The 144,179-nt window shown below is 26.7% G+C and overlaps 5 protein-coding genes, 1 long non-coding RNA gene and 7 other non-coding genes across 28 annotated transcripts; 3 read left to right on the top strand and 10 right to left on the bottom strand.

Annotated features, from left to right (window-relative positions):
• Positions 1-47,575: 47,575 nt before the first annotated feature.
• LOC126549306 (hrp65 protein-like) lies at positions 47,576-75,977 on the bottom strand. 13 transcript variants are annotated; one of them, XM_050198063.1, is made up of 13 exons: positions 75,511-75,977; positions 68,816-69,004; positions 68,523-68,738; positions 67,219-67,389; positions 67,015-67,145; positions 64,740-65,035; positions 64,485-64,675; positions 62,866-62,953; positions 61,126-61,139; positions 60,849-60,875; positions 54,462-58,092; positions 48,148-54,170; positions 47,576-47,738 (listed from the first exon to the last, which is right to left on the bottom strand). In XM_050198063.1, exons 1-11 carry the CDS (start codon positions 75,703-75,705, stop codon positions 57,946-57,948), a joined length of 1,665 nt encoding a protein of 554 aa, XP_050054020.1. In that variant the 5' UTR covers positions 75,706-75,977; the 3' UTR covers positions 47,576-47,738; positions 48,148-54,170; positions 54,462-57,945. The 13 variants fall into 13 exon arrangements, with proteins under 13 accessions (XP_050054020.1, XP_050054021.1, XP_050054018.1 ...); XM_050198064.1 differs by having other exon boundaries at positions 48,148-48,345; positions 57,764-58,092; XM_050198061.1 differs by having other exon boundaries at positions 48,148-58,092.
• On the bottom strand, positions 65,452-65,539 carry LOC126549508 (small nucleolar RNA snR60/Z15/Z230/Z193/J17). The gene has a single exon (XR_007603623.1). It is a non-coding gene; the product is annotated as a small nucleolar RNA snR60/Z15/Z230/Z193/J17 (small nucleolar RNA).
• LOC126549510 (small nucleolar RNA snR60/Z15/Z230/Z193/J17) lies at positions 66,396-66,483 on the bottom strand. Its single transcript, XR_007603625.1, has one exon. It is a non-coding gene; the product is annotated as a small nucleolar RNA snR60/Z15/Z230/Z193/J17 (small nucleolar RNA).
• On the bottom strand, positions 70,761-75,504 carry LOC126549307 (uncharacterized). The gene is made up of 2 exons (XR_007603451.1): positions 71,681-75,504; positions 70,761-70,958 (listed from the first exon to the last, which is right to left on the bottom strand). It is a non-coding gene; the product is annotated as an uncharacterized LOC126549307 (long non-coding RNA).
• LOC126549507 (small nucleolar RNA snR60/Z15/Z230/Z193/J17) lies at positions 70,763-70,850 on the bottom strand. Its single transcript, XR_007603622.1, has one exon. It is a non-coding gene; the product is annotated as a small nucleolar RNA snR60/Z15/Z230/Z193/J17 (small nucleolar RNA).
• On the bottom strand, positions 71,480-71,569 carry LOC126549509 (small nucleolar RNA snR60/Z15/Z230/Z193/J17). Its single transcript, XR_007603624.1, has one exon. It is a non-coding gene; the product is annotated as a small nucleolar RNA snR60/Z15/Z230/Z193/J17 (small nucleolar RNA).
• On the bottom strand, positions 71,988-72,078 carry LOC126549504 (small nucleolar RNA snR60/Z15/Z230/Z193/J17). Its single transcript, XR_007603618.1, has one exon. It is a non-coding gene; the product is annotated as a small nucleolar RNA snR60/Z15/Z230/Z193/J17 (small nucleolar RNA).
• Positions 72,634-72,721, bottom strand: LOC126549506 (small nucleolar RNA snR60/Z15/Z230/Z193/J17). Its single transcript, XR_007603621.1, has one exon. It is a non-coding gene; the product is annotated as a small nucleolar RNA snR60/Z15/Z230/Z193/J17 (small nucleolar RNA).
• On the bottom strand, positions 73,354-73,441 carry LOC126549505 (small nucleolar RNA snR60/Z15/Z230/Z193/J17). The gene has a single exon (XR_007603619.1). It is a non-coding gene; the product is annotated as a small nucleolar RNA snR60/Z15/Z230/Z193/J17 (small nucleolar RNA).
• Positions 75,978-81,527: 5,550 nt separating the features above from the next.
• Positions 81,528-86,761, top strand: LOC114125042 (activator of 90 kDa heat shock protein ATPase homolog 1). The gene is made up of 9 exons (XM_050210890.1): positions 81,528-81,761; positions 81,901-81,980; positions 83,457-83,733; positions 83,808-83,928; positions 85,947-86,047; positions 86,113-86,223; positions 86,288-86,389; positions 86,449-86,585; positions 86,646-86,761. The coding sequence occupies exons 2-9, from the start codon at positions 81,901-81,903 to the stop codon at positions 86,728-86,730; spliced, it is 1,014 nt and encodes a 337-aa protein (XP_050066847.1). The 5' UTR covers positions 81,528-81,761; the 3' UTR covers positions 86,731-86,761.
• Positions 86,762-86,953: 192 nt separating this feature from the next.
• Positions 86,954-90,608, bottom strand: LOC114125044 (general odorant-binding protein 67). 2 transcript variants are annotated; one of them, XM_027988518.2, is made up of 8 exons: positions 90,440-90,608; positions 90,224-90,313; positions 88,851-88,986; positions 88,382-88,428; positions 88,184-88,301; positions 88,034-88,119; positions 87,241-87,268; positions 86,954-87,174 (listed from the first exon to the last, which is right to left on the bottom strand). In XM_027988518.2, the coding sequence occupies exons 1-8, from the start codon at positions 90,491-90,493 to the stop codon at positions 87,086-87,088; spliced, it is 648 nt and encodes a 215-aa protein (XP_027844319.2). In that variant the 5' UTR covers positions 90,494-90,608; the 3' UTR covers positions 86,954-87,085. The 2 variants fall into 2 exon arrangements, with proteins under 2 accessions (XP_027844319.2, XP_050066848.1); XM_050210891.1 differs by having other exon boundaries at positions 88,034-88,120; positions 88,188-88,301.
• Positions 90,609-91,729: 1,121 nt separating this feature from the next.
• Positions 91,730-109,383, top strand: LOC114125046 (intermembrane lipid transfer protein VPS13A-like). 2 transcript variants are annotated; one of them, XM_027988521.2, is made up of 56 exons: positions 91,730-91,984; positions 92,052-92,159; positions 92,231-92,357; positions 92,477-92,648; positions 92,735-92,934; positions 93,016-93,190; positions 93,667-93,789; positions 93,877-94,021; positions 94,075-94,297; positions 94,362-94,577; positions 94,633-94,745; positions 94,811-95,019; positions 95,091-95,257; positions 96,015-96,301; positions 96,434-96,573; positions 97,279-97,414; positions 97,471-97,710; positions 97,782-97,924; positions 97,998-98,181; positions 98,250-98,363; positions 98,424-98,600; positions 98,683-99,021; positions 99,099-99,437; positions 99,520-99,686; positions 99,787-100,109; positions 100,190-100,401; positions 100,486-100,617; positions 100,706-101,048; positions 101,123-101,208; positions 101,276-101,426; positions 101,532-101,631; positions 101,695-101,801; positions 101,868-102,106; positions 102,609-102,673; positions 102,866-102,993; positions 103,056-103,207; positions 103,268-103,479; positions 103,574-103,694; positions 103,769-104,200; positions 104,269-104,619; positions 104,683-104,808; positions 104,888-105,034; positions 105,106-105,387; positions 105,465-105,647; positions 105,712-105,891; positions 105,960-106,094; positions 106,256-106,392; positions 106,466-106,628; positions 107,228-107,418; positions 107,477-107,657; positions 107,723-107,897; positions 107,964-108,084; positions 108,142-108,205; positions 108,263-108,402; positions 108,456-108,582; positions 108,671-109,383. In XM_027988521.2, exons 1-56 carry the CDS (start codon positions 91,844-91,846, stop codon positions 108,809-108,811), a joined length of 10,032 nt encoding a protein of 3,343 aa, XP_027844322.2. In that variant the 5' UTR covers positions 91,730-91,843; the 3' UTR covers positions 108,812-109,383. The 2 variants fall into 2 exon arrangements, with proteins under 2 accessions (XP_027844322.2, XP_050060092.1); XM_050204135.1 differs by having other exon boundaries at positions 97,471-97,719.
• Positions 109,384-110,555: 1,172 nt separating this feature from the next.
• On the top strand, positions 110,556-143,425 carry LOC114125047 (muscarinic acetylcholine receptor DM1). Of its 2 annotated transcripts, none has more exons than XM_027988522.2 (6): positions 110,556-110,773; positions 128,860-129,700; positions 134,590-134,851; positions 134,940-135,063; positions 136,594-136,860; positions 138,559-143,425. In XM_027988522.2, exons 2-6 carry the CDS (start codon positions 129,139-129,141, stop codon positions 139,126-139,128), a joined length of 1,785 nt encoding a protein of 594 aa, XP_027844323.2. In that variant the 5' UTR covers positions 110,556-110,773; positions 128,860-129,138; the 3' UTR covers positions 139,129-143,425. The 2 variants fall into 2 exon arrangements, with proteins under 2 accessions (XP_027844323.2, XP_050058842.1); XM_050202885.1 differs by lacking the exon at positions 110,556-110,773 and adding an exon at positions 120,051-120,399.
• The last annotated feature ends 754 nt before the right edge of the window (positions 143,426-144,179 follow it).

Genomic DNA, 144,179 nt, shown 5'->3' with positions numbered 1-144,179 from the left:
GGCGATGTAATAATATCGTTAAAATGCAATTTGCCGGGAACAACGAACGGCGCGCGCCGTTTATCTGCACAGATAAGTCGATATTAATATATTGCAGCACTGGTCCGATTGCCGATAGGGGGATCTCCAAGATAACATATGTGATATTCTACTTAATATATCATTTTCTAACTTATTATAGTTTGTACGTATATCCATCCCGTGGAGAAATAATCTCGAATGCCACGTTCGAATCGCTAATGTCACGTTCGTTATAACCTATTTATAGGTATATGATAAAATATGTGTTAATTGAACAACATGTCTTTAGTTCGATTTTCGAAAAAAAAATAATTAAAAATTAATTAAAATATGTATATCGATTGTACCTTATGCAGCCATGATAGTCACCAGACGGATTTTTCAACGTGAAAAACTAATAATTTCTAAACTATCAACGACTTGGAAGTATATCTGTTGATAGATTTTATATATAAATAAAAAAAAAATGTTAATTAACGGATAGGTAGGTATGAATTATTAAACGAATAACCGGATAGATCAGAGCACTCTGTGACATTTTCCTACTAATTTTTTGTTATTAAAATTTAAAACAAATTAATCTGTACAACAAGTACCTAAGTACCTATAATGATTTTATATTATAATAATACTATCAAGAAACAAGAATGACGTGAAGAGAGGAAGTTACCCGTTTGTTGTAATACCTCATTTAATTACTTATTTATTAGGTAATTTAATATCGCTAATCCTGAAATTGCATTTTGTCGGGGATAGAAACTAGAATGAGATGACATTTCTTTTTATAAAAGGTTAGTTTAAGAGATTAATAGGTAAAGGGAAATGCACTGAAGATTTGCTTGTTCATCCGTGTATTTGTACTACTTAGACGTCTTTTCGGTGCTGTGTTAGCGAATGAAACGAAAACACTCCTGGGAAATAATTTAGCGTGGGCGTGGCGTTTATTTTTAGTTATCTCCTAAACGAAACGAGATGAAAGCTGTCATAAGCCGTCTAATATCGTTATTTATTAACGAATATACGTTTCAAAATTTACGTGGATAAATGTTATTTATCGCCGCTATCGGTATTGTAATGATGATGATAGGTACGCTATAATAATAATAATAATGCGTTTATCATTTGTTTTTTTACATGTGAAACGTTGTTATGCTCGTCTTTATCTATTTATCATGGCAGACTATTTAGACTTGACCTATACCTTAATCATTCGTAAATTGTTTACGTTTAAGTATTAATACGTTGTGTAATAATTGGACGCAATCAAAAAAACACAACTGCTGTTTAACGATGTGTTATGAAAAAAACGAAATTCAACATTAGAAACAGACTTGACTACTGCACATATGGCCAAACGAGTGCATTGTATAAAATTCACAATCAACAACACATAAAATGTTAATATTCATACAGAGACTATTTTTTCAGAGAATTTGATATGCACCTACTTGGAATATATAATTATTTATTTCTATTTACTGCGCATTTGCATTTTCAAAGTATAGCACACAAAAACACAGCTAAAATGGGGGTGATGTGCCAGCTGACGACTGCAACAACGCTGCCTGCTGTCGTATAGCACATTATAATATTATATACGCATCAGATATAGAACAAAGTTAATCAAAAACATTTCATTAAAAGATGGAATAATGTCTCCTCTCGTTAATAAATCAAAAACTCAAAAAATAATTCGTTAAAAGCACTTTTTAGTTTTCGTCAATAATAATAATTTTTAGTTTCGAATAAAAATCGTATTTTTTTTTTTTAAATTCATTGTGCATAATATTATAATTTTAGTTACAAAATAAAATAATTTGTAGTACTTTTTCTTTTGTTTTATGATCGACAAAATTACAATTACATTTAATTTCATTTCCTTAGACTTTTGTGCGCATTAACAATTGTTACATTCAACTTTCTTGCTTTTTATTTAAATTGTTACTTCATAAAACGAACTATTGACGTATGTCAAGTTATTAGCGACCCAGTAAAAAGCATCGATTCTTATGAGCATCATAAATATTTTGCAATATATTAATACGAGTCTATTATTTGCTAATCAACCCTTAGCTATATATACCAAACCTATATTTAAGCATTGTGATAAAACTATTAAATAGGAACCAAAATATATATACGAATACACTATTACGTGAATACGAAACACTAATGTATACGCAACGTGCCAGAATCATAATATTGGAAGATAAAGGGATCTACAAAGTATCTATAATTAATATAAAACGACCAACGTGGAATTTTAAACCAAACTAAAATAAAATTTACTGGATCAATTGGTATACTCGAGGTCTCGATTAGTTGTGTATTTGATCAATGGACCTTTTTATGAATTTTCATTTTTCGATGAACTATTAAGTTACAATATATATATATATCAATATGTGTTAAACACAAAATACTACGCCTTAAAGGTACATTGGTATAAGACAAATGACAATAATATCATATAAAGACGACGACGATGACGGAAACGGTTTATTATTCCTTCTCTTTCTTATGTCTCGTTTGACATATTATTATTATTATAACTACCTACCAACCCTTGTCGCCTAACCAAGACGGGTATTGTATTTACCGTATATATGTATAGATATATAGTTTAACCATGCTACGCGTAAATGGCGATAACAATAATTTGCAGACTCGATTAATTTGCACGTTTAACTTGTCGTTTCTCGTAGTCGTATTCGAAACACAATATTATGATATATTAATTTTCATGGTTGACTGTATAGATGAGGTAAGAAAAACGCCTATTTTCTTTAGGCAACCACGCGATGGTGGTGTGCATTTCATCTAACAACTCTAACAACTAAGTATTATAATTGCGAATTCTCACCACGATAAATATTTTACACATAGGTAAATCATAAGTATATAATACTAAATATTTATACAATTTTAATACTATGATAAGTTTATTGATATTATAACGTTAATTTGTGTTCAAAGACGACTAATATCATCACACTATAAATTGTAATATAATATAATATAGTTTCTTTACAAGCAATCTGTTTTATAGTTATTTTATAAGTACAAACTACCATTTATTATACTAATATAATGTATCGTGATAATTCAGAGTACCAGTATTTTTATTAGCATAAAAAAGGTTTGAAACTTGTACGTTGTAACACTAAAAGAAGATTGAAATATACACTTAAATATGACCCTAAAAATATAGGTAACTTTATTCACGTTTAATAATATGTGTACACTTTTTTTTTAAATACTACATTTTTAAGCGTTGCATAAGAATAACAAATAAAAAAATATATCATAGTTAGGTAATAATGTATAGCCTATTAAAGTCAAAAAGTATGATTATTTAGGTATAAATTAAAAGAAAAGATTTTATTATTCTATGAATTTGAAAGTGATCGCATAGTGCTCTAGACAAATTCTTAATATAATCAATTTAAAGAGCTTGAAAAAAAGTCATTTTTTTATATTATTTAATTATCATTTTATGTTCAAGGTTTAAAAGAACTATCTAATTGGTTTAATTAATCAATTGAAATTTAAATTATTTAACTTTGAATATGTATTTATTATACAGAGGACATGAAAAAAGCATAGTACAATATAACAAAATCCAAAAGTAAAATAAATCCATAAAAATATGGAAAATAATTAAAACTTCATAACTGATGTCTCTGTACCTTAAAACAAATTCATTTATAAATAATCTATTATGTTATACCATATTCATTACAAATTACAGATGAACAATAGCATTAAGTTTAGTGCCTTGGTTATTAGTTATATTTATTTTATGATACACATACGAATTAACTGGATCGTTTTAGAATATAAAAATGACAGTTTACAATTTAGTGTAAACTAATTACTGAATAAATAGTAGGTATCTACATTTCATTAGTCTACGGACTGCAATATGTGAGAAATATGATAAGTTTATGACAAATGCTACCCAAATTTTGGTAGGTATTAGGTATATAACCTTAATATGACAATGATTTTTGATAAAATCAATTTTCAAGTCTTATAAAATAAAAGATTATAATTTATTTTATTTAAAAAGGCATCACAGCTGCACGTATATTGTTTCCGTTTTACTATCAGAAAACAGCTAAATTTCGTTCAACAGTCCTAATTCTGTGTTTTAAATTTTAATATTAAAGTGAATTGGACTTGTATAAAAATGAATAGTAAGTATAATATTACTTCTATTATATAGATAGTTCTTTGTTACTAAGCAAGTTTTGAGAATTTTTAAATTTTAATATTTTACATTATGATAAATCGCTTAAAATTTAAAAATGGTAAACAAAAAAACAAAATAACACAATATTGCTTTTAACTTTAAATTTGATAATAATTAAATTCACTCTATTATATTATAATCTAACAACACAAATTCGCTATATTGTATGTTTGTAAGACGGGTACTACACGCGTGTGTGTGGCGTTCTTTTAATTAAATTATTTACGTAAGTTATAGCAATCGGTTTAATTATAAATCAAATAATGTTACTTAAAAAGTACATGGAGTTTTTATTTTAACTACGTATAACTATTAAGTTAAAGTTTTAGTTTTGAATTTATAGCAATATGCATTTTAAAACGATTACAAGTTTTTGGCAGTATAATTTAAATATTAGAAAATAAATTATCTAATTTGAAGAGGCTTTATGCAATTTGTAAAATATTAACTCTATTCGTTTTTAAAGGGGAAATTTAGGATTTTAGTTATTTCTGCACTAACAAAATTACTTGATTAATCGTATTATTATATTATACTTTTACCATTATTTCAATATTATTGTTAGATTTTTTCGTAACAAGTAAATTTAGAGTGGGCATTCGGCCAAAGTCACGGGAATGGTAAACAACGGTTAATTTTATATTTGATATTTTATAAATATTAATAGATAGGTACCTACTTAAAAATATGTCGTTGATTTTTTTTTTTATTAAACCAAATTAGAATAGGTGTGTGTTTTAATTGATTGACAGTAGACACATTTTATAAATACTATTTACTTGAACAATGTTGCATACACATTAAACATAATCATGCTGTAGTAAAAATAGTAGGTAGTTAATTTAAAAGGTGTGTGGTCCAATTAACTACTCATATAATAATATAATTTTTTTTTTAATTACAATTTTAATTAGATACTTAGGTATTTATTGTTATTTAAAAAGTTATGTACTCAATGAGCGAATTCCTTAAAACAAGTGTGTTAAAAACAATCTAGGTACTAGTAAATCGTAATTTTATTATTAATGACATTTGGCATTAATTGGGTCTTTTTAAGTGCGAACGTGATTTAGACGGATTTCCTTGAAAAATATAAAAATAACAACAATGTATGCTTTATGTAAAGAGCTTGCTGAATCTGTAGAATTTACAGGAAATTAAAAAATATACAAGTATTTCAAGGACGTTAGTTCCTAAGATCAAAATTATTTATAATTAATGACTTAAGTTTGAGTTTGAGTAACATGATATAAAATATTAAAATAATTTTTAAATTAAAAAAAAATAATATTAGAATACTTTTAGCTTATAAAATAAATGTGTGTACAAAACAATTTGACACTTTATACAACGGAACATCATAATGTTATATTTTTATGTTTACATTTTTTCATATTTTTTAACCTTTTATTTTACTTATTTTTACTTTAGGTGAATTAGTTGATAATTACGTATTTATTTTTTTAATCTTTTTTGTAAAGTAAAACTAAAAAATTATAAATATGCAGACATGCAGTATATTTTAAACGATGAAAACAAATAAATAACGAATTCAACATTATTTTTATGAAAAATCTCAATAATTTGTTTACTGTAGCAATATATAGGTAGGCATGTTAATAAATAAGTCATTTTTGCTTGTCATCTGTCAATTTTTGTTAAAATATTATAGGCGTTTTGAGAGAGAAATCTTTTTGTCGTGAAATATATTTTGAATATATTGCCTAATGTTCTTCTGTAACGTCATGTCAGACTATATACACTTATAATTAAACAGGATACGAAACAAGCCATTTATTTGTCGAAACCAATATATTAGTTTAGTATTATGCGAAAACGAGCAAATGACATATTCAATATATTAATACTCCTGTTCCATAAATCAGTTTTTTTTTTTTTGTAGATCTATCTGTATGTGCGTTTAATTTAATTCAATTTACATATTGGTATATTATTATTATTATAGTGAAATCGATGTACTTATAATATAATAAACAATAACAATAATACGTTTACGTATACCTATTATACCTGAAGGTATATTTATAACTAGATTTTGTAGAGGGCACACGTCTGTAAGTAAAATTATTCCGTCCGGTAGGAAATAGGTATTTGATTTTGTTTCCAAAACACGTAAGAGTTCAATCATTAAATTAAAAAAAAAAAACAATGCACATTGAAATCATTATTTTTAGATGACGAAAAACGTTTTTATTTATATAATAATAATAGCCATCTTATATATTACATATATATACAGGGCGTTTTCGGCGTTTCCGTTCTAATTTAGACAACCGTCTTGTGTTAGCGATGAGTGGAATCGTAAACCAATTTTTTCTACGTAGGTAGGTATACGAGATTTTTAAAAGTTCTTGAATTATAGTTTTAATAAAATTTATTAGTTTATTGTTAATAATGTTCTAATGAAACAAATTTTCTCACCAGGTTTTTGTCAAACACAAAAATTACTCGTTCAAATCTTTATTTCAATACATCGATATTTTCAAAAAAAAATGTATCCACTAAATAACTCACAGTAAAAATGGGGGAGGTTGTTATTTGAATAGCCGAAATTTGAATTTCCACAGGACACTCCCTAAGTAGTGCAAAATATCTCAAAATTTTGATAGTACGGTCTTCAATTAATATATCTATAATTTAAATAATCCGAAAATCAGATTTTGAATATAGCTGCATTATTGATGAAGAAAAAATGTAGTGCTTGGTGAACCGCTCTGTATATTCACGTATTATAGCTGTATAATTGTAATATCCTACCTACTAAAGCCTGTATACAGTAGCGACTGATGACGAAACGTTTATTGTATTCTGTCGTCTAATCTTGAGGTTGGGCCGACCTTGAATAATTACCGTCTAACGATGACTAACCGTGTGGTGGTTAAAAAAATAAAAAGTCAACAAATGAAATAATATAATGTGTAACGATGTATAATATATAAAATGAGATGACACACAATCGTGGAAGCGTGAAGTCGTAGTTCTCATCGCGGGGGGATGTGCGTATTATAACGAATCATTTCCTGTAGGAATATAATAGTAATGTGTGTCCCCCACGTACGTATATTTATAATGTATACGATATACCACGGCGAAGTTGTACGATTTTTTTTCTTCGCCGTTTCCCGTCGCCATAAAGAATGCGATTACATTACATATACGCACACACATACCTACACGTGTATCATGCACGTTTTCATCTTATCAGCTTTGTGTCTGTGTGTGGGTGCAAGTCTCAGCTCTCAAGGGTTTATTACGCTCGACGTCTTACACAGCCAGGGCTCTATATATATATATATATATATATATATATATATAATGGGTATATATATAATAAATACACGACGGAAATACGGACCCGAGTGTGTATGTAGGTCGATCATACGTATAGGCATTATAAATATATAGGTTCATTCCGAGCGTGTGTGCGTGTGGATGTGTGTAAGATGTATATAACACATTTTATTACGTGCGCCTATAAAAAAAACGGGGCGAGTCATCGGGGCAAAGTCGTATAACACACACACGACGAGGTAAAAATAACAAAAACTTACGTGTATTACGCGTATATAATACCAGCTATATAAATGTATATGTATATATATATATTATATATGTATAATATTATATTCAGTATAGTCTGATTATTGTTCGGGCAGATTGTGTGTGCACAAACGACGACGGGGTAACAATATATGTATATGATAATATGTACCTAGCTATAGCGTATAGTCATCGTTGTGCGCTTGTTGGGTTGACGGCGAGAATGGACGAGGATCGAGGGAAAGGTCGTTCTAGCAAAACCTTATGGCTTATGATATCACATGATAATATATATAAAGTCTTGTGGTGTTTACTGTGTATTCACACAGTGATGGTCTCCTCTTCGGTGGTATATTATAGATTTATCCACGGTGTTTTTTTTTTTTTTGGCAACTATATATATATGATATTAATATTATACGTGCAAAAGCCAAATTTTTTTATCATTACACAAACATTTTTTCGAATAATTTATGCTTTTGAAAATGTTTTCTTAAACGATTTAAAATCATTATAAGACGACGTTTTTTAAGAAAAATTATATTTAAGTAACACTGTTTTCGAATGTTGTTATTTCTTTCAAGTTTTAAAAACTTTTAAATTCATACATAAATTATAAATATATAAATATTCCCCAAAGAAAAATTTAGATCTGACTAAGTACTTAGTTGATTTTTTATAAGTATTTAAATTTTAAATGAACAGAGAGTCTATTAAAACTAACATTTGCAAGGTAGTAGCACTAATGTTATAAATTTGTAAATAGTTCAATATATGAATACGATTGATATACAATGACACTATCAACAAAATATTTTACTTTGGAATATGAAATAAAAAGTATATATATTGTCATGAACAAAAATAAAACTGTCAACAACGTTATTAATTTTTAAAAATTTATTCTTAAGGAATTTACATAAAATATCTTAAAAATAACTTTATATTCAATATTTTACGCTGTATGGTTTGAAAAACAATATTTTTTTTTAATAAAGAGTAAAATTGATAACCAAAAATTCTAAATATTGTATTTAAATAAGCAAATAAATACAGAGTTGTTTTTTTTTTAATATTATAATTTTTTTATCATCACTTAAATCCTGCTTTACTTTTATAAAACAGTTGAAAAAAATGCATTCATCGTTTCGCTCAGAATCTAAAGTATAAGAGGATAAATATTATTTTCTTCTACTTATACTTCATAAGAAAATAATTAAAAGCTATTCTATACATACATATTTATAATATATATATATATTATTTTTCTATATATTTATAGCTAATGAATCATATAATTGGTTCTGTGTGTTATAAATAAATTTATAATATTGTTTGATAAAATAAATTTTAATATTTAACGTTAAATGAAGAATATTAATAAAAAGGGATGAGCATAATAGTTATTTTAAGCTCCTTGAATTCATGAACTACAACACAATACATATTGTATAATTTAGAAAAAGTTTTAATGGTGATTAATGATTAAAATAAGTTCAAGTTTCCTTGGTTACATTTTTTTTAAATATGTGTTTAAAGTTTTTTATTTAAAAAATATTAATCCATTGTTAATGATGGTTTTCATTCCTACTTAACAAAAACAATAAAGTTATAAAGAAAACCTATGTAATATTTGTATCTTTAAATTAAAATTCAAAGTTTCCACAATAATGCATTTTAACTAAATTTTAGCCAATGACGCGACATTTTTTTATAATATTCAATATCTGTTTTAATGTTTAATACTTAATTATGTTCATTTAATTATATCCCTGGGCCATACAAAGAATAATATAAGAATAAAGAAAGTTAAATACTAAAATAATACTATATTTATTATCTGTAATAAATAATAATGATTTTTATATTACTAAAATATAGTGTCCTATCTCATATATATTAAAGATGTAGTGTAAACATAATAAATATATATATATAATTTTCAAAAGAGAATATGATTAAAAATATATAATGTTTTACGGTTAATAACTAACATAGAATATAGATATTATATTATCTTGGTTTTAAAAACTGGAAAAATATAAATGTAAAGTTGTAACTTGTAAGTCTGAAGTTACATTTTATGATTACTATCTGGTACCTACAAATTTAAATTGTTATCGATTTGATAATTATCATATAAAATAAACAAATTAAAAAATATTTTCATTTCTTACGCTGAGATAAAATGAATAACGTCTAACAATAGTTTATTTTAATATTTTGATACCAAATAGCGTATAGATAATTTATAGATTAAATGCATGGCAAATTAATATTTATTTATCATATATAGAAGGCACTGATACATAATTTATTATATCGTAAATAATTTATGACTTAATAAGGATGTTATTATGGGGGTTGTAAATTCATATTATACGTCATACTCATATTGTACAGTATTAGTTTACTGAGCTTTTACTACTTTTAGAAAATAATGATGGTTAGATTAATCATTATTAATGATCATAGTAATGATGATCAAATTATTTAGATAATAATGTTATAATATAGTACAAAAAGGGTATTTTAAACAAAATCATACTATTATATAATACTTATAAGTGTATATTTTCTACTTTTAGTACTTTAATACTCAAATAATGTCTAAAACATATTTAATAAATTATACCTATTTATTGTGCCGTTAGTAAAAACGTTTTTAGTAAATTGCTTAAAAATAATAAAAATATTTTTTCCTAAAAACATTGTTTTTAATTACCAATCAAAATTATTTTTCAAATAGAAATATTTATTATTATAATATATACTATACTTTTATACATAATATTATTATTTATATACATTATGTCTTAGTTGTATAGGTATTATCCAGGAACAGAAATTGGTAGAGACTTGTGAGTTTCACTTAAAAAAAAAATGTTAAAGAGTGAATACAAAAAATCATTCTCGGTATTATTAATAATGAATATTTATCTTTCTTAAAAAATATTACAGAAATGTAGTAAACATTTTGTTAATAAAATACGGACTAAATTTTTATTACCTAGTTAAATTTTCTTATGCAACTTTTCTTAATAGTCTATTAATTAATTATAAAAAATATGCAAAATAAAATTTTGTATTCTCTGCAGCAGCGCGACTGTTAGATTTATTTTCTAAGAATTATAATATAGTATGTATAAAAATAGTAAATAGTAATAATATATTATATAATAATGTTATTTGAAATGGAAAACTATACAGTTATTCGTGGCTATTTTAAAATATTCAAAAATAATATACAATCAGAATATTGTTCAGAATATTGTTGATATATTAAGATATTGTATAATTACTTTACCCTGGAGTACTGAATATACCTATGTGTTAGTATAGGTATGTCCCTTATAATAAGTTGTGATTGATGATGTTGACTGGTGTTTAGAATGTAAATTTGTAACATACATTACTAACCGCTTTTAAATAATAATAAATTAAAAATAATACTTTTAATTTTAAATTTATCCTATGTTTTACCAATGTATCATCATTAAAAGAATGTTTCAATCACTCATCTTATACAAACGTAGGTATAACATCATAACATGGAAATTTTAGTTTCGTTAGTTTAAATATTAGAGTTACTTGACTATTACCTAATTAAAGGTAAATCCACGTTCTCTGTTTTTTCTAAGAATTTTTAATACTGTGTATTTCTTGAATTATTTTTAAGGAGTTGTATGCCCTTAGGTTTGATTAAAAGTTAAAATTTATTAGCTTTTAACTCTAAAACCATCCACCATTGGTTGTGTGTCACTGATTCTTTGTAGATACATATATTAAAATATAATCTTATTTTCTACAGACACTTCTATTCTACCATGTTCAACTTTACATCTGATACATACCTATATACAATTGCTATAAATCCCAAATGAATAAAACCCTGGTTATATGTTTTCTGAGAATATATTGCTTATAAAAAATGTATTAACCTACTGACCTAATAGGTAATTAATAAACCTACCTTTGTTACAATTTCAAATTAGTTTAGGCACTTATAGGATTATCCAATGACCTAGAGGATATATGAATATTTCATATGTATACGAACACGGTAGATTTTTAGTGATATTAATAATATTTTTCGTGAATCGTATTAAGAACGTATTAATTTTTTAGTTTATTCGGTATCTACGTCTTCCTATGATACGGATTTATTTATTTGTACTTAAAGAAAAAACTAAAGAAAATTTAGGTGATTTTTAGAGTTTAGACTGCAATAGAGTATTGATTATTGTTTTATACAGGTGGTAATTTTGTTCGATCTCGTAATTTTGTACTTATATTAATAAATTATATTTAGTAGCGATTCGGTATATTATTTTGTAAGACGTATACATTTATTATTCTCAAAAATGTACAAAGTCAAGTTAAATATTTGAATAACATAATAAATTGAGATCTCAAATGTTATATAATGATATATAATTCAACGACAGTATATTGTATTATTACTTGAGCTTTATAATATATACGTGGACCCATCACTATATACATAAAAGTTTACTGAAAACATTTTACATGTATATTTCATTTGAACCGTACGTGCATTGTTCAGTAAATTACCGCGTGTGGCCTGACCTAGATTTAATTTTTTTTTTAAGTTATTAAAGCAGAATAAGACTTATTGAAATTTAGTTAGACCAAAAATATTTCGTTTCATAGTTCATACCATCAAATACTCTTTGAAAGTTTAAAGAAGTATGTACCCATATATTATTTTGAATGTATCGACGATTCCTTATCATGACTTTCTTTTATCCCCATTAGTTATTCCGAATCCACCTTTGATTTCATTGGTAAACCAAGATTGATAGCGAATGGAAACCATCGCGTACTGCGGTAAAATGCGCACTGCAATATTATAAAAATTGTATATTATTATGTTTAAAAATGGTATTATATTAGAGCGTGACATTTTATTAAATCCATTATTAAGTTCGCTCATAAACAATATATGGTGCGCATACGCGTTTATATAAGCAAGTTCCCGTTTAAGATGGATCGGAAGTACGATAAGACACAATTCGTGTGTATATATGGTTTCCATTACACCGAAATGTGCGTAAATTTTGTGTTGACACAAATGTTATTGTTTCGGTTTTTTCTTTTGTTTTCGCTGAATACATACTAATATAATGCAATGACCGTGGTTAAAACAGACTATTTTATTCCTCCTATCCAAACGGACAATATACAATATTATATTATAGTTTATACATTTTATTTTTTCAGTGGCGACTATACAAACCAAATGCAGTTGTCATATCCGGCTAAAATATATAATGTAGGTATCTAATAAGAAATGTTATCTGCGTTATAGTTTTATTATACATAAATTTGAAAACAAAGTTTGTCTTAAGCTAGATTACATAAAGCGTTATCATCAAGTTGAATTTAAATTATATTCAAATATTAAATATAGCAGCTATAGGAATATTCGAATTTCCTATGCAAATGTAATAATCATTTTAGCCAGAAAATGACATTTCAATTTTCATAAAAAAAAAATAAGCAAATAATATATTATTTGACTAGGTACGTGTACTTTCATATTTTACTTAGCAGTCTGTTTTATATGATATCCTTAATAAATTTTATTGATTAAAAATTATGACACAAAATTACAGTAACATTTTCTACTGTAATTTATTAAATTAATTTAGAGACTTATTTATTATATGAAGTATGACGTGTATTGTTTCATTTCCGTTAACAGTTCAAAAGCGACATGTGTGTATGTGTATGTGTATGTGTGTGTGTGTGTGTGTGTGTGTGTGTGTGTGTGTGTGTGTGTGTGTGTGTGTGTGTGTGTGTGTGTGTGTGTGTGTGTGTGTGTGTGTGTGTGTGTGTGTGTTTGTATGTCGATATATTGCCCCGATTGATTCAATTTGCTCCATGTTTCCTGTATTTTGAAAAACAACCTTGAACAACGTTACGTTTTTAGTTTTTACACTAAATCATATACAAACCACGTATGTATTCGATGTATGGTGCACCAATATTTTATGATTTTTATGGTAGGTATTTCATTTAATCATAAACACCTATTAGAGATGAAAAACTTATAAATAAACTGGAGACGTCGATTCGTTATCTATATTATGCTTTTCTTCATTATTATTTCATAATAATTTGAAAAATGCACAATAAGTTTTCTATTGTTAAAGTTGATCAATTTATATTTATGATAAACTTGTTATTTATATTACGATTTTTCAATTTATATGGGTATTTTAAATGTCCTATTTAAATGCAAACGACGTATACAAATATATATCATATTTTATGATTATAATTTATATCCATGTACTGAATATGAATGGCCAATGTAGTAGGTCTTTTAGTTCAGCTGAAAAAGCAACAAATAAAAAATCAAATTTCCGTTTTATATTGATATTATGTATTTATTATTTCCGTTTAAAAATATTAACAATATGAAATATAAAATCGTTGACCCATTTTTTAAAATGTATTTTTAGTTTATAGGAAACCGATATGGTGCGATGTTACATTTTTTTAAATACATTTTATAGTCACAAAAAGTTAAACGGCTATAGTGTTCATATTATATAGTTGATTCATATAGACAGTAAATATTTAATCCATCAATCTCACCATAAACTACATTATTTAATATCACTAATCCTTCTTCATCAATTTCTTACACGTTTTAATAGATTGATTTTCACTAATACGGGACCATTATAGGTATATATATATATAACAGAGTACCTACCTAATAATAATGAAAGTTCAAAACTTTAAAACACATAGTTTATTACTAAATAAATTATATGGGATGAATATTCCTTAAATTTATAATGAATTGCGTTTAAAGTTTAATAAAATCGATATTTATTAATATTTTACTTTAAAAAATTGAATACGTTATTCTCTTAATTTAAGTGTAACTAAGTTCGCATATTTTTTCCGAGGTAAACGATTACTAACGCAGATGTTTTCATAATTTAAAAATTAATAATGTACACTTCTCATATCATGTTGGCTATACCTACTTAAAAACTATTAATTTATAAAATATGAACTAATTAAATTAATTATATTATACTTCTTTATAAAATATTATAAAATAGACATATTTTTCTAAATTTTAAGATTATCAAGCATACCTACTCTTAAATAATAATGTAGAAGTTTTGGGATTAAATTAACCAAGTTAGCCTATAGCTATGTGCTTATATAGTACCTATGTTAAATTAACAATTCCGGACATTCAATTTATCAACTATTATAATTAAAAACCAAAAATTTTCATTTTCATTATGATAACAACTTAAATATTTGAATATATTTAGATAATACAGTGGGAGGAGATCGTTCGTCGTTAACATAAGTCAATAAAATTAGGTTTGAAAGTGAAAGCGGACCTTTGATTGTATACCTTTGTTATTGCGAATAAATTGCCATGCCCACAATCACATAACATTATTATGCATGCGTTTTAATTTATATGATAACGATGATAATAATGAATAATAACAATAAAAAAATAATAATTTGCCGAGGTACTGTACATTTTTATAGCTTCAACCACAACAATGCATGACGTGGCGTAATTCTATTCATCCCTGAATGTTTATTATACATTCTCTATCATTTTGTTTTTCATCACGAAGAAAACATATTTATTTATGATTTTATGAGGACACTGATCCAAATAAAACATAAAATATACGACCAAAACTAATTCTGATTCCCCAATTCGAATTCAGTGCTAATTCTACACCCAAATATATGTGTCCACTTTCGTATGATATGTATACAAATTTTGTTTTACTAAAATATTTAAACAAGTCTAAAATATGAAAACAACCAATACTGCTTTTACGATTTTGTAGTTTATATCAATATACAAATACAAATGTTTTTGAGGTGAACATTTTATTTTTTTATTTTTTTAAGTATAAAAAGTAAATCACATGTGAATATTTTATTTGTTCAATAACAAAACAATTTAATACATCGAGAATTAAAGAAATAATAAGAAATTGTAAATGTATAATAATAAAAATTTTGTATCACTATAAAATTGTTTAATATATTTATTATTTTCAGTATCATACCTACAGTTTTTGTTATCACATCGTTTTCATCAATTCAACTGCTACATAAATAAATCTATATATGTTCTTCAAACTGCTATTCATTATTTTACACTGATGTAATGAAATAGATAACTTAAAATATCGTAAACCTGACCGATATCATTTAAAAATTAAATTACAGATAGACTATTATTATAGAAATTCTTTAGTAAAGTAAAATCTAGTAAAAAGTGAAATCAAAAAAGGTATTGGGAACATTTTGTTATACTACGCATGCTATATATATATATATATATTTCTTTTAGTACAGTGTTGTATACGAAAATATATAAATATGGTAAATATAACATTTACTATTTTTTTTTTTTTTTTGGTGACCCTAGGTGTACAAATATACAATAGACATGGTGGTGAATAGTGGTGTATTTTAGTGAATGGACGAGTGATGGATCTACCCTCCTCTCTTTACCTTAGAGTGGAATCTATCTATTTTCAAAGTATTTTTAAGTATAACTATGTTTATTTTTAATTTCTATGTTGCTATAGCTTTAGTGTACAAAATATATAAAATATGCATAACAAAAAAAAAAAAAAAGAATACCTATTACCACTCAAACCTTTCATCAATCGAACCATCTATATTTTAAAGTACATAGCGATAATTTAGTATTTAGTCAGTTTTTACAAAATATTATATAATATAAACCTTAAAAATATGAATAGAATAAATTAGTTTTTCATGTTCAAAGGTATATTGTATATGTTCTAACAAAAATATAAAATGTTTGCCATTGTTTTTTAAAACCAATAAACTACGTTTTACTGGCATATAAAACTAGATTTTTTTTAATATTTATAGCGTCTTTTTGAATTTTAGTTTGATGATAGTTTTACAGTTATGTTTTTTTATTACAACCCCTAAATGTTCTAGCATCTCATTGCTATTTATTATGATCACAAATTTTAGTCTATCTATACAAGTTAAAACACTACGTATTATGCATAATGCAGTGACGTAATTCGCATAGTTATGAATACAAATGTAAAATATGCAATACGTTTAAAATGTTAGTTTGTATTATTGTAAATTATACCACTGGATATATAGTTTGTTGAAAATAAGGCAGTTAATTAATTTTATTGTATTCAGTGTACATCCTCATTATATCGTACGCATCATACTCGTCTGGCAATTTTAAGTTAAAATGTAATAATTATTAAATTGCTTTTAAGTTGATAGAGTACATTAAAATGTACATACAGTATGCATTATACAATATACACTATATACATATATAACATAATAATACATAATAATATCATATTATGGATAATACAAAGTAATATAGGTAAATTGGATTAACTTAAAAGATTGAAACAAATACTTATGTTTAAGTGTTAATTAGGTATATAATGTCCAATTAAATTAGTTGTTAGTTTAAAATGTTAGATTCTTATCTAAAAATTAAAATGCTTATTATATTTAAACTACAAAACTCACTGAATTTACCTATATGTATATATATTTATGTATACACTATACATGGTTGTAAAAAACGTGCAAAATTATATTTATAAATAGTTTGAATATTTTAGATTCTGAGCGAAGTCATAAATCTTTATAATAATGTGTGTTTTTATTTATATGCGTACATACATTTTATAGTAGAAAAAATGCTTTGACCTTTAACTCTAAAGGTGCTTTCGAATAGAAAATTGGATATAACTTATATTTTTAAAAGATCAAAATTTAAAATTCCCAGTAATTCTTAAAATAATCGGAAAACCCAATAAATGAAGAAAAAACAGGAATATTTAGCCAAGATCAATTTTTTGTATTTTTTCTTTATTAGCATTTCATTTAAAAGAATTTAATTTGACGAAATATGATTAGTATTCAAGCGTAAAATAATAATTTCTCAATAATCAATTTTCTTATTTTATTCTATAATTAATCTTTTCATCGAATGTTTTAATTATGTTTTAATTATCATCGTATAAAACACAATGAGTATTTATAGATAATTTTACTAACTTCTTTACTATAATTATGACTAACTCATGTATACACTAATAATAAACTAAAATATTATGTTTAATATTTGTTTTGTATGATTTTATCGTTTTTTACAAATTCAATTTATGTATATAAAATGAGTATAATCATTGTTATATTATTTAACTGTTCAGTTATCATAGTTCTACTAAAATATAAATTTAAAACAAAGAATAAATTTGAAAAATAATTTAATAAATAGGAACTTCTCTATACTGTACAACTTTTAAAAGTAGGAAATACAGATTTGAACTTGATGTTTCAAATCCAACGACTAACGATAAATTATTATACTTATCATATAAAATAAAAATACATTCAAGTAAATTGATTTTTTCGATTAATATTATTTATCAAAAGTAACAATATGTAAAAAGTTATGGCTATCAAAAATGACATTTTTCAGGAAATGCCAACTGAAATACCATCGAATAAACATAAAAAAAAAGTATATAAAATGCTAGTATAATAAATAATAACACACAGATACACACGATACGCAATACTCATACACAAAGTCGATATATTTTATACACACGTGCTCACTGACTCACACACATTTATGTATTATAATAAATATGCTATGTTATTTTCAGAGTTTGAAATGGTATATATCGCAAATTGCTCACAGTGAACAGTAAAAGTAAAATACAAGAAACGTTTCCAATAAACTTTTGATATTTCGTGAACTGAACTAACGCGCTGTAGCTTGTTAGTACTGGCTATATATTTATGTATATAATACAATGTAAGGTATGTGTGTATTTGTTAAATAACGACTGTTGTATTTTGAGTTATATACAAAAATCGTTTGTCAGAACGTAATCATATTTCGTACTTATATTCATATAATATTTAAGTAAATTTTAGTAGTTGTCATATTTATATTGAACTCCCCCAATTAAAATATTATGCCACTTAAAAATATGATCATGAATAAATAAAAAATACGGACTTATTCAATGAACTGATTCTATACCTATATTTCGACGCGAGTACCAATTGAAAAGTAAAAAGTCGATTATTGTATTGAACTCATATACACATTGTAAGTATATTATTTTACATTATTCCGATGTACAATAATTATTTATACTCGAAACGTGGATGGTTTTCGAATAAGATTTTAAAGTTTAATATACAATACGGTTTACTATATCTAAAATTAGCCAGGTTCGATGATAAATATCTCATAATAATGATTTAATTTAATTTTTATAAATAAAGGTTAATAAATAGATAATATTTAAGCTAAATGTCATTTATTTAACTATCATTTTTTCAAATAAAAATTATTATGTCAATATTTTTAATGTTTTTATTAACAACATTACATGAATAGTAGTGAGAATTCAACAGAAATCATTAATAACAACACAATATTATTTTAAATATCAATTTTCTGCAAAATATTATTCTAAAATATTTCATTAGATTCAACGAATATTGCCAGTCTGCACGACTCGTGACGGCGACGTAGGCGATGGTAAAAATAATAAGACATACTGAATTGTTTAAAATATGTCTCGAGCAAAGTTGGAATTTTCATTCCTCAGAAAATAATAAAATTATTATAATATGGCTACGGGCATTCCTACAGTAACAATTTGTAACACGAGTTTGCACTATGCGTATTCATAATATTTATAACAATTTTACAACGGCTGGATTTTAATTGTCTAATTAAAACGTATGAACGTAATCTGCAATACGCAATTAATTTTATATCACGACATTATTATATAATTATAACAGCGTAAATTCTTTTTACTTTAGCATAAGTTTATACCTATACACGTTTGTTTTTATTTATTTTAACGACACCTTCGGAAAAGGTTAAATCAATATGCGGAATTACTAAAATGTAGTATGTATTTTATAAAAAGCAAAAAAAAAAAAAAATACAAACTACAAAGTATGACTAAAACTTCAATGTTTATTGTAAAATATATATTCGTGCAAAAAAAATTAGAATTAGATACTCCATAAATCGTTATGTGTCATTAAAATTCGATTAATACCACTGCGTTTTAATGAGATTCGTAACAAATGTAAAATATAGAAACAAGAAACATGGAAAACTATTTTATCGACCAGCAATTTTGGAATATTACCACGGTAGGTCGTCAGAGACAGTTTTCGGGTTAGATTTAATGAGTAGTAATAGTTGTTCGTACAAAACGAATACCTACCCTTAAACTAGAATAACTGGCGCACTATTATTATAATATTCCGAGAAATAATAAAATAACGAGTAATATTAAGTGTGGAGTACAAGCGATTTTCGAAAAAAAAAAAAAACAATAAAATATTATTAAAACGTATATTTCAAAAGGTAAACTACAACACACAGACAGTGTTGATAAATTAGTTCGTTTTATATTGTTGTATATACGAGTTTCATAGTAATTGTGTAGGCGATTGCTTTTCAAACGAATGACACCAATCATTGCGGTTGTGTCTAAATTTACAATGATGATATATATCTTGTTTGAGGGTGAACTCAAACTTTTGCACTGTTTCGTTTTATAGATATGTATACATTAAGCATTCAATCGGCACACTGCTGTAGGTATATATATTCTAATAAAAATGTATCTTACTCGTTCTTCGTATAATAATAATTGTCATTCGTCATTCATTCGATATAAATAACAATACCAATAATAATAATAATAATAATAGGTAGATGCCATTAGGCTGGTACATCGGCGTAGGAGTGTAATACTCATTTCGATTTTCATATTAGGATATTCTTTTTGTCGTTCGTGTACAACAGCAAAACGCAATATATCATGAATTCAAATACATTATTTATAGAAATATATTCATAAGCATAAAACGTCAAATTGTACCAGTTGACAATTACAATATTATATTTAACATTTTTTTTTCCAATATCTATAAAAAAAACCTGTCTTCCTTTAAAATGCGTTATTTATCGTAAAAAAAAAAATAATAATAATATTCGTATTATAGTATGAAACATTACTATTAGGTATATTATACAAATATTATATAATACGGCATGTTCGTGCTTAGAACTACTAACGGGAGATTAATCTTAAATTGATGTTTAAAGAAAGCGTTTATTTTAAGTGTAGATAGGTATATACATAAATACACACACACACACATATAAATATAATAGATAATATTATACTGCGTATACATTAAAAATGCAAACACGCTAGTTGATCGAGTAAATTACATAATATAGGCAGCACTGACGTGGTGACGTGCGAGTCATGAGTCGTGACACTATGCGTTGTTTTGAATTTTTATGTTTTGTCTAAAGTTTACAATCCAATGACTTTATAATATTTTACATTTCAGTTATTGTATCGTCGACACACCTTTTACTCAATTTAAACATAGTAGAGATTTGCGAATTTATCGTGATGTTGTACCTACGTAATTATCGAAATTGGGATATTTCATTCAAACTGTTGTCAACCTAACATGAAATAGAAGCATAAAGTTATATATTAATGTGTCTTATAGTTTACCAAGAATGAATAGAATATGACTATTTTACTGTTTTTTTTTTTTTTTAATTGTATTAAGCTTACTTTAATAATAAATGATTATACTCAAAAGTGTATGCATACGACCGCAGAGTGCGGCTTAATGACACTGCAGTTAATCGATTGCAGAAACTAGAAAATACTGTGTCAAATAATATTTTATAATTAATAATATCGTTAACATTTCGAAAATGATTTTAATATAATGTGTTTCATTTATATAAAAAAGCAGTATATTTTTCACCGGAGTTATTTATATCGTTTTATATCATATAACTTCGAGTAAATGATTCTTTTTTTCATAAATATTTCATGAAAACGATTTTTCTTTCACATTGTATAGAATCTGTTTTTTCATATGAATGTTAAACGTACCTATAGACTTTATATAGATGAATAAATATTTAAAGTGAATTTTTTTCTCGAAAGCGCACAAAAGAGATTTTCGTTAAGCATAAATTATACAAAGGTTTCACTGTTTGTGCAATTTGTTATAGTTTATTCATCATAAATAATATTATATATATATATGTCATAAATTATTATTTCGTTAAATTTTCATTTTAGTCGTTACTCGTTAGCACAAATAATACGTGCCATATATAAATATATATTTATAATATTATTTATATAAATCAAAGCCAACAAAATACTCTTGTGCATATTTTTGATTCACTTTCTGCAGTTGAAACATAATATTAAGTATCTTTGATGTACTATTGTATCATATAAAGGTATTTTAAGAAGATTTGTTAATTGAAAATTCATTGTTGTATTGAAATCCGGAATTATTTAATTTAAATTAGTAAATCTTTGTAAAAGACACTTCTGTGTACATTTTAGTGTTATTAATTATTTTGTTATTTATGAATTTACACGTATGTAATGTTTATGCTCTGTATAATACCTACCTATAGTATAATATAATCATAATATCTATAACTTTTATCACTCCTCTGAGTGCAGTAGGTATTACTTTTTATTATGAATATAATATAATAGAATTATTGTCTTATAGTGTGTATTTTATTTGAATTGTTATGCTCATTGAATTTGTATTCAAAGAATGTCTTGTCAACATTTACTATAATTGAAGTACTATTTTTTTTTTATTATTTTACATTTAAATAAATTCATTCTTATTTTCGTGAACAAAAACAATGAATCAGAAAATAATTAAATAATTAATATATTAAGTTAAATTTATTTAGCTGTATGATATAGAACAGATATCATACTATATAATAAAATATTTTTACGCTTCTTCTATAAGCCATCCTATATCTGAGAATTATTAAAAGCTGGCACGTGATTATCCACAACGAGTTCAATACTTCATTGTAAACATTTTATATATTATGTATATATTATACTACAATTATATAATTATATATATTATATAATAAATTTTAAACCTAAACCTAACAATTTATTGTACATGGTTTTTCTTAGTAATTATGTGTTGTATATTTTATAACATATTGTGAATTTAAAACTCAACTCCGATTAATTTAATTATTTAATCATAAAAAAATATCGAATATGTGCAATTATCTGTATATACGTATAAATACGTATAATAATTCACTAGTAAACGAAATATGTATATGTGTGAACAAATATAGCTCACTCGTCATTCTATTCCAAAACTATGGTACTTCGGAATTATGGTTCTATAATTTTACATATTTTATGAATGCTATATTTATAAGGGCTAAAAAATAAATTGAAAAATTAAATATCTTTTTTTATTGTATCCTATACCTCTTTATAACCTCTCTGCATGCTATAACTGTATGCATCACATCATACTTTTTAGATTTTTTGTTATCTTTTCATATTTGTTTGTGTATGATATGTTAGTATAAATAATATGTTATAAACTTACAAATTGCATATAAATATATAATGTATACAAATGTGTGTATCTTTATACTTTGAGAATGTCTCTTAACGTACACAATTGTTAGATACATCTCTATTATTATTAATATTTTTGTAACACCCTGGGCATATACTTGTTATTTAAAAAATACACTCTTTTGAAAGCATGCACAATGGTGTAACTAAATCTTTCAAAACGAGGAGCCATGGGATTTGGGGTCAAAGAACTGAAATAGGTACATTTTAAACATGAATATGATAGTTCAAAGGAAAAAGTAACATAGGTCTTACCTAAAAAAAAATATTTCAAATTAAATTTTACTGTATACCACGATATTATAAGTAACGCCACTACAGTGTAACTGTCACAGAAAATGTATATAGTATGTATTTAATATGAATATAAATCTCTCAGATACTTTTACCTAGTAGAAATATATTTTTAAATAATTTATTTGAGTGCATAAAGTTTTGTTAAAATATAATGTTTAAAAATAAATTGAATTTCAAAAACTATGAAACTATTAAAATATTTATGAGGATAATTTCTTATTTTCTAATTTTATGATAATGCATATAATATATGTTTGTGTATTATATAATTTAATAGGTGCATTTTTTTAAACATTATTAAGCTATCTGTTACAGAAATTTAAAAACAACCTTGATAGGTAAAATAAATAACATGAAAATAAGAGTGAATAGGGCTCCCAAAGAAGGTACTTTGTCATGAAAAAGTAGTTCTATGTTATAATAATCTACATTTTTTTTTAGATATGCAGATCACGACATCAAAGTCTTTTTAGCTTTTATGTACATTTTTATTTATACATTTTTTTTGTACTAGTCAGGTACCTACATTATTTTAAATTTATTTAGAAAATTGAATTGAATTGAAAACAATTCAATTTTATAATCAGAAAAATGATTGATTGGTACAATATAGGAAAAATACTTACAAAATTTTATCAAAATAATTATTGAAAGATGATTAATGGTATCTTCATACATGACAATATGACATAGCTAGTTTTGTTTATATTATTGTAAATAAAATAAAATAACCAACAATTTTGTAAAGAAGATAATTTTAATTTTATACAAAACCAATTTATTATAATTCATAAATATAACGTTAAAAATAATATTAATGATAATAATAATAATAATAATAATAATAATAATAATATATTATTATAATATTATTATTTGTTTTATATTATAATAATATTCACGTCTATGAAGAGATATTGTAGTATTATCATACATCAACATATAATTGTAGTTCTAAACTATAATTATATTATAATAATAATATAATATAATATGATATATAATAATATATTATTATAATTATTATTTATATGTAAATCAAAAAAATTGATCTTTAAGTTTTGTTATTGAATTGTTCGAAATAATAAAGAAAATTCAATTAATATTTTGTTGACATTAAAAAAAAATTTGTTTACAAAACAACTCCATTTTAAAACCAATATATTGAAATATATATATTTATTGCTCCGCTCTGAATCTAATATCGTTGCATTTCATTCTTTGATATTATATTGTTTTTTCACATAGGTTAGGTTAAGTTTTTTAACATTCCATAGTAACGCAACAATCAAATTAATGTTCGTAGATCAAAATACCATTATTTAATAATATGACAACTTTTATGGAAATATTGTAAACACAGGCCAATCACCAGAATGTTGAAACCTTTATTTTTGAAAAAAAAATTTTCCGTAACCTAAATTTAGAATATTAATTCGGAGGAATGTGGTTCACGATTTGTGAAAAGAGAAAAAAAAATGAAGTCAACAATAATTATTATCTGGGAATAATCTAAGACCGTATTCAGGAGACTGGAAGGATTCATATGATTATAAATTAAGCTTTGCCTTGTCGACCATGAAGGTCTACCACGCCTTTAGATGTAATTAAATTAAAGGAAAACAATAATCCACACGGCATACTTATAATGTTAAATAGCAATAGTGTGGGTAAGCGAAAAACACACAACTGTTAGAACACATACATACATCGAGTCGTATATATATATACGGGGTGTGTGTCGTGTGTGTGTGTGAGGAGGGAGGCGTATAAATGACTAATAATACAATGAATCAATATAATAGGTTAAGTATATGTAGGTATATTGTATTATATACGTTGGAATATATTTCATTTAATTCAATTAGTATATCTATTCGTGTTGATATAGATTGTCATCGGCACAAAGGACGAACGCTTGCGGCGTGCAGAGCAGGCAGCGGTATAGCATTTGGACGAGTTCAAACAAATAATTATTATACAAAACCATTTAAATCGTTTCCGCGATCGTTTGTATATTTAGTAAAGTGTTCCAATAATAATATTATAATAATACATTGTAGACAAACAGAGTTCACGTTGTGTGTTGTCAAATTTTCACAACGGAATAAACCCAACTCACTGTAAACCTTATAGCAAACACGCGCAAATACACATACAGGAACGAGAATAACGTGAACAGTGTATATATTATATGATGCAAAATCCGTAACAGCATTGGCCCACGCAATTCAATGACTATTCCGTTCAAAACGTTTCGCAATAATAATAATAATAATAATAATAATTACCATTACCTACTATTGTAAAATTATTACAACAATAATAATATAGTATTTATGGTTTGACGTATAGTCGCTATTGTATACGTCATAATAATACAAATTATGTGTGTGTACATCCGTGACGTAGATTATTATTATTATTATTATATATAGATTAGCTGATATTATTTAGGAGGTATGTCTGGATACGATGGAAGGCGTTTCGGATAGGCAAATCTAGTACACCAGCGCATATATTTCTTCCACCCTTCGTCACCGCTAACCACCTCACGATGGCGTTTGTCGGGGGTGGGGGGGAGCAATAAAACATTTTATTATCCCTATCGTCCCGGGGACCGTTTCTGCCCCCCCCCCACGCCCCCATACGCAGAACACTATATAAAACGTCGTCGGGTGGTACGCGCAGCTCGTCCGATCGGTCCCGGCAGAAAACTTCCCCCTTACCCCCTACACGCTACCCCCCTAAATTCCGGGCCACTTCGTCCGGTCCCACCACACCACTCGGTCTTATCCGCACACACACACACACACAAAACGTACGTTCGTACCGCCCTCGGGCCACAGACGACGACCGAGGCTAATCGTCGTAGTGTATAAATATATATTATTATTATTATTGTACAAACACGACATTATCGTTATTGTCGTTATTACCGTTACCGCAGCTATTATTTATATTAGTCGTTATTGTTTTAATCATTATTATTATAATAATAGTAATAATATTCGCTAAACAGCTGGATTTGCATATTAACCCCGCCGCGCGTACACGTCGTAATGACGACGATAATATCGTACGAGGAAAAACGCAATAAATTTCGGGGCGAGCGCACCGCCGCCGCCGCCGCCGCCTCATCCCTACCGCGGTAACCCGCCCGGTCGCGCGAAGACGACCCGGAACGGAACGCGCGCGCCACCGCCGACTATACCTCCTACCACGGTATACGACTGCTGTACGAATTTTAATTCACTGCCCGGGGCTGGCCGCCGTCGTCGGGGTTTTCCCCGGGGGTCGAGAGCGACTACTCTTGCACGTCGTATAATACGGCGCGCTTACGTGTGTGTGTGTGAGTGTCGGCGGCGGCGGCGGCGAACGCGAAAAAATCGATAGCGCCGCTCCGGCGGCGTCGCGCTCTGCCGGCCGGTCCGCGCGTCCGTACGGGTCACGCGACAGCCCGCCGTTGGCCCGTGCGCGTCGAATATTCGCGTTTAACGGCGCGCGAGTTTCGCAAAAGCGCCGTCGCGTAGGGATTTCCGCGGCGATGTGTGCCCTCCGACATCGATTAACCCCCCTAACGCTTTGCTGCTGTGTGTGTGGCTACGAACACTCCCCAAAATTTCGACGTCGCCGAGCGTCGTGTCGCTCTCTCCTCCGCCGCCGCCGCTAGCGCCACCCCTCCGCTCGTCTTCTGCGCGCCGCAAATTCCCCATCTGGCCACCGCCGCCACCACGTGTGTACACGGGTTTCGCGCAAGTAACGCGAGACCGTTTTTTTACGAAAGTTCACAACCCTCCCCCCCACCGGTCACGATCGGTGGGGGGGGGGGGTCGCTCAGAAGTGGACAAACGAGAGAGGGATGTTGTGGTAGTAGTATATATCGATCCCCCCCCCGTGACCTTTTAGTCGAGTGATTAATAATTTTAAACACTTCATCAGATAAATTCCCAACGATAATCTCGTAACGCGATATTTAACATATTGCGATTTCAATCGTATAAGTAATTGATGGTATAACGCCGTAATTGGCGTTCCGCGGCGGCGTTTCCACGATTATCGTAGACAATATATGTTTAGATACGAACGCTGCAACAACTGCTAGTTAGTACAATTATACAGTACTCTCCGTTTACGTTTTGATTAACGATTTTCAATAACCGTGTTAAGTTTGAAATAATTTGGTGTTTTTTTTTCGTTAGAAAACACAAATAACAACTATTAAGTATTGATTGGAAATGTTTTAATGAATTATTTAGTGTAGTTACCAGTACTATAGTTGTGTAGTAGAGTACTGTACTTCGCAATATTATGCCTAAAATATCTCGCAATAGCTATAACAGTTGTGTAACTTTACAGTTGGTAAGTTTAATGATTTTCAGACAAATATGTCATGTATTGAGAATGAGAAAATTCCACATCCATTCCTTAATGATAAAATCGTTTGACCGCCACTAGGGGCGCTATGCCTACCATATGATAATATGTGTATAATCCTGGTTACCCGCTCCACACGGGTCGACTCAGAGCGGGTGCAGTGATGTATATGTATAATATCATGGGCTCAATGAAGTTCTAAGGGTGCTTACCGCCTTGAATATTTGAAAACCCTAAAAACTTGAACTACAGTCATGGATCCGAGAACGACTGTACACTGTTTATTGTAATATTGTTTCGAATAATTCATTTTGATATACTTATTTTCAGTTTACGACAGTATTTTTTTTTTTTTTTTTTTTTTAATAATTAATATATAATATATGAGCGCAAGACATAAGGCCATGCAAAGTTAAAAAGCATTCCGTGTAATATTTTTTCAGACGAACAAATTCGCCCAACTTCTTCTACCTCGTAGCTTTGCTTACTTTTTTGGCTTTTGAAGTTTGAAACATTTAACAACCAAAATATCTTGGGGCAATGTAAAAAAAAAAAATAAAATAAACCATGATATTAAGCCATTTCAACGTAAGATACTTTCAAAGTTACATCTTTGTTACTAAATAACTCACTCACTAGTCACTTGTCATTAAATTTATAAGGTACTTTTCGTTTAGGTAACAATGTGATACTTGGTATAAATAGATTGGTCACATTCATATAGTTGTAAATAAAAACAAAAATCTGAAAATTACAATTTTCTTAGTGTTGTTTTAGGGAGAAGAGTTCTATAAATGCATTAAATAATAATAATTTACTATAGTAAACAAAAAATAAACAATTAATAAGACTTGTAAGAAAATGAGAGGAGATTTCATCGTCACCTAAGATACTTGTATTCAATATTAGCTGTATTACCCAACTCCATTCGAGTTCAAATAAATCTAACTTCAAACTTTTTATCGTTTTCCACTTTATTTCGGTCAAAATATTTAATATAAACCCTTAGGAATGATCATTTTTATGATTTACCACTTCTTAATGTTGAATATATTTTTTATGTAAACACAAAAAGCTGCAGATCAATTCAACAAATATTCAAAAGTCGACGTAAATCCATTGTCGATCAGATTGGTAGTAGTGTATGTGTTTACATAAAAAATATGCCTAGAATTAAGATGTTGTAAATCATAAAAGTAATCATTTTAATATTGTGTCCATAGGTATTTAAGTTTAATATTTGATATTGTTTTCAGCTAAGCTGGACGTAATTCTTTCAGTGCTTCGTAAAAAATAAATACAACGCCCATGATGCTGAACTCAACGTAATGTAATGATATCTCCGTCAAAAACCTAACCATTAAAAAAGACCAAGTTAAAGACCACTTAGAAAATAAGCCAGCGAATCAAAATAGTGGTACAATGTAGCCAAGTCTACGTTTTCTATAGTACCTATATAGCTTGATTTCACTCCAATACTTTCATGGACAACAATGTTTTTTTTTTATTTTAAAACTTGGCCAACTTCTGAATTGACCTCTTGTGCGTTGTCTACACCTGGCACAGATATTCCAAGTGTACTATATTTTATTTTTCTGAGTCAAAATACTTTTTATAAACTATAAAAAAGACTTGGCTACAATTGAAATATCCTTTCTTTCATAGGCCAACTTTTTGGGAGGTAGTCTTGAATCTTTTTCTTTTCTTTGGAGTTAAATCGTTTTCATAAACCACTTGGTAATGGTAGTAGGTTGCTAGTAAACTATTTAAGAATTTAGCAATGAAAATATAAAAGAGAATTTTCGCTTATGAAAGTAGAAGTGAAATAAGGTTATGGACTAAAATATAAAGATTAGATTTGGCCACAATATAGATATCATCAGGCTGACTTTTTTCATTAAACAGTCTTTAATTCAGATTTTTTTAACGATTAAATTTTGGTAGGGATACCTATACATAAACTACGTGAGCCAAAATAATAGTAATAATAACACTGAAAAAATACCGGTATACTTTTCCCATAAATGTTGAAACAGTTTAAATTAAACTTACACGCATTATTATTATGGAATTTCATATCTTCTTTAATCCTTACAGGTCATAATACCTATCAATCATCTATCGATTCTCGATTAATTAATTAATGTATATATTTTTTTTCAATTTCACACTCCGAAGCAAGATTTTTTTTTTTTTTTAAGCATTAATGCCTACAAAGAATGACGTATAGTATTAACTTATAATAGTTTTTAACAATGACTGTAGACGTCGGACCTGCTGCAGTCAGCGATCTGAAAATTTCGATCGGCACTCAAACTACCCCCTTAATATTTATAGACGATCTGCGCCCTGCGGCGTGCTCGGGTACACGATATTTTTAACGTATGACATCGCGCCGCATTGTCATTATATTATTATTCCTGTGACCGGAATTCTATGATCATATAATATAGCTCGCGCATTAACCGCCGCCGTATCTATCCGCCGTTGACAGCGAAGAGGAGGCGGCGGTGGAACATTACACCGAGATAATAAATCACTATTGCACAATATAATAGCGTGTACACATATTACGTATTATGCTATTATGTATACTCGGCACGTCGTTTGCTTATATTATAAATCCTCCTCGTCCGTGCGACCTACGCGTCAGTTTATATATATGTATAGAACACGCGCGAAACGCCTCGGTCGGCGCAATAACCGATTTTACACCCTCCGTCCCGGCTATTAAGTTTATTAAGGAAAAACCAAAAAAAAAAAACCACCGACGTTAGCTATTATATTATCTATTCTCGTTATTATATATTATATATATATATGTATTAAATAATAACGACCTCGGGAAGAGATTATAACGCCACCGCCCCTAAACCGTCGGTTAAGCACTTAAACGTCCGTATTATTACTGTTACGTTACGTATTTATTATATATAGCGGTTTAAACTATATAATATAAAGTTATAAAATTATTTTTATAGCCGTATGCGGAAATCGGGTGAAATTATTGGCTTGATGGCGTGGTGTTGGTCGGGAGGTTAACATTTTTAAATAACTTAATCCAATAAAAATATTAATGTTCCGTTTAGTTGAAAAAAAAAATTATAATAATAATAATAAATAAACAAAAACATTGTTACAGTTTCACTGTACAAATAGAATATTAGAAAAAATAATACTTTTATATTTTTTTTGGCTTAACCGGTGCTGTACCCCGCAGGATGCGAGTATACGTATAATATTTGCAGTATATCAATATTTGCGCGTATTGTGTAATCCTACGTCGCGATGATGGACAGTGCAGGTTTTTATCATACGTATTTTTAAAATATATAATAGCGGGTGGTTGCCATTCACACAGCGATTCGTAGAAAACGAGGAATTTTTTTATTTTCGTACAAAACAACAACGACGATATTATAATATGTTTTATATCGTTATTATTATATGTACAAAACACGGTTGTATTCGTGATGTACTATTATTATACAGTTCGATATGTATTTAACTGCACCGGGCACTGTGCTGTATATAATTTACGTAGTATTTATGTGTAGATAGACCTATCGCATACGAGGCCCCGACGTCATAACGCGTATAATATTATTATGGTTATGTACAATACACGCGGGTGCCACACAAAACACATATCGAATATCTATATTCACGTATTATGCGATTTCGCGTGTGACGTGATAGTATACAACAATAACAATGTGTAGGTAATAATATTATACATATACATTGTAATCCTTTGGCGGCTCGCGATTACCTATACAACACACACACACACACTTTAGATTTAGATGCATTCTACATACCTACGTGGAGGTATTAGCACGTATCGATAATATCATAACTTATGCGCGTTCGGATCGTCGCCACGTGTTTATATTGCAGTCCGATCATAGAATTATAATAATATATTACCATATATACAATATACGTATATGATGATGATGATGATGCATCACGTCCCGATAATAATAATATTATTATCACATGCGGTATAGTATACACGTGAAAAGCGATAACACACGAAGAGTACGTATATTCCGAGGAGTTTTACCTATACTGCCCGAACACACTGAAAAGTTTGCTTTATGAAATTTATTTTTTGATTATAAAACTCATCTCTTTCCCTCAATATTATCTCAGATATTTTCTTAGTGTGGAAAAATATTTTTTTTTTCAAATGGTCTACTATATGGTCGCGATAAGCTTAGCCAAGTACCATAAAGACAGTACCTAATCGTAATTCGTATTAATTCTATTTGATAGAGATTAATCGATCGTCAAAATACCAAAGACTGTAATAAACTCGCATAATTATTACTTATTAAGTACTAGGTCGAGTTTCTAAATCACACAAATTTCAAACATTCAGTACAGTAACTAAATCGTTGTATATAAGGAAAATTATATATATTTTTGTAAGGTGCCCGCATATTCATAGAATCGACTGTCCTTTTGATTTTTCCTACTACCCAATTTGGATTCTACATTCCCATCAGAATAAGGCCTGCTTACACGGGCAACTTATACCGCCGTTACTTATTCGTGTGCTCGTATTAGATCCAACGCGCATATTTATATTTTTTTGTATTTTTTTAGTATTTAATATAATATACGACCATTGATTATAACCAACATATAGGTACTTTGTACTCGAGTGTTTCGAGGTATGTACCTATATTATGTTCATAATATACGCGTGTGTTTTACGCGTTATACATATTTATATAATAATATATCGTAACACACATACTCTATATACGTGCTGTGTTTACAATAATAATATATAAGTAGATATTATTATAACCGCGGCTGACGTGAGAGATCGCTCTTACTCTAACTCAATTATCCGTATTAAATATACACATTATATGTACATTGCACACACACACACGTCGTAGTAATACACACAAAACCGTACTTATGTACGGTGGTGATAATATTACATTATGTGTATATAGTTTCAATATAATATTGCGATTGAAAAAGGTAATATAATAATAACGCGAGTTTTCGAGAGCGCACTCGAAAAACGTAGTTCGTTTCATTCTTATATTATATTTTGTTGTTTTTCTTGGGTTTTCCGTCGTCTTTCTCTTTGAATCGTACACGCACTCAATTTTATACCTACCACACGTATACCACACATATACCACACATACCTGTATAATACTATAATAGAATACCGACACACACACGATAAACACGAGTGGTCACCTCGCCGCCCAGCTGTGTAATAATAATATTAATATGACGAACAGAAATTCAATTCTAAGCGCGAAATATAATATACTCTTGTACGCGGCGGAGGCGGCGGCGGCGACGGCGTCGTCGTTTCCGCGAGTATCGATTACGGCGACGGTGTCGGCGGTGGCCGCCGCGCGTATAGATCGAGCGGGGTGGCGTGCAGCGGCAAGCTTGTCAAAACGGACACCGCCGCCGCCGGATAAAAATATTGTTTTCGACTTTGGGGAAATCGCCTGTGCATTATACTCTCGAGTGTGCCGAAACAGTCGAAATCGACTCGGTAACGGGCGCCCTTTCGTTCAAAAATATATAATATAATAACGGCTGTTTTATCGTAACAATAATAATACGATATGCACAAACCGCAACAAATGTTTTAATAATTTTAACTCGTTAGCATAAAACATAATATACCAAATATTTTACCGAGAAATACAAAACTAATTTAATTTTGAAAACGCTTATAACTAATAATAGATATTATAATATTGTATAATTGCAATACTAAATGACATTATTATGACGTAATATTGTTTCGTACGATAAAAGTTGCATACAAAGGTCAGAGAGTATAATATTATATGAAATAAAATAATCACGTTTAAATCTACAGATCAACAAAACAGCACTTTAAATAGAGAAGTCGTAACAGTTTAATTACGCATTTAGTTCTGTGTAAATAAGCATGAATTTGTACGTTAATTATTACAAAAAATTCTATACAAGTGGCTGGAAACTAGGGTCTAGTAAGTTCTAGCTGATAGTTGATAAATGATAGGTAACTATTATTATAATTATTTATAATCATCAAATACATGGTTATTGTTTTATTAGCTTGCGATTAAATTGTTTACATTCGATTATTTTAAATATTTCATTTTTTTTATTATCGGGACAATAGTTATTAGTTTATGGCATGAAGAATTTCTATTTGGCCCTAGTACTATATTGCAATACACTTACGCATCCAATATTTTTTTTTATCTATATTGTAACAGGTATCAAAATTAATAACTGTATGTGCATTGTGATAATTATAATTACAAATAATTAACTAATTGCCAAAGTGCCTTCACTGAAAGGTTTCTTTATTCTGTCATTCTCGGCATAACAATCTTATATCACTTACACTTATTATTTGGAACGTGACACATTGTGGAAATAGATATTTAAAGTTAATACATATATATATATATACTGTAGCAAGTATGACATGTATATTATAAAGAAGACGAGACTACTAATTAAGGAGTATTTTCTCCATATACATTTTAAATTATTTTAGAAAATAATTTTTTTTATGTTTCTGTTATTACATCTAATTAAAAGTGTAAATACCTATGTAGTTTATCAGCTATTAAAATGATTATATTAAGGACAAAATTCCTTAAAAATTATTTTACAAAAATCTAAAATATATTTAAGATTTAATCTAGTGTTTAATAATATACCTTGGACCATTTGTAAAACTATACATTTTGGTAGATTAATATGAGTCCACACTAAGTAGTACAAAATAAAATCATGAATTTAAAAAAATGGTCTTAAAGTATATTTAAAAATTCCAAAGATCAAAGTTTGAATTACTCAAATATTAAAGAAAAAGAGGGATCGATATGATTGGTGAATCGCTATAGTTTATTTTATAGATTATATGTTCTACTCGTTACTTGTTAAAGTATAGTTTATATTATAGATTATAGGTTCTACTCGTTACTTGTTAGACTATAGTTTATATTATAGATTATAGTTTCTACTTGTTACATGTTACTATAGAGTTTACAGTTTCTTTTACTAAGATTTTCGTACGATTGTACGAACGTATACGATTACCATTTATAAGTCACCAAAATGATTAATTCTATTTCCACTATAAACTACAATTAAAATCTAAAACAATCTAATCCACAATTACGACTTATAGTAATGAGATAAGGTACATTATTCGAGATAGATTTTTTTACTTCGTTGTATATTTATATAAAAAATAAAAACCAATCAGCTAAACAGTAGAAAAAAATGTAATTCTTTAAGTGCTTTTGATTAACTTTTAAATTCTTTAGCAAAGCTATACTTGTTTTAAAAGCTTTTCTTTCGTATACCTAAAAAAAAAATTTTTATAAAGATAAGTTACATATAAATACTATATACTATATAGTATATACACTGTATAAAGATTTGAAATTTATGCTATCATAATATTCTTAAGTCTAAAAAGTTTATTTTATTAAAAAGAAACTTAATGAAAATCTGAAATAATATTTACTTTATTATTAATTTTTTTTTTATTAAACCACACAAGCTTAAAACTACAGTCATGTATTGAAGAATGGTAATCCAAAAACTACAACTATATCATCCATTGTTATTCGTCAATTAAAGGATCCACATGAACATTATTTATCATATCTCAATTTTGCGTAAAAATCATGAATAATTTCATTTTTATATCATCATACTTGGTAAAATATAATTAATATTGTTAACACTTAACACACCCATGTATATTTCCATAAACAGACTTACTCCCGCTGTTTAATTATCGCTCAAAAATGGTTACCTAAATTATTTTAAGCTTCAATCGTTTTCATATGAGCATATGGTTTATAAAAGCTGTTAATTTTTATAACTATTGGTTTGGAATTAAGTAAAAAGATTGATGATATCTGATAATGTTTCATTATTATAGCGTATTAAAATACCTAGAAAAAATAATACAACTTCTAGTCATAAAAATAATTTTAAAAATAAACTGAAGACTATACAATTTCTAAAATAAACCATAGGTAGGTAATTATTTTATGACCAAGAACACTAAAGACGTATGTACCAAATAATGAGTGTTCATATTACAAGTTCTTGAGAAATGTTTGTATCTACATAGTTGTCATTGACACATTTATTTAGGTAGAGCTCGCGGTATAGAGCCGTTATCTAGCCTCTTAATACGTCTGACGTCTCTATGACGTGAAGTCCCACTTGAAAGGATTGAGCCAAATATATTTATTTATCAACCACCGACCTGCCTAAGCTGCATTCAATTTTACCTTTAAAATCCTATTTTTTTTCTACTACATTATACAAAAAGAAAAAATAATAACAACACTGCATTGACTATCAATAAGTAACCTATTGATTAGTTATTATCATTTAATGCTTTATCAATATTATCTAGACTACCTAATTCTAGAGTGAATTATTAATATTATATTGGCCAGTGTCCAATGCGATCACAATTACAATGGGCTCACGAAACTAAGTCTCTTCTTCTCGCAAACATTTTTATACTGTATAGTAGATATTTCCAATAATATTATATTATACATTTTCAATTTAGTACACACCGTGTACTGCGTGTTATAGCCGTGTATTAATGATATAATATTTTCTTTTGCATTTACGTTTAGCCGTCTGGTAATATAAATTACGTTCATTTTAAACCGTTTTTTGTTTTTTTTTTTTTTGTTTCGTGTTTCGTTTAAATTGTATGCAGTTTTTGAATTACACGCGGTTTCATTAACAAACCAATTAAGTCGAGACAATCGAGTAGGAAAATTGTCGCTATTTGGCATCGAACAATAATATATTGACGGGAACAAGTGGTCCGAAACAATACAAAAGTACTGTATATATTATACTATCGTCAACGGCGCAGGTGGCGGTCTGCAGCAATAATGATAATAATAATAATAATAATGCTCATAAATAATGTTTTGACACACAACCCGTGTGTATCGTGCTCGGTATACTGTATACCATATTATACGACGACGGCAGCAGCCACAGTGGCAGCGGAATTCAACGTTCAATTTTTCATTTATTTAACAATTTTATATTTGTTAAAATACACTTTCATTAAACCGTGTAATATATATATATATCATATATTATATGATATATCGTATACAAAACACACTGCGATAACATTATTATTACACACAGACGTACACGAAAACAACAACAAATTAAATACTGTTTTCTAAACAGATTTATTATTATAACGATTGACAACCGATACTTACCGATTTCGTATCACACACCATCTTTGCTGAACTAATAGTAAACAACTACTGCTGGGCCAATTGATTTCGGTCTAGCATATTTCAATTATAACACAATAACGGATTGCATGTCACTACAAAGTGGACAAAAGGTCTGGCACACTATAGCTCACGAATAGTTACAGAATAAATATTACTATCATGTTCCAATATTTTTTTGATATTTTTTTATTTTTATTTAAGGTACCATAATTATTATTACTGTTAACTTACCGGAACGTTACAAATGTTTATAGGTGTAAAAAAATATTTCATCATACACATACTATTATAACAGTATTTAAAATGTTGATATAAGTACTCGTACTATACTTATAATTTAAATGTAATTATTTCAATTATTAAATTACCAAAATCGTTAATAAATATTAAATACTATGCTAGTTATTTTTATTACTTTTTTTTCTAATTGAAAAATGAGGATAAACATAAAATTTAATGAAATTTCAACGATTAATATATTATTACAATTTACAAAGTACCTACCTAATTATATGTAATTGTAAACCATATGTTTTAAAATATATTACAATCCCTTTCATAAAAAATAAATATCATAGTTTATTTTTCAAATTTTTTAGAAAAATTATAAAAAGTAAATTATCAGTTTTTTTTATGGAATTCGTCAGATAATATATCGTTAAACTTATAATATTATATTCATATTACTGATACTGATGTACGAATGTGAAAAATAATTATAAAATAATTATTACATTTTTGTTATTTTTGTGATTTCGACAAAACTTTAGTGCAACATGTTTAATGCTTTAATGTGTATGATTTTATTATATATAAATTATGAAAAATATACTTATTAGCTATATAGACTTTCAATGTACATAAAACTTTATAACTTAAATATTATGCATTTCATTTATATTAGATTATGATAATATACGCAGACTGTAGAAACACATTTAATAAGCTAATTACGATTTCAGAAAAAAAAGTATCAATTTAAAAAGGTTTTGTCTCAGATATGTATTACATGCATAGTTTATTATATTACACAGAGAAATGGACGCATGATAAAAATAAGTACCTAATTGATTGAAAAATTTAGCGCTTTCAATCAACATATTTAATGCATCAATTATTAATGAAGACAAAATTTAAATACTAACTCATAATAGTGTTTAATGAAAACGATTTTACACTTGTGATCGATTCAGATGTTAAAATGAAATATTATATATTATTATTTTCAAAAATGCAATTAGCAAATGTACTTAAGAAGAATTTGAAATTAAATCTGTTAAAATATTGTATATACCTACTTGTTATGCAAAATGAAATACGAATAAAAAAATTGTATACTCTTCTTTGTCAATTGTTTTTTTAATTCTTATTATTTACACTAAATATAAGAACATAGTTTTGATGTGAATATAATATTAGTTTTCATTTTTAGTATTTAATTAAATTAGTATTAGTTATAATAACACAAGCTGTGATCATGTACATTTCGAATAATGTGTAAATGTGAAATTTAGTTTTGGCACAAGCACTAATAAAGCGCATAATATAAGAAGTATCAAAAGCCAACACATGTTGTAAACATATTTGCATTAAATAAGTTTCCATGATATTTACTTGGTTTTTCTTAAGAATTACGATAGCCATTTTAGGAACAGTAGAAAACGGAGTACTTTTAATTAATATAAGCTAGTTTTATGTACATTTGTTAACTTTTATTAGTTATTACTATACATAGCATTATATTTGTCGTACATGGTACATTCATGTTGTTGTAAATTTCGTAAATAAACACTACAATATTTTACAGTTGTATTTAACATATTTTATAAATTATAATAATTAACTGGACATTTTCAGACGTCAAATATTTCAGGATAGCTAATCGCAATACAACACCGAGTAATTAATTAAGCACAACAATGTATTTATTACAACAGTATTAAGTAATAGCGATTACGGTGAAGAAATTATAGAGCTCAGATATCTATTCTTAAAAGCATTATGATATTATATTATTTATATTGTATTGTATATATTATATACAATACATGGATTAAAATGAAATTCGTATTATTAGTAGTGTTAGAAATATAATAATTTGTGATTCGAGTAAATTGTGTTGAAAATTTCATACAACATTGCTCCAAGTATTTTACTTATAAGTAGTCACTTTTTCGTAGAATATCGCTTCCGTTGACTTGATAAAAAAAATCGGTGTAATTTTTTTTCGTTTTTATCGATATATTTAGATACTCGTATATTATCGTAAATCCGTATACCGTGCATTATGAACTTATTTTAAATGTATACTAAAACTGGAGTCAATTAATTTTCAACACATCTATCATATTATTATAATATATACATACGTAGTTTAACTTCTCTGTGTTATTGGATTTGTTTATAATTAGTTTAGTTTCTAAAGAAAATATTCACTACCTAGTGAAGTAATTAATAGAACCATTAATTTTTATTTATTATATGTATAAGTATGCATTTTATAAGTAGCGTTATAAAGTAAGTTATAAAACTTATATTATTCTTATATTATATTCTTATACGAAAACAAAAATGAATTTCTCAAGTTATAAACGCAATTGATTCACATTTCACGTAATTATTGCGTTTTGGTCGGTGTCATTAAAACATCTTGACACTCGCACTGATTTAATAATTTACGATTTAAATGAACGCTTATTGTGGAGTATAGAAGTATAATAGTTTAACATCGGGTTTACAGTGAAGTTGTTTATATGATTTATTGCAAAACATAAATTGTAATATACTGTTTTAGCCCTCCTAACTATCCAGAGAAAATGAAAAAAAAAAATAATAAACAATGTGACAACATATTTTTGTGTACATAAACCATAGTACAAACATATATTGGCATAAAAATATAGTAAGAAAAAAATTGAAAACATCTAATAATAAAATAAGGTTACAAATTTAACAAAAATATGTATCTATATTGACCAACCATTTGTTTAAAATAATTTGTGTTAAATAACATAAGACGTATTAGAAATTTAGAAATACATTTGTCATTTATCATTAATAAAGTATTATTGTTGCAATAGTTATCTAGTTGTGTAGTTTCAAAACAATAATTAAACATACATTTGTACATCCTGAAGTTCAAGCTGTCGTAGACTATACTATTTCTGCATTGGTATATATTATACAATAATTATTACACAATTATCGCGTAATTCGAACCTTGAGCTAAGGCTCGGGCCACACTGTGGTAAAAATGAGGTATGCGCACCCACATAAATGCTATCGGTGGCGGAGTATGAAGGCTATAGACTCAACACCAAATAACATATCGTTTTAACGATAATCTTTTATTTATATTTCGGATATATTTTTATTTGGAATTAAATGTTTAAAAAACGCCAGTCAATTTCATATCGTGCAAAACATACAGAAAAAACAATGATTACTATACATTGATCACTACAGTGTATATAATACGTGATGGATATGACCTCCATATTTCAGAATAAATTATAAAAAAACCTAAAAAACGTGTGTTTTTAACTTTTTAAATTACAAATTGAAAATTAATATCTGATGTGTGTATATTCTTATGCCTGATAATATAATTATTATAGTCCTAAAAATCTACAATAGGTATCAAATTATTATCGTTTAACAATTGTAACTATACTATTAAGATCTGTATATCTGTATGTGTAAACCTATAAACTGTTTAATTTTGGTATACTATTATTGTAATCATCAGATCTTTCAAAGCACAAATCATATATCTAGCATTCTAGCACAGTTAAAATTTGTTATGTGGTTTTTTTATTAATATCAAACAAAACTTCCAACTCGTACACGCTAGAAAAGAGTATTAGATATCTAAATTCAAATAAAACATGTAATATTAATATTATATTTGTTTGAGAATGTATTGAATTATATTAATTAGACTACCTACTATAAAATTTGAAGAGTACAAAAATGTAAATAAATGATATATATTCGCTTATACCAATCTAAATTATAATATATATACTCATCTGCTATCATCTACGACGCTCTGTCTGAACTCCGAAGCTTATATTGCTGCACAATTTGAATACTTAATTAAAATGAATAATTTAACGTTTAAAATATTTACATGACATATAAAGTAACTTAAATATCCTAGATTTCTAAGAAATTTCTTTATTATAAGTTTATTTAACAAAAATAGCCATATACATAAATTAATATGATTTAAGCTCTTTAAATTCTTATAACATATACCTATAGCTACCATATTTCAAAAATATTAATAAGGAAAAAGGTATTAATGATATGCTCGAAATATGTAAATATAATATAATCGATGACAATGAAAGAGAATGTTCAATGTTCATAATACATTATATTATATTATATTTAAATAAAACCCTATCGAAATGTGCGACTTATAAAAAATAAATAATAATAGACTAATTGAAGTTTTTCTTGATTGTCCAAATAATCACAAGTTATGGCGCATATTCGCCGTTCATAAAATGGTATATTAGTGCAATTGGACAAAAATTAATATAATTAAATATATATAATTATTGACTAAATATTATTTTGTTGAGATAGGTAATATTCTACTTATTTTTAAGCTGATGCATAAAATAAAAATAAAATGCAGCATTACTATTAGCACATTTATTATTGTGTAGATATATATTACATAATAAACTAATAATAATATTCAAAATGTAACGCTTTATCACCGTTCGGCGATATTTTAAGAAAGGAGATCCACAAAAGTTTAGGATTAATAAATAATGAAAAAAAATATACAATATATGATATTCAACTTTTGAGCTCATGACCGTTCTATGATTCAAAATGACTCACTGTGTTTCATCATGAAACTTTCACGGATAAAATACTTAATAATATTATGGTGTTGAATCTAATAAAAAAGTTACATTTACTATCAATTTTTTTAAATCTTATATAGTTCCTACTCATTTATAAATAAGACATCTGACATTTCTAGTGATAAAAGGTATACTATGTCTTACAACAGTAGTGCAGTATGTATATAATATGTATACTTATTATTACAATATACATAATAATAAATATTTACAACATGCCGAATCATATGATATTATCATATTATCGGATGATAATTTCACGTACTTAATCGATACAGTTCTGAAAGTAAAACAATGTCATAAATAAGTCCATCTCTCAGTATTTCATTAAAATGTACGATTTATTTTATATACCTATTTTATAACAATCAATTTAGAAGTTATGTTCACACGGCGTCCTGAATAGGCTATTTAGCTACACGGCTGTAGTGAGTATATTGTACCCATAATTCATTACATTATATTATATTTTGACGCGTTTCTATAATAAAAAGAAAGTCGAAACCTAACCTAGAAGTCGTAGATAGGTTATTTAATGGCTAGTGATATGACTAGACCCGTGTCTAAAGTAATGGTGACCTAAATATAATAGATAATTATATTTAAATCGTAGTATAAAACAAATAATGGATCATCGGTTAGCAAAAGTTCATATTATGTTAAGTATATAATACAGTGACATAATCGCTATAGACTTAACATTTCACCCAAATATATACTAATACCGGTTTAGTGGACGACCATTGCAGCAAACCAGACTAGATATCCTTAATAAATAATATTTTGAAAGAACATACAAATGCATTCAACAATTAATTTTTAACAATAATTGTATGAATTAAACAATCACGCTTACATACATAAAATATAAATAGTGAATTTAATTAATTTTAATCTAAATGTAAATTTCATTTATTTTATATACTATAAATTATTTCTTTGTTAATATAATATGAATATATATATTCAATATTGAGTAGTATAAATTATATCTATTATAATTCAGATTCTATAATTACAAACTTTAATTATTACAATATAATTTATGGAGTATTCTTTTGTTTGTAAAAATAAATACTAGAATAATTTTAACCGCAGTGTTGATAGTTTTAATGTTAAATTAGTTATTACTCTTACTAGAATCAATTAATTTAACTAATAACTATGCAAATACTGTATTTATGATCATTTATATTCTTCTATACATTTAGGTGCATATAGAACATTCATTATATTATAATATACTAAAAATAAACGGTTTCTACAATATTATCTTTGAAAAGGTATTAAATTAAATTTACTATTTAAATCTTTAGTTACATTAATATCTTTTTATCCAAGTAGAAGTAATTTAGTGTTTATATATAGGATATTAAGTATATATGCAATATAAATTCACAATCAGCATCCATGTTATCCTATCTTGTTTTATATAGAAATAATTAATAAGAACTATTTATCATAAAAAATAAAAACAAGTTATCATGATCTTAAGTTCTTTTTCAATTTTAGAATTTTATATTAGTGATTTAGGACAAACACTGAAACACCTATGTTTATCAACTAATAGATGAACATTATATTATTCACTATGCATTCTATCAAGAAATCAAGTAATAAACATAAAACATATATATTAAGAATATAGTAGATAATATATAGGTAGGTAGTGCTTAAATCGTGTTGATTATTAATTACTGTATCCAGTAACATTATTGTACTTATAAATACAGTAATTGATTTTCGTAATGTCATAAGATAATGTTTAATTAATTATGATTGATATACCTGATGTAAAAACAAAACTATAAATACTTGGACGCTAATTCAATAGAATAAAATGATTATAAATTATCATTTTCAAAAAAATAATGATGAAAAATATTAACTTGTAATTTTATTTATAAATGTTCAAATATTAGATTCTCAACAGCACGATTTTTATTTAGAAGTACTTCAAATTTATAATTTAATAAAATTCTTTGAAATCACAAAAATTTACAATATTTCTATGTAATGGTTTGGTGCCTATGTTAATTCGTAGGTAGCTGCTAAGTAGTAACTTAATTACCTACTATAACAGATTTATTTTATGTTTATGTAAATTTTCCAAAATTAAACTTAATATTTTATCACGTAATACATCACTGCTTTGAACAAGGTCAGCGCGAAAAATGTAGCGTGTTTTGAAAGAAACGAAAGTTCATAACATACTGATCATTAACTTGTCGTTGGTACAAAAACAAATTGTGCATAGGTATACATATTATAAGGGAAGGGGTAAAATCTAAAAGGCAAAATAGTTATAAAATAAAATTAAGACATTTTTTATAATATATTTCAATATTAATTCATTACCTATGCACACTCATATATGATAGAAATATTTTTGTTTCGTAATTTTTTTAACTTATTATTGATAATTTTGCACATATGTACTTCAATATTTTATTTCACAATTATTGTCTAAAGGCATATATAATTTTTTAAGAAATATATATTATTATATTTATATAAAATTAAGATTAACCTAACATTTAACTATATACCTACCTACCAACTAAATTATATAACAACTTTATTAGTATAGTCAGTATAATATTGATATTTTATAATATAGGTAGATGAAAATCGGAATATAATTAATGATGTGCGTTTAATCTATTACTGATTACTTTAAATTTACAGAAATTATACTTACCACCTTCTTGTAGTCCGCATTCCATGTGTAATTTTCAATTTAAAATGATATAATGTAAATTAAACGAGAACATAGTCTGATTGAGGATATAATAAATTATTATAGTAATATTATTTTTATTACATACATTATTCAATAAATTAATTTACATAAACTTAATTATTCTGATTTTTTGAATTTTTAAGTATACGTGATTACTCATTTTCGATTTTTTATGATATTTAAGGATTATACCTTGTGACATACAAACTTATTTCTTTTAAATGAGAACCAGCTTTTTTATTGTTAATTATCAAGATGTTTTTTTTTTTAAATTAATTATGTAGGTTAATTAAAATTTGACCAAGTCGATTATAAGTTATTAAACTGTTACTTAGTGTATTTAGGATAATAACGTACGATAAAAAATAAACTATAGTAATTACGTATTAATAAATATTAATTTATTACAAAATATTTATAGTTTATAGTCATTGGAAAGAATTATAAGGTAGGCATAGATGGAGATTTGGTTGAATTTTAGGGATAGTGGGAGCTTAAACATAACTTCACTAAATGACACGTTATACTTTGAAGTGTTCAATAATTTGGGGGCGCTTAGGCCCCTCCCACCAACGATCACCAACTATGACGGTAGGTACTCTAAGTACCTTTAAATTTAAAAACAATTTAATTACTCGGGCATTTAGATACGTCAACATTTTCAAAATTAATATCTGAAAAAACAATTTATAACAAATCTTTGATAAAATAGAGTTTTTGTTTGAAAAAGAAGTTTGTATCAACAAAAAACACAATTTCTAAAATTGCATAAAACATATAATGATATTGAAATATATGGTATTTATATAAGTATACTTAAAATTTTTTTAAAAAAATATTAGAGTACATTCATTATTATAAAATAAAAAAGGTAGTTATGCCAGGTTACTGAATCACTCATTACATATGTGTAAAAGAAAGAACTGAACAAAATTAAAATTAAATATGATGACATAAATGTTGTCAATTCTTTCAATAACAATATTCATACTCTGCATACCTCGAATCATCTGCAATATGAATAATAGACATAAAGGTTTGAGTGTATGAATTAAATAAAAAAATAATAAATATATTGTTCAGATTCGCATTACTATTGATCTTGTCAAGTATTCGAAGACATAACTTTTTTTAGATTCTAAAAGGAACAATGATTACAATTGGATATTGTTGGTACTCTAAAGAAATCATTTTTACTTGGTCGAAAAGTATGAAAATGTAACACCATATTCCTCATAATTCTTATGGTAGCCATTTAAAAATATTCAAGATACATCAGCACAAGATTTGTAAACATTTGAAGTTCACATTTTGAGAAATAAGGCAAAATCACAAAAATGTGCAAATTTGTAGTTAAAAATGTAAAATATTTAATATATCCATTACACGGTAATCCACTCAATTATAAAGTAGTCGACTTCTACTTTATAGCAGAGTGGTTACCTACTTTCTCTTTTCTAATTGTATTTATAACAAACATACTTTCATTAAAAAAATCTGTACGATACAAAAATATACACTTTAATTATGAATATAATATAATTTATTACAGGTACTATGTTAATTGTTTTCCAGTAACATACACTCTACTTTTGTTTAGAATATTTCATGGTTTTCAATATTAATATTTAATAATAATTTTAAATATTTAAATTTTAATCATAGTTTTCATAAGGGAAATCAGTACTGTCCCCAAGCTGTATAAATAATATTAAATATTAAGTCCTATAAAGATTTAACAAAAATATTCACAACACTAATATAAAAAAGTGTTTGAATTGTACAATACCAAGTTACTTCTCATTAACCAGAACATAGACATTGAGTCAACATAGTATCAGTAATAATAACATTATATAAATTATATTAATTAATTATATTATATTTTAGAACTATTAATTACAATAATTGTAATTTTGTTAATTTAGTCATTAATGTCTAGATTTAAGATCATCTTCATACTGTGGTCGTTTCTCTCTTTATATTTTCATATTCTAAGATTGTAGAAACTTCTACATTTTGCTCGAAACACCAATCGTTAGTGTAATAGCTTGTTCTAGTATCATGAACCATGGTAAATGGTAATGCATATAATGACTACTAGTACGTACCGATCTGATGAGCACGTAATTAAGCTTCTCCCCCCCACCACCAACACTAGAGTTCAGTTCCAATTATATAATAATTATTTGTTCTTTTTAATTCACTATAATATTTATATTATTGACACAATTGTATGGCATATTTAAATTGATTAACTAACTAAAAAATAAAAACCTCTATTATATTTATGGGATTCGAATTTTTTAAATCATTATAACTCTAATAATTGTTTGTTGACAAATAACTTATCTTAGTCTAAATATTACGAGAGAAATGTAAATACATTAGTTCTATTATAAATTAACTTATTCTGCAACATCCGCATTTTAGCCAATAAACTACGGAACCACGGCAGTCTATATTAGGGTATAAATAAATGTTGAATGCAGACATATGATGGATTGTTTAATGGAACATGAAAGGAATAAAATAATAAAGAAGATTGATTATGTTAAGAAATGTTTACTTTATTGAAAGTCTTCAATTGATATACGTTGTCGTAAAACATTTTTTCTTCGTTTTCTCGCTAATCAACATCCTCTGCAAACGGTCCATTGTTGGTCTGAACCCAAACAATATATGACGTATCAACCCCATCAATTTAGATAGCTGTAGAATTAAAACCAAAAAAAAAAAAAAATTATTATAAATCAAATCATAAATGTTTCAAAAGGTTAACACTGCCAAATTTATTTTTTAAAAGCGTAAAATTTGGCACACCCATTTATGGGTCGACCTTTGTGAAATGGAGGGGCGATTAAAAAGTATATTATAAAAAACATAAAAAAAGTTGATAAACCGTTGCCAATAATGGGGTTTCGTGCTGCAGACACATTCATCCTACAACAGTAGTCTGCGGTGGTATTTATTTACATGGAAGGGCGAAAGGATGGTTTCGAGGTTTAGTAATCCTTTTAGTTTAATTAAGTGAATACCTTGTAATGGTGCATTGGATAGCATACTGCAGTGATATGGCTAAGGTGGAGAAGCTTAAGTGTAATATTTCAAAAATCAATACCTCACCGTTACTGTTACAGTAATGCGACGTAGAACTATGCGCGTGTGGCCACTCTATGATATGTAATATGCGTACACACACACACACACATGGGTGAAACAGATTTATTCCATAATTCCGCAATAACAATAATGCGTTAATCCAGTTGATTTCTTCAGTGAAATGATGCTGTTAACCAAACGCCAAACAGAGTTGAATCTGAAAATTAAATGTAAAACAAACCAATACACATGTTAATAAATTTCATATTAACGCTTAGACAAAATATATTGACACGCGTAAGCGCACGTCATCGTGGGAAGGGAGTGTAAAATATTTAAAAATTTGGATATTAGTGGCGTATCTAAAATCTTCTATAATTATTAACTTCCTAAACTTTTTAACAGTAATATCTATTCTTTACTTTGTTTAATTTAAAATTAAAAAAAAAACCTAAGACCCAACGAGATGGAGGATCCATTCTTGTTCCTCTTGTCTCTTAAATACGCCACTGTATATAATGGAAAACATATTTATTTAATAAGATCTTTAAAATTCAAGATAAGTACATAACACGACGGAGATGACCTACAACATTACAATGCATTTGCAGGGAGAGGGTGGTTTTTTATATACGTAATATATTATGTACAATACGGCAGTAAATCGTGTTGCGTGACTCAATTTATAGGTCAAAACCACGGTCAAGTCAAAACCTTAATCCACGAACAGTCTGATGAATTTAAATCACAAATGTGCGAAACGCGCACTGAATTGTACCGTGAAACCATTAATATTATTATTGCTAGTGCAAATTCATTTCCAAAAAAGAATTCAAAACGAGCTGATTAAAAAAGGGTAAAATATTATAAATCTTATGTTTAGATTTTCTACATTGTTGTTCAAGTGCTTTTTTGAATACATATATACTTAGGGACATATTATGATACTTGCAACTTCAACTGACGGTAGCTACAGATAAAACACGGCCATACACCAGAATAATAACACTAACACAATACAAATCTAAAAATCTCAGTATTATCTCTGTAATTCTCGAAACGTTTTTAAAAGTTTTTATCTTATTTGATAGTGAGCTCATCTGACAAAAAAACTACTAATAAATACCCAGAGGCGTAAGAAGTTATGTTTGTGCGGTGATAAATTGTAACGAAAATGAAGAATTTTCGTTGGGTTACAAAAATTGCAACTACATAAAATTATAATATAATATATACATTTAAAGAACTTTGTTGTATTACACTAGGCTATGCATACTAAACAAATGTATACAATGTTGTACTTTCCATTTGGAGATCAAAACCCCACATCTAATTCCACGCCCTTGTCAAATAAATTCATTAATAAAAAATATTTATACAATATGAAGTATACCTGTGTATAGAACGATATTATACTGACAAACCAAATTATTGGTAATTAACAAAAATAAAACAAAAAAATGTATTTACTTTATTTAGCTTTGTCCTACACCACATTATATTTTATGTATAAATTAAAAATATTTTTGATAATGTATAGTAACTACCCTAAGTAACGTATATTTATATACAATTGGACAACCTATATGAAATAGTCCATAAAGACTAGGTTGGATCATAATTGTAAATATTATAATATTGGTAATATTTTATCGATATGTCCACGCTCAAGTGTATAAATCAATCATTATAAAGTTATTATATAACGGAGTCTAGCGAGGACCTGCGTAATGGACTAAAAAAAAGAACCAACCGCTTAACATGAGACTGCAAGTGTACATCCACCACTTAGAAACGTAAATTATTAGGTAATAACTGTTGATCAAATAATTTACAAGCAATCTAATTGAAAACATGATACAAGTAATATTAATATAAATTATTATAGTGTTTATAAAAAGAAAATTATTTTTTAAATACATAACCTGGTACTTAAATTAAAACATTTTTTATTCATTTTTAATAGTTATATCAACTTACACGTTTAGTAAAGTAAATTCCTACTACAAAAATTTAAAATAAAATCATTACCTAGTTAGGTAACTATTTACTGACTTGTAAGTAATTAAAATTAAAATGTATCTATGAAATATAAAAAGTATTTTTTATAATGATAAAAATCGGGATTTTCAAAATTATTATGTCTTTAAATAATTTTTTAGACCCATAGAATTTAAAAAAAAAAACCCGCAACTGAGTAATACTAAAATGTAAATAATATAAATGTATACATTTAGACACAATCATCCTTTACTGAATTTTGCAATAACTAATTTCGTTATAGAATTGAGAAATACGCGAGGGACGTATTCTCCAGGTTTGCCAAAATGTAGATCAGTATACTATACGTGAACACATTTTTATAAATCACACAAATTGCAAATATCATGTACTTGCAATAATATAATTAAGACTACAATATTATATCACACAAGATTTGAGTCCCAGCCACATCGTAATGAACCCATACGTACCTACGCCCAGAATAAAGAACCATGTAATATAATATTATCTTAGAACACTATCATTAAGTATTCGGAATATTTTGACATTTCATGGTCAATATCATCAATTTACATGTTCCAACCCTCTCCCTTTATCGTGACTACAACTAACTTTTTAATGTGTTTAATATTTATTGCACACAAAATAAATTCATTACATTAATTACTCGTTATAAAAGAACATTTATACAGTGTAGTACACAAAATATATGTTTACACATTCTTGACTAGTGGTTTACAAGACTAAGATTTGAATTGAAAAACAATAAAAACAAATTTTTTTGAAATTAATTACACTAAGAAAAGATATACTTTTTTATCATTTAATAATTAATATTCGTATTAAGATACTAACAGCATTTTTCACGTAAATAAAAAATGTAATCATTCAGATTATACATACTTCAATATTTCATCTAAAAAAATTAATATAAAAATCTTACAGATTGAAAAGATATTATTTATATACTTTGGGTACATATATAAATAATTCTACCATCACATTTTAAGACAACACCGAATACGACGCTGGATGAGCAGGTTCGATGACTGCAACGAATAATTTTTTTGTTCTTTTAACTTACCACAACAGTTCCAACGTCATTTTATAACGCGCGAAATAACGTCTCCGGCAATAGGTATATTTATTTATTTTTCCGATCCATAAAAACTACAATATAATAAAATAATAATATGGCGCGCATGATGTAGGTATACGCGCACCTATACTATACTGTTATCAATATGACGATTATTTAAAGATTTTTTTCACGCACAAATTACGGCGCGCAGCTGAAAAATAATCATTAATTAAATTCTTTACAAAAACGGATAGCTTAATGAAGCAATTTTACTAACTTGGCCCACCCACAGTAAGCTATGCATAACCAAAATCTTAACCTATTCGGAGTGTATTAGTAATTGCAAAATCTATTTAATTGAAAACCGTAAAATATTGTTATATCGAATTTACATAAAATTCAAAAATTTTCTGTGAAATGTAAAACATTTATTATTTTTTCTAAACCAATGGTCACCATAAAAGGCATATTATAAAGTTTATGATAAGGTAATTTATCATTTCAAAGAAAAGTTATAAAATAGGTCAGAGTAAATGTTCTAATTGGAAACTTCAACGATTATTACTCAATAAATATCATGTCCTTGTATTTTATAATTTTTTTTTTAATATTTTGAAACATTTGTTTTTTTAGCGTACATGCAAAATTTTATTTATTATGCAGAAATACAATCAATATGTTATTTTTACTCGAATAGTAAAAGAACGCCGTAATTAATGTTAACATTTGAATATGTAATTATGAAACATACAGATTTATAATCAGAATTGTCGAATCAAGTATTACATATAAATCCGGACCTGCTATACACAATATATCATTGTAATTTTAATAGACATGCCATTCGATAGTATATAATATTAATAAATTAAATAACCCATAATTTACATAAATAAATCGTCTTGATACGATTTAATTAATAATAATAACTACATTTAGTAACGCATAAAAAACATTATTGGTACGCATCATATTCGAAACACAGTTATTTCATCCGGTTCACAACGGATTAAAAATGAGACCTATACTTAATACATTTATCGGTATTCGTTTAGTATGTGACCTACCGGACACGTTTCCCACCGTATCGGGAATTTGTATATTATGCGTGACTTACAAGACCGATGATTAATTTAAAAACAGTCAAATTAAAAATCTAGTAAAATGTAGGTTATTTTATTATTACAGATAACGAATTACTTTTGAAACTTCAGTAAAAAAAAATGTTAAAAAATTATTTTATTATAATTTATTTTTGGCAATACACTTATTGTAATTAAGTTAGGTTAGGTTTAAAATATCTATAGACTGACAGTAGAATCAGTGTATATAATAGAAGTAAGCAAGCATAGATTTTCCGTACCTATAATATAGATTATTGTTTTGGTAGGTCACATAATAAACTCGATTTTCGCTCGGTCGATCACATACTAAACTAATACCCATTTATCTGCAAATTAATTTAATTAACTGGTAGATGTTACTATGTTAGAAGAATAATACAGGACGCTTACATTACAACACTTATTATGATTTTATAATATTGTCTCGGTACACCTTTTTCGTTTATTCAAAAATCATCAAAACCACGAACAACTTTTTTCCACTAAGTTTTTGAATCTCTAAAAATTTAAAACAGAAATTTCATAGAGCTGCCGGTACTACTACTTAAATTTTTGAATGTCATACTAAATTACCATTAAACATTTAACGATTATTTATTTGCATATTATTCTACAACTAATTTAATAATATAATATGTATAAAATTTTATCACAATTAGTTGGATAATTATTTGATGTTCAGAACTTATTGTTCATTAACATTAAAAAAAAAATATATAAATTATATACTTAAAATATAACATAAGAACATATATTTTTTTAAATTACAAAATTATACTTAAAAAGTTAACTTGTTGTTGTTTTAAATATTTAATTTAATTTAAAAAATTAATAAAAAAATATTAAATTACATTTTCGATAATCGAGATATCTGGTTTGAGTAAAATTAAAAAATTAAAATCCAAACAATAACAATTTAACAAATGTTTTTTGTTTGAATGGAATTAAACAAATAATCATATCTACAAGCAATGGGGCACCCAAGGGGGGCTTGAGACTTAAGCCTCCCCCTCAAAAAATATTTTTTCATTAAATTACACATTATTATAGCACATATAGTATAACAATGGTCAATGATAAATGATAATGTTTTATTTTCAAATTTTATTAATATGTTAGATACACATACATATATACATAATAGTTAAATATAACGCGATAAGGTTTACTTGTGTGTAATGTAAAAGAAAAATTACTAAGCCCCCCCCCCCCCAAACAAAAACTCGTGGTGCACGCCTGTCTACAAGCCTACTTTAAGTAATTTAAAGAGAATTATATTAAAAATTTTGATTAGATTAATAATGACATTAAGAATTCAAAAATAATATTATTTAACATTTTCTCTTTCTTTAGTTAATTTTTATTTATTTCAAATTGATGCTTATAATTTTAAATTTTACTAAAAATGTATTTAAATTTAATTAATTCTTCAGCGTTAATGGAATTATTATGATTTATTGGCCAAAAGATAGTACTGTTATTTAATAAGTATTAAAAAAATGTAATAAATGTACATTTATATAAATTAAAAAAAAATAACAAAATCCACTAAGTTCAGCGAATTAAACTTAACAAAATTATAATCATCAAAACAAAGTACATCGTAGTTATTTAATCAAAATTGGCTCATTTTAATTATAAATAAATGTTCTTCTCACGTGTCTCGTGCGACTATTATCATTTAATACCTTTAACCGGCCAACTTAATCAATACAATGCCACAAAAGTTATTGTTAAAATAATATTTTATTTATATAATTTTGTTTTGATTCAATTATTCAATTGAACTGCCTACATCAAGTTTTAAACCACAATGTTGACATATTGAGAATGCTGAAAAATTATGAAAATACATAGAATATTAAAATAATATTAAGTATAAAACCAGGCAATCTTCAATGTATTATTAATAACATTTACGACGTTCTTATAAATAATGTGTAACAATAATTATAATTATAATACCTTAATTTTAATAAAATTAATATAATTGAAATAAAACTGTCTTATCTTCTGATTTAATAATTTAGTACCAATGAAATAGTATGAAGATTGTCAGGTAATTATTGCTCACCTTCGTTAAAATTATAAACGTACTTATCACAAATATTTTCATAGACATACCTTCAGATCAAATTAACGAAGAATTAAATTCTTCGTCATTTTTTAAAAGTGTTATATAAATACAAAACACTGTTGCCTCTCGATGGTCAATTTGAATGGCCTCTGTATGTTCCAAATTCTATATTAGGAGATGCAAACAGAAACTAGATGCAAAACAAATTTGGAATTTATCATGGACAAATCAAGTCATTTCAAAGGAATAAATGATTTAAGATTAGCACGAAATTATTGAACATTAACCAAAGGATAAATTAAATACTTTTTAAGTAAAACCCTTAACATGTTTATGTGTCTAGAAACTGGCAATAATAAACCCGTAATTTAATATTTAAATTTTAGAACTAAACACCAATTCTTAAGTTTTTTTTTTTAGTGGAAAATTGTTCACTTAATATTTTTGACCAAATCTCTGAAATAATTTTAAACATATCTAAAATAATAATTATTATGTGTAATATGATTAGCTAGTCCACTGCTAAAATATTAATATTTTTAACTTTTTCTGTTAAAATTAGTTGTAATATTTTTTTATTTTTTTTTTGGGGGGGGGGAGAAGATTAAACTTTAAAAAAATAAAAATATCAATTTTTAAATTATTGATCGGATTATTTTTTGTAGGATGATTTTAACCCCTCTCCTATAAAATACAAACATCAGCTATACTATTAATAGAATATTTATTTTACGTAACTTAAATTTTAATTTACACAGTCCGCTCCCGATATATATAAATATTTAAATAATAGAATCTGATGTACGTATTGTTGTGGTAAATAAACAGGTTAATTATTCATCTCATTAATTAAGTACCTATGGCCAGTGATAATCCTATGGAGAATTTGTCCTGCCTTAGAAATCTACATCCTCCTTTTCTTTATGTACTGCAATAATTCAAAATATTAGTTGATATTTTTGATAAAATAGGTAAATATATTTTGCTGTCTAAAGTATTATGTTTATCTGTATATCAAGATTTTTACTTATAAAATTTACATTATTAATATGCATGAACCTGCACTCTCATTAATCAATCATTAATTATTGTGGTAACAAAAATTTAAAATACTATTACAGTTGTGTCATTACAATTATATCATGTGATTACTATTAAAAATTAATTATTTCTATTAATAAATAATAACTGAATATCAAAATATTACTATATTTGCATTCATAATTTTTGATTAATTTATGCGTTTAATACTTTTTTGGATAATAATTAATAGAATAATTAACTTATTTTATTTTAATTCTAAATCAATTTTGTATTTTGAACAATTTATAAAAATATAAATTGTCATTACATAATTATTTATAAATACAGGTTTATAACTAAATTATTGAATCAATAGGATAAAAGATTAGGGAAAGCAGTTAATCTTACAAATACTTATTAATATACCTACTACAAGTAGCCAGAACTCAGATGAGTAAATTCGAGGAACCAGAAATATTTTTCTTTGAGTTTATATTTTTCAAATATAAATAATATATTCTTATTTTAGTTAATTTGATATAATACTCTTATTAATTCGTAAATTTATTGATATCGACCACCTATGCCTATGACAAATAAACTGGCTATTGGTAGCGTTCTAAACTTCCAATTCGTTTGACTAATTTATGATCATGATTACTATTATTTTTAAATAGTATTCATTTTTTAAAACATCAAATTAGGTACAAGAATTACTACAGCAAGTGCATTAAAAATTCATAGTACATATTTTATATAAAAATACTAATCCTAAGTTTGATTTTATTTCAACAAGTAAAGTATATTGATGCAGAAAATCAAACTTCACCTCTGAACTAAATACAACATTTATTATTTACTACAAATCATATGATCCTAAAATATGGTTCATTATTGAAATATTTTTAGTCTGATGAGTATGTAATATTACATTTTATACATCATATTAAGTAATTTCGTAACAAATTAACTCATATAATTGTTACAATTTTGAAAAATAAAAAAGTTTCTATTATTATTCAAACCAAGAGAAAAATACTGAATATGGTAGAAAAAAATAAGGTACATTTCATCAAGATATAAGAATTTATATTTATATTTAAATTTAAGTTTAACATTAATTTTTTTTTTTTACTTAAATAAGTCAGCTAACCCCAGTTTGTACAATTGAGGTCACTTCTTATTTGAACATTATTTTCTTAGATTAAAATATCAAACACCAAGTCATAATTCTAGTAAGAAGTATAATTAGGAAAATATATGTATAATTATATTAAATGAATAAACTATTTCGTGCACCTAAATGTACTTATGATTATATTGAAATTGATCTACACACAACACACACGCACACACTAACACACAAGAAAAAAAATTAATAAATGGTTCATTATAAATATTTTACTTAAATTTAAGTATATTTAGTTTATATTCTCTTTCTGTTGCATAGATCAATCTTTATATTTTATCGTTGTCATTTAAATATATTAATAAAAAAAATACAAAGTTTCACTCGCGATACGACATATTTCTTCCCATTGTCTTTCTTAAAAATAACGATAGTCATTGATTTCAACGTTTACTTATAACTGATAATCAATTACTTTGTATTACAACTATTTAAAAGTATTTTATTCAAAAATACAATAAAAAATCTACCTAATTAAGAACTATTGTATAATGTAGTCCATTATAGTATACCTAACTGTTATTATAATCATACAATTAAACATCTTAAGAGAATATATAAAATCTCATAAAAGCAAATATTTGTGTACACTCTATACCAAAATGCATTTAATTAATTACTACAAAGAAATCCATAGAAAAATTGGCTTTCTCATCACAAAACTACTATAATATTAATTTGTAAATAATCCATAATGTTATTCATAAGTTATGATTTAGGAGGTAATATTAAGATTTGCCTATAGCAAAGTAACCTATAAAATTAATACTATATTATATTCAGCGCAATTAATAATAATTTCCGAAGTCGATTTAAAAAGAAAAAAATTAGTTTAGTTTTTAAGACCATTGACTAATTTAGTATCAAGAATAATATAAAATCACTTATAACATAAAATCATATAAAAATTACTATCATTATTATTATGGGTAATTGAAATACTGCCGTTTTAAATAGTCATACAGTCTATCAGCAATAAAAGTATAAAAAAAAGAAATTGTGAAAAAAGTGAAAAAAAAAATGCAATCCATCATTCAATTATCAGAATTGTTCTATTTTGGGGTAGAAGACTATAGAAAATAAAAATTATGATTTGCATTATTGTAAAAATACAGTTGACTAAAAATGAGATTTTACCTATATTAAATAATCCATAAGATAGGTACCAAAATTAGTTTTAACCTATGTCGAGAAACATAAGCGGTTATGTATGTTGCAATGATGAGTAGACAATCATTTTAGCTTTAAATAAAGACATTTAACTATCCATCTTCAATTTTTTGTTCTATTATCTGTTTATTCTTAGAATCACTGAAAGATTAAAATCTTCTACGATCCTGGCCGTTACGTCTGTCTTGACCCCACCGTCCGCCCCTGTCTCCTCTAGGGCCAGCGTCGAAAAGGCCTGGTGGCGGCAATACTCCTTGATTGTCACGTACAAAAGTTTCCACGAACGGCGTTGATTCCTATCGGTTATCAAATCAATCAACGCATTCATAGGGAATTAGTCATGTAAACAATAAATTACCTAATATTAAAATAAACAAAATATTCAAAGAAGTAAGCTCTTGTAAACTTTTCTTAAAATTTGGAATACCTAAGAGATATGCATTGACAAATTTAAGTACTAAAATACTTTAGATATAGGTACTATTCAATGTTATAGATTTATAAATCAAAATAAATATTATGAGCACACAATATTTTTAAACTTATGCAGTAGACAGATATTATAGATTCTTTTAAAAACTGATAATATATAAATATTATATATAAAACTAGTAGATATTTTTATTTATTAATTAAGGTTATCTTTTTAATTAATTAATTAAATAAAATAAAAACCAAACAAAAAAGTAATTTACTAAGAAAAGTATAGTACCACTTCTAAAATGTTTATATATGTATATATATATATATATATTATATATATATATATATATATATATAATACATTTACACACATAAAATTATTATTTAATTTTAATAAACAGACATAAGTTTTCATGTCTCATTACTTAATGAAAATTGTTACGATCCTACAATATTATTAGATAGGATAAGAAATTTAACAAAATCTATTAATTACAATCATATTGAAAGAAGTCGGTTGTAAAAACCACTGTTTGAACTTTCAAGATATATAACAATAAATGAAAATTGATTAAAATACTTCTAAAGAAATTTTCGATATTATTAGAAGTTCTAATCAAGTTTTTTTTTTACTATACTTCATATCTATGATTATTTTATGAGTATGATCTCTTAGTTAAAATTGATACATACATATTTTAATAATAGAAACAAGTTGTAATTTATTAAAATTGTATAACTCGAAAATACAATGATTTATTTCAAAACTAATTTTTGAATCAAATTATCAATTAATAAATAAATATCAATAAATTATTAACAAATAAATAGAACTATTAGTAATAGTAATTTAAGAAAAATGAAATGATGATAATATAATACTCATTTTATTATATTTTAGTCAATTAAATACATAAACAAAGTGGTTCAATTTATAATTAAATAATTATAGATGAGGATAATATATACTTAAGTATATATTTCATAAATGAAAAGAAAAATATCATAATAGGAGAATGATTATTTAATTGGGAGATAAGCATGTGTTATCTCTAAGTAACAAATTTATATTAAACAGAACCTATTTTGTGTTGTTAGTTTTAATCACAGATTTCTATAAAGAACTAGATAGCGATCTCTTGCTTTCAATTGAAGCCAGGTTTTTCGGTTAGCATTATATGGTATTTTATATGGTAAATATTAATTATGTTGTATTGTATTTTATGATGCCTAAACCTGTTGTTTAAAAAAAATTAAGAATACTTTATAGAAATCATTTTTCATTTATTTCTATATTTTACGATTAAAAACGATGTTATTCCAATGCATATTGTATAGGAAATGTAATGTTTTGCCAACCGAAAAAATGGCGGAAACTGATACGCGAGCTTCAATGTTAATAATACAAATAATATACGAGTTCCTTATCTAGTTAGTATAGAAGTCTGTGGTTTTAATATAAGTGTCAATTGACCAATCAATTTTAAAAACAAGTCACAATCTTATCTTTGTACATTTATTTTTTACTTTTTCTACAACACTTAAGTTGTTAAAGAACTTATAACATTTTTAAATAATATTTTGTATACGAGTTACTTGGTTGTAAATTTATTGAAAAGGAGAGATCAAACATATGAAAAGGAGGGGAAAGATAAGTTGATAATAGAAAATTAAATATTATCTTAAATGCAATCCATATATAAATAATTTAATTTAACACTTAAATAAGTGTATGCAATTTTTGATTAAAAAAAAAAAATGTTTGGGATGCAACTTCACAGCTATTTATGTAACTAGAAAGTTTTGTTTTTCTACTTTTAAAAATAACTTTTTCTACCAATAAATGTGCTACAAGTATGTTACTTGTTAGTTCATTAAACAGGATTAACTCCTAATTATAATTAAATTTATACAATTTAATTTAAATAAAACCGTTAGATTTCGATAACAACTGAACAAAATTATAAATTAAAATATGAAAAATAATTTTTTTTATTTTATCAAATATTAAAATTTTTATTTTTGTACTCTACCAAGACAATAAAAATAATTTGAATTGTTTTTATATCAATAATAGATCAGTCACGATTAGTAATTAAACATAAAAATAATTATTAATAAGAATAAAAAATATTTTCTATGATGAAAACAATCCCAAGTCTTATTTTCTTAAATAGATCAAGTAGTCAATTCTTGTATTCAATGGCAATAATAGTCTTTAGAAGTATTAAGTACATTGTTATAACATACTATACCAATTAATTCTTTAAATATGTGTAAAATTATACACACATTTCATAATTCAATTCAATTCAATCGCAAAAAATTTATGGAAATATCAAATATTTGTCAACCTGATACTGTAAATAAATTTTTGTTGAAACATTTGTAATGTTTAAAATTTAAAAATTCTAATACGTTATATTTATTATCAGCTGCATTATATGGATATATAAATAATATATATCTAAGTATAAATCCTGAAAATTGCAAACACCAAAACAATTCAAACACAACAACTCGTTCTTAATTATCATGAAATTTGAATATTTATAATATCTAAAGCAATCATCTTCTAAGAAGTGATAAGTAATTATTAAAATATTAATTCATGCTTCAAAAGACTGACCTGATTTGCCACTTGGCTTTCCCCACCCTGTTAGGGAATAAGTTAGAAATAATTATTATGTATATAATAATTATTAAGAGGTTTACATTAGTTACATAAGTATTTAATATCAAAATCATTGATTTACTGTTATCTACTATTTTACCTTAATACTAATTTAGGGTGGTAATTTAAAATAATATAGACTATTTTTTACGTTGTATAATACTAAAAATGCTAGCATTAATAAATAAGAATATTTAAACCTTAAAGTAGTAATAAAAAAAAGGTACATTACCATTCCTCCTTGTACTGTAAAACAAAAAAAAAAAAAAAAATTATCATAATGAAATAATAATATATACAGTAGAGCCTTGATAGTCCAGACCTTCGACATTCAGGTGAACGCGGTTATCTGGACGGCAAGTCCATATGTTTGTAAATACATTTTGTAGTTTGTTCTTTTGTTTTAAGAAAAAAGAGATCCTATACTTCTATTATTATAAACATTTTTTTGTAATTCATAATGGTGAAGTTATTTATCATTTTTGTAATTTAAAGTACAATAAATATAAAGGTGGTGGAATTAAAAATAAATATCTTTGTCATTTAAGTAGGTAATCTTGAAAACCTCTAGTAATTCAAACAAATTGGTAATCCAAACTATGCTAGGCCTGAATTTGCCTAGACTATTGAGGCTCTACTGTAATATTTATTATGTATTATATCACAAGAACTGAGAAGCTTATTAAAAGCTAAACAAATCAGAAAAACATTAACCTTACATTTTAATACTTGCATAAAGAGTGACCAGATATTTTTTTGAAAAAGCTAGACATATATTACAGACCTATCCAATTAGAAAGAAGTTAGAAAAAAAGAAGTGATAGGAAAGGATTTTTAAATTATACATAATTTTTTTTTATTATCAATACTAATGATAATTGACCGTGAAAAACAAAATAAAAGAGATTAGTGAACATAGTTATAAAAATAGGGAAAATTAATTTAACATTTGTTTTAATTCATTTGTCTATATTTTATTTGTTCAGCTAAACTCATTCTGTGGATGCATTTGACCTAAGCAATGTACTGAACAATTTAACTTGATCTATAAATGTTAGTATAAGTATGAAATAATACATGAAAATCATACTTTAACTAGTTATTTTATGTACTGTTGAGTTATTTAATACTCTGTTTCAAATAACAATATTTGTGCGCAAACCAATTTACATTTCCAACCTCTCAGAATAAATCACCTGCCACCACCGAGCGACCGTTATTATGTCAGCTGATAAGACGTGAGGCTCTTGTTAGTTATGGCCCCCCATGGGTGAACATATATCTTCTTATTTGGAATAAAATATTTACAATTTTAGTTTAAGTATAGAATATTTTTAAATTTAAAATATATTATAATATTTTATTTATTTATTTATTTATATATGTAAAGCTAATTGTGGCAATTAGTTCTTTTTTCCTACAAACACAGTTAACACATATGAATGTAAATCTGTAAGACTATTATGAAATGATTCTTATAATAATACGATAAGCAAACATAAACATAGCCTTTTGATAGTTGAATGGTAATTTGTATTTTATACAAATACACCAAACGAAGATAAAAGATAAGACGTCGCACAGGTGATTCAACATTAACTGTGAACAGTGATTATATTTTGAACAACTTTACAATACATTAACAAAATGATGCTTGATCATTTATAAAATAACTAGTAAAATTATAAATTATATTCATTACCTACATGTTTTAGTTAATTCATAAATTACCAAGATGATTCAACACTTTAACTGTAACATGGATACTATTATTTATCAAACAAGTTATTATTATGATCTATGCACTATGCTTTAACATTAAAATTATAAAATCAGGACAAGAGCAAAATACATAACAAAAATCTATACATTTTATAGCCCAACCGAACTATATACTGATACTGTTTCATCACTTAAATTGGGACATCTGGTCATACTATATATGTCTTGCATTAATAAATATATTAATTACCAATTAAAGCTTTGAGTTTATGAACAAACATACCTTCTACAGGAATAGGCGGTCCATCAAACTGTGGTTTACCCGGTCCTCTATGGTCCTAAAATAAATTATATAATAAACATTAATATATTTAGTATACTCAAATTAGAGGTTAGCCAATACATAAACAGATATTTTATCATTTTTTTATTTTAATTAATGTTTTTGCAAATAACAAAAAAACCCTAGTATAATATGATAATATTACATTCACTGAAAAGTATACTCTCTCATAATTAATATGATTTAAGATTTGATTGATCTACAATAACTAATCTTCTATGTTTTTACACTGACTTATTTAGAATCTATCGAAACTACCCTTTAAGTTCATGTAATTTATATTAATCTATCCCCTTGTTATTTCTACTAATTTGATATTGATTATTATTTTAAATTTGTTAATTTAAAATTTTTGGTGATTATCTCAGAATATACTATATTATATACTACTTTCTAAATGAATTATTGTTTGGTATTATAAGATCTAAATAGATTATTTAAGTGGTCTTAAGCCCGTTTCACATGGATGCGTATCATACACATGCGTTTTTAGTTAATATGAGCCACTTTGACAATGGTTTAATTTGCTAGCTAATAGGCGCGTATGAACTTAACCAATGTAAACTTAACTCATAAGTGTACAATATGCCTCCATGTGAAATGGGCCTAAGTCTATAGTCTAGACTTGTCTTATTCAATTGTAATAAAGGAAAAAATCTCATTTGATAACCTCTAATAATAATCATTTTCTGGAGTTGGATACCATAAGTAAAATCAGTATATAACTTTTTAATCTTATTTTTTTTCTCTCTCACATAGAATAAGTGTATATTTAAAAACTGGGTTTTTTTAATTACAATAAAAAATAAAAAAAATAAAATAATGAATCAACATGAAAATTGTATAGTAAATACTAAATTGTCTATTAACTAATCAAAAGTTATTCTTTCTTTTCCTGTTGTTAAATAGTCAATATGATCTAACACAAATTACTAATTGGTACTATTAGCCTTCCACTAATTTATTTTTATACATCACATTACAACTCCAGTTATGCTCAACTTTTAATGTTTATACTCACAACTCTAATTAAGGTCAACACAGTCTCCTAAATATTTTTAAAAGCTAATTACTCCAACTTAGATTTTTACATTAGTCTACCTAACCTAAAGCATCAACATAACATAAATAAATAATTTGAATGATAATAATTATTAGTATTAATTTTATCAAATATATAATTAACTTATAAGGAATAATTTAAAAAATATTCTGTACTTCAACAGGTTTACATTTAAAAAATAAATAAATTAAATAAATACATAGGTAAGTATACAATTATTTGCACCATCTATATCATACATATAGTGTCAAAAATATATATATATATCAGTTTTATACTGCATTTGTTTACGGTGTTTACCTTAAGTCAAAAATTATTTAATTTATCAGTTAACAATGAAATCTTAAACTCAAAAATACAAAAAAATGTTTTCATCAAATTGTGTCATTAACTTACACTCAACAGAGTAGTTATTTATTATAAAAAAATTAATTGATTAGTTTCATGTTTAACAATTTTCTACCTGCATAAATGATGAATTATCTTGTTGACGCCTCCTCATCTCTTCATCTTGATGATGCATTCGCATACTTAGATCTTCACTCTGTCTTCTGAAAATATCTTCTTCTCTAAGTCTTTGATCTTCTGCTTGACGTTCTTTCATTTCCCATTCCATTTTTTGTCGTTCTCTATCCATTTCTCGTTGGCGCAATTCTAAATAAATAAATTTTATTTTAAAAATTATTAATTAAATATTAAGAAATATAATAATATTTACGTTCTCTAAGCATTTCAGTCTCGTGTTCATAACGAGCATATTCCATTTGAGCCTCTAATTTTTCTTCTTCTAATTTCATCTCACGTTTTAAAGCTTCTTCTTTTTTTTTATACAATTCAGCTAATTGTTTCCAACGAGTACCAAATTCATGTTCAAAGGAATTTGGATTAGCAAATCTTGGACCAACATCTCTTTGTTTCTGGAAATCCATAGTTTTTTTGGGCAATAACTTGTCTGGAAGACCATCTGAACTGTCTACAAACTCATAAGTTTCAACTACACAAGGACGAAGTGAACTAAAAAATATATATAAATATATTAAAAAAAAGGTATTAAATTACAAAAAAAAAAAAAAGTAAATTAAAACAATAACTCAGATTTATAGATTTATCACATAGACTCAAAGATCTTGGTAGTATATATTTATAAATAATCATCATAATAAGAGTATTTGATAATTTCCTCTCAGAAAAAACTATTGGTTAATAATAACAATAATAAGATATTTTGATATACATTTTTGATTTGTATCCATATTGTCGACACACATATGAAACAATTCATTGTGTTTCCTAGTAGGATAATTTATTTTCTTTACCCTTGAAATTTCAAATATATGAAATGGCACATTAAAACCCAAAGATAGGAATTAAAGCGTGGCGAAAGGGGTATTAATAAGTTTATTAGCCTAAAAATAATTATCATTAGTATTCACATTTCAGATAGGAGCGAAAGACAATTGCATTATAGCTATATTTCATCTTTTTTCAAATGAACTATGTGGTCATCATACAAATTGAATACAAATTGTTTTTTATTCTTTCAGAGGTGGGTGGTGATGAAGTAATTGTCATCAAAGATGATCAGAATAATTAGAAATATAACTCATCATGAAGAATAAACTACACCCACAGCTAATTATTTAAAATAACAGTAGTATAAAACACTAAAATAACAGAAAAAAGCCATTAAGAGGACATTGTACTTAGTGCTGTCTCCGTCTTACAAATATAAAACATAGCAAAAACTGTTTTGCACTAGTAACAACCAAGAAGGCTACAATTCATGAATCATGATTAAGAAACGAAATTTTTACCATGTATAAACTTTAGCTATATAATAGTTTTTATATTTTTAATATCAAAAAAAAAAAAAAAAAAGTTATTCAAGTTTATAAATAATCAATTTGAAACAATAACTTTTTTGGTTCACTTATTATTGAAAAAAATAAAAAAGATATTTCACAGCTAATTTCTCCGTCATTAAAATTTCGTTTCTTAGTTGATTGTAGATTACTCAGTTCTTTCCTATGCAAAACAGTTTTTGCTATATTTACAATTGTAAGACAGAGATAACACATACTAGTATAGCATCCTCTTAATGGTATAATTAAGAATACACATATCAAGGATATGGTATTATTCTATAAAAAAAAATATCATTTATTCTATATTTTACTTTAATATTAATTGTATCCATATTGTCGACACACATATGAAACAATTCATTGTGTTTCCTAGTAGGATAATTTATTTTCTTTACCCTTGAAATTTCAAATATATGAAATGGCACAATAAAACCCAAAGATAGGAATTAAAGCGTGGCGAAAGGGGTATTAATAAGTTTATTAGCCTAAAAATAATTATAATTTGTATTCACATTTCAGATAGGAGCGAAAGACAATTGCATTATAGCTATATTTCATCTTTTTTCAAATGAACTATGTGGTCATCATACAAACTGAATACAAAATACTTTATTTTATTCTTTCAGAGGTGGGTGGTGATGAAGTAATTGTCATCAAAGATGATCAGAATAATAAGAAATATATCTCATCATGAAGAATAAATTATAACTATAACTTATATATTAAAATAACAGAATAAGACTATACATGGTATACTTAATTAAGAATACACATATTAAGGATATGGTACCACTCTAAAAAAAAAAAAAATCATTTACTCCGTATTGTAATTTAATATTTGTATCCATATTGTCGACACACATATGAAACAATTCATTGTGTTTCCTAGTAGGATAATTTATTTCCTTTACCCTTTAAATTTCAAATACATGAAATGGCACAATAAAACCCAAACATAGGTATTAAAGCGTGGCGAAAGGGTTTATAAGTTAATAAGCTTATAAATTAGTATTCTTTGTATTCATATTTATATATAATGTATATAAATATTTAAAAATAAATATTAAATTACAATTTTTATTCAAGTACTTATTATTTAGTTCAAATTATCAAATTTTTATTTTTTACCTGGTCAAAAAAAAACAACCTTCTGAACAACGTTTCAAAGCATTACTTGCTGCATTTTTACGTGAAAATTCAATAACACCTTCACCAGTTGAGTTACCTCTTTCATCTACCATCACTTGGCAACGTTCAATCTAAAAAGTAAGTAAATTAAAATTAAATATCATTTAAAATAAATATAAAATTAAAAGCAAATATACAACATACATCACCAAATATTGAAAAAGCATATTCTAGAAGTTCATTGGAAACAAATGGAGTAAGATTTTTTACTTTGATAGCAGCAGCAATGGGAGCAAATCTGATTTTTAACATACGCCCTTTACGCATTTGACCATCTAATTCTCTTTTGGCTTTTTCTGCATTAGTACGATAATCCTATAAAAGTCCAATAAGAATTAAAGTATATTTAAATCATGTCTTACACACATATGTTGGTACTAGTTTAATATAGCAAATCTACAGCCGGTATTATTATGAGTTGTTTTAATAGTTAATTTTAAAAATTCTAATTTACATACTATATTTAAAATTTTTAGAAGTTCTATGAATTTTAAAAAATAATTCATTAAATTAGGTACTTATAAAAAAATAGATGAAACTGAACTGTTTATACTTCCATAAAAAATATCAATACTAAATAAATATGATCTAATATAAATTACAAAGAAATTGTAGTAAAAATCTGGTACATAGATTTGTCATGTTCCACATATTTGAGATATAGACAAAAATTACTAACTTTTAATAATCATAACTATAGAGTGGATATTTATGTTTTTATATATTTTTATTGGCTTTATGCAATTTTTACGAGGATGAAAAATGTGGATGATCTATCCACCAATTTATGGGAGAATATTAATTTTGCAGATTAAAGCATATTTTGTACATTAGAGAATATTTTGTCTATTTTTCATATTTAAGAATATATTCTAAAATTGTTTATAAAACATCACATTGTCAGAAAAAAATTAATTAAAATTATTCAATTACCTACTGTTTATTATCAAATTATTGGTTATGGTGGTCATTAAGTTACTTTCAGTCTTTGATTGTCACAAATATATAGAACAGATATACATACAAAGGAACCTCAATAACTTGAATCAGTTGGTGGGCAAAATAAAAAATTTGCTTATCAAAAATTCAACCAACAGAGAACAACCTCATTAACTTATCAATGATAAGCAAGGCCAAGGCATTCCTTCGAGGAAAGCTTGACTTACAGAGGTTTGAGTCATCAAGGTTCCATTGTATACACATATATTTACATCTATAGTTGTTGTATCAGATAAAATTAACCTGTTACCAAAGGAATGGTGCATAATGGTAATTTAATGTTTTAATTGAACTATTTTAGAAAAAAAAATCATATTTGATATTTACAAGTTAAAAAAATATTTAGAGAATATTTTAAGTTTTTTTTAAGAACATATAAGTATCAAATTGTAATCTTTATAAGAACCTAACAGAATTAAATTTAAATGAATTACAACAAAATAATTTACCAATCTAATAAACGCAAACATTTTTTCCTTATTCAAAAAATTTTCAGAAACTTCTCCATAAGGTTTAAACATTTCTATCAATTCTTCTTCAGAGCAATCCACTAAGTTTCCAATATAAAGACGACACTGACTAAGGAACTTTCTTTCAGTGGTATCAGTTTGTGGAATCTCATGAGTTGGGCCCATAATTTGCATTAAACGTTCATTCCACAGAGCCTGAAAATGAAAAATATTGAAATAACGTTTTAATACATCTATACTAATATGTCTTCAAATAATTTATAGTGACTTACATCAGCTCTAGTTAAACGATCATCACCTCGATTAGGTGGACCACCTCTAAAGACACCTCCACCTACACCTCCTCCACGCCTTCCACCTCTTCCACTCTCCGAATGATTGCGACTGCCTCTATTCATTACATCATTATCTCCTTGATGATTATCACCATGATTACTATCATTGCGAAAATCTCCTCTAGGCTGAAATTGAACATAATTTTGATGTTAGTTAATTATTGTATTCAACATTTTTACTGCAGTCATAAATCAGTCAGCTTAATATTAAATTGATAAATAATAATAAAATAATTTATTATTCGCACTTAGCTAAAGCAATAATATAAAAAAAAAAAATCCAAAATGTTAACACATAATTAATTACTAGTAAAAAACATTATTATCTGTAGAAATTGTCAGATGATAAGATTTAACTTTTTACTGGTATATGAATTTCATTAAAATGGTACCTAGGTAAAAATATTACAATATATTAGTGTTGCAGAATGACAGATAATTTTTATATTAAATAAAAATAACATAACTACAAATTATATTTAGTACTAAAACCTATGAGTAGATAGTACTTAAAAATGTCTAAATTAAGATATTATTGTTGAATTACTTAAAGAGTCAAGACTGCATGTATTAACATTGTTTTAGATGTTTTTTTAACAAATAACATAAAAAATGCTTAAGATTGATTTAATACTTTAAATTGGTAAATGTATCATACCACGACAAAAAGAGTTGTAAATTTAAGATGGTATTCTTCTTACAAATAGGAACATAGAATAAATATTGCAATATAGCTCAATTTCATTTCTAAAATAAACAAGTTATCATACAAATAAATTACCAAATTTTTTATTTTTTTTTTCAGCAGTGTATGGTAATGAAGTAATTGTTATCAATAATCATCAGAATAATTAGATTAATAAAAGTATAGTATGTATACCAATTCAATTATTTTTGCAAAGTAAATAATTACTAAAACTATTACTATAGAATTAAAACCGTACAGTTTTGATTAGAATTATATTAACATTGTGTATCTTGAAAGTTAGATTTAATTCTGAGTGACTGAGTTAAGTAGTTTTAAATATGAAATAAATGTATATATATCATGACTGAATAATGAATATATCGTGTCATTTTATGATAAATATCTTCCTTTTCAGAGGTGAGTGATGATAAAATGATTGTCATAAAAAATTATCAGTTAATTTGATTAAGATCTCATTTATAAGCCAAAATATACAATAACATTAAGTATAACAAAAACAAAATCCATAAGTTAACTATAGGAAATTACTTAATAGAATATACAACTTTGAAGTATCAAAGAATACCATATAAGTAGAATTAAAATTTAAAAATAATCTACTCAATTAAATGTTCTTAATGTATAGAATTAATAATAAATTATTGTAAAAGAAGCATAAGTATGAAAAAAGTATCAATTATTTCAAACATGATTATTAATTAACTTTACTGATCAAACAACAATACACATAATATTATGAATATAAAACAAAAAGTATTGTAATCATAACATTGAAGATATTTTTTTTATAGGTATAAAAAACACCTACCAATCAAAAAAAAATCTATTAATTAAATGCTCAGTTATTTTTGTTTATCACATAGACTCAAAGATCTTGGTAGTATATATTTATAAATAATCATCATAATAAGAGTATTTGATAGTTTCCTCTCAGAAAAAACTATAGGATAATAATAACAATAATAAGATATTTTGATATACATTTATGATTTGTATCCATATTGTCGACACACATATGAAACAATTCATTGTGTTTCCTAGTAGGATAATTTATTTTCTTTACCCTTGAAATTTCAAATATATGAAATGGCACATTAAAACCCAAAGATAGGAATTAAAGCGTGGCGAAAGGGGTATTAATAAGTTTTTAGCCTAAAATAATTATCATTAGTATTCACATTTCAGATAGGAGCGAAAGACAATTGCATTATAGCTATATTTCATCTTTTTTCAAATGAACTATGTGGTCATCATACAAATTGAATACAAATTGTTTTTTATTCTTTCAGAGGTGGGTGGTGATGAAGTAATTGTCATCAAAGATGATCAGAATAATAAGAAATATATCTCATCATGAAGAATACATTATAACTATAACTTATATATTAAAATAACAGAATTGGGTCATTAATTGTATAATTAAAAATACAGATATCAATGATATGTCATCATTTTAGAAAAAAATGTATTTAAATTAAATACTCAGATACTTTTTTTTATCACATAGACTCAAAGATCTTGGTAGTATATATTAATAAATAATCATCATATTATAGAGTGTATCTTATAATTTCCTCTCAGAAAAAACTATTGGTTAATAATAACAATAAGCATCCTCTTAATGGTATAATTAAGAATACACATATCAAGGATATGGTATCATTCTATAAAAAAATACATCATTTACTCTATATTTTACTTTAATATTTGTATCCATATTGTCGACACACATATGAAACAATTCATTGTGTTTCCTAGTAGGATAATTTATTTTCTTTACCCTTGAAATTTCAAATATATGAAATGGCACAATAAAACCCAAAGATAGGAATTAAAGCGTGGCGAAAGGGGTATTAATAAGTTTATTAGCTTAAAAATAATTATCATTAGTATTCGCATTTCAGATAGGAGCGAAAGACAATTGCATTATAGCTATATTTCATCTTTTTTCAAATGAACTATGTGGTCATCATACAAACTGAATACAAAATACTTTATTTTATTCTTTCAGAGGTGGGTGGTGATGAAGTAATTGTCATCAAAGATGATCAGAATAATAAGAAATATATCTCATCATGAAGAATAAATTATACCCATAACTTATATATTAAAATAACAGAATAAGGCCATTATTAGTATAATTAAAAACACAGATATCAAAGATTTAGCATTATTCTAAGAAAAATATCATTTAATCCCTAATTTACTTTTATATTTGTATCCATATTGTCGACACACATATGAAACAATTCATTGTGTTTCCTAGTAGGATAATTTATTTTCTTTACCCTTGAAATTTCAAATATATGAAATGGCACAATAAAACCCAAAGATAGGAATTAAAGCGTGGCGAAAGGGGTATTAATAAGTTTATTATCTTAAAAATAATTATCATTTGTATTCACATTTCAGATAGGAGCGAAAGACAATTGCATTAAAGCTATATTTCATCTTTTTTCAAATGAACTATGTAGTCATCATACAAAATCAATACAAAATGTTTATTCTTTCAGAGGTGGGTGGTGATGAAGTAATTGTCATCAAAGATGATCAGAATAATAAGAAATATATCTCATCATGAAGAATACATTGTATCTCTAACTTATATATTAAAATAACAGAATTGCGTCATTAATTGTATGATTAAAAATACAGATATCAATGGTATGTCATCATTTTAAGAAAAAAATTTATTTAAATTAAATACTCAGATACTTTTTTTTATCACATAGACTCAAAGATCTTGGTAGTATATATTTATAAATTATCATCATAATAAGAGTATTTGATAATTTCCTCTCAGAAAAAACTATTGGTTAATAATAACAATAATAAGATATTTTGATATACATTTTTGATTTGTATCCATATTGTCGACACACATATGAAACAATTCATTGTGTTTCCTAGTAGGATAATTTATTTTCTTTACCCTTGAAATTTCAAATATATGAAATGGCACATTAAAACCCAAAGATAGGAATTAAAGCGTGGCGAAAGGGGTATTAATAAGTTTATTAGCCTAAAAATAATTATCATTAGTATTCACATTTCAGATAGGAGCGAAAGACAATTGCATTATAGCTATATTTCATCTTTTTTCAAATGAACTATGTGGTCATCATACAAATTGAATACAAATTGTTTTTTATTCTTTCAGAGGTGGGTGGTGATGAAGTAATTGTCATCAAAGATGATCAGAATAATAAGAAATATATCTCATCATGAAGAATACATTATAACTATAACTTATATATTAAAATAACAGAATTGGGTCATTAATTGTATAATTAAAAATACAGATATCAATGATATGTCATCATTTTAAGAAAAAAATTTATTTAAATTAAATACTCAGATACTTTTTTTTATCACATAGACTCAAAGATCTTGGTAGTATATATTAATAAATAATCATCATATTATAGAGTGTATCTTATAATTTCCTCTCAGAAAAAACTATTGGTTAATAATAACAATAAGCATCCTCTTAATGGTATAATTAAGAATACACATATCAAGGATATGGTATCATTCTATAAAAAAATATATCATTTACTCTATATTTTACTTTAATATTTGTATCCATATTGTCGACACACATATGAAACAATTCATTGTGTTTCCTAGTAGGATAATTTATTTTCTTTACCCTTGAAATTTCAAATATATGAAATGGCACAATAAAACCCAAAGATAGGAATTAAAGCGTGGCGAAAGGGGTATTAATAAGTTTATTAGCTTAAAAATAAGTATCATTAGTATTCACATTTCAGATAGGAGCGAAAGACAATTGCATTATAGCTATATTTCATCTTTTTTCAAATGAACTATGTGGTCATCATACAAATTGAATACAAAATGTTTTTTTATTCGTTCAGAGGTGGGTGGTGATAAAGTAATTGTCATCAAAGATGAACATAATTATTAGAATATAATATTTCATTATGAAGAGTAACCCATAAATATTATTAATAAAATAAAATATGATAGTTTTAGCCAGGTTTATATCCATTAGAATATTTTTAATGAGAAAACATGTAGTCTTTTAACTACCTACTAGTTAAAAGATATACCTTTAGTAAAATAAATTAATTGTATATACTTCATAATAAAAATTGGATACATTAATTATTTAGAAAGTACTGATAAATCTTAAAAATTATAAGCTTTCTATTATAACAATTTTTAAATTTAAATGTGTTTAAACCACTTTACTTAATATTAAATATTGTTATTATTAAATTACATAGCCATTAATTCAACACACATTAGAAATATTTCTATGTGATACCTAGTAGGATTCTACCGAGGATTAACCTTACCCTGATATATTAATTAAATTAAATAATTTGACACAAAAATAATTTATATTAATTAATCGTAGCATTAGGGATAATAGTTTATAATTTTCTTTAAAAATACTGGCAATTATAAATAACATCTACAATCACAAATATTTAAAAATACACAAAGATCTTGGTAGTATAACTTTATAAATAATCATTATGTTATAGTTTTTGATTATTTTAAATGAGAAAAAAATAGTTTGTTAATAAAAGTATTAAAATTAAAACAAGTGTTTGTAATGTCCACATACATATGAAACATTTGCTTTGTTATAGAATAATTTATTTCATTTAAGTACTCTTTTTATTTCAATAACAATATTAATAGGTACAGTAAAACCCAATATTTAGGAATCATAGCAAAGCAAAAGAAACTTTCAAGGAAGTATTAAAATAAATATTTTTTACAAAGCATCAGGAATCACTATAATCCATCCCCATGACGAGCCATTTAACTAACATACCTACCTATTATAAGAATTTCCACGCTTAAAAAACTTAACAATATTATGTTGAAATTTTAATACTTTTATTGACTTAGATCAGTGGTTACCAAACTTTTCCTTATCGCGGCACATTATTATTAATTTTTATAAGTCACGGCACACTTATGGCGGCCGGGAGGAAGTAATGTGAAAGCAGTCCCTTCCTGGTCGTCGGTTCAACCAACAAAAAAAAAAAAAAAGTCACGGCATACTTAGGATAAATATTATCTACTAATCGAATAATATCGTTATTAGGTAATAAAATAAAAAAAAGTTCAAGTTGTTGCGGCACAACTTTTAAGGCACACTAGATGTGCTGCAGCACACCCTTTGGGAAACACTGACTTAGACACATAAATCACACATTACCTACCTATATGTAAAATAAATTTTAAAAATAAAATTTTTTGGTTGATAAATATTTGTGTGAAGCAAGCAATTTTTACAATATAAAATGGCATTTACAGTGAGCCTAGCGCAATGTCACCTGACTACTCAAAATGTTTTGTACAGAATCAAGTACCTAATTGAGTAATGTTTTTTTTTTAAATGAATTACAATTTACTTCAGTAAATTTGTTAGTTGTATGGAATTAAAAATGTATTATAATTTATAATACATATAATGTAAAACAATATCTAAATATATTGTTTTCATTATATTACCTATTGAACAAGTTGGAAGAACTGGTTTAGACAACAATTGAACAATTGTATAAACAGAATCAGAAAGTTGTGAATTCAAAAATGTAAAATATCCTAACACAAAAACATGTGGATTTATATCATGATCTCATCTCTTCAACCAATAGGTATAATATATAGAATACACATTTAGTTAAAACTAAATAATTGTTTCCAGCAACGACTTGAAGGTGTACACACCAACAACCGGAGTTAGTAATGAATACTAATAAGTAATTAGACAAGTATTTTAACACACACGATGCTAATATTAAGGATAGTGTGCATAGCGGCCTGACAAAACAGTCGCGAGATTCGAAATCGGTTATTCATTAGTTTATACTAAAGATCGGGCTACAGAAAAAACACAAGAACTTAATATTTTATAACAAAATAATATAATTACCATATTGTTGTCTCTCGGAGGACCACCTTTGCGGTCTCTATTCGGTCCACCGTACGGTTGAAAGCGGTTTCCTCTTCCACCGCGGCCACCACCGTGGAATTCTTCTTTCGGTTTGTGGTTAGCATTGGGACCATGGTGTGCATTTGGCCCGTTTAACGACGTGTCACTAATTTTCTCGTCTTTGATTTGCGCCATAACGTTTGCTACACAGTATTGAGCCGAAACACAACAATCAACAACTTCGTGGAGATGATTCAATGAAGGACTGACAGTGATGCCTTCGTCAAAGTGGAAACAAGAAACTCTAACGAGTATTGCAAAATGAAGATTGGAAAGCCGAAGAGATGAGAAACGAAAATTCGAGACTAAAAAAACACGGTGTATGGATGAGAAGAGGGTCGATTGTCAAATAAAATGGCCGACTACAAGTGCACAGTAAAGCATAAATACATAGACGGAGTGGTGCATATGGCTTGTATGTAACAGAGAGGAGGGTGAGTGCGGTGAACGTTTTCGGACGAATGAAGGAAATGACGCCGTTACCGGTACAGTGTTACCAATAGTACACGGGATTTGGATACTTTTCCCATAAATAAATGGAAGAAAAATGATAGAAGATCTTCTAAGACTGTGCATGCCGGTCACTGAAGCCGATAAGCGGCAATCGTATTTCACAAACACATTCTTTTTAATTTTTATAATATACATTCGTGACTCGTGAGTGATCAGTGATCACGGACTATAACCTATCTTATATTCATGACAAAATATATTTTGTCATGCTTATATTATAGTCCGTGATGTTAATGATCAAACTTTGATTATAATTTGACTGTGATATCATAGATATAAAAGTCCACTACTACTGTCCAAAATCCATAATCCGTATTCGTGTTGTAAGTATTAGTAGTATTGGCAGGTACAAAACTAAAGATATTATTACCTTGGGTCGAACGATAACGATTTATTATTTGACTATTGGTCTTTACAAACAATAATTGTGTTTTAAATTTTAATCAATGTAATTAGCCGTAATAACCTGAGAGACACAGAGACAAACACCTGAAAACCTCAAACCACCTAATTTTGAGCAGCTATAACTCGTTAACGATTAAATGGAAACTAATAACTAAAATGTTAAAATTCATAAAAAAAAAATAGCCCTATTATTATATGATACCTATTTAAAATATAGGTTGCCATTTAAAAATCAATAGTTGATAGAGGTTTCACTATTAAATATAAGCGTGAAAAAAATTTAAAAAATTTATAATTCTAGAAAAGCATAAAACTAAACATTTTGAAAAAAAAAAATTGAAAAAAGTCAACAAATTTTGAAATAATGAGTGTTTAATGATAAAAGAATCACCCTGTGTATAATATAATAATAATATATTATAGTATCAAACTATGAAATAATATGTTAAAAGTACTTTAAATAAACCTAGACTCAGTCAATTTACTAAATTCTGAACTTTCTGTTGATAATGTTAGTAATGTTTCAGAAGAAACTTTTTTGGAAGCTATTGTTAATACGCCAGATTTTCCAAAACAAAAAAGTCGGCAAGTGGGTACCGCTCTGCTGTACATTAGGAGGTGGGGTAGACCTCGGACTAGGGTAGGTTAAATTTGAATGCAATGATAAGTATCATTGTATACGAAAAACGATTCTGAACGGAGACGATTTGTAAGTTTAGAATATTTAACGTTAGATTTAAATACAAACAATTTTATGAATTTTGAACTATAGATACAAAATAATTTGCAAATATTCATGATTTTGACGAATTCTTGTCAAAATATAAACTTCAAATGCTAATAAAAAAAAATTGTGCCTATGTATTCTTATAATTTTTTAATCACTATAAGAATAACATATGAGGAACTTTGTATAACATTTTCAAGTATTTTGATTGGGCCAAAAAAATTTTATCGACACTTCAAAAACAATTTTTCAAAAAAATTGAAGATTTCAGTTGTCTATAGGTAAATAGCTCAAAAAAAGTCTAAATATTTTGAAAATTAAATAATGTAAAGAAAATGCCAATCTAAATAACTGGTAAAATTATCAAGTATCTTCAACTTATACTTTTTGAATAATAACAAATATTTAAAATCGTTTGAGGATAAATCGTTATCGTTACGCGATTTCGTAAAAATTTAAAATTCAAACGCACTTAAAATTTTTCCTATAATAATGCTTCGAGTTTTCTCTATAGTTACTTGAAGAAAAAAGTTTTTTTGGTCGTCCAAAATTTTTTTACCGACACTTCAAAAAAAAAAATCACATAAAAATCGAAAATTTCAGTGGTCTATAAATAACTCAAAAAAAATCCCTTAAAATGGTGCTTGTGCTCCAAACACAAGGTTGCAATTAACCCTGTTTGCATAAACCAATTTAAATTTAAAATATTATTACATTACATTATTAATATTATTTATATTTTTATTCATGTACCTAATTCTCATTTCTTACCAAACAGTTCCAGCTCTAAAACTCTGGACAGCTTTATTTACTGTGTCAATGTTCTTTGAAAACACTGCTGCTGCCAGCCCATAGTCAGTATTGTTGGATCAGCTGATTACTTCGTTGAAATCACTAAACTTTAATATTTGTTGTACAGGGCCAAAAATCTATATAATTAAAAAATATAGTTATTAAATAATAACACGTAAATACATAAATGTATGTATTATTATTATTATATTGACATTTTTACTGTTCACGAGCTTTTTTGACCTGATTCGCGGCAGTTTGTTATACGCGTTTCCGTTGGAAGGATGAAAATATTAAATAATTACTTTTTATTCGTGATACTTCATAATAATATTATACAAGTCAACATTTCAATTATAAAAACAAAAATAGCTCATTGATTAATCAGCATCATGGTTTTGCTTAATACTTCTTATTTTTTACCTATATAATGCACCAATAATATTCAACTTGCCACCTGCAACCACCCCTGAAGTTTTAAATTGAAGCGTTATTCCGAAAATTTATGGTGTACACAGATATCATACACAAAAAAAACCATTATTCTCATTGTAATATAAATTCATCAATATATTCATCACTCCGTTCAGAATCTAAAACAATACATTATTCAATTTCCAAAGTAGTGTTAAAATATTTTGTAATAATTCAATATAATGAAAAAACAAAAATAACAGTTGGTCGGGAGGTTATCTCTTAGGACACCCCCCTTAAATACGCCACTGACAATGAGTGTCGCGAGAATATGAAAGAAATTAGATGTTATTATATATTATACAATAATATTTTATTTTAATTTAATAATTTATTTATTCAGCCAAATCAATTACAGTTACAATGTTACAATAAATTACATTAATAATAGCTGATACGTACATCAACTAAGCTACCTATAAGCTCGGTTATTTAGACCAGACACTTGGTTATAGATTATAATTTATAATATAGTTTTACCGAATAAAATTAAGTATACCTATAATAATAAAATAAAATGATAATATTGTGTTATTGTGTAAGACGTGTAGGTACCTATACCTATTTTACTTAATCTGTGATCCAGTATTCCTGTAGAGACATACAAAGCAAGCAATGAAATGGGACTACTTCATTATACGCATTATTTACGTATCAGGCCAAAAGATTATATTATTATAATCATTAATCAGCTACCTAGGTATTACCTCTTTTGTGTATTATCTAAGTATTACCTATACATTTTGTTAAGTAATCAAAATTTAATTTCACCTATACCTATGGTTATAGATACATATAATTTACCTATATTGTTTATTCTATACTGTAAAACTCCATATGATAATATAGAATATTATCATAAATACAAAAATAAATACTTGAATCAGTTGAATCATATTTTTTGTAAAATTCTCATACGAATCGAAATATGATATCGTTTTTTACTTGTTAGTTGTTGAGCTTGTTGCACGAATTTCAAATTCGATGAGGTGCCGACTATAGGTCATAGGTACCACGATTAAATCGTGATAGGTACCTACACAAAAAGTGCTATAGAATATAGATGTAGGGTCGCCACCTCTCTGGGCTTACATATAAATCTACGGGCTCCTCCAGGTTCAGTGAATTACTCTCCACGACCCAGGTCAAATAAAATTTCGGTTGTCGATAGTTGTCGTAAAATTAGTATTATTTTATCATACGACATAAGATGAGCAAAATTTATACAAATAGTAAATTTAAATAAAAAACATATAATATATAAGTAAGAATACAACATATTATATATCACAAAACCATTGTATATATTTTTTTTCAAAACATATTGTATTTTTTTAGTAATAAAATATGTGATAATATTATTATATTAATAATTTTTTTGGCTTTTTTTTTTTTTTGCTAATAATTATCCTGTCTCCGGGTCTGTTATCTCTTATAAAGACGGCAACCCTATATTATAGATACCTAACTTACCGATTTCATATTTATGTGTGAACTCGGAAAGATAAAATATGATGAAAGACATTTATTGTAATTTAACTTAGATAAATAATTGATAAAAACATTTAAAACAGTGTTTTACATTCTCAATCTAAACAAATAAAAATAATTCAATTATAGTGGACAGATTTTTAAATAATTAAATTTATTGTAATAATTTAAGATATGTACTTTATGTTTTAGCCTTTATAATAAGGTGTTTCTTAAAAATTAAAATAAGGTAACTTTTATACTTAATAGTATAAGTTATAAGTTTAAGAACGTTATCTTTAATATTGAATTCACCGTACTTCATAATCATACATTAAAGTGTTAAGTGAGGTGCTTATTTAGTTATTTTTATAAATACCTACTTAATCTACAATACTTGCTATAGGTATCGAATAACATTTTAATATACTTTTTAAATTTAAAAAGTTTTAAATTTAAATTTTGAATAATGAAGTATACATTAATTGAATATGCAGTTATGATTAAGTTAAGTACATACCTAACGTCCTAACCTGCGGATCAGATTGAAAAAATCTTTAAGTTATAGATAAAAATTGATCTTCAAAATAAAGTGTATTTGATGGTTATGAATTTATGATTATTTTACCAACTTACAATACACAACAATGAGTTAATTAATCATGTATATTAAATGACAACAAATACATTTCAGTATTTCACCTCTGTTTATCTTGTAGAATTATTCTCGTATTAAAATCGATGTGTCACATAATTTTTTTTATTCGGCGACTAGAGCGTGAAAAACGCGTGACAACTGATAATAAGCTCAAAAACTATCACATCTTGATTCATATAACAATTTTGCAATTAATACAATTCGAATGAATATATTTTTACATTTAAGATAATATTCTAAAAATAGTTAAAATTTGAAATAAATCTAGATTTTGAATTAGAAAAAATTTTCAAAATACTAAAATTTTTAAAATCTTTGTGCTTCTACAGTGAGTACATTTTATACAGTTATATAACTTTACTGATATTATTCATTTTAGCTTAGATCATATTATCATATACATTATGCAATCTGGGTTGGAGTCATATACTCATGTTCCGATATTTTGAAGCACTATATTAATATTATGTTATAATAAGCGACGAGTCTTGTGATGAGATTTGTGCAGCATGCGCGTGTATACTCGTCGCATATTTATTCAAAACACTACATTCTCCCTGGGAACTCATGAGTGATAACCACGGTCCACGATATATAGACGACGAGTATAAATACATGCACGTGCGCAAATCGTGCACCTCATCTCGGTGACTCCAGACTCGTCGCTAATATGTGCTTCAAAGTTCAAAAATTGCTAATATAGGCTTGATTTTTTTTTATAATAATATTACTTTTTACCCGTGATTATGAACTAACTATCTAAGCATTTTAGAAACATCCTGTAAAATATTCGGTACATTTGGTATTTTAGTTTCTTATCAATTTGGTCACACTGTTAAAAGATTCTAGAATGTTCCATGTTTTAACATGATATTTTATTATTTTAATAATTCTTTCATTAAACTATCACAACATAAGGCATAAGCGCTATTCGGCTACTTTTAATTCTACCGCACACCGCAGCTGTGTTCGGCATTCGGCTTACTGTACTCTGCCGTTCTGTACCGAGTGTACCACGGGTTTCTCCATCGTTAATCGTTTACATTATTTTGTATTTTTGTGGTGAACATTTACTACATTTCATTTACTAGAATAGTCTTGTTATTTTTTGATTGAGTATTTTCAGTTAAATTTCTTCAATTTTAATTCATAGTAAGAATTTTAACATGATTTTATGAATTATCTAGTTTGTTGCATTTAGTGTGTGAAAAATTCATCACTTATCTGATTTAAATATATTATATTATTTAAGTACATCACTAATATATAATTGTATTTTATAATTTTATAGATGGCTAAATGGGGTGAAGGAGATCCGCGATGGATTGTTGAAGAACGCCCAGATGCCACTAATGTAAACAACTGGCATTGGTAATTTGTTAAATTATTTTCATGCTTTCTGTGTAAATAAATGCTTCTTCGGTTTAAATTTCCTATCTATTTATATTATTATTTTAAATTTTTTATCTATGTTATTTTGTTATTTATCTTGATACACACCTATTGTTAATTTGAAAAAAGTTAAACATTTTAATACAATAATTAATTTTAAAATGAAGTTCAGTTAATACTTAGTACAAATAACAGTGAAATAAAAGTAAGGTTTCATTATGTGTATATGTATATATTATATAATCACAACAAAAATCCTTTGTAAACTACGTGCAAGTATTATAAAGATGTGTCTATCTTGACAAAGTACCTTCTATGGAAGGTCTCTTCACTTCATCATTCCTATTTCCTGTTAAATTTATTATTATATCAATTAAGCTTATTGTTCAAATTTGTAACAGGTTATAAAGAATTAAGTTAAAAAAAGTATTGTCAAGATGTGGTATCATGAATAAATGTTAAGTATATTGAATTTAAGTAAACTTATTTTGTTTCAATAATTTATTTACTTGGCAAGGAATTATTAAGAATAATATATAAATATTAATAATAATAAGTTATATTTTAATAGTCCTTTACCAAGTAAATAAATTCTTGAAACAAAATAAGTTTACTTAAATTCAATATTCTTAGCATTTATTCATGATATCACATTTTAATAATACTAAGGACTATTCTTACAATGTCTGGTTCAGACTAACTGGAAGAATTATATCGGTTAACACATGATAAATTCTTCCGGTTAGCATTATCAGGAACTAACTGAATATGTAAGAATGGACCTTAAAGATCTAATATTTTTTTTACTTAGTAATTTTTACACATAATTTATGAAAGGTTTTTGTTGTGATATCACTAATTTTTATCTATTTTTATTATCGATGGCAACGCTAGAAACGGCTGCCGTGATTCTGAATTTAATATAAATTTCCATTTAAAAGTTAGCACTTTTTCATTTACAACTTAAATTCTAAACTTACAAGTTTGATGATTTTTACAAAAGCTCGTTATACACAATATATTTGATGTTTTGGATTTTACTAGGAGTTAATTGATGTAGTAAAAAATTAGTTATGTTTTATAACAAATTTGTCTGTGTCTTACACGGTTTAAACGCCAAATGGACAACTTTTGATTCGATATACTATACACACACCGTCGTGCAGTTATTATTATTTTTTTGATGTTTTTACTTAGCTCGCACCACGACCGTGGCACTGGATATATATAATAATTTACACATAAAATTAATTTTATTAATAAATTATATTTCCTTTTTAATTGGTGATTGCTTTTATTAGATTTTCTATCAAAAAGGCTAAGTCTCTATGTTGATCATAATATTTTAATAATTTTTTTTCATTCAATTATTTATTATTTTAATATAATTTATTGAGATATTATTTTAGGTAATATAATATAAAATAATTAAGGTTTGTTTATTTTTATTTTTAGGACAGAGAAAAATGCATGTCAGTGGTCTAAAGACAAACTTGCTTCCTTATTAGTTGGTATGGTATTAGAAAATGATGTAGCTAAGTGTGAGATTGTAAAGATCGATAGTTGTGAAGGAGAAGCTGTTGCAAATAATAGAAAGGGCAAGCTCATATTCTTTTATGAGTGGGATTTAACTTTAAGTTGGAAAGGACATTTAAGTGGTACTGCAAAAGAGATAGAGGGCACAATAAACATACCAAATTTAAGTGAAGAAAATAGTGTAGCTGAAATTGAGGTATTTAATGCTAATTTATTTTTGTGTTTGTAGTTTTAATAATATATTTATTAACTAAAATATTTTGTTGATAGATAAATATTTCATTAAAAGAACCGTCAAATGAAGCAACAATAGTTAAAGATTTTCTTTACCACCAAGGGCGTAGTAAAATCCGAGATCAACTAGAAAAATATATAAAGGATCTTAAAGAAGGTATACAATTAGAAATAAACAATAAATATTTTCAAAAAATTATGATTAGTTTACGGCTAATTTATTTTTAAACTACCTATTTAAGTATAATTTTAATAAATGGTTATTAATGACATCCAATTTAATTATATTTAACTTATAATACTGGAGTATAATATATTATAATTTATAATTGGATGGTTGTTTTAATAAAATAAATATATTTACATATTATCTAGTCACTTAAATGTTTTTGAAATAATATTTTATACAATTTGAAGTACTTATCACTAGTTTTTTATAAATAGTCCAATTCTTTATTGTTCGTACTAGTTTTATGATGAGTTTAAGTATTTAACCTAAACCTGTAGAGGAAGGGGACAAGAGAATAAGGCTTCAACTACTGTGGTTATTAACCTAGTACTGTAGGGGGAAGAACTGTTGGAACATGTGATTGTATGTGTGGCAATGATTGATTGCTAAAATTATCACCTATGCTCTGTTCAGCAAGAGAACACACCGAGGGCCGACCAAAATCAGTTTCCTGCGCATCCCCAGACATCACTCTGTCATAGATGAATCAGTTTTGATAGCAGGAGGATGTTCAGAATATCAGTGCGTTCTCTCGCTGGACAAATATTAAGTTATAAAAGTCCGAGTATCTACACTACGTCATGGAGATTCGTTGGTACATTTATAATGTGTCTTGTTATAGCAATCGGTTACTATAAACAATCACTGTCTCAACTGATAAACTTCTCGGTGTCGCACAAATTAACAGAATGACCCCCAGACATAAGACATATACATGTCAAAATATTCTGACCAATTCCATTTTATTTAATTTTAAAGTCTTATTTTGAAGACCAATGAATTGATTTGTCATCTACCCTATATAATGTCTACACCACTTATCTCTCAAAAACTAATTTCACCGCTACTCAATTACACAAACAATACCACTTTACTTGCTTTAAACAAAGATTCTATCATTGCAACCCACTCTCTACAATGTCACCTTAATCAAATCTCAAACTGCTCCATAAATAGAAAATAAAATATGAACTATGTTAATCTTATGCTCTCAATTATCACTCAACAATATATCTGTAACAATAATAAAAAAAAAAAATACATGAGCCTATTACACAAAAAAAAACAAAGATCAATCTAATGCATGCTTAAATTTTTCAGCTTTTACAAAATTAAGATTTGGGTAAAATAAGACTCATTAATATAAGCCTTTCATTCTATATATCTAAAGCCAATAGTCCTCAACAGGAGTGATATCGCTACCTGGTGGGAGAATGAATGCGTTAGGTGGTAGAAAGGCAATTAACATTTTTCAGATAGTAGGGGGTGGTGAACAATGTTAGGGCTGTAGGTTGGTGATGAGTTTATATTTACAATTAACATAACAACGTTATCACTAAAAGCAATAATTGTCATATGGTTTGAAATTTGAATCACCAAACACAATCATCTCACTAATCAATATAATTATTTCAATTATCCCCTTAGATTAAATCTTAACATTATATTAAGATCATATATTTTTAATTCAATTATAAACTTTTCATTTACCTTTAATACTTTAATTTTATGAAGGTTAAGAACTGTCTTAGGCAAATAATTGATGCCCTTTGGTAAATGATCAATATACATAGTAAATAAATAATTAAAAAAAAATCTTTTATAATATAAATTATAAATGAAAATCTTAAATATTAGATCAAACAGCATTAAATAGATTCATTGTTGAACACAAATATGCTACATTCTCATTAATAATTCAGAGACAACATATATAGGTAGTGCCAGTAGTGTACTACTAGTAGGTACAACATCATTTTAAAATTATGAATTTAATTGATTAATTTTTATTAAGAATAAATAATTGTTTTTTTTTTTTTTTTTTTTTTTTTAATTAAGATATATAATTTATTATATAATATGATTCCAGTTGTTCAGTTTTGATTATTTATAAATGTATCATCCTTTAAATTACTAATGAATGATAACATATTGTTTTGTTCTAGAATTTTCAAAAGGCATGATTTTGCCCAAAAAAGATATTGAAAGTTCTTCTAAAGCAAAAGTGTCAAAAGAATCTTTAAAAAATATTCACAATTCTGATAATGTAAGATTAGTTAAAGTTAAAAAAAATTAATTAATATAGTTAATAAATACTTATTATTTTTATAGGGTGCAAAAGAAGATAAGTCAAAATCCAAAATAGATACTACTACTGTTGTCATGGATGTAGTATTTCAGTGTTCTGGTGAAGATTTTTACAATGTGCTCACAACACCAGAGGTCAGTATATTAATGTTATAAATAAATTTAATAGTTGAAAATATTGTGAATTATTTCTTTATAGCTTGTTTCAGCTTTTACTCAACAATCCGTCACATTTCAAGCAACTAAAGGTGGAAAATTTCAATTATTTGATGGCAATATCACTGGCGAATTCTTAGAACTTGTAAGTAAATTGAGTTTTCACTAAGGTGGATATTAACATAATTTTATTTATTTACTTAGTGTCCTGGCAAAAAAATTGTTAAGAATTGGAGAACTAAACAGTGGCCTGATTGGTTATATTCGACTGTTACTGTTACTATCAATCAACAAGAAGACCATACTAAAGTTAAAGTTACTCTTGTGGGAGTGCCCAAAAGGTTTTATATTTTAAAATTTTTTTTTGTTAAAACCATTTGTTTAACATTTTATTTTTTTAGTGATGAAGCTATTACTCGTCAAAATTGGGAAAGATACTACTTCACACCAATTAAAAGAACATTTGGATATGGGATGTTATTATGAGTCTGAACAATTCAATAAATTCTTAAATATAGTTTTTTTGTATTTATTTTTGAAATGTAATAGCTTGTCTATCAAAAAAATATGCACTTTACTGTCTTATGTGCCTATTGATATTTGTTTCATATATCCTTCATAGATATTCTTTTGCCTTCTTAATTAATATTTGTTTAATTTTCTGTCACATAAATTCAAGTTATTCTACAGAATTAAAAATAAAAACCAGTTTTTTAAATTCTAGTGTTCATTATTTATTTTTAATTTCAAAACCATTAATCTATATTATTCAACACAATGTAGTAAGTATTTTTTAATTTCTAAAAAGTACCTTACTACTATAAATGATTTATTTTCTAAATTAAATTAATTTAGGTGGTGATTGGAAAACTGGAGGGGGCAATTTCGGACATTTTTCCACCAAATCCTTCAAATTCGAGCATTCTGAATCTGTTAAAATTATAAAATAATTGTATTAATATAATAATAGTTAGGAAGTTTTTTAACTCTACTTACTTTCAACCCATACATTTTTCGGACAGTTCTGAAATAATAAACAAATTAGTATAAGTAAATTCACATATTTTATTTGTGTATGGTGTTTGCTATTCACAAAAAGCAAAAGATAGACCAATACGTCATGTTTAATTTATTATACATATAATAAATACATACATACATATATATTATATTAAATATGTATATATTATATACTTTTTTAGATTCTGAACGAAGTGATGAATGTATTTCTTATTGGACAGACATTTTTTTAGATTTAATAAATCTCTTAATTTAGATGTTAGGTTAGAGGCTCTAAAATTATTATTGTACCTTTTTTAATACGTATTGTTTGACCTATTTTAAGAATTATGTATAATATGCTATATACAATGTATTATACTATATTGTTTATACCTTTTGCCTAATATTGTAAATACCATGGTAATTTACTGTAATTATTTCATGTAAAATAAGCATAAATGCATTTTATGTTCAAATGTTTTTCAGTTTTTTACCCATTTATTTATATGCTGTATAAGCACATTGAGTCAAATTTTGATATTCCTAATACATTTTAGACCTATTCCTTTATTTTCTATAGTCTATTCAACTATATTGATAATTATAATTTTAACAGCATTTGTTCATGATTATATATAATATGAAAATTTGAGTTAAAATAGTTTTTGTAATAGAAAAAATATTAAAACTAAAAAATATCACTAGATTTAATTCCTCTAATATAAAGTAGTCAACATAACATTGTTTTATCATTATTAAATGGATTAACAAAAAATAAAAATGTTACCATGTAAAGATCTCTTAAGAAACACTTCATCAATCTTCCTGTTGGAGTATTCATTACTTTAATTTGTTCTTTATCTTCTTGTTTGACTACAATCAAAATATTTACATTTTAATTATTGATATCCACTTATTACCATTTATATTAATTCACCATCATTTAAGCATTTATTGAAAGTATTTCGCCATATAGACTTCCATTTTTCATCATTGTCCATTCCTTCCGCCATTTTTTTTATGACAGCATCTTCATTGACTTTGCCATCGCTAGTCTATAGCATAAAATTATAATTTTTAATATTTTTTCATATATTTTAATTTTTAATATATATTATATTTATTTTAGACTTACAGTTAATCCAGATTGCATGAAAACACATTGAAAAAGACATGGTGGCTCTATAATTTTTAAATTGTCATGATCATTTTTAAATACATATTCAATAGACATAATAAAAGAGTACTAGTGAACATATATAAATACATTTATCTATATCCAATACAGATTTTTAAAGGCAAGTACCTAACTACTTTTTCATTTAAAAGCAAAACTAAGTGGTATCTATCTTTATTAGGTACGTCACATAATTGATTTGTTATAAATTTATAACTTATTAAGGATTTATGATGATATAGTAGATAGTAGTTACCTTAATTTAGTTGTATTTTTAAAAAAAATTTAATGTACCTAGGTAAAACATAATTTTTATTAAAGCTAGAATAATAGAGTAGTTTGACACTGTATAGCACTACTGCATTGATGAGTTGTTAAATACTTAAGTCATGAATGAAGTAAATATCAAATATCAATTTCTAATCACCATTTTCGTGTACCATTTCCTTGTATTCTTTTGTTGCATGTTTATCCTTGAATTGTTTGAACTTTTCAAAGCATACTTCCCAAGCATTGTCCAAACCAGGTAATATATTTGGCATTTGACAACATGTAGGTAATTTCTGTTTAGATATAATATAAGTAAAAATACACCTTTATGTATAATAAAATTATTTTTAAATATCTAATTGGTTAGGTATAGATATTTTCACATTTTTTTTTTATTATTATTTACCTTCAAAATATTTGAAATAGAAATACCTATATTATGTACCTACCTGTATCATACTGTCAAATTAGCTAATAGCTGCACACGATTAATAAATTATATTATTGTTCATTAGGTAGTAGGTACCCACGTTATAAACATGATAAATTTAGATAATTTGCAATATAACCATTTTAATTACCCACCTACTATCTAGCCAACTATAGATTTCTATTTAGAGCTATCGATATCTACGAATACAAATTACGATACTTGTATTGAGTTTTATGGAATATATAGGTTATAGGTACCTACTATACCTACCTAGTGTAGATATTTTTAATTGTACTTATAATAAAAATTAAAAATTTTAAGTGTAACTATAATAGCTATACTTAATACTTATATAAGCTATCTATATCTATTTATATTGACCGAACTTGTATTCTCTGTAATTTCAATAATTATAATAATAAATAATTTCAAAATATTTTTTTAGTAAAGTTACTACAAAATTAAAATTTCAATTTCAGATTATCTCACTATTTCATCACTTAGGTACCTAAATCTATTAATCTTACACTAATATTTAATTTTCAATTCCCGACAACCCCGCCATTATTTTAAAATACTTAAGTGTCGTGAAGTTTTTAACTCTATGTCACAAAAGAAATAAATTCCCTATGATAAAAATAAAAAATTTTTTGTGCATATAATATTTTAATTTATAATTTAAAATAGACCTTAATCAACCGGGCAAAAATACCACCAAAGTTCAAATAATATGGTTCTATTGCTCTATAATAGGTAGGCTATATAATATTATGATAAACATATAATAAGTGGTGAGAAGGAGTAGCATTATTATACCTAAAACTAAAGGTAGTTTTATTTATTTATGATAATTTATCATTGTGAATCAGCGAATATATTAAAATAGGTATTAGATTTTAAATTGAGTATTTTGTGATAAATTGTTGGCTACCCTTTTGGTTACACAATTGTGAACAAAAAAAAAAAAATATTAAAAATGTTCAGAGATTAGTACCTATACCTATAGTATATTTAGTTTATTAGTTAAGATCATACATTCTACAAAAAAGGTAGATTTTACTTTTTATCAATATTTATTATGTATACATATTATATACCTTTTCCGGGCTTGGAAAGAGAGCTCGGCATTCATTATCATTTGTCATTCGTTTTTGGCGTAAAATCCATGTTCTCTCGAATCCAACAGTCTATAAAAAAAACCACGAACTTATGAGATATTTTTTTTATTACTTTTGTATTTTATACTTAATTAATTTTTTATTTTATTTCATATTTTGTTTTATTTATAAGTAAATAAGTTTTAACACACTTACAAATACTGTTTGGCAGATGATCGCAAAAATACATAGAAAAACCACTTTTTGCATTTTAATCGTTAAATTAAAATCTCATTAAGTTTTATTTAGAAGTGACAACTAGAAGTTAAAACTTCTAAACTGAACACTAGTAAAGATTTTATTATTCTGTTGCTCTTAAATAAAATTGTTGTGTTTTATGTAAAAAATAACAATACAGACCATATAGGTATACTAAATTATTATAGTTATTAAATCTTTATCAAGGCCCAGGACAATTGTTTGAATAAGTAATTGTGTAACGTGTATTCATTGTTAAGGTTAACTACAGGAAACTAGAAAGCACATACTTATTTTGAGCTACAACATAGCTTATAGGCTATTAGGCTACAACAATTAACAAGTAAACATACAGCTATTGTTGGAAAGCTTAAATGATGTTCTATAGTATTTTGTAATTATGTATTTTAACCCGTAATTGTCGATGACATACTCATATTATTTTAATATGAATTAATATTGATGTTACTTGTACAATGTGCACCAAGGTTGTAGGATGTTAAATTGGTCCTCAATAATTATAAATAACATCACTGCAGTTTTATTAATGTTTCAGAAAAAAAATGAAGAGGTAAAAAATAAACGTATAGGTAGTTTCTATCGATTTTTTCTGATTGATTTATTTGTCATATACATTTTATTTGATCATTAAAAGTAAAAAATGTGTAAGCGTCTTTTATTACTTATGAGTTATTTTATCAAAATCATTCAAAAATAATTACAATGTTTTTTAAATGTTTAAATGCCACAAATGGAACATAATATTTTTGTTAAATAAAATATAAATCATTTAGGTAACCAAATGTTTTGTTATCCTAATTATATAGGTACCTATTTCAAAACTCAATTAAAATATAATCATTATTTTTTCAATCTGTACAGTTAATTTTTTTGATTAAAATAAATATTTTTTCTAATGAGTAATGATTAAATGATGAATGTTATTTAATAAATAATCATTAAATACAAATTTATTTTCTAATATTTCAATAATTTTAACTTGTTGATTAAACTTTAAGGTTATTATAATTAACACTTATTAATTAAACGCGTAAATATTAACTATCATTGTATTTATAATAAAGTACCTATACAATTTTTATGTATTTTTAGCAGATTTATTATTGTATTTTTAAATTTTCTATATTAGCTATATATTAGTTTCGAATGACGTCAACGCGCCCGTTCCCACGTGTTTGAACGGATCAATAATGTTCGAACTTTCAAAGCTTCTCGCTAGGGTTCACTACATGCATCAGTCCTGTTTCCATACGGAACTTTTCACTCACAATCATTTAAATATAATATGTAGGTATATGAAAAAATAAATTAAACTGCATTATATGCAAAAATCCTTCAACCATGTTTGAGGGTATTGTTGCATCGTTACTGAACAGATACTTGGGCAAGTATATAGAAGACTTGGACTTAGAAAACTTAAATGTAGGCATATTCGGAGGGAATGTTTTTCTATCAAATTTGAAGTTAAAAACTGAAGCTTTGGTAAGGATAATTTACATTTATTGATAGGTATTTAAATAAAAAATATTATGATCGTTTTTGATTTTAGTATGAGTTTGGACTACCTATAGAAGTGAAAGCTGGATCAATAGGAAAATTCAATGTGAACATACCATGGAATGGACTTTCAAGCCAACCAGTAGTTATAAAAATCGAAGTATTTAATTATAATTTAAGTATAAATTCATACTTTTACCAATTAATTATATTTAAATTATCTAATTTTAGGAAATATTCATAGTCGCTGGGCAAGTTATCGATAGAGAATGGGATACTGAATTGGAAAAACGTTTAGCAAGAGCTGCAAAAAAACGAATTTTAGAAAGTATAGATAATTTATCAATATTTGGAAATGGTTAGTATGCGTATCAAATTAAGACTCTAATAATTAGAAATAGATAAATAATATTTTATAATTTTGAAAAATTTAATTTTATCAATATATATATATATATATTATATATAAATAATTAGGTTCGATAGAAAATGGCGGATTTCTTGAAACTCTTATAACAACTGTTATGAATAATTTGCAAATATATATCAGAGGTGTTCATATTCGATTTGAAGATTCAGTGACTAATAAAGATTCACCAAGAGCTCTAGGCCTATGTATACAATCAATTTCACTAGAAACAACCAACAGGTTATAAATTACCTACTTTCATTATATTTTATTGAAAAATATAAACTTAATGATTTGATTTAAAAGTTACTATTTTTTAATTTCAGTAAATGGAAGCCAATTTTATCACAGCAACATGGGCAGACTTCTGTGTATCAAATCGTCAAAATTGATTCTGCTTCGTTTTATTGTAATACGATGTGTTCAACTTTATTGTATACTAATAAAACTATGGTATCAGATTGGCAAGATATAATGCGATCAGGACTTAAAAACTTTAACATGAATGAAGAACCTTTGGAATTTAGTGAGTATTTCATATTCATAGTCACTAGATACCTATGATATTTGCATATTTAATTATCTTCATTAATTTTTGTTTGAGCAGTATTGAAACCAGTCGTTTTAAAAATAAAAATTATTGTCAACAAGTCAAACGAAGTCAGAGTTCCTAAATTACTGGTTGATTTTGTTCTTCAAGATGCAGCTTTACAAATGTCTAGGAAGCAATTTGTAGCACTGATGGAAACCGCAGAGTTTATGAAATTAGCAGAGATTAATAGGTTAATTAATTTATAATACATAAATTTAAAATATGAAATAGGTACTTATCAAATTTATAATTTGATTACTTAGCTATTTATTTCAACAATTCTTTTAGAAATTATAATTCATTAAGTCTAAATGCAGTAGGTAATATAATAATATATATCTATTTGAATTAAACAGACGTAGGCCCAATTGATCAAATAAATATACATAGGTAAATTAAATATAGTTAGTTATATCGAACAAAAATAGTAGTATGTGTAATAGAATAATGTATTAAAATAAGTACCTAATAATAAAGATGATGGTAAGCAGATAATCTAACAATGTATATTATGGAATAAAATATAATGTATTTACAATCTATAAAGTGAATACATTATATTTATAGTAAATAAAAAATGTGTTATAAGTTTTAGTAGATTATAGATTATAAACTGAAAACATCATAATTTTATTTAATTTAATTGGTTTCTCATATCTACTATAGGTTATATCGGGATGTTCGCCCTAATACTGACCTAAAAGATAATAAAAGTTTGTGGATCTACGCTTATAAATGTGTTGTACGACAAAGAGTTACATTACTGTGGAACAAAATTAAAAAGCATAGGTAAATATTCATTTAAATAAATGAATAATTAAAATAAAATTATATTTTTATAAATATACCTAAATAATTTATTAATGTGTGTTTCAGGAAAAATTATAAAAGTTACATCAATGTGTTTAAAAAAGTTCTTTTAAATCCAAATGATACTGAATTAAAAATAGATTTGCAAATGCTAGAAGATGAATTGGATATTTTCAATTTAGTTTTAGCAAGAGAACATGCTAAAATTGAGGTTAGATATTAAATTGTATTTACAAGAAGTTGTATTAAATGTACTTTAAATAGCTTTGTGAAGAGAATCCAGAAAGTGTTACTATTCAAGAATCTCAGCCAAAATGGTGGGGTCCAATTAATGCTAAGCCCAGGTATCGTCTATGTTTAACATCTGATAAATCTAAAACATTTTGGAATTTACTTAGTCAATCAGAAAAAGATCGGCTTAATGATCTATTGTATAAAACTGGGGGATCAGAAACTCCTAAACATGATAAACCTAAACAATACATAGGTATGTAGGTACATTATAATTATTATTTATTATTTTGTATAATAATATAAATTAATTTGTTTAGAACACAAGATAAATTTAACTATAGCTAACTGTTTAGTTAGTTTAATTAGTGGCTCTAATGAATTAATGGTAATCACAATTGGCCATTTAATGAGTAGTCTTGAAACTAGACCATCTGCTAAAGCATATAAAATATCAATGAGAATTGAGAGTATAAATGTTGAAGCTTCTGTTGAGTATAGTCTGGTTCCAATAATTGATACATGTGCAATGAGAGGTAAATATTTTGTAATTAAATTTAAAATATATTATTATATGTGTGCATTTACTAGGAAATTCATCAAAATATTTTTTGAGTATTGACTTTGAAAAAAATCCACTCAATTCAGAAGCAGATTATGGATTGAATATTACATCAGAATCAATGGAAGTTATTTATCATGAAGTAGGTTTTTAATTAAAAGTGTATTATTTTTATAAAAATTGTCTAAATTTTTATTTATTTTATAGTTTGCCATATCTGCATTACTTAGCTTCTTTTACTATAATCAAAAAATAAACATTGAATCTGCTATTGAAAAATGTTCTCAGATAATTTCTAAAAAATGTGTTAAACTATTTAATTCAAACAGACCGGAATCCAAGTTTAGAAAAATTCTATTGAACATTGATCTTCAATTACCATATGTTGTAATTCCAGAATTTGGCTCCATTCAAAAGTATGTAATATTTTAATTTAAAATTTGAAATTAATTATACTTATTTTTAATGATACTGTATTCTATGGTAGGGGTGAAAATATAATGGTGATTGATTTTGGTGGATTTAAAATCAAAAGCGACTTACAACCAGAAACCATTTGTTTAGACGACGTCACACAAATGGAAATGGAAGAAAAATTATATGATCGATACCATATTGATATTGATGGGTTTCAATTAATATTTTGTAATTCAGGTTAATATTTTTATTTAATTAGGTATCTACAAACAAAGGTTTACTACAAACCTTTTAGTAAAGTACATAATTTTAAAACTCATATGTTAATAATTATACTTTTAAATGTTTTACATATTATGATTAAGTTATTAAAATCAGGTTACAGTGAGACCTCTTTATAGTGGAGAGCCATGAGCAATTAAAAAATGTCCACTATAGGGAGACACTATAGAGAATCAGTTATACATATACATTGAAGTATTAATTTATTATTTATTACATACATATTTAATATGTATGTATTAAAAAGTGGATATAAAAATGTTTGATGTTTATGTAAAATTAAAAAAATTTGTCATCTTTTTTTGTGTAAATTTTTTTTGATCTTCACAATAAATTTGCAAATTGTCTATCATTGATAATGTGATATTATCTTCTTTATTTTTAAAATATGTTTTAAAATTATTTATGGTTTTTTAAAATTCTTCAAACGTTGGATTGTATATTAACTTGTATTACATAAATAAATATAGTATGGTTATTACTTAAACATTTTCGATATGTACATGTAGATATTGTGTCCATTTATGAGAACTATTAGGAGTGTCTACTACTATCTACTACTAAGAGATTATAACTCTTATTATGTGTATACATTTTTGCCGGGGAATTTAAAAGTGCCTACTACTGAGAAGGGTACACTATTGATGGGTGTCCATTAATAGAGGTTTCACTGTATATTAATATGAGTGTGTATATGTATTGTAATTTTTAGAAAACGATTGGAGAAGTTTAAAAAATCAAATGGATTCATCATTACACCTTTTGGGAAAGACTGTTACACAAATTGTCATATCTAATAGCATAAGACCAGAATACAAACAATTAGCAAAAAGAAAAATTAATATATCTGTACAAAGTGTAAGGTTCAACTTATCTGATCAAAAAGTTAACTCCATCTTAGACTTCATTGAAAATACACCAATACCTACAAACCATGTTTCTTCAGCAACATTAAAAAAACGTTATAGTGATGATGATGAAGTTTATGCATTAGACATGGTTAGTGATCTAAATATCTAATTAAACATTGCAATAGTACTATATTATATTCATCAAATAAACTTATTGTTCAATTTAACATATTGATTAATAAAGAATTATGTTTAAAAAAAAATTAATCTGATTATACAGATAAATTTGCATCAAAATACAGACGAATTACAAGAATTGAAATCTACATTGGCATTGTATCAAAAATTTAAAGGCATTAGTACTAGATCAACTGAGGAAAGAGCTGAAGTAAAAAAAGCATTTAAGGCTGTAGACAAAAGGCAAGTAATAAAAATATCATGCAAATTAAACATTTTTTTACTAAACAGTAGTTTATTAAGACATTAAGTTATGATTTTTACTTAATCTTTTATAAAAGAATAGGTGTTCAATGATCATACATATGGCTAGTAGGTATATAGATAAATGTAATATAAATTATATATGTATAAATGTATAATAATATGTAATAGTAATATTATAACACATTCCTAATAATAATATACCTACTTGAAATTTATTAGATTGACTATATATTTAATTTTATTACTGAGAGTTATATGAATTTGAAATTATTCAAAAATCACATAGCTCAGTATGAAATAAAAAATATGAAAAAAAAAACTCTTTTTATAAGTACAGATTATATTTTCTATTACAAATTTGATAATATATTTATTTTGTCTAACATTAATTTTAAATAAAATATAATCTGTAGTAAGAATTAAGCATCCGATATGTAGGTTTACTATGTTATGCATGTGCAAGACAGACATAAAGTCCTCTTAATCCACTCTTTAGTTTATTGTATTTTAATACTTCATTGATTTTTAAAAAATTTGATTCAATATTTATAAATATAAAATATAATTTAATGGCATGTAGATAAAAATTGAATAACTTAATTACTGATTTTTATTTTTTTACATCAGAATTGTTTTTATTATGAATGAATAGGTAATTAAAATTGATTATTATTTTTATAGAAGTATTGTGTCATCAGAAATTAGTGATGAAGAGTTCGCTGAACTTTGGGCCCGTACAGTTGATTTACCAGGCTTTGATGACAATGTGTCTCCAAATAATACTATAACATCTCTTTTTAGATGTGTCATGGGAGAAGTAGATATTTTAAAATTAAAATGTTGAATCCTTTTTTTATATTTTCTTTTTTTTAGATTTCTATTAATTTTCATTATTCAAACGATAAAATAGAAAATTCTTTTTTGAATTTGACATTTAAACGTTTTTGTTGTGATTTGGCAATTATGGAGTATGGACCAGCTGTACAAATGTCAATCGGATCAATTATTTTATCTGATTTACAACATGTTTGCAAAAGTGGTGAATTTGTTCAATTATTTTCAATAACATCCAATTGTTTAGTACAAGAATCTATTAATTTACTTTACAGAAAAGTATTAAAGGTTTTTTTTATGTATAATTCTTTTAGGTATAAAATCCTACAATTGAATACATTTATTTTTAGGTAAAAGCTGATTGTCCTGATTTCAAAAGTCATTTCCACAGTGTAGAAAAATCTCTTGTATTAGATTTAAATCAATTATCATTTGTGTTTCATAGGACTGCATTTATAACATTTTACAAATATTTACAACATATTACACAAAAGTGAGTTTTTTCAATTTCTGCAAATAATAATATTAACTTTTTAGATCTTATTTTAAAAATACATCTTCTTTAGATTTTACAACAGACGTATTTTTTCTTCTTTAACAACTGAAAATATTCAAAATTATGTAAACAATTGTTTTTCTAACCATGATCCACCTGTACCGCAAGGAGCAACAAAGTTTAGTTATTCTGCTAGAATTTCAAATTGTAATATACTAATTTGTGATACTGGATTAGAATTTTTGGATGTTAAGGTAAATTTTTTTTAAGGTGAGTTCCTAAACAGCTATATAATATTTATTAACGTACATTTTTACATTAGATTGGTGGCTTAGAAAGTGATTGCACATTTAAAGCAAATGATCGGATGGTATTTAGATTTTATGTGATGAATATGAGCATTGATGATTTATCCGAAATTACTTTGTATCCTAAGGTAAAATTTAATTTCAATAAATTAAAAACTATTCAAATTTATAAATAAAATGTTTTATAGATATTATATACAGATGAAGATAAGTTTATGGAATTCAAATATGTGCGGCATAATCCCAGACTTTACAAAACAAACATTGAAGCACAGAAAGATGATGTAAAATCAGATGGAACTATTAAGTTGTACATAGGACAAGTACATATAACAGTTTTATGCAGTATTTTATTAGATTTTCAAGTATGTATTCGATAAATAATTACTATTAAATATTAATATATGTACCAATTTTAGCCTTAATAATTTTATTTTAAATTTATAGTATTTCATGGAACCTATTATTTCTGAAGAGCTTGTTGATTTTGGCCGACGTTTACGTAAAGTTTTATTCCCGTTTACTCCAGATTTTCGAAATGGATGGAAGAGTAAAATACATCTGTCAATATGTTTACATTTACCTATAATATTATTTCCTCAGAACTGTACTTCTCCTAATGTTATTTTATGTAGCTTAGGAGATCTTACAGTGGAAAACTTTTTTAAAGAGCAATTAAAAAAAGAATATGACAATTTAGATATTGTTGATAATATTTTAGTTAATTGGGATGCAATTAATGTATCTAGAGCTATTATGACATTAGATGGAACAATTATTACTCAGGTACTTCAATAGATAATTAAATATTATAAATATAAAATAATTATAGAATAAAAGAATCAATTTTATTTTTGTTGTAGGAACCAATGGTAGAACCTTTTGGAATCCGTTTGAACATTAAAAGAAATACTACAAGCAAACTTTTGTATTGGATGAATGGAGGAATTGATAATGTTTTAATTAATCTGGGACAGAAAGATTTTGCAACATTTTTACAAGTTTGGGCAGACAATTTTGAGTATGGTCATTGCATTGATGAAATATTCCATATGATGATGCCACACATTTCTGGGATTTTGGAAGATCAAGATTTAAAAAAAATACAAGTGTTTTTCAACCATGAAACTTCTATTCATGAAATTGATTTTAAATTTTCTATAGACAGTGTCCAAATTGCACTTTTTGCAAATTCAGATGAAGTAATTAATATACAATACATTAATTTATTTTAATAATAAATTAATAAATAATTTTACTATTTTAAAATTAAAACTGTTTCAGATATTAAGTTCTCCAATTAGAGATATAAATCACTCATTATGTAGATTTGATTTGGATGAAATAAATATAAAGATAGATATGTTTTCAGACGATAGAATTGTTTTAAATACTACAGTACAAAGATGTTTGTTAGAAGACACCAGGAGACATAATAAATCTGAAAAAATGTCAGTAATTTTTTAATGATATAAATTTATTAATAATTTAATAGTATAAATAGTATAATAATATTTAAAACTTTTCAATAATTATTAAGCTTATTTTTAGGATATTTGAACCTATTGGTCCATCGGATTCATCTAATGAAGTACATATATCTGTATCAACTCCACCATTATTTGATTTGTCCTTTGAAAAGACATATTCAGGTGATAGAACGATTCATATTCATTTGGATAAAACAAGATTGAATGTTTCTGTTCCATTTGTTATGGAATTAACACAATTTGTATTTGACTCTTTACCAATCAATAGAAAAAATACTGATGGAATTTTGGTATCTCCAATGGTTAATATAGATGGTCATAGAAAATACCGAGACGAAAAGCCATCAGTAGACAAAAAACAATTGAATATTGAAAAACAATCAGGTAAAATTATAGTAAATTATTCTATTATAAATTGAGTTTTACTAAATAATGAAATAATGAATAATTTTATTTCTATTTAGCTTTAACTATATCTGTTCGTTTTGGTCGTCCTGAAATAGCATTATTACTACCTGGAATAGAAGAATTAGATATTCGAGATCAAGTACTTTTATGTCGAACAGAGTTTCTTTTAGATTATAGTCGTCATCCAGGACATGAAGAGCGACTTGTTTGTTCATTATCAAATTTTCATATTTTAGCAGCATCAAAAAAACGAAGAGCTGAGAAGATGGTATGTATATTTTATATTATTATGGTATTAAAATGTTATTAATATATTATTGATATGTGTTATTTATATTTTTGAAATACATAGGTTTTGCACCCATGTGACATTGAGTTTTCAAGAACTTTAAAATCAGGAGACCATGATACAATTGAAATTTTAATTCGTTTTAGTCCACTAAATGTACATTTGTCAACTAGTACAGTTCATATTATTCTTAATGTATGAATTTATTTTTCAATATTTTAATACTGTTTAAAATACTGTTTAAAAACAAAATAGTTAATATAAGTAATGTTTTGTTTTAAAGGTCATTGAATTTATTGAATTAAATTATGATGATCATTTTGATTTTGGTGGATCACCTTATTGGGAATTTAAAAATGATGATTTATGGACTCCAAAGTCCATAGTACCTAATGGTTATATGGTACCTAACAAGTCGGTATCTAAAAGAACATTATTTTCATTTTTCCAATCAAAGTTTTCTGATACTATGGATGTGAAATCAGAAAATCTCGAACTCTATATACAAGATATAAATGTATCTTTAGAAATAGAAGAACTAGATTTAGAAGACATTCCTATGATCATGTTAAAATCATCATTAAAGGTTCAAGTAAAAGATTGGTCAGATCAGTTTCATTTAAACGGTATGTATATCAAAGTTTTGAGGGATATATCTTATTATGTTTTGTTATGTTATTACCTATGTTATCTATTCTAGGGATTTTAAATTTAAAATCTTCATACTATAATTGTAATTTGAGTGTTTGGGAACCGTTTATTGAGCCTTGGAATATTACATTGAAAGTATGTAACCAGCAATAATAGACAAAATTATTATTAAACATGCTAAGATATGTTTTATAATTTATAGGGTTTCTTGGGAAAGTTCAATTTAAAACAGATTGATTTGGGTGAAATGATACAATCATCTCATCAATCAATTGTGGAAGGTGAGAGTGAAAGTTCAGATGATGAAAGTGAAGCTGAAATGAAATTTATTAGAAAAACAGTGAAGTCAAGGGGTAATTAGTATAGACAGTATAGTGTTAATTCTTAAATAACTACTATATACAAGAACCTAAAATGATTTTTATTTATAATTTAAAAAATAAATATATTATGTATAGAAACTTCACTTGAAAAATGGTACTCCGATGATTCAGATTCAGACCAAGACACTGGAGTTATGGATAAATTAGCTAAAGCTGTTACACATTTAATTTCTGAGTATGTTAAACAATCTATATAATATTTTAAAACATATGAAATTTAATTTATATATTTTTTCAGTGAATTTAGTGATGATGACTTAACAAATTCAGATTCTAGTGACGAAAGTGTAGTTGATCATGATTCCAGAAATATTATTCAAGAAAGGATTTTAAAAAAAAAAATTAGTAATTTTTAAAGAAATAATTTATTATAATTAAATTGAGTTCATTTTGGTATTCTTTTTTTTAAAGGTGAATCTAGTGATTCAGGTTTAGAACATGATTCTGAAGAATTAGAAACATCAACATATTTAATTATTGAAACAGAAAGGCTTGAAGTATCTTTTACTCCAGCTAATATATCTGTTATTGACACGCTAATAAAATCATTGTATAATCCAAAAACTGATGATTGTGATTCAACTGAAAGTTTTGTTCTTGTTAATGACTTAGCAGTGAGATCTATTATTATGTTATATCAAAAAACTGAGGTAAATAATAATATATACTTAATTATATATGTATGATAATTAAAATAAAATAATTAAACAAATGAAAAATAAGATTGAAATGATAAATGTTAATAATAATTATGTTATACCTGTATTTTTGATTTCATAATATAAATAGTTGCTATTTAATTAATTATTTTCATTATAAACTACCTATTAAAACTTAACCATCATTATTTATTTTAATTATTTAAAATTTGTTTAATAGAGGCACATTATAGAAGACTTCATGTTTTGTCATTACAATTTGAATTTTATTTTTTTTTTAATTGGAAATAATCTAAATAGGTAATGATTGAAAAAAACTTATGATAAAATATAATACACTTATTGAAAAACAATAGAATTTAATAATTATAAATTTTTTTCACCTTATTATTATTAGCAAGTTTATCAAATAATTTAATTGCATGTTTCAGTTGGATAAATTATTTGAGTTTTAGTTTATACAATTTTGCTAATCCAGGTATTTATATTTCAGAAAGGATTAGAAAAAATCTTAGAAGCAATTGATGGATCTAGAACATCTTCAATATCAAGACAAAGGTTAGCTAAAAATAATATAAAGTTATGACTGAAATTATTTTTTTAAATATATAATATAATTGCATAATATTTAATAAATATTATTGTGTACATATGGATTATTAATTTATAAATGATAATAATATAAAATTATTTCAATTTAAAGAATTTGAAATTCTAATAGTTAATTCAATTATATTTTTTATTTTTTAGTATGTCTAATGATTGTACATTTGTAAATAATTTAACACAAAAACAGAATTATGATAACATTGATGACAATTCTAGTGAAATGATGTACAAGAAAATTACTGATTATCAACTCAACATAAAAGTTGAAGGTAAAAATTAATTTATTATTTAAAAAAAAAAGTATATGTTTAAAAAAAATAAAAATGTACAGGTTTTGATGATTTGATTGTGGTTTGTCCTAAACGTACGTGTAATAAACTACATGCTCTTTCTCCAATAAAAAATGACACACGATATTGGATTATGTTATCTGTAGTGTCAAAAAAGCTGAGCCACATAATAACAATTAGATCACCTCTCATGGTATACAATTATATTGATAATTTAATTTAATAACTTTATAATGACTGATGTATGTTTTAGTTGAAAAATGATACATCTTATCCTTTGATGATTCATTATAACCACACAGAAGCAACAGATACTTTTGAAATGGATTCAGGAGTTGTAGAAGAGTCTGACAATCCCTTTGAATCAATATGTACTTTGGCAATTCTTGAAGCTGGATCAGTTTTTAACGTACCAATAGCTTTAGCATATCATTCAAAACTGTTCTTATCTCCTGCTAATTTGCAGTAAGTTATAGTATATAACCATAAATATATAAAATGTATACAATGAATAAGCCTGTATTTATTAAATAATATTTTGTTGGAACAATTTTTTTAGGAATTATCTTGTTAGTGATAGTGGTGTTTGGTGGCCAGATTTGTCAGTAGATACCAGTTGTGCAAAAGAATTAGTATGTGCCACATCTAAAGCTGATGATCAACCAAATTTTTCTGTTCGGGTTAGAACATGACATTTATTACTTTTGTTGTTATTGTTTGTTGATTATTGTTACATAATATTATTTATATTTAGGTTGTTTGTGAAGAAGGGGAGCCAGTATTTAACCGTGCTTCAAGATCAGTTCCGAATTATACACTAAGAGTAGTTCCACCAGTAGTTATACATAATTTTCTCCCGTTTGCTATAGAATTTAGTTTCCCAAATTTCAAGCACCATATTGAAGCTTCCGAGAAAATTGATGTTTATATGTTAAATATTACACATAAGGTTTTAAAAACTGATTTAATTGTACCGTCATATCTTGGTATATCATGGTCCGGAAGCTTTAGTTTAAGAAAAGATATGAACGAAAAAACTGTTAACATGAGTACTGAACATGATACAGATGGTGGTAATAAACATTTAAAAATCGCAATAAAAATTACCAATGAAGATTCTTGTCGTATTTTTATACATTCGCCATATTGGATTGTAAATAAGACAGGATTACCATTACAATTAAGGGTAAATTAAAATTTATCTATACTGATGTTTGAGTGTGACATGTGGATTAATACTGTTTTATATTTCAGGGTTCACGATCAGATATTGTGTATGAATCACACACTGAAGAACCAATTTTGTTTTCATACAAAAGCTTAAAAAAAAGATACATTAAACTTAGGGCATATCATTCAAATTGGTCTTCGGCATTTTCAATGGATACAGTATACTGTCCCGGACTTGTAATTTGTAAAGATAAAGAACGACAGAAAAAATATAGAATTTTAATGAAGCCAGTTTTATCTCACTTATGTCCTCACTTAACAACAATTGTTACATTTTTACCAAATTTCTCTGTAGTAAATTGTTCTAGCAGAAGTTTACGGTTCATGGAGGATAATCAAGAAGCAGATTTATGGACAGACATTTTACAAGGACAGGTATTACCAAAGTAAATTTGCAAAATAAATAACCTTAACAATAATATTATTGTATTATTGAAGACATTACCATTTTGGCCTGAAACTGATTCAATGAGAATGTTTGTTAAATTTCGTGATAGCAAATCTGGATCACAACATTTTTCAATTACAAAAGAACAACAGACCGTTCTTAGAATGGATAAAGGAGTAAAAATAATAACATTAATAATATAATAATAATAATAAAGTTATAACTTGATTTAATAAAATAATTTTTTTTCTTTAGCGAGCTCTTGTAGTTAAAATAACAGGTGGTGGTGAAAATCCGTTTTTAATAAGTTTTCACAAATTCCGTCAAAATGATGCTCCAGTAAGAGTTGACAATATGTGTGATGAAATTATTCTAAAAGTTCATCAAAAAAATTTGGGTCAAGTATGTGTATATTTTTTCTTTAAAGTTATTACATTAAATAAATAATAAACTATTTTCTTAATAATATTAAGGTAACATTATTAAGACCTAATCAATCTATATTATATACTTGGGATGATCCTACTGAAGAACGTGTTCTTTACTGGAATGTGTATAGTAACAAATCTAAAGGTTTTGTAGCAAAATATGAAAAAGAAGGATTTGGACAAGAAATAATAAGTTTCTGTCAAATCAAACCACCTGAAACTTCTAATAACAACTTAAATTTAATGAAATTTATTATAAATCAACCTCTCGAACCGACTGATACAAGCGATACTGAAAATTCAGATTCTGATGAGCAACATTCTAAAGTAAAACATTTTGATTAAATATTGTGGTTTTTTTTTTAAATATTTAAATATTCCGATTGGTTAATAATTTGATTTAGTTAACTAAGACCAAGAAAGCTAAGGTTGTGGTTTACTGGGTTAGTTATATTGACGTCTCAGGTCAAAGAGTATTGCTATTTACTCAAGACGAAAAAGCAGCATCAGCAGCGCGTAAAAATATTGAAAATAATAAATCTAGTATTGACATAATTGTATCCATGAAAGGATTGGGATTATCTCTGGTATGATATGCTTAATATTTTAAGTAATTGTTTAGTTGTTTTTTTCATAAGTTTTATGTTTCAGAGTACTTCTCATGGTGTCCACACGGAGGAAATTGCCTATGTTAGTTTAACAGATTCAGCTTCTGAATGGATGGTGAGAGTAGGAAATGTTTGGAAACCTTTTACAGTTGAACTCGCATGTTGGTTAGAAGATATGTGGAAAAATGACAATAAAAAAGCACATTTAAAAGATTATATCCATGTAAGAAAAATATTTACAATATTTCAAACTTCCAACACACATTTTAAACACCTAATTATATTAAAAAGGTGGATTTTGATAAAATGCAAATGATAAAACCGTTCTTTGGCCAACTAAGTCGTTCGTATAATCCTGCCGCACGGGGCCGATGTAAAATGACTTCAAAAACGACTACTATGTCCTTAAAAATTCATAGAATACAAGTATGAATAGAATTAATTTATATTTAAATTGAATGTTTTCAAAATAAAATATACTATGTAGTGTGTTTATAAAACTATTAATATTTATAAATAAAAAAAAAGAACAATTAATAATTATTTTATTAAATTTGAAATGAACATACATTATTATAATTCTATAGTTGGACAATCAGTTATCGGACTGTACATTTAAAACTGCATTGTATCAAACTTCTGCGTGTAAGACATCTTGTGAGAAATCATTTTTGGAAATAGCATATAACAAAACATCAGTTTCTAATAATTTAGATGTTTATAAGTATGTACAACTTTTATTATTTCTAATTAATTACAGAAGTAAAATATTAATTACATTTTTAAAATTATTTAAGATATTTTAATATAAATCTTCAAGATTTTACTGTACAACTTGATAGAACATTTGTGGTTAGTATGCATAAAACTTTATCACCATTTTTGGCAATTTTTGATCGTCCATTAGATGCAAGATTTAGACAAGACGTAAGTTCACTTCATGCACCTAATATACCACCGGTAAGAATAAAGGGCATTTAATTTGTAAACATTATTTTAGGTACTTACATATTATCTGGATTATCTGTATAAATTAAAGACTTATTAGATTATTAATGATTTTGCACATTTTTTCTTTCAAAAATTCATTGTCAATAGTCAACTTTGTTTGAGAGAAAAATATAATCGAAAATTATGAATAAGAATTTTACGTAGGTAATGATATAATGGTTATAAAATTAAATTTTTATTATTGTTGTATCATTCAATTATTATTTAATTAATAATTATTATGATTTGTCTATTAGACATTTTTTTGTTTTTAATAATTTAATTTAATTGATTTGTTTCTCATTAACGGAATTTTGTTGCCAATTTGTGATATCAATTTAAAGAAAATAATAATAGTTATATTATTGTCGATTCTATATGTAGCTAATATAAATTGTGTTAGTATATTTTTATTTACTTTTAAAATTATGCTAAATAATGGTTATTCTAAATAATACTTAAAATACTATGCTAGTTCAAATAATTCTTTATTGATATCGGTAGTCTGGATAATATGTAATTAGTTTTTTTTTATGATATTGTTAACGAAATCAACGAATATATTTTAGGGGAGAAAATCAGGAAAGGTGTTTGTCGAATACTTTTATTGTTCTCCATTTAATGTACAATTAAGTTTTTCGGCTAAAGTACCCGAACTCAGCTCGCTGAAGAGCTCTAATAGTTTTGCAACAGATGCTCTTTTGTATATACTCGATGGCCATTCGAACCGTTTAAGTGATATAAAAGCCGTAAATCTCAAGTATGATTTGGTAATTGTTTGTTGTAAATTATATTAATACTCCGTTTAATTATTTTAGTGTGAATAGCTTATCACGAAAAGGACTTTATAAAGACTCATTTAACTCAATGTTTAGTTATGGATTGAAATATTATGCACGGCAGTTATTAAAACAATGCCATGTTTCTATTTTCAATTTGGACGTATTGGAAAACATTTACGAATCTGATGAGATTCAAATTGAAAAACTAAATTTGGATGTAAGCAGAATATTATTCATTATTTAACACTTCACACCAATTATTGTATTATTATATTTTTACAGGAACACTTAGGGCCTTTTATGTGTGAAGTACAAGAAGGTTCATTTACATCTATTGAAAGTGAAGAAAAATGGAATTTTGAGGAACCATTGCCGGAACGAATGATTTCTGCCCACAAAGGAACAGAAATGTCTGTTTTGTTATCTATGTCTGGTGCAATACAAAGACCTCATATTGGTGAGTTGAATTCATATTATTTACATAGATTACATTATGATAATTCATTTAACATGAAATATCAAGGTGGAGAGGACGATAGTGCTGCAGAATCATTCTTTAGAGGTCCCGGTCGGAACTTACTGGCAGTCCTGTCAAAATCAAACGTTTCCGACAAGGTGTCAATGGCTTATGATGGAGTTAAAAGGTATTATAAACTAAATTATTTGCGAACTTATTGAGAAAATACATTGTGTGATTTTAGAATTATTGAATCGGGAGAAGAGGTTGTGATGCGAGCACGAATTCCGAGATACGTCAATCCAATGGTTTGTAGTGTAAATAATTATTATTTAAATATTTAAAAAATAAAATAAATGTTTTAGGGAATGAAAAGCTATTCTATGTATGAAGCTGTTGGTCTACATTTGTTTAAAATGTTGAGTCGCTCTCTATCAAATGATGGTTATTGGGCACACGTGAGTTTCCTCCCAGAGGGGAAAAAAGTCTTACTTATAACATTAAGGTGCGTACAATTTAATATTAATTTTTTTTTTATTAATTTAAACATTATTTTAGACGAGTAATTTTAGTTGAAAAATACCGCACTAAAGGACCATGGGAAATTGAATGGAGTATTTATATTGATAACATTATAGATGTACCAACAATTGAAGAAAATAAATTAATATTCAAAGTTCGGCAAGTAAGTGACAAAGAGTACATTATTTTTTTAAATAATAATTTTAGTGATTAAAACACTTATTATTTATTATTATATTTTTTTGTTATAGGATGAACATCATTCGAGTTATTTTTTCCGCGGAGATGAAAAATGTATTGAATACAACGATAAAACAACATTGAAATGGATCAAGAATAAAATTCAACAAGTTATGGTTTTAGGATATGAGGATAAACCTCTCAATTCTTAAATAATAATACTAATAATAATAATCAAAACATATAGATAAATTATATTAGAATATAGTTTAGAATAATTTCTTAGATACATAAAACGATTTAATAATATTAAAGTTTATCGTTGTTGATTAATAACAATATAGGTATGAATAATCCTAAGTAGTATACTTCTATTGTTTTTAAAATACACTTGGTTAAAAAGTATAATAAAACATTAAAACTATAATCACACATACTTATACTTTGATACCTATGTTTTTTTTAAAAAAACCGATGCTAGTCAAACCTTAATCATGTATGTGTGTAATTTACCCACCTAAACTTGATGAACTTTATGTACGGGTTTAATATATTTATCCTATTTATTTTGTATTAAAGACTAAAGCATTGATGAAAAACCATACTAACCATACCTATCTGTATTCTATATCTTATGATTTAAAAGCTAAAAATTACTTTAAATGATATAATTTATTTCCAAATGGTTGTTTTTACTTGATTCAAAAATAAATATATTATAATAATATATATTATTATATAACATACCCATTATATAAAATAAATTATAAAGTATTCTTCTCTACTTGGTAACATTGTTTATTCCTTAATCTAGTACTTTTTATTAAAATGTAGCGATGTAAATGTTTTTAATGATTTTCAATGCATTGATTTGTGTTTGATTATTTTTTGTTGGTAATATTAAATAACCTTGTCCAACGCATGTATTCCACCAACGTGGTACTTGGGCTTATTAAATTTAATTACAATAGTTAACGTAAATCAGAGCACACATTAAACCGAAAATTCATGGACATTGAACGGTTTCGAACTGTTCACACATCCCAACACCTGTATCGTATCTATTATGTGCCCGTTGTAGCTGACAGTAGATAGCACACGTATTCAATAGCGAACTCAATGACGGCGTTTAATATAGGCAATTTCACTACTCCGATGTCTTGCATCGTATTTGCACGTGTAAGTGATAATATTATATAAATAATATTACTATGTAATTACATACAACTACTACTCGTATAATAATATCACAGGTAATGTATTTTTAACTGAATAACTTTCCGAAAGTGTCATAGCGGCAACCTGCATAATTGATCGAAGACGGTCATATAGGTATATAAAGCCTCAGTGAAAAGGTGTCCTTATAATAATAATAATAATAATAATAATAAAAATGTGTTTTATTATAATATGACATATAGGTAAGTTTAGGTATAATGTTTGATATTAAAACAATATTATGCGGTCTTCATCGACCGAGAACATTAGTCGGCTATAAATAAACGGCCGGCGAAACAATATTGTTTTCAGCAGCCAACGTGCCATATTGTTTTCATTTCCCGGTCGACTTGGTGATATCTGCCTGCTTCAGTCCCCTCCCGGAACGATAATTATTTTATATTACTACAACAACGCTCTCTTCTCGCCGTCGCCACGCCGCGTCCAAGGCGCGAGGGTGGTCCACACACCCTCTGAACACACACACACACAGACACGCTCACAGAGCCACCCTCCCACAGCACCCCGACCCGGGGACGGATGCCACCACCGGGGCGTATTTTTCGGAATCGATGCACTCGGCGATTGGTTGGGCGTGAAGCGTTCTGCTTCGGTGCAATGTGACCCGCGCGTGGTGACGGGCGCGCGTGGCCGCTGCGGAGCGGGGGAGCGGGCGAGACGACAACGGGTGCCGAAAATCAATGAGCCCCCTGACCTGCCGGCGGGATTGCTCGCACAGCTTCCACAGTCCCGGACCAGCGGCCGCCGCATGAGCACGACGACTTTTCTCGGCCGCACGCCAGTATAGTACAACAATAATAACAACGATAGTAATAATAATAATAATAAAAAAAAATCATAATAATAATAACAACAACAATACTTTAAGTCAGTGTGTTCACGTGCGTATGACCGATGTGCCCTTTTACCAAAGTACACAATATACAACTGCACAGGTACTCGTCATTAGTATGTGTGTTATAATATACACGTGTGCGTAATTTATGTGTGTGTATATATATATATAATGTAGTGTTAAATATTTATGTGTGTGTGTGCATTTATATTTATATGTTTGTAAGTTTATTATATTATAAGTATATTATATAAATATTATACGTAACCGTATATTTTATAGTATTGTAGTGTAAATATATCATGTAGGTGTGTACGATGGGTACGTAGCGTTTTGATGTGTGTGCAACGTTTGTAGTACCTATTATTGTCGTGTTTGTAATTATTTAAACCGTCGATTTTCACCGCGGTCATCCGCGCAGCTTCGTCGAGGACGGACAACGGTTTTCGGACCGAAACGCCGCGTGTAACGATGCAGTAGACCGATATAGAGACGGTTTTTTTTTCTTTCGGCTTTCTCTCATCCCGTCGTCGATCGATCGCTCGTCCCGGCAGGTCTCGGATCTATAATATACCGCCGGCGTTTGAAATCCACGATTCTTACATACGATTTACATAATATAATATATGTATATATACATCGCAATAATAATATCTGATATCATATTGAAATGAGTCTGTTTTCCGTTCGTATAGTGTACGTCGTATACGCTGTGTTGTAGTGTTTTTTTAAATAATATTTAAGTATGAATCGCTTTGCCGCCTGCAGATAACGCGTGTCCGACACGCGCACCCTGCCTTGCATGCCGAATGTGTCCAATGGACACTGTTTGCGTTTGTTACACGTATTATTAGTCTTAAATTTTTTATCATACGCACTATTTCGTCTGTTCTGATAATGATAATATCACGATATATATATTGGTAATGTTTCACACAATAGTTGCATTGTAATTTCGCACCGTGAATTCTAATCAATTTACACAGGCGCCCACAGGTTTTCCATGAACTTGTAATAGCTATAGTTTTAACCTCCTCTTTCCCATCAGAAAAAAAACTAAATCAATCATAAATGCTTGACGCTGCCAACTATGATGTTTCATCAAATTTTCATCAAATTTTAATTTTTCAATATTAAAGCTCAACGATTTGATAAAACGCTCCTTTATCTTCACGTTCTTCCTGGCACATATACAAGGGGGGTTTTGGGGGTTCAAACCCCTCCCGAAAATTAATAGCTGTGTAGTTTATTTATATCATCATTCATCGATAAATATTGATTATTGTAAATTTTTTTATGAACCTCCCTCTGAAATTTTTTTTTGTGTACGTGCCTGCGTTTTTCTATCATAATATCATAGTACGAACGCACCTATAAACAATAAAAATATAACTTTGTGATGAGTTGAGAAGTTTTAGTGTTTACTTCAGGATGGCCTCCTTTCAAATGTATTTAAGCACGATTTGTGGTATAAAACGGGTGAATTTTCACTACTTGGTGGCCTACGTAGGCACCACTGTTTACTTCTTTTTCTTCTTAGACTTATAACGGTTCGTTTAGGACCATTGCTGCTTCTGAAATGCTTTTCTGTCGCTCCTATATTCAGAAATAGACTGAGTTATACCTACCACTGTTTACTCGACTTGAGTATTTATATAAAAGTGTTAAATATAGTGTATTTTAATAGTTCACACCTGGTATGAGTACTCTCATCCCCATCGTTTTTCGTAATCTATACGATTATACACAATCGTTAACCATCTAGCTATTGTGTGAACCATATAAATCGCATCGTTTTGCCGGCTATAGTCAATACCTATATATTATTACCTGTTATAATATCACACTGTGATCGATATTTAAAAAGCGTGATATTATTCATTATTCAGAAATCGTACACATAAATTATTCCCAGGATCTCTGCGTAACCTTGGTTGATGCATACTAGGTAACATAACTAATATTATAGATCATTTTCAATCTCCGATGCCACACCTGTTGTATTACTTGGACCAGGTTCTATAATAACGGTAATATTGGAGTGCTTATATTACGTCTTTATGTACGTTATCGATTATCGTCCTCGGGCGTTTACCCAAAACCATGACGATTGCAAAACGGCGTGGCGGTTTCTTATAAAATTCGTATACTTATTACAATACGTACCGATATCAACTGTATAATTATTATTATAGTTTATATGTTTTGTTGTAAAGAAATAAGCGTTATTGTGATTTATGGAAATGTGATTGCTGGGAAGGCATTGCTCTCCGTGACTTTAATAATTCATTTTCTATTTTATCGTGAAATACTCTGTGACTGGTATAATATATTATTATTATAATGTACTATTATTGTAGCGTTATGCGAAGTGATTAGAATTTCACGTTACGATCTTCTAAAAGAGTTAAATTCCCATGATTACTGTAATTCAAACTCATTCTAATCAATCAGTGTATAATAGTTCAATATATACAATATCACAATTAAAAATAAATCATGATAAATAAAAGTACCTATGTCAAGTGAACTGTAGTCGAGATAATTAATTGCCCACTGAATTTAAGAGTTAGCTCTATATGTACAACCCATAAAACGGTAGGTACACCGCCTATAATAATTTTTTTATTAATATAAATATATATTTTTAAAATATGTCAAAAAATATTATAAATCTATAATATATATATTGTGCATAAGAGCATAAGATAATTAATCGTTTAACAATGCGAACAATAATTATTTTGAAATTTTTCCGTTGGGAAAAATTTAAGTCATAAATTAAATTCAACTTAAATATTTCATTTTGGTTGCTCTTATTTTTTTATCTTAATATTTGTTGGTTGATCCGTTTATCGACTCTTAATAGGATTAATTAATTTGCTCTTAAAATGTGAATTTTCCCGTATCTTGCATATTTTGCTCAGTGTTTAAGTATCCTTAATAATTACAGACGATTTACACCTAAAGTAATATTATGGTGTATAATATAATACCTATTATGTGTCAACGCGTGCGAATCAAATATTGTTTAATCATCAAACGTGTATACACGCTTCATATCGATTAAATGAGTTTCGATGAGGCTTATTGTTGTCGCTTTTTCGTTAAATTAATTGTATCGTTATTCGCTACATTATTATTATCATTTCAATAGGTATTTAAATATATTTATTCAATTGTATATAATGTAGTAGGTACGTATATAATGAAAAGATGAAACTTTAGTTAAAACTACAAACAATGGGTGCTCGTTAAATAGCGCTACACCTACATATTATTTATGATTAAGTAGTATTTTTCAAAACGTACTCATTAGAATAATCCTTGTCACCGGACACTAGACTTAAATATTCATCCGAATAAAACAAATATTATTGCATATTATTCTATGGCCATATATTATGGCTATCTATAGTGCTGCAACTATTGGATGTGTAAGGCGTGTACTGTAAGTGGCTTTCAATTTTTAAATGGCCTCCCCCCTCTGTCTTTTAAATTTTATAGGTATTTTTTAGATTAATTTAAGGCATACCCTAGGTGCAAATTCAGTTTTTTACTTTGAGGTGCTTTACATATTAAAATGAAACAGACACATGGAGGCCACTGTCTTCCACACTCCCTATTCAAATACCTATTTTTTTAACTTATATTAATTTGTGTAATATACAACATATTATGATGTATGTTTTTCTTACTCATACTCCTACATTTAATACAATTAATATATTATAATAAATATATTACTGAAATAGAAATATTTTAATAAAACAAATAACAACATTTAGATACTTAGGTATATAAATATTTATAATCGTAACTGTCGATTAGAAATTGCATATTTATCCAAGACTAGATTATCGGATAATTAATTTATTTGACAAATTTCGTTCATTATAAGTTATCGATAAATTAGTAGATCTATCTTGACTAATTGAAGTTCGATGCAAATTTGTAATATTCTTTATTGCTGAGAATTATATTTTGCATATCACAGGGCTAACATTGATAAGAAAATATTTTAAATTATACATAAGTTAAAAATCACAAAACTAAAAACTGCATGTTTTTTCAATAGCAAACTTCGTTATAACTTATAAACAAATTATTAAATTCATAAACTAATAAGTAATATTGTTATGATTTATAAGTTACGAAAATGGGAATTGAAATACAAGTATTCAACGTAATGATGGGGACTGTTGTAAAAAATAAAATCAGTACTAAAAATACACAACCATCAATTATATTCTAGAAAAATTAAAATGTCATCAGTAATGTATTGTAATTCATAATACTATTATTACAACCACGGATAAATATATTTAGCCTAGAATGAATCTATACCTACTGTTATCTATGAGTTCATCCGATTTCTACTATGGAAAACAAACGAATTGTTGCTTAAACTTAAGAAAATTATTTTTTCAAACAACATTTTACCTAATGTAGATTAGATTATTTATGCAGAATTTAAAACTTCAATTAAAATACTAAGTAAGCTAAGCCCCTCCAAATCTCCCCCTCCCAAATCGCACCTATAGTAAGTTTAAAGTACCTATTGTTAATTTATTATGTTTTTGTTGATCGGAGAAAGGAATATTATTATCTATAATAGTAGTTGTGGACATCTCACATCAGAGTTTTTTTTAAGAATTAGAAACATTCAAATGATAAAATCGTATTTTCATGATTAAACATTTTTAACTACAAACTACAATTTTTTTTTAATATTATGGTTACTGTTATTACCTTATACAATATCCATTGATCTATTAAGTATAAACTCTTTGTTATTATCAAACTGAATATAATTAACATAATACTATGAGTACTGAAATAGGAAAATAAAAACTTAACAAATTTAATTTGTAATTATTAATATTAGGGCAAACAGATTTAAATTAAAATATTGTTTTTAAAAGAAAATGTAATTTTATTTTTATTAACCTCATAATTTTTAATAGTTTTTAATTTCTAGAAAAATTTTAAAAAACTAGTTTTTGTTCTGTTGATACTTCCTTCACTATGGGTAATGGGTAAATCCTCACGGGACACTCGTAAAAAATATTATAGTTACCTATTATTTATTTAAAGAAATAATTGAAATTGAAAAATAAATAAAATAAAAAATCGATCTTCATAGTTTATGTCTGTTGGACTTCACATAGGTTTTACTAAGTAAATTAAAGATCCTTAAGAGTTTAAGATAACTTTTAAGAAATGTGCAATTACTTTATTACAAAATAAAAAAATAAAAATCACTTTTTCTACTTTTTAATAAAAATAATTTGTATCGGTGCCTATTGTAAATGATACGTGTATAGTTAAGAAGTTAATTTATAAATTAAAATGAGTTGATAGTAGTAGATTAGGTTAGGTTAGAACGGTTAGACCTCCTGTTTACTTTTGCATACAAACCCTTTCACATGTAATGGCGGCATTGTGGCTATCGACAATATAGTAATTTAAATAATATCTATATAGGATTAGTGATGAATTATAACATAACAAGCATGATTATTGAGTATATACTTACGTATTTAAAAAAAAAGCATGCTTACAGTTACAATTCATCCTAGTTAGCTTAATTGTACACTGCATACTACATAAAGTAACGTTTATAGACATTATTTTTTGGTGAAAAAATGAATGAAATGAATGAATATACTTTGATTGATCTTTTTGACCTTTTGATTGATTTTCATGAATTGAGTTAAATTTCTTTTACTTAACACATTACAATTATCATAATGAATTCTAATATAATTTCATTATTTTATTTAAGCAAGGGAATCGATACAAAATAATATAAGCATATTAGATAACGATAAATGAATATTGAAGATCTTTACTTATATAATATAAGAGTGATTACATTTGTCAAATAGGTTACCTATTGGTAGTTTTGATACATTTAATCTAGCAAAAATATATATCTATATTACTATGACCATTAACCAATGTATCAATTAATAACTGTCTGAAGTATACACATCTGTTGACTTAATATAATATTATGTGTATAATTTTTTTTAGGTATAAACTATCAGAAAAAGTAGTGTAGTTACTGGTAATAATATATTTCATCATTCCATAATATTAAAGCCATTTTATTGACTTTCATAAATATTTAAAACAATTTGTGATACTTAGTTGTTTGGATAAATTTAAATACATTTTTCCACGTATAAGTTATTGTATAGTAATTTTTTTATGTATATATTATTTTAATTTATATATATTATAAAATTAAATTATGGAATTAAGTACATCATAATATAACAATAACACGCATATTATAATGTATATTGTGACGACTATAATAAATAATTTAAATTTTACCAAAATGTAATATTATAAATACTTAGTATTACATTTTTCAGTTCTTAATGAATACTTGTTTTATATCGTTACTATAGCCTATTGCGGCGTTTAAGAAATTAATTATAAAATTATTCAACATTTTATATCTATTTATTTTTTAATTGACATCAATTTCAAGTATTAGGACGTATTAATCATAAACCGTTCTATATTCTTAAACACTTTTTTTTTTATTTATTAAATCTCGCGCGTACTTATACATTTTAAGTTTGTACTAAAAATATCGTCAATATTCTTTTCAAATAGATTAAGAGCTATCGTGGCATTAATTCAAATCATGCTAAGAATATTTCTTGTCAATTAGTCGCAAATAGAGTTGTATCAAAAGGGTCAAGGTGTATTTAAAAACAATAAAAATTAAATCTGCAGTCACGATTAACTTTCAGAATTAGAAATATTATACTATATTATTTCCTATATCTTTATTTACCACTGTATTGACAATCGAAATTATTTATACGGGTATATATCTCTTTAAATTCAAATAAAATATAATACATATTTAGACATATCTTAATGCATTTAAAATTGTATGCAAGCACTTAAAAAGGTCACGCACATCATAAAGAAAGTAAATTAAATATTTTATTTTTAAAGGGCATATAACTTTATATTACTTTTAAGGGATGCCACGCGAAGATTTACAATTTTTAAGTGGTGGTGGTAGTAGTAACAATTGTGTTTCATTATCTCACCATTTTTAATAAGTAAATCCGTGTTGCATAACCTGTTTATACAAATTGATTCACTAAGCTTGTTATTACTCTGTCGAGAAAATTGAGTTTCTAATAATTTGTCATGGAATAGTGGTGTTCATGTTTGTAAAAATGTTTAGTATTTAACTTATCAATATTCTCTAAATAATTATGATTGCTTAACTGAAAACATTTTATAAAACTAATAAAAAAACAAGTATAAGAATATAAATGTTAGTTTAATTTTTACAATAATGTAGAAAATTATTTAAGATTTTAAAGATTATGTTAAATTATCTTGAAAAGTAACCGCCATATCATTGAAAGTACTTATACCTTTTACGATAATATTGTTTAAAAAAAAAAAAAAAAAAATTAATTTGTGTATATTATTATAAAAGTTTTTATTGATAGACAATAAAAAAAAGGAATTTAAGTAACTGCTCTGTTGTATAGTAAGTGTCAAGTGTATATATAAAGGAGTAAGACACTGAAATGTATGTGCTGGATTTTATTCAATGATAAATCATTGTATACTAAAAACGATTCTGAGCAAAGACTCTCTAACAGTCGTATATTTTATGATATAATTATATTGCTATTAAAGTAATTTATTTTACTGTTAGTAGGTAATACGACAAGTTGAATCAGTTTTTCTGAAAACGTTGCATTTAGTTATAAAGTATAACAGTATAATACTTTAAAACTTTTAATTATCCATGAATAATATTTTTAAATTCAAGCAAAATAACTGAAATCATTAATATACTTTTAAACATCTAATTTTGTTCTAATTTGAATTTAAAATGTTTAAAAAAACTAATTAAAGCCGAGTATAGAAGTTTAAATAATCTCAAATCTATAAATTATTACGAGTGACCCTTAACGAAGTCTAACACTTGATTATTTTCACAACACATTCAATATATTCCCAGAAATTTAAATGTATGGTTTAAGTAAGACATACAGGTCTTAACTGATAATACAGATTAAATTTGTTCTTGTTATATAGTACATATAATTTTTATGTTAAAACGAGGCGTGTACAAATATAAGTAGTATTTATTATTTTTGTATAAATTTAAAACGGATCAACAATATTATTAAATTGGAATAAATTTAACTATATGTAACCTCTAGGATGAAAGATAGTTAACACATTTGAAAATAAACTAGTTACTTTCATAGGATAAAGAGGAATATTACTACCACTATTAATATTAAATTTACAATTAGGAATAATAAATTGGAAGGATCTAGAGAATTCATAACTGAGAGGTGACTTAAATATAACTTACTATAAATCGATATTAGGTAAAAATACTCAATTATAAATGTATAAAGACAATTTATTGTAATAACATTAACTAAAACTTTGATGAAGACTTGTTCGATATTAGAAGCATTTACTCATTATAAAAATATATTTGAATTTATTTTTAATAGTGATAAAGAGCTCTTTCTTGACGACCAAGGACATTAGTTTTTTGGTTTCTATCTTATTTGAATATTTTATGTCGAAAAATTATTAAAAACTGTTTTGAATTAATTTTTATTACTAGTAGGATTTATTCACAAACATGGTTTTGTTTTAAAATTGGTGAAAGACCACTAAAGAAAGAATTTCGTCATAGAGACACACATTGTACTTGTACAATAGGCTATAAATGCACGATAGAAATCTATAAATAAATACATACATATACTTACCACATGGGTCAATATGTGGGATTAATCGATGTACTTGACGCGCCGCCCTTTGCTAGCAATCCTCTTAAAACCAGAAGTGATGAGACTTGTAAATATACGTGTAAGACTTGTTTCGCTGGAATATCGCGTTACGCTATAGAACACTTGGACGGATTCGCGAGCAGTAACGCAAAAATGTTTTAATCGGACGATGCATTGAATGCGGAAAAAATTAATCACGGACATGGAAAAAACGATCCGGGCATCCACCATTATCTGATTAAGACTGACCGATGAAAAATATCAAGGGATTTCCACTACAGTATCATGTCGTACGTAGGTAGAGTTTAATATTACGTATATTAAAATCGATCGTGTTGACGATATTTTGTAGTGAAAATATGACTTAAAGTTGCCTTTCCACGATTCCACCGCATCACCGATTCGCCAAGCTGTGTATTTTTGTGTAAACTCAATACATCGGTTATAACATTCGTCTTAATATATTTCGACTTAGGCACGATGCAGACGATGCACTGTGAAATCCTTATCAAAAAACTATAAGCTACATAATAATATGTGGCCAGTCGGTTTAACTGAAGTACGAGAATAAAGTCCGTGCCGGTAACCGTGGTATAAGTACGGTGACTACGGTTCATATAGGGTTTATGGTATTCTGTGAACGGAAATCAGCAATCTTTTTCGCGGCCATCGTGCATTTTTTCCTCCACGCCCGTCGAGTGGTTTTTGCATATAGTCGTCCGTCTTCCGCGAGTGTGTATTAATAATGGTGTGCAGAGTGGTTCAAATAGTCCAATGAATTCCAGTGGAATAAGTTGTATACCTACGTATATTTGTAAGCCTAATTTCCGGTCAGGTAAAACGCTTCGCTTATTTTCCGAGGATTACGAGCAAAGTGCGGTTCGTCAAGGTAAAGCTCCGTATCCACTACACCGTAAGTCTCGTGTTCTATACATATATATCTAAAATGTCGGTAACAAAACGTTGATAACATGTTACCTAAAAGTTAATCAATGTTTAACAATACTTGCCATAGTATGGCGAAACCTAGCTTTATATAAAAAGCAATAAAGCTTATCATATTCCCTGTAGTATTTATAGGTTACTTGTAGGGACGGACATTTATACGGCATTCATAGTTCATACGCTTCTACGATCATTACTGGCGTATTTTAGACTTATTAAGGTATTCCTAAATAAATTAGTAAAATCTAAATTAAAGTTTGAGATATAGATATGCACCGTAGGTAGTCTTATAAAAAATGGATAGGTACATCATCTAAAATAGAATGTAATAAATGTATAATTTAAACGGGGTTGAGCTTGGTTAAAAATCACGTTGTGTGTGTATAAAAAAGTGTTATTATTGAAATTTTAATAGAGTATGCTTATATTATTTATAATTTAAGTACATTTCATAATGATACATTTTTCAGTTTTTACTGTATTCTTTATTTTTTACTATACATTACTTCGACAACCTAGGTAAAAAGTATTCTCTGCGGTATTTACAAATTATAAAATATTGAGTATTGGCACATAACATTTTTTATTTGTATATTAAATTACTAAGCTTTTGAATAATGACGAGATATTGCTAGTTCGCTCGTTAAAACCAATAAAACGTGTTTGTTAAACTAATTGGCTCAACAGTTGGTTTATTTAAAAGTATACGTATTTTTTTATGACACGTTTTCAAACTAATAATTATATTCTCAAAATGTGTACTTTAACTAATTATTATTAAAATATTAATTGAATACAGGGTATGAAAACCAAATGAGTGAACTTATTTACTACCTATGAACAGGAAAAGCTATAATATTAAATTATTAAAGTTATTATTTTGCAGGATATTTGCGTCTATTATTTATGTATAGGCGTATAGCGTAAAATATAAAAGTTATTTTAGGTATTTAGTATAGGTGTTTATAATTTTGTTTCTTTCTCAATAATTTATTATACTTTTACATTATATAGATGATATAATAATTTTTAATTAAATGCATAGGTGTGTACATCATAAGAGATTAATTTTACTGACAATATGAAATAATGCAAAAGTTTTCAAATTGGATAATTTTCAATATTAATTGCATTGGGTTATAAATCAAAATATATTGTCAAAAACAATGATCCTCTATGTTTGTTCATTATTAAAATGGTTCCATTGTATACCTATAGTCGAGTTGAACAATATATTATCGACACATTAATACTTATTTTTGTATAAATTTCAACAACAAAATAATACAATAGAGGTATTAAGAGAGCACTTTTATCTAAACTTTAGATTGTAAAGCATGATCAGTTCATGCGCATGAATGATCTCTAGCTATATAGGTACCATTATAAATGTTCTATAATACCTATATACTATGATGGTATATTATAATAAGTAAGCAATGAATTTCGTTCGACGCTGTACGATAATATACATTATGCACTAGGTACTTATTATACGTATGTAGTTACTTATATATAATAAATTATTATATACTGACAATCACAATAGTGATCAGTCACTGTGTTATGTTTATATTTAAATAATTAATGTAAGTAGCTATATTTTACCAACATATGCGGTGAATCATGAGATTGTTTCAATTAATTTTACGATGATATGTAAAATGTATAACTTGTTATTTTATACAGTAGTTGATCATTAGATTATCATTATCTATCCCTTCTTTTAATCCAAAGCAACAACTTACTTTTAATATTAAATTCCATTCAACTAAATTAATATTGGGTTCGCAAGTCTTCTCGATCGCGCTATGTTCTGTATTAATAATTTGTCTGACGTTGGTTTATTTTTCAATTCTTTACCTTATATAATGAAAAAATTGTATCTTTAAACTTTATTTTTTGTATTTAAATATTATTATTATATTGCGTTTTAATATTACTTTATACTCCTAGTCCGAGGAGGTGTTGAAAATTTAAATAAATAGTCAATAGATTATATAATATTGATTATCAATTTTAATCTTTTAATTTCAATTTTGTGTCAATGAATATAATTCTGATAAGTATACATCGTAAGAACAACTACGTTTTACAATTTTAATGCAATCTCTGTTAATGTATCTTAATTCCAACTTCCCTTATTCTAGGTTTTTTTCAATTTAATTTTAAATTAAATACGGTTGTTGGTTACGTAACATATATTTTTTATTAATCTTAAATTTAACACAGTAATAATTTAATGGTAACGCGTATACTAAAATTATTGCAAAGAAGGTGATAAACATCCTATTTAAATATAATTTGAATTAAAACGTATTATTTTTATATTAAAATAAATTATTCATTTTCTGAACGTGGATCTTATCAGATATTTTGAGTTTGGTTGTTTGTGAATATAAATTGATATAAAGAGGTGCCGCCGGAATAAAATATACGCATAATGGAAAAGTAAACGGCTGAAGCGTATTTCCGAGACAACCCTCACGGGGTAACTATATTACTCGTACAAAGTAACATTGCATTGAGAAAATTATTAAAAAAAATAAAATAAAATAAAGCTGCTTTTAAATTAAATTCTTATTTTACAGTTTTGTAATAACATTCTTACTAATAAATGGTTTTACACTTTTACTTGTTATCTACCTTTAAAAAAAAAAAAAAAAATACAAGATCGAGTACCTATAATAATAATTCCTTTTTTAATTGAATAATAAAAAAAATATAGTTATTCAATTTTCTAAAATATTTATTGAGTCATAATGTTAAAGGACAGCATGTTAGATTTAAAAAAAAATAAATAAATGTTTTATAATTTATTATTTTGTATGGTTTTATTTTTTTATTTGTCATCATGTTGAAGGGATAACGGATAACATAGTAGGTATTGCTGGTTACATTGTTTTTAATTTATCCAATATTAAAATTTTATTGTATCTAAATTTAACTTAATTTATTAAAAATTCAGTTAAATGATTATAATTTATAGTCTATTATACTTAATATAAATTATTTGAAGTTTTTTTAAGCTTTTAGTTTGGGTAGGTACATCATAGTTTCAAGAATACAGGAGAAATAAATAGCTTTAAGGTATAATAACGGTAGGTAATAATGTAATATAGGGTTATTCAAACTGATTCATTCGATTTCAAATGCTTATATAATTTTATATTTTAGGTTTAGAACAATACGTTATACATTAAATAAAAGAAAAATATGTCAAGTTTAATTAACTGTACCTATACATTTCCTATGTGAGCTCCTTTGGTTACTACGTTGAAAACTCTCTCTTATTCTTTCCATGTTACCATTGGACACATTAGGTCAGCCTGTGCTTTTTCCTTTACACGAACACTGTTTCTTCAAACTGTTTATACTATCGTCGTATGTTCCGAATAATTGGTGCATCGATCCTGTAACGATGACGAAAATCGCGTTTTACAGTTATTATCGATTCGCACTTCGAAAAACACAACACACAAAACGCTTTGTGCTGTTCGGTCAACATATTTGCGGAAACTAACTTATCATCGTAAGCGATTATTTTAAAATAATGAGTTAATGCCATTTTAAAATTTGGGAATACCCTCTATTAATTGGTATATAATTTGATAAGATAAATTTAAAGCCATTTTAAATCGGTTTTTGTATTGATGGTATTATATACCATTATAGTCATTATACCTATTCAATATTATACTAAAAATATTACATTATACTATTATGAATTTTATATGTATCCGTTTATTAATCATTATTTAATGTTCAAAAATACAGTATCTACAATCTACATTTTATTATATTTCAATGAATATTCTGGTTAAAAAATGGTATATTTATACACATTTAATTATAGTAGGTACCTATGGTGTTTAATGTAGTTAAATAATATGACGTGGTTTAAATTTGTGACACTTTATCAACCTCTGATGTAAATACATGGTAAAAAGTCATCAGTTATTTTTTCTATATCCTAATATATATATATCAAAATAATTGTATGATTTATTATATAGGTTTATTAAAATGTCAATAAACTTAATACACATTTTACCTAACCTATACGGAATAAAATGTACACGTAAGTTATATAAAAGTTTGTAATACTATTTTTTATGAATAAAACAAATTTTCGTTTTTTTTTTAATTTTAACATAAATCCAAAAAATACACGTATAAATACGTAAGAAATTATTTAATTTTTATATTTTCTAGAAAGTAAAATTATTACACTTAAAATGGAGCTTGTGGTATTTTATTAATGGTTCCGTCTTGTTTACATTTCCGCAGTAATCCACCTAAAGCTTATTTATACGGCAATATAATTTTTATCTTCCTCTTTCTATTTTCAAAACATTTTACTTTCCTTCAATATCGAGAAACATAAATGTATAATATTTTTACTCGATTTTCATATCCATAATTAAAAAAAAATAATTATTCTTAAAATGTTTCTAATTGATAATTGATTTTATAAAAGAATATTTATTAATTTATTATAATTAATATTTTTTTTACTTACCTGCAATTATATTATTTTAGGTCATTCAAAAATATAATGTTTACTTTTTTTTTATCGTAACAATCTCATAAGATTTTTACTTTCTTGAATGACGATATTCGTTATAAATTTCGTATTCCTAAACAGAATATTTTCTGGAATATTTGGAATGTAAAAAAACTAAATTTTGAATTATAATTAGGTAGGTATAACTAGAAATATTAAAAAAAAAAATAAACTTTTTCATTAAAAAGTAAAATTCATAAAAAGTTATTAAGATAAAAAATGGTAAAAATATTGTTTTTGAAGCACTGTTTTGTATCGACTTAAAAGTATGTAAAAAATTATTTTGAAAAACATTAATTGATTTTGAAGTTATAAGTTTTCTTCGATAAAAGAATTATTTTAAACAAAATATTATATAAGTATTATTGTATTAAGTAGATAGTAATACTTAAATTGAAATGTTTATTGTATAGTGCATATGACTATATTATGAGTACTATCAATACTATTAACGTTAGTTATTTTTATAGTTTTTTATGTCCATTTTTGTAATTGATTTTCGTACATGTTCTTATGTATAGTTGCACAAAAAAATGATTAATTTAATAGTTCCCTAAAATGAAATGAATTAATCGAGGGTCACTAAATCATATTTGAGGACAATTAAATGTTTAGTGGTTGTTCGTGCAGTGACGTGCACCCAATATTAGACTATTAAAATTGTAAATCAATGACAAAAATATAATTTTAAATTTTAAAATTGTATTTTATATAATATTATGGTTAAATTAAATATTGTAGATAGAATAGGTTCACGTTATTATAGAGACATCAGTATTTTTTTCTCTCTTTTTCAATCGATTAGACATCTGCCGGATTACGTTTATATTTTGTAAACATGATCGATGGTTCTTTCAAGTAAAATGTATTTATTAATACAAAATGTATTCAGATATAACCTCGTAGGTTATTAAATAAATATTATAATGTCACACGTTCAGATCATAATATGTTGTACGTCTAATACGTTTTGGTATTAGTTATATACGTTTGTATATATTTTATTGATAATGATCATATACAATATATTTAGATATCGGATACTGATGAATGATGATTATTCAAGATAGATTGTTCGGTAGCCAATGTAAGTAATTATAGTTTTTTATTTTATATTGATATTATTATTAGAATTTTTGTTAAATTATTTTTAAATTATTAACTCGTTTCGTATAATGGTAAATATAGTATTATTATACTCACATAATATTGTGGTATCTTGTTTTCTGCTATTATTATCAACAGTCAAAATTTTGAATGCGTGGTGGTTATAATTATTATATGTTACCGTATCATCGATATGATCACATGTCACGTGTATACTGTATGCATCATACGTGACGTATGTCACAACGGCATAATAATAATATTATTATTAATAATATTGAATAGGAATATATTACATATACATTGCGATATGATACGTTGTAGTATTTTAGTAGGCAAGCCCTATAGGTTATTTGTTGTATGTATAATATATATCATTCAGTCACATCATTACGTATGAAATCTTAAACGATACAATCGATTATTTCTATTTATAAATACGTATACTATATATACATAAATAAACATAATGCGCCTGCTAGTAAGGCTCCACAGTGTCTACCACGCGAAGATTCTGACAAAGTATGATATTATAATGAGATGATTACATTAATCCCTTCACTTATTACCTTAGCGTAGTACATTTTCGAGAGTACTTATTATAACACGTATAACGTAGGTACATCATACTCTGTATTTATAACTGATACACTATACATAGATAGCCAGGTATAGGCGTGATAAAATATCACTAGTAAATAATACAAAATCTCTCAGAACACGAGACTTTCTTTAGGTTAGTGTGTTTCTTATTAAATTGCCGACATTAAACGATTAACTCATATGAGAAATTGGTGGTCTTATAAAAAATTACTAGGTACCTACTTGTTTTAAAAAATAATTGTAAGGCTGTTGCTTTATGTATAATATTATTATAATATTGTTCTATATAAGACATTAATCTCTTTTGATAATATTATGTATTTATATACGAGTGATATACTCTTAACGAATACCCATAATATGTTTTATGTATATATCGGTACATAGCGCTATAGTTACACTGATTATAAAAATAACATGAATGTTTTTTAAATATAAATTTGAACTGTTATGTTCCAAAAAATTATATAGTGTTTCCGTATCGTATAAGTATTAAGTTATAGCAATTGTACCCATTGCAACTATACATGCATTATGATTATTATTAAATTTTTAAAATTAAAAACCAAAAAAAAAAAACGTCTGGAAAAATAAGTCTTATTTAAATAAATCTGCCTTTATACTAATCGTATAATATTATAAGTAATAACTTTGGTATAATATGATTTTTTTTTTTATAACGTTTTCGTGAGTGTAAATTGATCGTCGCCGTACGGAGGGCGTTTTAACAACGTACGTGACATATAATAACACACTACCTTTCCTATCCTCTAGCTGCTGGCGTACACATAAAATATAATTTCATTATAAACAGTATAACAAAATATTTATTAAAATAATATGTTTTAACTAAAATGTATAATGCGTTAAATAGTATTATATTAATATATATTTACCACTGTTATTTGTTATTAAATCGATATGGAGCCATTTATTATCATTGTTCATTTCAATTTCAAAATATTTAAATTTCTATGGTTTGAATACAATTCAGATGAGTGATGGTAGGATGGAGAGTTATATTGAGAAATAGAAAAAGAGAGCAACTACATCTATATACGTCTTGAATTTTGTTCGTATACATATAATTTATATATATTTATGTATGTATAGTATACATTGTATACTATATAGGTATGTTTACAAAATACTTTTGGGTATAAAGAATTTTTTTACATTATTTTCGTCGTAAATGTTCGGCACAAAGCCACCTGATCTCTATCTCAAAAAACCAAATATTTAAATAAAAAATGAAATAATGTAAGAAAAGTAAAATTTTGTCGACATAATAATATTTCTTTTTGTGGGCTTTTAAAATTGCGTAATGTCTGATATACTGTTGAGTTATTATAACAACGAAATTATAGAAAAAATATGATATTAATAATAATCTTTACACATAAAAAATATCTATTAAATTTTATTAAAAAAAACTAATTAAGATAATAGATTAAATAATAATCAATAATATTAACTAGAGAAAGGTTAATAAAAAATATTAGGTATATATATATTCGAATAGTTATTTAAAAGTTAAAATTGTTAAGTCAATATTATTTCTAGTGACAAATGTTTTACTTTTATTCGAGTTTTTCACTTGTATTTAACCTGGGACGAATAACGCTTGCGAGTTAAACTAAATAATATATGTAAATTACATTAATGGTACTTATGTCCAATGTGCATAAACAAAAATTATATAATAATGAAAACAAAATGTTTAAATTTGTTTTATGATATTCGTTATTTCATATAATGCAACTGTCGTCAGTCGATTACATTTTATTTTCAAGCAAATAAATGTTATTTTTTCCGATGAATAATATGAGAGCACATTTTGTTACCCTTAAAAATGTGGGACACTTTTCCTAGTGACCCCTCGAATTCGTTATTTGAAATCTGACGTATATAATAAAGTAAAACAGTACCTATAGGTACCTGTATTTTAAGCAAATTATAAAATACAAAATTAAAAACACAAATTTGAAGTAGTATAATGCCTATATCTACTATAGAAAAGCTATTTTAGAGATTTACAATTATATATATATACATATAGGTACAGACCTATAGTAGTATAATACCTGTACAAAACTGTAATATAAAATTTAAATGGGTGGTAAGTAATTTATCATCGTAATCTGTTTTAAGGGGCAGAAACGAAAACACGTAGCGGTGGCGGAGGAGGAGGCGGTGGTGGCGGCGGCGGCGTCGGAGGCGGTGTTGACGGCGGCGGCGGCGTCGGTGGTGAATACGACTACTGCTGCGACGACGACGACGACGACGGCAGCAGCTGCTACGGCGGCGTCGATAGTGGCGGCGGAAGTAGCGGAAACGATGGTGGCGGCGACGTGGACGGCCATGGCCACTGCGGTTAGTGCCTAGCCCGCTGTGGAGAGACATCATGGAGACGAGAATGGCGGCCGCGTAATGAACGCGCTCGCGGCTCGGGCGGCGTTGTCTGCACTGTACACCGCGTCCACGTCGTCCTCACTCGAGGCGGCGGGAGCCCATGCGTGGACGACGGTGGCGTCGGCGGCAGCCGCGGCCGTCGTCTCGAACGGCACCGCCGCCGGTGGTTCGGCCAACGGCGGACCGCTGCAGCCCAGGTTCACGCTGTCGCAGACGGTGTTCATCGCGCTCGTGTCCGGCATGCTCAGCTTCGTCACCGTGTCCGGCAACATAATGGTCATGGTGTCGTTCAAGATCGACAAGCAGCTGCAGAACATCAGCAACTACTTCCTGTTCAGCCTGGCCATGGCCGACTTCTTCATCGGGCTCATATCCATGCCGCTGTTCACCGTGTACACCATACTGGGGTACTGGCCGTTCGGCCGGCACGTGTGCGACGGCTGGCTGGCGCTCGACTACTTGGCCAGCAACGCTTCCGTGCTCAACTTGCTGCTGATCAGCTTCGACAGGTACCTGTCCGTCACCAGGCCGCTGACGTACAGGGCCAAGCGGACCAAAGGCAAAGCGTTGATGTTCATATGTAAGTACAGTACGCCTATAAAATAATCGTTTTTAACAATCATAAATGATAATCAATATAGGTTAAAAACTAGAAAATAGTTTCGGGATGGGTTTTAAGCTAAAAAATATGTTCTAATTTTATTATAATATTATTGTATATAGACTATAGGTAATTTAATATAGCATACCTAGCCACATAATATAACACGAAAAAATTTCGGGGGGGGGGGGTTGACTCCCTAAGTACGGCTTTGATGGTAATATTATAATAATGATGATGGCCGTGTCATACCATTAGTCTAGGGTTCGGCACGTTAAGTACTCAAAGACGTTGAATAAGCGATTATATTATATAATATATCATTATACAGTGGCGTACCGACGGGGAAGAGATGAGAGTATGAAACTCCATAATGAAATAATACGTATAACGATTTATATTAAATGTCCTCTAAAATATTATATTTTAATGACTACATGCGATATAAAACTAATATTGCTATACTTATTATGTCTATCATTTATAATATTGTAGGTACGCACGTGAATCTAGTGCGAAAAACGCATAAACGATTTTGCTCACCAAATTCGACATATCTAATATATATACCATCTGTAATATAAATATTATATGAGTTAAATATAGGATTTGCTTCCCACACATCAATAAACTATTCCCGGTGCTAACACGGTATACTTCTATCTATTTATATAGATCATTTTTACATTATTAGTTATGACTTGTATAAGTTATCGAATAAAAAGTTTTTGAATTTTCAAAACACAACAACAAATATTAGTTTAACTTTTAATAAAATATACTGCACTCGCAGTTCAATATTCAATTTGCTAAAAATTATTATATATTACTTTGTAGAAACCTAATGCAAAAACGGTGGTCTTTGTTAAAAAAAAAAAAGTACAATTACATTTTACGTATTACTATACATACAAAATTAATATAATATTATTATAGTTAGTGAGAAAATGAATAATATAAACAAATGATGTTTTTTGTTTTGATTTATAAATACGTTGAACGGCTTTTAGAGTTTTAGCTATAAATTATACTCGTATAATTAATAACTACCTATGTTGATAACAAAATAGGTAACAAAGATTATTAACAGAGAAAGAATATAAAATAATAATTATTAAATGACCCGGTAAACGTTTTTCCCCAAAATTTTCCAATTTTTCCAATTTTTTTTTCTGTATAAACCTTATTCACTATTACGTATATTTATTTTTTAAAAATGAGCCCAAATGGTCCACCCGTTCTAAGCTATGCGCTTTCTAACGAACAGCATTTAATTTATATATAACATAAATGATCTTAATACTATAATGATGAAAAAATTTGTTATCGTATATTATTCTAATTAAAAATACGCATTCATCTCAAAGTTGAATTGATTAACGGCAAATAAAATACGTCAAGTGACCTAGTTATAATATATTGGGGGGTATTCATATACGAAACGAAAAAGTCCTACTAAAACGCAAGATGTATTTAAACGGCCACTTAGCAGTTTTTATTTAAAACATATATCAAAAATCTTGCGAATTTTCTTTAAAGATTCCAGATCTAGATCTTGAAAAATGGAGTTATATAGAAGAGGTGTGAAATTCCTCGGATAAATCCTTTATAATTCAGAAATTTATTCTAGTCTCAATTTATCTTCCGAATGTTTGTGTAAGAAGGCTAAATCATCGTTTCATACTCTAACATAGAACGAACTAAATTATTATACAAGGCAACAAGACAATTTGTTGCACAAAGCTTTTTAGAGGCCACCGGACCAAACCAATAACATTTTAAGACTTAAACAGTTAGCGGAACTATAGCGAAACTTCTGCATATTTTAATACTTAATTGATAGAGTTGGCGCGCGGATCTAGGTGTGAAAAATCACATAAAATCGGAACGTACCTCAATGTCTACTATAAAAGTCACAGAGCTAAGCAACTTTGTCAGGTTTTTTACAATTTAAACAACATATTTTACTATCGTAATAATGATTAAATTAAAAAAGTACTCATAACTCACTTTATTTTTTTCGATAACATGTATTTTAATTTTATCATTTTAAGTAGGTATCATGTATAAATAATTAACAATCATACTATTTGTGGTTTTAGTGATGTTTTCATCCACTTTAATTTTTTGTTTTAAAATGATAAATTGCTACCTGTTAGATAAAACTTACTACTTTTACGTATTTTAAAACTTTTTATAGAAATTTAGTATAATAACTTTATGATAAATGTTATACACTAATATGTATTTTATTGTTTTAGACGATACTATAAGAGTAATATATCATGTATGGTATACAATATAATATATACATTGATAGATAGATCACCAAACGTGTAAAACCCGTAAACAATGAAAACTCATATGATGTAATTTAATACGATAATAATATAATATAGGTCCCACATGAACAATGTAAATTGTAAATAATATCGTGTGGGTTACTACGGGCGTTGTCACTAATCTTTGCCAACAAGTGTTGTCGAATTCGCGTATTATACACATTGGTACTTATACGGACAACTATCAGATGATTTGACAGCGCCGAGTAACGGGTAGGCTGCTGTATGACAATATTCTCCACAGGATAGTACATAATATTATATTATATATTATAATGCAGCTAGTCGGATTACGAACTGTGATGAAGATGTCGTTATTAAATATTGATTAATGTATACCGTTTGATAGGCAGTTGCAAACAGCGAAACATAACATATATTATTATTATGGTTCAGGGGGAAAACTGGAAAAGCACTGAACAATTTAAAACATTCACTTATACGATATCGCATTTCAATTGTAGAAATACACGTTAACATATTTAAAACTATTTAATTTGTAAACGTTTCATAAAAATAAGTACCTATTCTGAATAACAAAGTAAAAATATAAATAAATACCTATATTTGTTTATAATCTATTAAATATTAGCTTACTTAAGTTGGAAAAATGTTATTATTTGGATATGAATACATAAATAGAAAATGTTTGGTTATCCGTAATGTTATTATAAATATAGTTAAAAAAAACTGAAAGTATAAAACAGTTTTACTGTCAAGTGTACCTCGTCATTTAGGAAAAAGACATAATAATATACATTTTAAATTTTAATTCAATGGCAGATGATTGTATACAAAAAATGGTTCTGAATGAAGTCAATAGCAGACTTCATTATTTAGTATATTTTATGATAAATTTATGCTGTTTTTATAGTTATTTATTTTATTATTAATAATACGCCATGTTAATTAATTTTTTTCCAAGAACATATTGTTATTTATAAATGTCATCAAGTATATAAAATATGTTATAAGTTTCAATTACCTACCCACGGATATTATTTTTAAATTACAATTAAATAACTAAAATCGTAATACTTAATAAACTAAAAACAACTTATTTTAAAAATTCTGTATCAAATTTTCAAACTACAGTCATGGATATTATAAATTTTAAGCATTTTAACTATATAATGATTTGTACATTTTTGCGATTTGAGAGATTTTTATTAAAATTCAAACTTAAACTCTAATAAACATAAATATTGTGGCTATTTTATTTTCGATATTTTTCAATTAGTATAAGAACAATTTTCGAGTAACTTGAGATGTCTATAAAAAAGAGTCAAAATACTTTGAAAATTTTATCATGTACTTACTTATAAGTATCTATGATTATTAATTTAGAGACAGACCAAAACAAAAAAAATCAAAATTGATTTTGTTAAATATAGGTTATGCGTAAAAAATCTTGTTTTACATTATTTTTTTTTTTATTTTGAAAAAAAGTATAAATTGTTCACTTTTTACTTAAAAAAGTTTTATTTTGATTCAATTTTTTATCAGGGATTACATTCAAAAATGAAAATTGATAAATTTTTAATCGCCTAAAATGGTGATAATAGACAAAAAACACATACATTATTGTTAAATCAATACATTCATTTGGCTGTACTCAAAATATTTAAGTTTGAAAAATATTATTAATATAGATAAACCAAACTTTATTCTTGAAGACTAACAGGTTTCTAATATTTTTAATTTTTGATCAATCAATGAAAATTTTAATTATTTAATTGTTGACAATTTTTTCATGAATAATAATTTTAAATAGGATACCAATCGTTAATCGTTAAAATATATTACTTAAAAATATTTTAAGTAAAACGACATGGTGGTTATTTTCGTATAGTTTTAGACGTTGCAGTTAAATTCTATGTTGATTAATAAATACTTTGAGAAGAAAGAACGTAATATATTAATATTCTGAATATAGTTGTACTCTGTATGGTTAAATAATATTACGATTTAGAGACTGAAGTGTTATTTTTAATAAAGTTAGTTCTATTCAATAGCAATGAATCTAACGTCAATGCAGCTGTTTTGATATATTTTAAATTATTATACTTGATGTGAAAATTATTCAAGCATAAAATGAAAAATATTACAGAACTCTTCGTTTTATTTGTTTTTCTAATGGTTGTTTCAGTGTTAATAATGTACGAATAATTATTATCAATCAGCTTAAGTACCTTTAATTTGTTTGAGTTTATATTTTTTAGAAATAAAAAATAAATTATAAAGAGTTGATTGTAATAGGCAGTTTTAATTAAGAGATGACGCGTTGTTGAGATTTCATTTAGCGTATTGGTACCTATTGACCTACCTATGATTTTAATGAACTGTTAAATCGGTTTCTCGTTGGTCTTGAAAAACACAGAATTTTATCATAACGTACCGAAATAATAATAATATATTTTCAAAATGTATTCACTGCAATTTATGAAGTATACGACATTACGACTCGTATAACGTAAACCGAATCTGTAGCAATAATTAAACTTAATATGATTTTTTTATTTTCAGCGGCTGCCTGGATCATTTCGCTCGGCTTATGGCCACCATGGATTTATCTGTGGCCGATCATAGAAGGTCGTCGGACCGTGCCCGAAATTCAGTGTTATATACAGTTCATACTGACCAATCAGTACATTACTTTTGGTACGGCCATTGCTGCTTTTTACGTACCGGTAACAGTGATGTGTTTTCTGTATTTCCGTATATACAGAGAGACAAAAAAGAGACAAAAAGACTTGCCGAATCTGCAAGCCATGAATAAAGCACACAAGTGAGAACGTAGAAAACAGCACAAAAATCGTTTTCCCTCAGTGGTGTATGCTTATATAAATATACTTTTTTTTATTTATACGTTTTAGCGATCATCAACACGAGGAAACGTGGTGTCGCATACGGTCCGAGTCGAATCAAGCGAATTCATTGGATCGGCGGGAATTGTATGAAACCAGTTCATTGCGCAAAGCGTACTCTCAGTGTTCATTGGTATTTATAAACTAACTTAACAAATGTAATAATATCAATATAAAATGAGCTAATATTTCTATTAAAGATAAGTAATTTCACACGTATATAAATACGTAATAATAACCATAAGGGTATTATACTTGATACTTAACGATGAGAAGTTAAAAAGCTCATAATAAATTAATTTTTTTCCTTTAGTACATTTTATAATATTTTAAACACAATTTTTTATAAAATGTATTTAATGAAAATGTTAGAAAATATCAAGATATATGATTGTTGTATAAGCATACGCATAAGATATAAGTATAAAAATAATGTGTAACGACATAATGTTGTTTTATATTGTTAGATAAAACTAAATAATATTAAAAAATAACCTCGAAAGTCGAAAGCACAAATTGACCATCCATAAAAATACTTATCGCCAAATTAGTTAGCATTATTAAGACCCTCTGTCAAGAGAAAATTTTCAATTCCGATTAGACGTTCCAGGAAGCAGCCCGAAATAATTCGTTTGTGTTAGTCGTCGAATGCGAGCAACTCCCAAGACAGCGAGTCTATACAGAGCATAGTCTGACCCTAGAGCGCGCGTATTGACCGCGTGCATTCCTCCTGCAGGACCAACCCGGTGGCTTAGTCCGGGAACGGAAACCTAACGAATTCCCATAGGGACTAAGATAATAATCGTTTGCTCGGCAAAAGGATTTCGGTAATGTCAGAAAACATAAATAAATTTGTATTTTATTTAATGTTCTTCAAAAATAGTAAACTCGTATTTTGAAATTGAATCATATTGTTCAAAAAAAAAAAAAAAATTACAAACAACGACCGTTAAAGAACCATAACATGGTTTACTATAAGCACTTACAAAATGTCAGATTTTATCATCAGATTAGTATAGCTATTTTCTTTAAATCATGCGACAGTGTTATTTTGTAATACTATTTAAATTTGAATTTTTATTTAAATTATATTTTATAAATTAATAACAAGTAGGTAAATAATTTATGACAGAGAGTAATTGTATCGAGGAAAGAAATAAACAAGTGCATAGTAAATAATATGTGAGTGAACTTAGAAAAAAAACGCGTCACCGCTGTTGAAACTATGAGGTCTGGCCAACAGTGATGTTTGTGTGCTATAACACTCAATTTTAAATACCTAATAAAATATAACAAGTTCTGAATGTATTTTTCAGAACCTTTTCGAGAATAAATTCTTGATGTTTTCTGTCCTATACAATATTTGTTAATAACCAACCGTAATCTATTATACATATATATATTATGCAGTTTTAAGTGGATAAGGGTTGAAACCGTATAATACGTAGTTTTTACATAACTCGTTTAGGCTTCATAAGTAAAAATGTATGAATAATATGTATGTAGATTTACTACATATTTTTATTTTTTCATGATATGTTTTCTGACAACGCCGTCCGATTGGTCTCCATACACTCCCTATAAATTCCCCTATTCGTATAGCTATATTATATCATATAATCATACGCCAACCAACCATAATGGCGATCGGGTGTTGTTTTAGAAAGCGAGGCGCCTGCTGACGTGGTCGTGGCTGCGCGATTGGTGCGTGGACTGGTGGCACTCAGGCCGCGACGACGATTACGATGAGGAAGACGACCAGACGCCCAGCGACGTGCCGGGGGGCATAAGCTACGGTACTACCGTGTCCAGGTCGACGTCGTTGAACGTGATACATCAACAGCAGCCCACAACGCCGACGCCGATAAAATCGTATCACGCGGTCAACAATAACAACCGACTGACCCGCCGATCTTTGTCCAGCGATTCGGTAAGTACGCGATAATTTATCACAAACTGAGTACGGATTTTAAAACACCAAAAATCAAAAGAAAAAGAATTAAGCAACAAAACTAGTAAAATACCTAGTATAAAAAAAATAAAATCGGATTTTTCAAATTTTTATTATTATTATATTATTTATTATTTTGATAATTTTCCATCAATCAAAAAATAAATAGAAAATAGAAAAAAAATTAAAAAAAAATCTATAAAATAAATTCATAAGTATTAGATATTCAAAATCATAATTCACAAGACTATTAGTATATCAAGTTTATTATTTAAAAAGTAAAATACACTTATATGTTTTTTAATAATTTTTAAGCAGAATACAAATGATCAAAAAGTTCTGAAAATAAATACTGTTTAAAATCTTTAAAAGAAAAATATAAGTCAGAAGCAAATATGAAACATCATTATTAATTATACTATATTATAATAATATTATTTTGTAGATACTTTGACTTCTACAAATTTATCAATAAGTATATCATTTTTCTATGAAAATTCTATTGTATTGTTTTACAAATAATTAATAACATATTTATCTCGTGCTTGTATATTGCCTAAAAATGTTAGAAAATAATATAAAATTAATTTTTCTTTATAATAAATCTATAAATATAGTTAAAACTACGAAATAAAAATAAAAAATGGTGAAGTTACATTACTTCTTGATACATATTTTTTTATGAAGAAAACAATAAGCTATCATCCAGTATAAAATTTCCCCAAGAAATCAAATCCGTGCCTGCCATACTTATCAGTGAGTGCAGCTGTATATCATGGTCTGTATAATATTGTATATTCAATACATGCACCAACAATCTTTAATAAATGCATAATATTACATAGCATTTTTTTATCTATATTAGCATTAATTTAAAGGGTATATAATATTATGAAAAAGTATTTTCGTTCGATTTCACATTGGATAATAAACAGATGTCTTTATAAAGTTATATGAGAATTTAAATTTTTAAAATATTAACTTTGTAAAAATTGTATATAATCCATGGAAGGTCATAAAGTATAACATAATATTACATCATTAGTTTTCTACTCGATTTTATTTTTATTATTTATTTCGACTATTTCGTAATACTTTAGCAGCCATATTCGCAATTTATAATCTAGGTAATCTAAGAAGTAAATTTATATATACAAACATGGTCACATGAAAATTAAAATTGGTTTATAAGTCGAAGACCTACATAATATTTTCTTAGAACATATTATCTGAGAAATCGCTTTGCGATGCATTTTCGACTAGGATGAACGTCTAATGAAAATATATCTATAGAAATGTTTTCTTCGTTTAAAAATGTATAAGTTTTATAGTATAAAGTCTTATAACTTTATAAGTTATATTTGCAGCAGATATCCTAATCTAATACCTCGGTCTTATAGATATTATTATATCAATAGTCCTTGTACATAATATATCGCTTAATAATAAATTAACATATTTAAAACGCTAAAATAAATAAAATGATTCTCTATAGTTGGAAAATACTTATAACAAAATTAATGTATATGATTTTTAAAATCTCGGAACTATACATGTTCCACGGCATTAATAATTTTCTAAAATACTAAAATAACAATAACGACACTGAAAAACAATAATATTAATAACGCGAACGCGTGGTATTTTCGTGCCACGTTCGATAATGATATTTTACAGGTGTACACGATCGTGATAAAGTTGCCGGGCGACAGCGACCTGCAAGACGCGCCGACAGTGAGACAGTATCACGGGTGTTACGAGGAGACGCGCGCGGCAAACTGCAGGATGACACCGTCGCAGCCGGACGTCCGGCTGCCGCTGATGAAGATCGTGCATCAGAAGCAGCTGAACAACCCCAGGGCGCAGGGAGCCGCGCTCCAGGCGAAGGAAAAAAAGAAGAAAAAATTCCAGGAGAAGAAGAGCGAACGGAAGGCGGCCAAAACGCTGTCGGCCATACTGCTGACGTTCATCATCACGTGGACGCCCTACAACATACTGGTGCTGCTGAAACCGTTCACGGCGCCCACGGGGGGTGACGACGGGGCCGGCGGCGGCCACGAGGTCGACAGCAACAAGGAGTGGGTGACGAAGGGCATGTGGGACTTTTTCTATTACCTATGCTACATCAACAGCACCATCAACCCGGTGTGCTACGCCCTGTGCAACGCCACTTTCCGCATGACCTACGTCCGGATACTCAAGTGCAAGTGGAACACTCGCAGGCAGCCGCCGCACTTCCGTGCGTGATGACCGACCTGCACCGACCGGCCGCGGTTACCGCGCATATATGTTTATATAATATATTACTTATATATATATATATATAAACACACACTGTTGTTTTCGGGTTTTTTCTCGTAAAGTGGCCCTTCCCCCCCTACCCTCCGACAAACGGGAGGCCTGTCGTACGATTGAGCACACGTTGATTATGTATATATACCAATGGAATGGCTGCCAATACCGGAAAAACAATAATATTCATAATATATGATTTAGTACAATTTCGTTAACAACGTTCGTTCCCATTGTGTTAATTTTTTTTGAAAATTACCGATGTACATTATAATATACCGGAACCATATAATATGAAAAAAAGAATTATTTGAATATTTGAAAACACGAAACAAAAATATTTTGAAAGTCCGATAATCGATGAATTTCAAATAAATCAATAATTCATTCATTTTCAACGTTTACTAGACGTGTATTTGGCCACGGTGAACATATTATATCACATAAATTTCCAATATGTTGAGAGTATGATTTTATTGAGTACCTACTTGAGTCATTTATAGTTTTCGTTTCAATAATTTTGGTTGTATTATGAATAAAAAAAATGCGTGTTAAATTGTACATACGTAACACTTAAAAAGTAGCTTGAAAATAAAAGTGTGCTTAATCGTATTTTACCCGTGTGAGGTTACATTACGGATTTGCCTCATTTACCGTGGGGGTATATTATACTTATTATATTATTATGAGGGGGCAACCTCAAACTACCATGTGCTGAAAAATTGTCAGAAAACTTGTCAGTATAGTGTATTTCTTTGGTACTGTAGGGTGTGCAGCAGAAAGAAACGAGGGAGCAAGTGGGCCACGAGATAAAAAATACAAAAACTTTTAGAAAAAAAAACTAAAAATAAAATTAATATAATGATTTTAAGACTGTTCGCGGGATCCACATGGTTATCCCGGCACAAGTGTGTATTTTATAAATTTAATATACCTATGTAGGCAAACGTGCGTTTAACATTTAGCGTTAATATATATATTTCTATATATTATATATTATATTTATAGGTGAAATGTACATGGAAATCAGTGGCGTACTATACGAGGAGGGCTCTAATGAAGCAGACGAGACTGGCTCCATAGCACTTTTTAATTCTCTGTGTAGGTACTTTCCCGATACTTGCAATTTAACGATAAGGAATAATCATCTTTATAAATACTATATTTCATAATATATTAAAACATTATTTATAAAAATAAAATTACCTATTATCTAAAGTATCGTTTCAATAAAATATCATCATTATCATCAGTGCTTATACTCTTGTCAAAATCTAAGTACGCCACTGACTGTAAACGCGCGCGACCTTGTTTGTATCGCTTTTCGCAGGCCCATATCCATAATATAATAATAGTAATATAGTTATAACATTATTAATAGTAATAACGATAATAGTAATAATAATAATCACGAACAATAACGATTGAATAGGGACATCATAAAAGTTATTCGAAAGATAATTCGAACAATTCGTCTGCGAAGAAGCGTGTACGGGAATTCAGCTAAAATATATTTTGAGAACGTGTTCGATATCATCATTATCATCACTATCATTATACATCATAGTAAATATATGTTTGAATATTAATTATTTAGTGATATTTATTATTAATGTACTGTCAGAGAATGGATGAGATTTTGTTTTTTGATTTTTTTAAAACAGTAAAATGAACATCTTGACTGAAAAATTAATTTTTTTATTTTATGCTAAAAATTCATTCACTTCAATATTAAATTACATTCAAACACGATAAATGTGATTTACCAATATTAAAATATTATAATACAGAATTTAGTGTCGTGTACATTTAATATAGCGGGAACTTATTATTAAATAACCATCATAATAGTATTCATTTCATAGTATCATCACTGACAGCGGGAAAAAAATAAATAGTATTAAGTATTGCAAAAATAAATTAAATATTTGTTTTTATTTCATAAGTAAATGGTTATAATATCTCTAACTCCAATATATGTAACAAAATTTCAAATAGCCAATCGGCATAAGTTTATTGTATATGATATTAGTTTGTAAGTATATTAGCTTTTAAACGGAAAGAAGGAAGTAAAAAAAGTTTCTTTTATAAACCACATCTATTGATTATAAATTAAAATTTTAAAATATATCTGTTATTTTAATTTTGACAAAATTGTGCAAAATGTTCAATAGTTTTTGGGAAAAATGTACAGGGAGAAAATAACAATCGGTATAGGTTAACACGGCCTTAATATTTTCAAAGCTGAATTTTATAAGAACATTTTACCTGTAAAAAAATTAACAATGTTTGCAAACAAAACTATTTAATGATTAATTTGTGTATATTTTTGTGAAGCTTATAATTTTTTATTCATTGTACTGAATTCTAATGAAAAGTACTAAGTATATCTGGTTAAATGAACAATTCAAAAGTTTTCGGAAATAAATCCAACATCTTGCAAACATTTATTCTCATATTCATGTATAAGATGATTTACAAAGTAAGTTTACACTCATTTTTTTGAAGTTCAGATTTTTGGAACTATATTTAAGGACCATATTTAAAAAAAATATTTTATATTAAAATCAATGTTTAAACGAGTAGTTCTTAAGTTATTTAACTTAGTGTAGGTACTAATTAATAAAGATAGTTGGTTCATTCGATAGTTTATAGGTTAGGTCTATAATGATATTTTTAACATTTTTGTAATTAATATTATTTATCTATTAACACTAGTAATTTGTAAAAATAAATACTAGATACAGCATTACACATATTGTATATATTTTCGAAACCATTTTTAAGGACTATTATCCCCATAGTACCTACAAGTGTAGAAGTATATATATTTTATTCTAATTAAAAAACTACTAATTCAAATTTTAACTCAGATATATCAAAATTTGTAATAAAATCATTTACAATCTGCAGTGAAAAATGTTGGATACTTTAAAAAAAAAAAGTTTGTACCATCGTAGGACACTACTTAAATAATATTTATAAAAAATCTAAATAGACGAAAATAATGTCCTTAAATATAATAATTTGATTTATTGATTAATTAATACAAATAATTTTTAATTATTAATAACTTTATAATTTCAGGATAAATGAGAGTAAGCATGCTTGGTGAATCATCCTGTATACTGTATATATTATAATATTATATAAGTTTACAGATCGACAAAAGTCAATTTTTACGATCAAGTTTTCAGATTTTTAATGAAACATATTTTCTAGTGTAGATAATAGGTATGCATAATATAAATTATCATCTGTAAATATACGTATAATAAGATATTCAGGTTGAAGTTTTCCATGGTAGTGTTTTCTATTATCGGTTGCTGTCTAACCTCGTTACCGATGGATTTTTTAGTAGGAATAACGTAAACATACTTGAAGGAATGATCTCATGTATAAAAGTGAAAGTTTTGGGGGTAAAACCAATATGGGGTAATTTCTTTATGTTTTAGGCCTGTACATAAATATGTTCCTAAAAGCAGGGACCAAAAAATGGGTCGACAAACACTTATTATATTATGTACAAGAGGAATTGTCCAAGGTGACAAAATAATTTTTTTTTTTTATAATTTAACTCTTGTACAAAGCAGCTTTATGAAGAGGAGGGCAATGTGTACCAAGGTTATTTTCAATAATGGAATATAAATATAAAAACATTTATCATTATCTTAGATATGCCCTGTAATTCCTAATAACTGCCGTGAACAATTTTAACAATTTGAAATGTTTACATTTTAAGATTCAATCGAAATGTAATGTATTTATGTAACTGCCCAAATAAAAAATTATTAGTTATTACATTACTTACATTACATACAATTAAAAATGGAAATTTTATCGAATTTTTCTTTTTATATTATACCATACAACTACCATAATATAAATTAAATGACCAGATTGAACACCTATTTGCCTACATAGAAGTTATTTAGTACCTACCATAATATTATGTCATCTGACGCATGATGAGTTATGATTTGTTATATAAATATGATTTACAATTTATATGTATAATATAAATTGAATGTGAATTTAATAAAATCTAATCAACGATATTAAAATATACTATAATTTAAAAGCTATTCTATTTCAAAGTACTTATACTGTTATAAATAATTATAAACAACATGTACTTTTAAATAAAATAATTTTTTTTATTAGTTTGATATTCTTAAGAACCGTGTATAAATTATATTATTCATAAAATTTGTACTATTGTAAAAAAAAAAATAAATGAAAACAAAACAAATATCTTCTTTTTTTTTGGTATCAATTAATATGATCAGATTAATTATGTTTTCAGATTCATAAATGAATATTTAATGTGTTAATATTATGGAAAAATATTGCTGATTTTCTGACGAGATACAGCTAGAAATCAAGGAACACTTAATGTTTGAGTCTTTATACAATTTTGATTACCTCGACAAATAAGTGTGAATTACTATTCGAATTTTAAGAACAATTAAAATTATACAATTTAGAAAACAATTTTAAATGAAATGATATAATTTCACAAAAAAAGAAGCAATTTATTGATAATTTAATTTTTTTTAAATAATATATGAAATGCGCATAAGCATACTTACAAACGAGATTATTGTGTGTACGTAGATTTAATATATAACTAGATGTGTATACAATAAGTTATTTGGCAATTATTCGTTAATGTGTGACAAATTCATTCGGTCGTATACCTATCAGTTTGATTTTGATCGTCTAGTTAAATCGTAGTCGTCTTACATTAAAAAAAAAAAATGGAAATCATTAGTAAACTTAACTCTTAAGGAAGGTGCTTTTACCGTTGATTTGAGTAAAGAATTGTATGTGCCACGAACAAAAATTAATGACAAAAAAAAAAAAAAAAAAAATGCCAGTGAAATTAAACTGTATTTCTTAAATAGGTAAGGAAAATTCATTTGGTGAATTTATTTAAACAATCAATATGACCTAACAAAAACATTATTTTTGATAACTAACAGGAAATTAACAAATGGATTATT

Source organism: Aphis gossypii, chromosome 1, assembly GCF_020184175.1.
Source record: "Aphis gossypii isolate Hap1 chromosome 1, ASM2018417v2, whole genome shotgun sequence".
In the NCBI taxonomy this organism is placed as follows: Eukaryota; Metazoa; Arthropoda; class Insecta; order Hemiptera; family Aphididae; genus Aphis; species Aphis gossypii.
This window is presented reverse-complemented; position numbering and strand designations above follow the sequence as displayed.

What these genes read in the sequence shown, in the direction of transcription:
- LOC114125047 (XM_027988522.2), top strand. Translation starts at nt 129,139, where the DNA reads ATGAACGCGCTCGCGGCTCGGGCGGCGTTGTCTGCACTGTACACCGCG. An exon ending in GCCATGAATAAAGCACACAA is followed by an intron (nt 134,852 to 134,939) that starts GTGAGAACGTAG and finishes TATACGTTTTAG; the next exon opens with CGATCATCAACACGAGGAAA. An exon ending in CGTACTCTCAGTGTTCATTG is followed by an intron (nt 135,064 to 136,593) that starts GTATTTATAAAC and finishes GTGTTGTTTTAG; the next exon opens with AAAGCGAGGCGCCTGCTGAC.
- LOC114125042 (XM_050210890.1), top strand. Translation starts at nt 81,901, where the DNA reads ATGGCTAAATGGGGTGAAGGAGATCCGCGATGGATTGTTGAAGAACGC. An exon ending in TATAAAGGATCTTAAAGAAG is followed by an intron (nt 83,929 to 85,946) that starts GTATACAATTAG and finishes GTTTTGTTCTAG; the next exon opens with AATTTTCAAAAGGCATGATT. An exon ending in CTTGTGGGAGTGCCCAAAAG is followed by an intron (nt 86,586 to 86,645) that starts GTTTTATATTTT and finishes TTATTTTTTTAG; the next exon opens with TGATGAAGCTATTACTCGTC.
- LOC126549306 (XM_050198061.1), bottom strand. Translation starts at nt 75,705, where the DNA reads ATGGCGCAAATCAAAGACGAGAAAATTAGTGACACGTCGTTAAACGGG. An exon ending in CTTTTTCAATATTTGGTGAT is followed by an intron (nt 67,146 to 67,218) that starts GTATGTTGTATA and finishes CTTACTTTTTAG; the next exon opens with ATTGAACGTTGCCAAGTGAT. An exon ending in GGTTGTTTTTTTTTGACCAG is followed by an intron (nt 65,036 to 67,014) that starts GTAAAAAATAAA and finishes TATATTTTTTAG; the next exon opens with TTCACTTCGTCCTTGTGTAG.
- LOC114125046 (XM_050204135.1), top strand. Translation starts at nt 91,844, where the DNA reads ATGTTTGAGGGTATTGTTGCATCGTTACTGAACAGATACTTGGGCAAG. An exon ending in CAGACATTTTACAAGGACAG is followed by an intron (nt 104,620 to 104,682) that starts GTATTACCAAAG and finishes GTATTATTGAAG; the next exon opens with ACATTACCATTTTGGCCTGA. An exon ending in CTGATGAGCAACATTCTAAA is followed by an intron (nt 105,388 to 105,464) that starts GTAAAACATTTT and finishes AATTTGATTTAG; the next exon opens with TTAACTAAGACCAAGAAAGC.
- LOC114125044 (XM_027988518.2), bottom strand. Translation starts at nt 90,493, where the DNA reads ATGCAAAAAGTGGTTTTTCTATGTATTTTTGCGATCATCTGCCAAACA. An exon ending in TCATCTGCCAAACAGTATTT is followed by an intron (nt 90,314 to 90,439) that starts GTAAGTGTGTTA and finishes TTTTTTTTATAG; the next exon opens with ACTGTTGGATTCGAGAGAAC. An exon ending in GAAAAATGTATGGGTTGAAA is followed by an intron (nt 87,175 to 87,240) that starts GTAAGTAGAGTT and finishes TAATTTTAACAG; the next exon opens with ATTCAGAATGCTCGAATTTG.